Source organism: Megalops cyprinoides, chromosome 17 (assembly GCF_013368585.1).
Source record: "Megalops cyprinoides isolate fMegCyp1 chromosome 17, fMegCyp1.pri, whole genome shotgun sequence".
Classification (NCBI taxonomy): domain Eukaryota; kingdom Metazoa; phylum Chordata; class Actinopteri; order Elopiformes; family Megalopidae; genus Megalops; species Megalops cyprinoides.
In genome coordinates, this window is record NC_050599.1 from 13,261,771 (window position 1) to 13,405,171 (window position 143,401).

Below are 143,401 nucleotides of genomic sequence, written 5' to 3' on the forward strand. Positions count from 1 at the left end.
TACGTATGAAAACATTTGTGGTATTCAGCAATACCACAAAACTGACAATAAGATGAGATAAAATCATATCCCACAGTTCTGTTCATGAAAACACTTTCAAGCATCACTTTTACCATATTTAAAAATACACGTTTTAGCTTCTGCAATTAATTTTTTGCTATTTGTTTTATATGTATCATTGCATCATTTTTATAGGCCTAAAATACTGCAATATGATCTAATCTATCAGTCTAACAATATTGATTTATTTATTGATTTATTTTATATTTATATCCATAATATTATTTCTCATAGTATTTATTATTGAAAGTATTCATTTGTAATGAAAATTAGCACAAATAATGATTCAGTTAGGTAGTAATATTTGTATAACCAATCATCGATAGTGTAAAAATATAACAGTAATAAATCAAAATGAACAGTTTCTTGTCTGGTATATCATCACGGATTAGCAGTGTAGATCACTCTGAATAAGAGCATCTGCCAAATATTATTATCACTAACATTATTATTATGATTACTTATGTCATGCTTATGCTTAATACAGTATACCAGTGCTGATTTCATGTCACTCACTTCTGCTTTTGAGAATGATATCTGTATGACGATTAATCTGCATACCCCAACTAAAATGTAGGCATTCCTACCATGGCATTGATAAACGAGTCCCATTAAAGCATGGCTGCACACAGTATGGACACAGTGAGAGGGTCTGGGCTTCTCTTAGAGGCAGAGAAGAGTGTACTGATTGTGAAGGGTTTTTTATGCTCCACTTAATGGTAGATGATTTGGGTTGTGTCTGGAGGGTTCTTGGCTCTGCTTCATGCATCGTCCTCCACTCTAGCTCACCGATCATCACTGCAGCTGTGCCAGAGTGGTCTGAGCCAACACGCGCACAACCCCTATTCACTGAGATCACAGATTCAAAGCTGTTAATAACGAATTGGAATACATGTACTGAGCAGCAAGATTAATCTAATTACCACATAATAATATAAGACAGTCAATGCATTTCAATCTGTTCTTAGCAAGACTTTTGGTGTGTACCTGCACCATGTGAGAAAACATTAAGATCACTTTCTCATCCCAAAGTGTCGAGCCACTTGCTCTCATAAAATATTTGTATGATATGCGCAAAAACGAACAACAATATGTAAACAAATCATTGGTCATATGTTCAAGCCTCTGAGGCCTCTGATTTAACAGTACAGTATTCATTGCCTGTACTTTTTAAAATATTCTCACAGCAGAAAAATAACAGAATGAATAATGAGGAAACTTGAAAAAGAAAATTTCTCAGTCTCGGTTCTCAGCTCTGACCCACATAGTTTTTTTATTTTTTTATTTTTACATAACAATGTTTCATAAGCCAACAGATTTGCGGGGAGGAACACAGAGAGCAGGACGAGGAAGGATCACAGCAGCAGCTCTGCATCATTAGAACTTTGCCTTTTTTTTCTCCGGTAGACTGAAGTGCAAGGCCATATGGAGCATAAGGCTCTCTCCATAAGACAGCCACACGGTAGTCAGTTTGCATTTGTGCATGGGACATCAACGTGCCATTTATGTTCTGGCGGGGCCCGCCGGGCTGAGCTTCGAGTCAGTTTAACCACGATAATTTGGCTTTATTAGTGGCGGGGAGCTTGTGTGCTGTCCTTTAACTGCTAATTCATTGATTTGTCATGGCAGCCGCAGTTTCGATGGCCCTGGCAGAAATGGGATTTTACTTAGTCTCTCCTGGTCTTCAGAAGACATAAGCATTCACAGGTTGCATGCGTAGTGTTAGCGCTGAATCTGTAATATGTCACGAAGGAGGGAGGAGGACTGTGCTCCATTAACTCTGTCTCTTAGGAATGGTGCAAATATGGTGTGAGTTCAGAGATCTGGCTGACACAAGAGCTGACATTAGCAGTAACAGCCCTGCAGTGTTAAAATGAAGATCTTATTTTTTCCGTGTTGCATCCTCCAATAAGATTAATTCCTTATGTGATCAACAACAGAATTAGAGTATGAAGAATGTTGTGATTAATTTGTACAATTCAGATAAGGCCCCCTCTTTATGGCCTGCCACAGCTAATTCATTGTGACACCCTGTCTTTGCAGCCTGTCTCTGACACTCTTTGCTGTACAATGGCCTTCTATCTTTTTGGCTGCTCTTCCCTCAAACCTCTTCATATCATATTTTATATATATATATATATATATATATAATATTCTAATACTACACTGATCTGAAAATTGAGCAAAACTTCAACTGGGACATGAAATTTGAAAATACAGGCTTTCAGTGGCTATTGAGAAAGTAGCCGCTCATATCTCTATTGTTTCTTTTCATTCCCAGACAATAACAGGAAACAGTGGACTTTCGCTTTCTATCTCTCCTCTTCTATCACCTTTCCATTAGTAAGTCTTCCTTTCCCATGGAGAAGTGGGGTTCCCCAGGGGTAAGGCAGATACATAAAGTAAATCTGTTCAAGTAAGGAGTACCTTGCCAACACCTAATTAACTGGAATCACTCAAAGGTACTTATTTTTGTCTTAAACGTCAGTTATGAAATTTAATTAAAAAAAGATTTAACGACATCCCATCTGGCCTGTAAATTTATTCAGAGCAGAGGCATGAGCGATCATAACCAATCTTCTGTTGTAGTGTAGAGCAGAGACAAGGTGAAAGTCACCTGTATCTTAATTGTTCACATCCATCTCGGGAAATCAAGGGAATACTGGTCCCACTGTGGGTTAGTGCAACTGTCACAGCATTGTGGCCTCATAATAGGCATTTGACATGGGCCTACAGTAGAAGACACCCCTGTGTTCACTCAAACATATGATTAGACACGAATGAGATGGGAGGAAAAATGTTTTGTTCTTTTCCTGTGTACACACCATATGCTCAGAGGCACCCAAATTGTGTTAATTAGGGGAGACCAGACCTGTAATTACTCTCTGACACATGTTTGTTTAGCTGTTCAGCGGAGTTCAGCACAAAGCCCTGCTACATCAGCACTAAGTTCTGTGCATGTGAGAGTCACTGAGCAGTGATGTTGAAGCAGGTTGTGAAGTCTCCATCAAATAGTCTTCAGGTAGAAGAAAAAGTCTGCATACATCCAGTTGAACTAAGTTGCCCCCACCCCGAGCAGTAACATTTCTCAGTCGTGACGTGTGTTTAGAAAGAGTGTTGGATGGACAGGGGAGGGTGCTGCACATTTACTGAGGAATGTGTCACTGACAGAGAGAACTTTCAGTAGATGAGGTTAAAAAAAGGTCTTGTAAGTTCAGTCAGTCGTGTATTAAGGTTGACATGTGTCCTTACGTTATATAATAATCTGAACAACAACGAATCACAGAACCGTCATCTTATGGACTTATCGTCACCTTTCCCTGTCTTACATATCCTCAAATCTCCTGTCATTGCATCCTCTCACTGAATGTTGAAATGTCTGTATACGGAAGGGAAAAGCAGTGCTCATCAAACTCTTTGCTTTTTTTAATTTTTCATCAAGGAAGATGTCTTTTGTAGTTACAAATCCATCCTTTCTATATCATGTGATAAGGAATATTGCAGCAATATACTCACGAGAACTATGATTATTTGATTATATTGAGTTTGACAGCCTGAGCCAAAACCGCAGTCCGTTGTGTCTACGGTAATTGCATGCAGTTTGTACATGAGAGCGAAGCAGCGGCCCCTCAGACTTGTATCTAAGAGTAGGTTACACAGATTAGAAATGCTGCCGCACTGGAACGTCTGGCAATTAAGTTGTTTAAGAGGGCTGATATTCCCTCCAGTGAAGCTGCTTAAGAGGCATAGTATTACCTCGCATGAAGCTGTGTTTAAGAGGGACAGTGTTCCCTCTGATGAAACTGAGTTTAAGGGGAATATTAGTCCTTTTTGGCAAAGCTTTGTTTAAGAAGGATAATGTTCCTTTTGATTAAGCTGTGTTTAAAAGGTATGGCGTTTCCTCCGATGAAGCTGAGTAGTTTCAGAGGGGTAGTATTCCCACTGAAGGCTTGTGGAGCTCAGTTCAGCCGCATTCACTCAGACTCTTCAAAAAGCCAAGTTCCGCATTGCAGACTACTGCTGGATTTTCATCACAACACTGAGGGCGGTGTCAAACGCTGAACATCAGAGGCATGCAAATATGCACAAAGGCACACACATTAATGCACAGACAGACATATGCACACACCCCCATGCATGAACACATGCAGATATACACACATGCATGTGTGCACATACACACACATGTGCGGACGCACACACACACACACACACATATACATATACATCTACACACAAACCTATTCTTGTTTGATTTTCGTTCTGTGTTCTACAATTGGTCAATTTAGTTTTAAGATTTTAAAACTATGTGTTTTCAAGTTTGAAGTCATTGTCCAACAATGCGCTACCAAGAAACTATGGATGCTATTTTAGTATGTATGTAGTGATATATTATCAAAGAAAACTGGTAATAATAACTGGTAATTGTCCTCCTCATGGGAAACCGTGCCTATGTTCAGGACACCAAAGCAAGTTTGAATTGAAGTGAATTAGAATAGAATTAGCATACAGTATGAGTCATAGCACAGACAAATATGTGAAGAGTATACACAGCGTAACCTAATTAAAGTTCCCATTCCCATTAAGCACTAGGATTTCATTACAATTCAAATCAAAATGTATGATCAAAATATTACAGGGTGCAAATATGTGCACCAGTGATGACCGCAATTGCTGATTGAAGGAGCCACAGACCCTAGTGAAATTTTGTAATGATTGCAAAACAATGTCTGAATCTTGAATATGTTTCTATTGTTTCATTTTTAAAAAATAATTAATGTGTGTGTAATATAGATGAAATATTCTTAAATTATTTTATATTACATTTCACTGCCAAGATATTTTAACCAAGTATTATCTACATGTCTGTAAGTTAAATAAATAATATTTTCAAATTAAAGACTGCATTTATTATGCCTACTTCATAAATCACAGGAGTTTTGTGAGATTTTTATCTTATAAGACTGTGTTCTCATTTCACTAATTTCATAAAAACATTTCTCCTACATCCACAACAGTATTCAAGGTCAAACATGATCTGTTATTTGTTACTCAGTGCATTTTTTTTCTGATAACCAACACAAGTCTCTTCTTTTTCTGTTACAGTTTTTCCCATATGGTGATGCATCAAAGTTCGCCCAGCACGCGTTCAGAACCTTTGACAAAAACGGTGATGGCACCATCGACTTCAGGGAGTTCATCTGTGCTCTGTCCATCACATCCCGAGGCAGCTTCGAGCAGAAGCTCAACTGGGCCTTCAACATGTACGACCTGGACGGGGATGGCAAGATCACGCGGGTGGAAATGCTGGAGATCATAGAGGTGAGAGAATGTCAAAGAGTCTGTACAGTCTTTAGTGCCACAAATGGTATGCCCTGTGGATTGAGCAGCCACAGAACATTCAGTCATGCAGATATTTAACTTTGGAGTAGGTGCAGTAAAAAAAGGATAGGCGTGAGGCAGATGGCTGTCATAATATGACATTGTTGTGTTTAATTTTAATTTACTGCTCACAATAGAGGTAATAATGCAGCTCAGATGTGATAACATTGGGGTTTTAAATTGCCATTATTTGAACATTTGCCAATGTTCAGCTTATTAAACAAAACGCCACAAAAAGAACATTGAAACTAAGTGGAATTACATGCAAAACACTCTGAGCATGTTTTTGATATGTGTTTGATATTTTGATATGTATATGTAGTATATGAAGATATGTGCTGCATCGATGTGAATATTTTGTAACTGAAACTTTGTGTGCGTAAAGGCGATTTACAAGATGGTGGGGACTGTGATTATGATGAAGATGAACGAGGACGGGTTGACGCCAGAGCAGAGGGTGGACAAGATCTTCAGCAAGATGGATAAGAACAACGACGACCAGATCTCGCTGGAGGAGTTCAAGGAGGCGGCAAAGAGTGACCCGTCCATCGTACTGCTCCTACAATGTGACCTACAGAAATGAGTGGGCGTGAACACGCCGGGGACTGCACAGAAGATTAATGTTCCATTCAGTTTGCAGCTATTTCCACTGAAGATAAAAAAAAAATGCTTGGACTACCTTTCAATGGATCCGCTTCTTGTATTTGAAACACTTGTGTGCATGAGAATGTCATTTGCTAAAAAATTTTACACACAAACGCACAAACACACACACACACACATACACACAGACACACACACACACAGACGCATACTGACACAAACAGAGACACATATATATAAATATAAATAAATATATATATATATAATATATTATATATTAAATTAAAGAAAAAAAACTGCCAAAATGTGAACAGTGTGCAAAGTCATCTCCATTCAGTCTCATTCCACTGGAGCTTGCGCATCAGTGATGTGCTACGTTGAATTACGCTACTATTTATTGTTCCATGTTTACAACGCTAGCTACGTATTCATATACCGAGTAATGTTAACCAAACCGAAATCCCATGGTAATGTATCTGTTTCTAATAAGCCATTTATCCATTCTAAGAATAATTAGACTTGGATGGACAAACAGATGGATTCAGATTCATCCGCCTGTTCCCTCTTAATGTGCTTGTACTGTTGGTGAATATAAATGTGATTTATTTGCATGCCTATAGGTTCTGCCTTAAAAATAATCTCTCCTCATTTTGCATCCTATAAAGTTAATCAAGACAAAGCCTTACCAAGGAAATGCAGTTTAAAAAAATTAGGTATAAGAAAATAAAATAGGAAAGGTCATATTGCACTAGGTCATTCTATTAAACAGTATTGTTGTATGGGATGTATATTTGTGATTTGTTGAGCCATATTTTGACTGCTGTACCTGTGGGAGCATGTTTCCTTATAAATACTAGTATATGTTGCTAAAATTATTGTAGCACCCCTATTTAAAATCTGCCACCGTTGTGAGCCCATTATAATATATTAGATGAGGAGAATTAATTTTAATGTGGCATATTTCAAATTGGAAAGCCAGCAGTGTGTTGTTGGGAATAAACCAAATCACTATATGTGTCATGTACCCCGTTGAAATGTATGGACACCCATGGACAAAGAGCAACCCATTTTCACAAGGCATTACCAATGATATTATGTTCTGTTGCAAAGATCAATTTCTCATTTAGTGACAAAATGATGGATAATTATGTGTTTTAACAGAATTTTACACAATTGTTGTAGCTCATTTAGTTAGGATATGTCCTGCCGTTTGTCCTATTAATATACAGGTTGCATATCAGTGGGATGAACTCGGTGGGGCTGTTTTCCGGTTTACACTATCAGTGTAGCAAAGGAAGGGAGGAAGGATGAAAGGGCAATGCAATGTTGTATAAGACCTCGATTGTTCTCTCACTCCATTCATCTCCCAATTTCAGTTGAGGGTGTAGCACACCGTGAATACCTTGTGGATACAGTTCCTTATTCAGTGTTACGAGAACAAACTTGGTGCCATGTGTTTGGTAGACATTTTACATTTCACTGTGTACTGCATTATTATTACCTCTTTTATACCTTTTTAGTCCCCTCTCACATCCTTGCATCATACAAACTGTACATAAAGTCATTCTTTTAAAGGTGCAGTGTTCTCCGTACAAGAGAAGACAGCAACTGAGCACTGGCCTTAAAACTAGGGCTTGATGCACACTGTTCCAGAATGTACCACATTAGTGGTTGAAAAGCAATGAAATAATTTCCGATTGATACTAATTTAAGACGCCGAATACTTACCCTTCCTCGTAACTCCTGCAATTTTGAAGCTACGCACGTTTGTTCCACTTGCTATCTGCACACTTGGGAAGAGTCGTCTTGCACAGTGCATTCTGTCAGTCATTTAGAGTGCTGACCCAAACCAAAATCAGTTAGCTTGTAATCAAAGCTTAACATAAAAATCTGTTCCTAGTCATGTTTATATTCAATATGAATTCTTATCAAATACCCAGCTCAAACAATGGCAACTACTGAAGGTGTAAAGGATTTCTTTTGTACATGTAGCATGTGTTGTACCCCTGATGACATGGCTGCACTACTCCTTGTGTTGTGGTTTAAACTAATAAAACATCTATGGGCTGTTTTCTGAAGGTGTGAGTATCTTCCTGAGATAAATGTGAGAGAAGACCATGCATTTGTCTGTATGTGTGTGTGTGTGTGTGTGTGTGTGTGTTGCAAGGGGAGATCATAAATGTCAAAAGCTAAAAGAAACCATCTGAAATTTTCTCAGGAAAAAAAGTTTTTTGCCATCATGGTCAAGGAAGCTCTGAGACTGACAGTACCAAGTATATAAAAAAAATTTCACATCTTTTGAATTAATTCGTTTTTATAACATTCAAATGTTGCTATGCTGCTGCTAGGGCAACAAACAGGGAGAATTCTGGTTAGTGCCTCTTATTATGCCTCCTGGGTTAGTTGTGATTTTCTAGATAATTTACAGCATGTACAAACTGTAACAGACTCCTCTGAGCTTCCTGGAGGCAAGCGTGCAATCATTTAGTCATACCCCAGCAGTGTAACTGTTCCACTATAATCATGCAAACTTTGAAAAGATGGGCAAGCTTTAATTTTTTATACGTGTTTCCTTCCAAATGATCAAATAACCTGGAGACCAAGACAATGACAACATTGTTTTTAACAGCTTAATAACTATGGAATATATATATTATATATATATATTATAATATATTTTTATATATAAAAATAAAAAATCATAAAAAATTAATGCATTACTTCTTGTAATCACACATCACATATTTGGAAGCTTGTGGGTGTCAAAATGGGTGAGCAAATGCAAGAGTGAGAGGATCCTGTGGAAACCATTACCCAAAACATCATTTCATCAAGAAAAACAGAGAGGGGACTCTGAGGACAGGATCAGACAGCACTTGGAGATATATGGTAGCCTTTATGCACAGAAATAAATAACAGGCATTGGTTGCGGATGCAAGGATTAAAGTGGCCAATTAAACTAGAATGTGTATCTCTCCAGCCTGAGAAAAAATCCAACTATCCCCTCTTGTGAACAATGCCATAGGATCTCCATTGGCCACAGAGACTGAGAACCTCAATTAATGCCTTGCAGTAAATCACAACACCCCTGAGAGCAGTGTCCTTATCACTGCACTGAGACATTTGATATTGACTTGGCCCACATCGAAGACTGTCTGCATCCAGCTCACCAGCATGACAACCAGCACTAACCTGGTTTTTTGGGGAAATACTGATCAGGCCCCGTCATCCTTGTTTGGTCTTACAGAAAGTAACAAGGTAGTACAGCTGCTGTGTAGGGATGATGACACACTGTATGATAATAGATCCAATTTATGCACATATCCCCAAACCAGAAGAAACAGCATCAGATCATGATAATTATTGCTGCATGGTTCTGTCTTCATGTTTTTATTGACAGCTGCACTGACACTGCTCCTGTGGTCATTGCAGGCCTTTGCATTTTCTGTAGCAAACAAAAATGCATTTTAACCATTGAAACACAAATTAACAAAAAAAAATCATTTTATTTAAGCATCAATTTAATTGCAATTTTTATCAACCACGACATTCAGTTCTGTGTAAATAAGTCTCATTCCTTTGTTGTTTTGTTATGTCTTTAGGGATCATATTAGTCTAATGTGAAAAGAACACAGAGACTTAAACACATGCTGTCTTAGTGCCAGTGGGATAACCAGCTGCTGCTGCATCCCACCCCAGGCTCCTCTGCAGTGAGTCTGGTTGGCATTATCAAGAGGCCCTGGCCCCTACACCACCCGCAAGCATGTTCACTGGACTGCCGTGATATGCTCAGCTAGACCTCAGTAAATGCTTTACACACCAGAGCTGGTAATCACAGCTGCACATGATCATGTACAATACAATACGTTATTTTAATCTAACAGACACTCATGCACAGTAAGTTACATGGGTTACAATTTTATCCATTAACACAGCTGGATATTTACTCAGGCAATTGTGGGTTCTGTTTACCAGCCCTGCTCCATACCACTACCCCGTACTGCTGCCATTACACAGTAGTTAGGGGTAATCCTAAGAATGTCTTCTGACAACGTGGCCCATTTTCTTTGTAGATTCTAAATATACCACACAGTGAGGTGAAATCTCTAACAATCTCTAATGGGTATCTGATGGAAAAATCTGAGTTTGGTGGATGCCAGCAGAGCGCTACCTACCGGAAAGCACAGTGCCTACTGTAAAGTTTGGTGGAAGAGGGATAATGGTCTGGGGCTGTTTTTCAGAGTTTGGGCTAGGTCTTTTAGTTCCAGTGAAGGATAACATCAATGCTACAGCATACAAAGACATTTTAGACAATTGTATGCTTCCAACTTTGTGGCAACAGTTTCCTGTTCCAGCATGACTGTGCCCCTGTGCACAAAGCAACTTCCATAAAGACATGGTTTGGTGTGGAGGAACTCCTGTGGCCTGCACAGGGCCCTGACCTCAACCCCATTGAAGACCTTTGGGATGAATTAGAACACCGCTTGTGAGCCAGGCCTTCTCGTCCAACATCAGTGCCTGACCTCACAAATGCTCTTTTGGCTGAATGGGGACAAATCCCTACAGACACACTCCAAAATCTTATGGAAAGCCTTCCCAGAAGAGTGGAGGCTGTTATAGCTACAAGGGGGGGGGGGGGGGGGGGGGGAGGCAACTCCATATTAATGCCCATGGTTTTGGAATGGGATGTCCAATAAGCTCAAATAGGTGTGATGGTCAGGTGTCCACATACGTTTGGCCATATAGTGCAGGTTGAATGGCCATTAAACTTATGTACTGTACATTCATATGTTCTATGCAAGGGACATTGCCATCACTGAACTTCTTCTATGCAAGTACACTTTTCACAGAAATGGTCAGCATTGTGACTTTTATTTCAATTTGAAAGCTACCTACTCAAACTGTGTTTGTATTGACATTTTCACTTCTATTTTTCAGACCTACCTGACAAAATGGTGTTCGTATTGGCGCTATCATTTTAGTCTGAATTCTATTTTGAGAGCTACCTGACCCAATTGTGCTTGTATTGGCTTGTATGTCTACGATTTTAGTTTAATATATCAACAATGCATTAGGCCCCATCATATTTTTCTGTCTGCTTTTTCCCCTTTAGGCAACCCTCTTTGGAACTATAATTGGCACATAAGGGTCTTTCACTGCAGCAAGATTGTGGAGAAGTGCTAAAGTGACATCAATGCAATACTCTGACATGCTCACACTCAGCCAATAGCTATTTTTCACACTACTAGTCCCACCATGCACTACACTACAGTGTAACAGAGTATTACTGTGGGCAGCACCGTTTTGCTACTGCCATCATGCGAGTGGCTTGTAGGTTGCTGAATGAGTGAGGTTGGAGAGACAAGGAAATCCTTATGACCAACCCACCCGAACTCTGTGAGTTTGTTCCACTGCTGTGGGCTCAAACCCAGGCCGTAGGGCATAGCCAAGGACCGTGCCAACGGAGTCACATGCAAGCCTGTCTGATTTTTAAAGGAGACTCCATGACACCACACCAAAAATACTTCATTTATTTAGGAGTATCTTTGGAAAGTAATGCAGGTATAATCATAGCTGAGCAAACCTGATTCATGTGACACAAGGCCAGTGCAAAAACACTGACACTCATAATGGGGGAGTTGAGTGAAGACAGTGAACAAGTATGAGTTACTTTTTGGTTCAACAATGATAATTACTGGAATGTAATGTCTAACATGATCTCATCTAAAAATTTCAAAAGAAGCCACCACAGCCAAAGTCTAATATAGAACAATGTTTTGGACTCAGACAGACAGGCATGATGAAATAAAGCTTCAATTGCATTTAATTTCACTGGAATTGTAATACTAATTGTAACAGCGACTTCCTGCAGAAGGAAAAAAAAAACTATGAACAATACCCCAAATGTATTATGCAATTTGATTCCACTAGATGGCAGGAAGCACTCACAAATGTGTTTAATACAACGGAATTTTCCAGAACACATTGCTTGAACGCTATAAGCGGCACTGAATGTGCCATTATAAAGTAGATCTGCTACACTCTGTATGGATAATTCAATGGTTGCTCTGGACCTTACCAAGTTAATCAGCACTGAAATCTGCTCAAGGATAATACAGCAGGGCAACACATTGCCTCTCAGCTGTTTGCTTGGTGTGTTTGAAAGCAACAATTCTGAAAAGAAACATTTTAAATTTTAAATTTATACAATTTAAAATTTGGTTTCCAATTTGCATAAATAAAGTATTCAACTATGGAGAGCCAAACATTTGACAGAAAAAAAAACATAACTGTCACCATCTGAATCTGACATCTCATTACTTGAAATCTTATTCCAGTGTAATACTGCCACAATTAGTGCATACATTTATCACATCTTGATCAGATTAATGTAATCCCCCTCAATCAGGATGGTGGATACAACTTTAAATCCCTTATAACGTATTCAAAATGCTGCCATGAAAATCATGACAACATCAAATGTGACCATATAACTCCTGGCATTGCTTCACTTGTTACAAATTATATCAGAATCATTTCAAATTTCTATTCCTAACTTATGAGGTTTTAAATGGATTTATGTTCACTTACCTGCAGGATCTATTAATCTTCCACAACCATTTTAAACTACTTTGTTCACAAGAGACTGGCTAACTGGTGGTTCCAAAAATGGAAAAAAAAATCTGATGGTAGTCTTTTCACTCAAAAGCGCTTCTCTTATGGAGCAGCCTACCTAATTATATTAGGGAATTAGGCACAATCACTATTTTAAGTTTAGATAGAAAGCTTATCTGTATGGTAGGTGTTACGATCAAATCAGCTGCAGAGGAGGGTGGCTCATGGCTACAGAAAACTTCTTGTGTTAGGAATTACCCTTGCTGCTGCTTCATTTCCAGCAGTACTTTTGCTTTTAGCTGTTTCCTGCCATGAATGGGGGTGGGACCATCTTGGATTGCCTCACAGCCGTAGATACTAACCTTTCTGCTCACCATCTTTTGTATGCTGTCATAGGTCATCTCTGTTAAGACTACCTAAAGTCACATTGTCTAAATGGAAAAGCAGAAGCACCTGAATGAAATTCAGCGATATGGACCGGGGAAAGCCTCACCAACACTGCCTCCTGGCCTCGGTAATTCCCACATTTGGAAACTCATGTCAACCAAACCAAACTGCATCTCTTTTGTTCTTCTGAGATACCTCACTCCCTCACTTTCAAGCTTGCCACCATGGGTTTCCTCCCCTTCCCGTGAGCAGTTCACTTGTCACGTGTACCAGGAAGGCAGGCTGTCTCAACCTATGTAATCAGCATGTGCCAACTAAAAGAAAAAAAAAAAAACAAATGGGTGTGCATGTGTATGTGTAATGTGTCTGCCTCAACCCTAACAGACAGATCATCCTCACATTTCTATACACAAAAAAAAGTGTTCATGAGGTGTAATCTATATACACAACTAAATACTGTTTAAACCCAAGAAATAAAGTTTCTAGGAAAGTGATTTCAATGACCAGTATCTCCTCAAATTTGAGAGAGATATATTTCACACTTTAGGTCAGAGATTTAAGTGACAAAATTCCCACCCACTACAGTTAATTGATCTGGGATATTTAACATATTTCAGACAAGTCTTAAAGACAACATGAACTTTAAAGTATGTGCATTTTAAAATAGCGCCTGTCATTTTGAGACACAGGGTCCCAGACATATCCACTTAAGTACACTGAAAGGTTTACCTCCTCTAGAGATCTTCTTTCCTGCCACACTGGTTACTTTGACAAAGTATTTACAACTACAAAGGTTTCCCCAATTTGCAATGCTTTGTTCACACAGCATGCAAATATTTGAGGACTACAATACTGTTCATGTGGAACAGATTAGAAATGCAGGAGAAAATGCAGACTACCCCCCTGGAGGGGCCTGGTTGCTGACACACCAGATGAACTCAGGAGCTACAATCTGATTTTGATGTACAACAAAAATTTAAACTATCACAGTATCATGACAAAAGAAAAGTGTCATTTTAATTTATCAACAGCACAAATTTAACACAAAAACATCAATGAGCATGAAATTACCAGTTTCAAAACATACACATTTGATTTCAGGGTATCAAATCAGATAAAAAAGAAAATGTACAATACAAGTTAGATCTTTGTAAATGCATTACAGAGGAATAAAGTTTCGTCCTAGACAATGATGTACATAAGAAAGCAAATGCTGATGTAAATATCTATTTTGGTGGATCTGTGTTGATGCCATATTTTTCCTTGAGAAGTTTCAACTGTTCCTCTTTCTTCTTGGTGTCCATTTTCTGGAAAGCCTGAAAAAATAAAGAGCAAGTTCAATAGAGCAGTCTTACACATAGTTCCAACTGGTTACTGTAATAACTATAGTACTGTCTTACACATAGGTCCAACAGCCTAACTAGCACATCAGCAAAACTATGCACTGTGCTATTCGGAGACAAAGACACTAAACGGATACCTCAGCAGCGACATGGCTTTGTCTCAAACTATTAAATAAAAATGAACACGCAGTCACTACGAAGGAAATGGTCATCTCCAAGGACTGTCATACGTACCCTGTTTGCATTGTAGTACAAGACCACGAGATACCGATTGCAGACGTTGAATCCTGATAAGTGATCGCAGGCATTCTTCGCGTCGAAGATGTCCTCATACACCACATACGCAGTTCCTCTCGTCTCGGGTGTGTTCCCACTATTCGATAAACCGAGAAAAAGAAGACATTTCACTTAAAAATTCACAGATTCCCACCCTGTGGAGTCATGTTCGCAAGCCGTCACGTTGTCAGTAATGTTGATCTACTGCTAGCAAGCACACAAACTATGTTATTCAAACGAAGATAATTCCATCATCATTTGTCAGCACTTACACTCTTATTTGCCTTATTGGACCGTACTTCCCGAATATATCATACATCTCTTCGGCGGTGATTTTGTATGGCAAATTCCTGATGTACAGAATTCTGTTTACCTCTGGTGGTAATCGAATCTGAAAAACAAATGGGAAACAGTATTGCATGTTTATGACATTCTCAGCATACAAAACATTCACTACATAGTTAGCTAGCTACAGTAACATTAACATTGTGGAGAATGTGGCTGAGATGTCCACCGCTTGAAACTAATCTTAACTATCTCTAGGTAGGTAGATCTAGCTACCCGATTAAAACTTCACCGTTTTATAATCTTCAGGTCAAACCGTCTGTCCAAAGTTGATATTGTTATTACCTAATTACAATAAATCGACGAAACACAGCAGTTTGCTTGCTAGGCAACTAACTGATGTCCCTTACTATCAGTAGAGGCCTACCTATCCAAATGGGTTCCAGAAGCACATACAACCGTATATTAACCATTTGATAAATAAAAATACATACGTTGGCTCGTTTTGCTGCTTGCATCGCCATGGTTGCGTATTTTGTGTTCAGAAATGTCCTCTTAACGTCGCAAAGTGTTTTCAAATTCCAAGTTAGCTGGCTACCTAGCTAACTCAACCGCAGTCGCAGTAAAAAATCCACACACCGGAAGAGAGGACTGGGGCGAAGAATTATGACGACTTCCGGCAAGAAGTGTGCCGTAAACTAGGTTGTGGCTGGTCGACGGCCATGCTGGGGTGCAGCTGCGCTCGTTCATCCAATAAACTGTTGCAGCCGGGTTACCACCTGACCTGCACAGAACAGCTGGGTAGCGTCATAGTGGTTTTTCAGCTACAACTGCGTGTGAAACTTTGCCAATGCAACTAGGAACTTTTTCGGTATAGGAAAATTGCACCAACAAATTAAGACCACCCATTTTTAAAACATGTAGTTTGTAATTATGTACCAGAAAATTGAGGCTTCTGAAGGAATCGTTTTGCCCAACTGTGCAGTATTGGTCTACGTAGTAAAATCCGGAACATTTAGTTCCCTCATCGCATGTCTCCTTCACAATCACATCATTTCTGTGACATATTTTCTACATGAAGCTGTGTAGCATCCTTTTTTCACGTATTGCACGAGGCTTTGGAAATTTGTAGTACAGAAAAGGGCAAGAAGAATGTGATAAACGCCTTAGATAATACTCTACCTTTTAGAGATCAGTCTCTTCCTACCCATGAACTGTATGGCTTTTTGTCTCATTGATCATTGGAATCATTTAGGTCTTTGACCATTAATACATTTTCACACCAAAATAGGTTACTATATGGTTAACAGAGATTCACATATTATCGAGGCATTTCATAGCAAATGTTTCACTTTTGTTACGATTGAGGACTATGCCAGATATTGTAGAACATTGTTTAATTTATCAAGAACACCAGGAACTTCCTTGTTATTTTTTAAGAAAACGAAATTATTATCTGCAAGTGTTTTTTTTTTTTAAATTATTTTACAACCAAATTGATGGCAATTTAATTTATCCTGCTGTGGGTTACTAAAGGACAAAGAATTTGTTACACCATTAAGTACAGGAATGGTGATTATGGGACACCCTTGACAGTCTTGCGAACAACTGCCCTTTGACCCTTTTTCCCAACAAATCAGTTTATCACAAAAGAGAAAATGTTTATTAATTTAAAAGTGACCGCTTCCATACCCAGTAACTCAAGACTTTAATTTTGTGTTCAGCGGGTTAGCCAAATAAACAAGTTCAACTAAACCAAAGACACCAATACACATTAGGGTGGAAGACGGGCCCAACTCTCGGTGCTGTATAAGTATGGGTCATGTCCACCCAGCTTGTAACTTTCCGGATAGAGCACAAATCATCACAAACGTTAATGTCACTTTACCTGAACTAACATGACCTACAAACAGAAGTTAAGGACTTTCCAGTAACAAGATATTTTTTTGCGGTACTAGGTTCCGTACAAGTCCCCCCTCCCCCCGGCAATGGAACGAGCGGAGGCGGCCAAAAAAAAAAAATCTTGATTGAAGAAACAAGATAGCCATAATCAGACGTGCTGTAAACTTCCGTCGGGAACTGTGGTACGTAAATGTTTAATCCCACCTGATTTTGTATACTTTCGCATGAAGGTTTTGTAGACAAGATGTGTTTGTCTTCATAATGTAACCAGTTACATCTCGATTTACGCTTGTTAGCTAGCTGGCTATCTAGCTAATTCTAATTGGTCCACAGACATATTTTCTGGCGCCAACAACTTAGCAACTAGCGTTTTTTTGCGGCTGTAAACTGCAAGCAAGCAGACTTGAAATTCACTAAGAGCATTGTGTATGACCACTTTCATGAAAGGAAACAATTCTTCACGAAATCCTTTCAAAGAACTTAATTTACGGTTTATCGGAATTTTGGGCAAGTTATAAGGTGGGTAACGTTAGCTAACCTTATCGAACTAGCTAACGTTTTAGTTTGCTGGATAGTTGTTTAGGCAGTTGGCTAACGTGCACGACCGCGACCATTTTGAAAGAAAACGAGTCTTAGATGTTAAATACAAAAGATTGCTACTTGAGTGTCGATCTTATGAGGTGGTTGTTTAGCGAAGTTCTAGTGGAAGTCGTGGCCGACTTGATACATTGCCAGTAGCTATCTTGCTAGTTAGCTAAGAGACTGTTAACCGTATCGAAAACCGCTCGTTCTTGAGCAGTTTGCTGCAGTAAATATTTAAATATAACAAATTGCCCTTTCGCACGGAACTTATTTTATGCTATGTAGTGCGCGTGTTACGTGGTTCGTTTTGTTTTCATTAGCGTTATTAAGCTTCTCATAGTTTTCAGTTAGCATTTGCTATATTTTTAACGTTAATGGGGTGAGTGTACGTCCTCTTTTTCCCGGACATGTCTTCTTTTTGGGGACGCATTTTTTAGGTCCCAAAAAGAGAACTTGTCCGGGAAAAAGAGGACGTATGGCCACCCTAACGTTAAATCGCTGTTTCCTCAAAATTAGCTAGAATTTTTTCCAGTCTAGTGTTCTAATTGCACCGGTTTTAGCATACGCGCTAAACGGCTAATCACACAGGTGTGACTGTCCGCGCGAAAGGGTTAATGGAGCCTAATGAACTGAGCAGGCCAAAGTTATTATTAGCAGTAGCCACTAGGTGGTGCCACCGTCACATGTGTCTCAGATGCAACGTATGGGCATGAGCATTTTGGGTACGTTGGAAACGCCTACATTTTCGACGTGTAATCGCATTAGGCAGCACATGTCGTTAAATCTATTATCAGTTAATTAAAGTTAAGCCGTGGTCATATTTTGTAGATGTCTTACATCTGAGGTAGAGTCTTACAAGCGAAAATGTATTGTGTGGTGTTTGTAGCGAGTTGTTTTTATAATACTTGAACAGCTTGTACTATGTGGCTTCCTGCCGTTAATAATCAAGTTTCGTTCAAATAGTGTCAGGGAACGGATGCAGTGAGTTTATCATGGTTTACCGTTGTAGCAATCGATGGTGATATGATTCTGCAGTTTTACCTTTGTGCAAATGTGCATGAAGTAGTTTTGCAATATTCTGTTTGTTATTGAGTGTAACAGCATAATTAAGTGTGTTGCGGTGTGCAGTGTTTTCTCTTAATACAAATGCAGAATTAATACATGTCGGTGAATGCAGTCAGTTGGGTTGCATAGACGTGCATGTGAACTTAACACTAAAATAAATGTAAATTCGAATCATAATTTTCTGACCTTTCATGTCTCATTGAGTGAAGTGTGAGTAAATATGTAACCTCTAATAATCAGGTTTAATATTAGTAAGCCTAGTTTTGCATTTAACAAACAACCTCCTGTTTTCTGTACACAACAAGGGGGATGTTTATAAATCTTTCCTGTAGATCAGATTATAGCCTGGATTCATTCATACTGTGATAATTAATTGTGCTTGGTTATTGATTTAGGTTTTTATTGGTGTTTTTTTCCGCCCAAATAGTGTAAAAAATGCTGTGCCTTTAAACGTACCTGAACACTAAAATATGTTTATCTTTGCCAGTGAGGAGCCAGAGGAGCAGATTTTTTAAAGGCATGAAATGGTAAATTAAATGTGAAAGACACAAATGGGCATGTGTTGCCATCAGTTATTTAATTTTTTTTTTTTTTTTTACTAATACCCTTGACTAAAACATGACACAAATAAATGTACATGATACATTTTAATCTTAATGTCATTGCACAAAAAGGCATATTATTCAGAAATAAATTTTATTCTAGAAAACATAACTCATGTTTATTTACATCCAAGTAATGAGTAGGCCTATTTTGTAAATCCTGCTCTGGCATGGATTACACTTACAAGATATGTCATGTAGAGTTTTGTGAGGTTCTGGCAAACAGTCTCCTCAGCCAAGTAAGCACTTATAAAGCATCATCATCCTTGTTTGTGTGTGTGTGTTTTTTTTTTTTGATAGATTTATTAAAATCACTTAAAAGTCTCATACAGTCTGAAGATGGTCAAAACAAAGTACATGAGTTCTAAATGTGTTTGCCTGGCAAGGCAACTAGTCATCAGTGTCCGGTTGCCTGAAAGGACAATATGGTTACCATGTTTTCTCACTATATATTTTAAACACCTCCCAACATTTCTCAGTGGTAAGTTGCTGACATGAGAACATTCACCTGAATTTCTTTCAGCTGGGTGGTCCCAGCTAGACTGTTTTAGCCAAGAATATTCAGTGTTGCTAAATTGATCATACAGGTGTGTGCCCCACAGTATCCAGTTAAAATATAGCTTGATGGTTCTGTAGTGTTTTGTCCTCTGATGTATCCATTTTCAGGTGATTCTTTTAGTTGGTCAAACAGAAGGCTTTAGGTATTTAAGGATTGCCAGCTTGTCAGGACAGTCTTTGGTTTACTATAGCTACCACATAACAATTAATGTCAGTTATTCATGAGATTGATTCAGAATTGATAACTAATAATGCAATAACAGAATTTGTAGATTGGATGAAAATAAAGGCATGCCACTGTGGAGTATCGACAGGAATGAAAAACGTTCATTGAGGAAGATAAATGTCATTTGCAATGTGAGAATCTCATTGATAGTTGAGCTACTCAATACCATAACTTGCAATCGGGCAATATGAAATGGTTGCCAGAACTTCTTGATTGGCGAAGCTTGTTTGCCCTTTAATGTTTTGATGTCAAGTTCTTCATGGTGCATTATTTTCACCCTAAAAGATTAATTTTTCACTATTACAATGTTTACATCACTTAATATGAAGCTTAAACTTTTTCTTTTGAATTAGTTGTTTCCCCAGTACAGCTGGGCCATTGGTCAATATGTCAGAACAGTTGGTTTTGTTTTCAGGGAGCTGTTTTTAAGTAGGGAGCACAATCATTTAAAAACATAGTTTCACATATTTTATCTTTGTTGGGTGGAGTGATGTAGTGATGTAGCAGAATCAGCTTCCTGCAAAATGAGTCATCCTTGCATTTTGATAATCCCAGCTTTGCTAGATGCGTGTAGTATTTCGTTATTTCACCGTCTATCAATGCTGTAGCCAGCATTTTACTGCTTTGTTTACATGAGTCTTTGACATATAAACACTCGTCAAACTGCTTGTCAGATCTATCCAAGTCAGTCCTTTAATTTTGAATTGCCACACTGCAGACCAGGTTCACCTGGTCATTGTTTAATGAGAGGGACGAAACTTGAATAGCAAGGTGTAACAAGCAAAACTGTAGATCTGTGCATTAAATGTTCAACATCATTGTAAGGTTCAAGTTCAGCAAAAGTAGAGGAGATTGTTACTTGTATAAATTGCAATGTGTAAGGCAGTGCCAAAATCTTGCCTCATTTGTTTTTTTGTTTTTTTAATTCATTTTTATTTTATATACCCTGAAGTATATTTAAGGATTGAAAGATTAGAGTGGTCTCTTTCCTGGGTAAGGTGAATGGAGTTACAGGAGAAAGTTGGCTCCCATTACCCATTTGTTTGCAGTGGCTTGTTGGAGTTTGCAGTTATAACATCCTAGCCAGTATACTCATTATGCCATAGAAATGGCTTACGTTCTGTAATGAAATACATTTTTCTTCAAGATGGTATAACAGGGCATGTTTATCTTTTGTCTTTTAACTTTTATAATCAGTTTTGCAGCTTGCAATGTTTGCTACCTAGTTAGGTGATGCTGTTGATTTGCAACAACAGTAAAGAAAATCATTAACCCAGTTCCAGTCTTGTGTATTTTCTTGAGCATCCTTGCTGTGCACGATCCAAATGTATACAGAACATAATGTGTTTTTAATGCATTTTTTCTTTAGATATACTGGAGTTTGGACCACTGGGATTTGATGGACCACCTTTTGGATCTTCTTCACAATGTGTTCAATTCCTGGGCTCCCGACACCAGGTTCAGATGTAACCATTCTTATTACCAGGGTCAACTTAAATCCTCTCTGTGTTCTAGTAGAGTTCTGGGGCAATTTTGATCAAGAGAGAAAGGCTGTTTATCAGCGAATGAGAAGAGAGATTCAGTTTCCCAGGGAAGCATTTCACGAATCTGAAGGAAATCCTGGAGACCTGTGCCTCGTTAAAATTTTTGAAACTTGGTATAGAGCTCGAGTAGTGTCAAGAAACGGGTCAAATTACAATGTGTTCCTAATTGATGAAGGAAGAACACTGAGTGCCACAACCAGCACTTTGGCATGGGGTCAGAAAGATGTTTTCCACCTACCACCTGAGGTGGAATTCTGTGTCCTTGCCAATGTATTGCCTCTGTCACCTGAGAATAGGTGGTCTCCAATGGCCATAGAATTCCTGAAATCTCTGTGTGGCAGAACTGTGACTGGATATGTTCAGGATGTGCTGGTGCCTCATAGAACATTCCTCCTTGATATTCCATGTATATCCAAACAGATGTATGAAATGGGATTTGCTAAGAAACTGTCTACGGAGAAGTTCAAATTCTTCGTTGCAAGATCACTGCAATCACTGAGTGGGGCAGTGGCTGCAACTGATTCCCAGCAGATATCCTCCATGAGAAATGAACCAATGGAGACCCATAGTCAGATTGAGAAACTGCAGTGTTATATGTATCCAGAACTGCAGACTGACACCGTTGAGACTGTAATTGTCACAGAGGTAACCAATCCACTGCGCATTTTTTGTCAGTTGAAGGTTTTCTCTCAAGAACTGAAGAAACTGACTGAACAGGTCACCCAGCATTTTGAGGGTAGATTGGGAACAGCAAAGGGAAGACCAGAAACTTTAGGCTCTGCGTGTGCCTCAAGGGGAAGCGATGGCAAGTGGTATCGATCTGTTTTACAGCAAATCCTTCCTTCCAATAGCATAGTGGAAGTACTGCATGTGGATTATGGAAAGAAAGACTTTGTTCAGTTTGAGAACATTAGACCATTATGTGCAGAGTTTCTGAGAATGCCTGTTGTAACTTATGTCTGCTCACTCCATGGAATAATTGATAAGGGTGTTGGATGGACAGCCGCTCAGATCAATTATCTGAAATCCTTGATCCTTCACCGAACTGTGATTGCTAAATTTGAGTACCAAAGCTTGTCAGAAGGCGTCCACTATGTAACGCTCTATGGAGATGAAAATGTGAACATCAACAGGCTGTTTGGCATGAAGGAAAAGTGTCTGGTGGGGTCTGAGAGAACTCGTGGAGATTATTCTATTCGAAAAGGTGTAGCGACTCAGAAATGTCCAGATGCAGTAGGAAATGAAACTCAAAGGTATTGTCCTGTACCGTCTTACTCTGCTGAAGAAATTCAGGCAAAGGTTGCAGCAGAAAGTTTACCAATCAATTCATCCCATTTAGCAGTTGTTCAGTATGTCGACAGCCCTTCAGAATTCTGGATTCAGACACAACGGTATGCTAAGGAATTTGATCAGTTGATGAATGAGATCAGTGATCTGTATGACAGTTCAACTAGTGCAGAAGGACTTGTCAGAAACCTGACCATTGGTCTCTTTTGTGCTGCCAGATCACAGGACACTGTTTTTTATAGGGCTATTGTAAGCGAAGTCATAGGAAAACAGGTTAAAGTGTATTTCGTTGACTACGGAAACACAGAAATTGTTGACTGGTACAACGTAAGAGTCCTGCCCGGCAAGTATCAAGCATTGCCAGCATTGGCAATTAAGTGCTCCCTTGCGGGGATCAGGCCAAAGGATGAGAAATGGAGCCAAAGTGCAACTGTTTTCTTTTCAAAATCAGTGGAAGACAAGATACTGGATATGCATGTTTCTGCAAAGTCTGAAGGTAAATATCTCATCCAGTTGACTGATTCATCTGCTCATGGGGAGAAAAATATCAACAGGACGCTTTGCATTGCTGGTTTTGCAGAAAATGATGATCCTTGCAAACTTGTGTCTAAGCCTTTGAAAAGGTCTCTCATTTTTCCAAGCATGCAAACCACAGGACAGTGTCCTGGCACAGACAAGGTCAGACCTGTTGGGAACCAAGCGCTGTCTGCCAACATTCCTACTGTGACTGAGATCAGGTCTGTTTTCAAGGAACATTTGTTTCCTATAGGAAGTTCTGTTGACGTTAATGTGTCTTACATCGAGAGCCCAAATGACTTTTGGTGTCAAATAGCACAAAATTCAGGGAGTCTAAATTTGCTAATGAAAGACATTCAGACTTACTATGCTGACAGTGAGTTCCAGCAGCCTTTGGAACCAGCCTGTATTGCTCGCCATCCTGACAATCGCATGTGGTACAGAGCGCTTGTCATTCAAAAGCATGCATCTCCACATGTTGACGTGTTGTTCATAGATTATGGCCAAACACGGAAAGTTTCTTTGCAAGACTTACGACCCATAAATCCAACTTTTCTGAATTTGAAAGGTCAAGCTTTTCGATGCAGTCTATACAATTTGATCCATCCTGCTGGTCATTCTGCTTTGGAATGGAGTGACGCTGCCATGTCTGAGTTTGAAAACTTTGTTGATTCTGCAGCTTCCACTCATGTTGGCTTGAAGTGCACCATATATGCAGTTATGTACGACTCCCAAAAAGTGGTCTTCAATGTTGTTGACCTTGAAACACCTTTTCAGAGTGTTTGCAGCTTGCTAGTTCAGAAAGGGTTAGCAGACCGCGCACCTCCAAAAAAGGTCCCTCTTCCGCCCTTCCGGTTGGACACGTATTACTATTCAACACACAACATCAAAACTGGGGGAGAAGAGGAGGTGTGTATAACTAGCGTGAAAAGTGTTGACCTCTTTTATTGCCAGTTGGGAAGGAATTCTGACTTGATAGAAGAACTGTCAGAAAAAGTCAGTTATCTTTGCCATCAGCTGCAATGTGTCAATTGTCCCCAAACCTTTGGCACAGTGTGCTTCGCAAAGTACACTGATGGACAGTGGTATAGAGGACAGATTAAGTCTACACATCCAACAATCCAGGTGCACTTTGTGGACTATGGTGACACACTGGAAATGAAGAAGACTGATCTGCTCCCAATTCCAATTGAAGCCAGTGAAATTATGTCTGTGCCTGTTCAAGCTGTGGAGTGTGCACTCTCTGATGTCCCAACAGATGTGTCAAGTGACATCAACAGTTGGTTTACCAGAAAGGTTACTGGCCATTCCTTCAGAGCACTGGTAGTTGCAAAGGAGCCATGTGGAAAATTAATAGTGGAACTTTATGATGGAAAAACCCAACTGAATGCACAGATCAAAGAGAACTTTAAAATTGAGACACAGAGAAAACATAACTTGCCACATGAACAACTTGATGTCACATCCAAGAACATGAAAGGTTCATTTGTTAGGCAAGAAGAGAACATGAAGCCCATTGATGATTATAAGCCTAAACTGGTGCTGCAAAACACTGAGGACAGAAGGAAGAAAGAGAAAATCAAGCCAGCATTTGAGAACAGTGACAGGGGGTTCAGACAGAAGCAAGAATCTATGAGAAAATACAACCATGTTGGAATTCAGTGGGAACCGTCCGAAGCTAGAAAATCTGAAAATCCTCAAAAACTGCCAACTTCTCAGTCAGATTCTGAGCAGAATGAAGATACTACAAGGGCAGCACATCAACACATTTCTAAACTTGAAGATCTCCCATTAAAATTCATAAAACCTGGTCTGTTATCAGAAGTCTACATTTCACATTGTAATAGCCCATCAAGTTTTTTTGTCCAGTTCACAGAAGATGAAAACAAAATTGTCTCTGTTGTGGAAGAACTAAATGAAAAACTATTAGCGGTCACACCGGTGGATATAAGTAAATTGCAGCAAGATGATTTGGTGAGTGCAATGTTTCCAGATGATGGCTTCTGGTATCGGGCAGTTGTAAGAAGCAGATTACGAAATGATATTGTGAATGTGGAGTTCATAGACTTTGGAAATACAGCGACAGTTGTGTCTTCAAATATTTGCAGACTTGACAAACAGTTCCTTGACCTTCCCAGGTTCAGCACACATTGCTCACTAAGTGGAGTATGCGGCATCAATAAGGAAGATGAGTGGGACGAAGAAGTTGTGTCAAAATTTAGAAAAGCTGCAGGAGAAAATGCAGAGAAGAAGCTTACATGCAGATTCGTTCAACAGACGGGATCTATGTGGGAGGTCACTCTTGAAGATGAGGGTGTAATGCTAGCACATACAATACTTGACAGTGGCCCCACAGTAACATCAATGTCAAAGAAACCTCAAAGCTCTACCTTGGAGAACACGCTTCCTGAGAAATCAAATGATTATGAAATGGATATCACAACATCAATCTACAAAACGCCTAATATTTCAGAGGGACAGGCTTTTGAGGTTTATGCTACATCCGTAGTTGGTCCTGACCACTTCTGGTGCCAGTATGCACATTCAGATGAGCTTAAGATGATCTCTGAACTTGTTGAAAAAGTGGGAAACTCGGGAGAAGACAGAGCTTGGAATACTGCTTGGTCAGATGCATTACATTCTGGAAGTCCATGCCTTGCTCAGTTTTCAGAGGATGAACAGTGGTATCGTGCCGAGGTGATAACTGTTAATGAGAATATCCTTTCAGTTCTTTTCGTGGATTATGGAAACGAATCAGACGTTGACCAAACCAGTGTAAAACCAATACCACCTCTCTTATTGAAAAAACCGCCTCAGGCCTTCTTGTGTCAGCTGGAAGGATTTGATCCCTCACAAGGCTTCTGGGATGACCATGCAGCTGATCATTTCTTTGGTCTGCTCTCAGATGAAGCCTTGCAAGTGACCATTCTGAAAGTACAGAATGTTAAGGATCATAGGACCGCTCCTTATCTAGTCAGAGTTGAATGCAAAGGAGAAGCGATAAATAGCACAATGAAAGACTACTGGAACCATTACACCCTACTTGATAAAAGCAACTTATCTGAAAATGACAAACAGTCTTTCTCTGAAGTTAATGTCCCGCTTGAAATTCCCTCACTGGGGGCAGCTGAGGACAATTTAATTCAACAAAACATCACCATGGATGTAAGTCCTGAACATTTTGACAGAACTGCAGCTTTGCTCCCAGATGCAGTTCCACAGTGTTTCGGAAACAAAAATGAACCAAAGGAATCTAATGAAATGCTTGAAACGCAACTGGAAATTCCAGTCAACATTGTGCCTATGGAGAACAGGTTTATTAAAGAGGACTTGGAATTAATGAGCGTTTCAGAGTGTGTGATGGGTTTTAACAGTGTACAGTACACAGCACCATCTGTCAGGGATGAAGAAAGGAGTGATAGTGAAGACATCCCAGGAGAAGAAAATGACGCTGAGTCAGTCACAGTGGATCCAAGTAGGAACCCAATCTTGCCAATTCACCACAGGAAGGACTCTGCTGAGACGAGCTTTAATTTTATTGACATTACAGACTCTGCTTCAGAGACCTCCAATGTAACGTCAACCAGTGAAGACCTACCTGTTTGTCCTCCTGAAATTCCTGTACTGGAAGAGCGTGCAGAATGTGTTTCTGAAGGGACTAATAAGGCTGAAGTTTCTTGTGAAACAAGAACAGTTTCACAGGAGAAGGCTGGTGGCATTGACACATGCCTTGCTGTGTCTAAACCAGAAGACTGTACCCTTGCTCCATCAGAGGAAACTGATATCCTTTTTGAGACAGGGAGCGCATCAGTCGCTGAACAGACCTGTGCAATGGATGAAAGTGATCCCCTGCTGTACAAGGTAGATGAGAGCTTCGATGAACTCTCAGTCTTGAATGAAGACCAGTGCCCTGATGTATGTACAGATAGTGACATATATGAAGAGGTTTTTAAACAGTGCACAGCCCCAGTGCCTAAGGATGTAGGACCAGTGCTTGCATTGCCAGATCAAAGCTTTCAAAATGAGGATGTCGAGGAAGACCATGTTTCAGGAACTGAGTCTGGTAAGTCAAATTTGACAGTAGACTTTTTTTATGATCAGTATATTTGGTATATCAGTACATAAAATCTTTGCGGTATATTTTACAATGGTATATTCTATTGTGTTGTATGCCTAACTTTTCTAAGTGCATTAGCTGTTGCCAGTTTGACTGAACTTTGTTGGGCTTTGAAGATGTCATTAACATTTTATTGTACTCATTTTGACTGCTCCTAGAATTCGGCAACCTGAAGAAGGCTGAAAAACTTTGTGTAGGGTCGCACTGTGTTGTCTGGTCCTATGCTCACGGGTTTTGGTGCAAAGGAAAGATTGTGAAAATATCTGAGGATTCTGCACAGGTAAGTATAAGCACTTCAAATCCATACTGCTAAGGTTTCCCAATTCAGTTAAAATGTGCTAATGTGATGTTTGATTCTGGAGGTATTGCTTTTGGAAGAGGAAGAAGAGGCAATTGTAGACCTTCAGAACATCTTCGAAACAGTATCTGAAACACAAGTTCAGGTTAGTTTAACCCCCCCCCCCCCTTTTCATTTTTGTTCAGATAATGGCCTGGTACCACAGTATGCTGTAGAAGTCATATAACACAGATAATCAAGAACTTCAGACTGATTAATGCTACACTTTTGCTTATTGCCAGTCTTATTTTCCAGAATGTTATATTATTGTGAATTCCCTAATTCCCTGAATAACATGTGTATCCAATGGTCAGTGTTTGTCTGGATAGTGTAAATGTAATCGTATTCATAAGATAGCAATCTGTTCATTGAAGTAGCATTTTGGGCCTAATTTCCTTGTGCACAACCAATGTGGATGTGCAACTGTGGTGCTGTCGGACCAAAACTTGTTAAAAAGTCAGAGCAGAGCTGCATGAAATAATTCAGGAAATGTTGGGTAGCATGATTTTGGAAGATTGTTTGTTCCATTTTTATGAGATAGTGCACCCCAAACTACATGGCTTTATTTTAAAAGTAAATATTGTAAAGGCCAGCCATTTTAAAAAAATGTACAGACTTGTATGTCTGATTTGTGACTACCTTGGTGGTTATGCATGGTCCTTTGCCGTTTACTTAGAATTGACTGGAAAAAGTTATGTGCAACTTAACTGGGGTTGACGTTGATAAGCTCGATCAATACATCATAGTTTTAAGAAACTGCATGAGTTACAAAGTGCAAGCCACCGCAATAGGTGTTTTAGTGCAGATGTGGACAAGGATCTATTTCAAACAGCTCTTCCCTCCATACTGCCACCCCCCCACCCCCCACTCACCTTAGTCTCCCAAGTTGAGATGAGAAGAGTACAGACACAGTTTAGACTGTGACACAGCCAATGTGGCTTATATTTATAAACATATAATTAAATTAAAATACGTAATGCCTGTTTTATGAGCAATACTCTACACTTTGTGCAGGATACAGCTTCTGAGAGTAATACATGTTCATTGGACAGTGGATCCCAACCAGGTAGGACTCTTACATTTTCCCTCTTAGTCTGTAAGTTGCATTCATTGGACAAAGACAATATTTGAGTATCACCTTTTTACAAAATATCCAAGGATAAAATAAAAGAACAAAACATGATAAAACAAGCTATGTAATTTTAAACAGGGAGAATATTTGAAAATATTGTGAAGTGTAAACAGAACACATTTTTAATGTAATTTGATCTCACAGTGGTGGATTGTATGTTCTTATGTAATATGGCAAAGCATTGTCTCCACTAAATGGTGTACATTGATGTGTGTATCATCATTTAGTTTAGTTGATACAACTGAAGTAAATTCATATTTTCTTTTTCTGCATCCAAAATTGATTTTAAATCGTAAGTATGAGCATGTGTGGACACTGACAATTGTACTGCCAAATGCAAAGCAAGTCCTGAATGGTTTCTGTTTATGGATTGTCATGTTCTCAGGAGTTGCTGATGCAAAGAAAAAAATATGATAAATGATTATCAGGGGAGGCAAAGGAAAGATGAGGGAACCCCAGAGCAGCCCCATATTTGAGCTATACTACTTTCATTTTCCCACACTGCCAACTCTAAAGTGGATCAGAGTAGGGCACTTTACCCTCTGTTAGAAGACAGTGGTGGCAAAGATGATGCACACCTAAGCTTGTCTCAGGTTAAAGCATATCATGAAACTGATCAGGGAAATATCTTTACAGAGGAAAACAAATTGACCGAAGAAAGAGCTGGATGTGATGCCAGTTTGGCACCAGAACCTGCTTCGGAGGAACTGGTAATTTATTTAATCCAAAATTTTTGCTGGCAGCCTCTGAAGAGACTATTATTTATCTGCATATTTAAAGTATCTTTTTCCAGTGTTTCACTGCCATTTTGTTTAATCATAGGTTTTGGGTGAAAGTGTCCGAGCCGGGGCTATGGTGCAGCAGTCACATGGTAAGGAGAAGTTTTGGCATTGTTTATGTTTAAAAGTCCACACTGGGTTCAGAGGTCCATGTGTGGTTTTAAGGAAGGGGTTTTGTCCTTGCTCAGTTGTGTCAATTTTGTAATCTTTACTGTATTTATTTTTGTTGTATACATATAATCTTTCTGTGTTTTGGGGGGAAAGAGGATATCCACCTACCAAAGACTGCTCTGTGTGAAATATTTTCAGACTTACCCATGCTTGAAACAATGTCCTGTATCTTTTATAGGCTCTGTGTTTACTATGTATCTGCTTGCTTTTTAAAAAAGGCTTGTATCAGTTCAGTCACTTCTCAGGTATGTTTACAGAACAGATGAAAGAGACTGATGAAGGGGCTGCAGAAGGAGTTGATTTACTACATACTCCTTCAGAGGCAATGGTAATTTCATTCAGTGTTGAACTCTGTGACTGAGCTGTTGGTGAATCAGAAAAATTGTTTATGAATGTAAAACAAAGCTTTATACACTGTTACAATGCCTTTTTGATTATAGGTGCAGAGTGCTAGTACCCTTGCTTCAGCCAAAGATTCATTTGGTAAGCAGTCTGTCTGTCCAGGCATAGAGCTGTAAGGACATACATAATGAGATAAGACAGATGCAGTGTTCCTAAGGTTTTGGAGTATTGTTCTCCACTCCCTTAGAGCTTTAGTGAGTTGAAGAGGGTCATTTGGTCTTGTCGTAATTCTGGGTTCCAGGTACTAAAGATGTTCTAGTCACACCCGTACTCACACCCATTTTCCTGCAATCACATGGGGTGTCCCCTGACTTTGGAAGGATAGTGTTACATACTGCATTTGAAGTTTCTGTAACAGACAAGAAGAACTGTGGTAGCAAGCTGTCCAAGCCACTAGATTGAAAGCAATATCTTGGAAGTGAATGCAGGCTGAAAATGAGCATCTCATCTGTAATATATCTTTTAACACATCTAGTGACACCACGGATTTGTTTAGGCTCCAGAGTTGAATAATTAGCCTGGTAGTGTCATCAGGCTAAAATGTTGAAATGTTTTCTGCTTTTTGTGCCTTTCAGAGGAACAGATGTCCCGCGTGACCCATCTTGTTCTGAAAGTTGAAGATTCTGATGATGATGTCATATTTGTCGGGGAGATGCAGGTTCCCAAGCCGCAGGTTCAGGAAATGGATGGAAACAGAGAAGTGATCTGAACTGAACATCTGCACTGCAATTATTTCCCATTTGTGTCTGTCGTACTGGATAGTCTTACTTTGTAACTCATCTCTAGATGACACTGTCACTTTGGGCTTGTGAGCATATTGACGTTAAATTTGTTTTGAGCAATGCTGACCACTTTAACAGGCAAATGTTTATTGTGCCATTTTGTTATTTCTTCAAAGCAGCAGTGTGCTTTCTGTCTGCATGATGGCACCTTTGATGCAATGCATTTACAGCCTTGGGAAATGTGTACAATGACCAACTGATGCACTTCTGCCTCATTGGAGGGATATGTGTTTCTTGTTTTTCTGTAGGGATTGTAGGAACATTGTGATGTGTTCCTCAGTTCTGTTCTATGAATAGATTTGGTTTAATATTACATGTCATTGAGTGGACTCATGGTTGAACAGTTTGTGAAATTGTGTAGTTTGAGTAGCCAGAAAGTGTTTCCAGAATATTTTCTTTATATATTGGGGGTTGCGGTTTGGACAGTGGTTCTAATTATAGGTTATTTAGCATTTGTTCTGGTGTACGTTTGAAGGGGTTATAGTGTATTATCCCAATATTTCCTTTAGGTCTAATCTGAAAACATGTTGACAATGCAAATTACTTTTTGTGATTTGACACCATATGGAGTGGACAGTGTCTTGGGTCCATTAATTTGCATTTTTAAAATAACAAATGTTGAAACGCTTCTCAGAACCCAGAAAAAAATACAAATAGGGACCACAGTATAAAAATGTTACTGAAGTGATTAGTCTCATGAAATTGGTGTCATTTTCTGTTCAGTGTGTGGTTGCAATAAATATGGTGAACTTGAGAATGCAGTTGTCTGTGTGCGTATGTGTGTGTGTGTTGGTACCAATGTATGTGCTTCCTTCTAACAGTGCTCAAGAAATTCACTACAAAATGCATTGTCAATCCAGTTGATCTTTTATTTCATTTTAAAAAATTACATTTCACAAGGGATAAAGTCGTTATAGTACCCTTATAGTGAACTGGAAAAACATTTTAACACTTTCATTTTAAGACAGGGTTTTCACATACCTATTAGAGGGTGTGCATTTTTGTGCACTTAGCTGAAACCAAATTTGTATGTTTAAAAAATGACTACAGTAAGTGACAGTAGCTTAAAGTTGCTTTGACAGCAAAAATGCACCATTCTTATATTACTTTGATTTGAATACATAATTTCACAGCTGGGCTGAAAGGCTCAATTCATGCAAATATGTGCATGCATTTGAATATAATGTAGTGTAATACAAAATGCATCTGACACAACAGTTTTGTTGATCCTATGATCTACAGGGCTTTAAGGCACATCTCAGTTGGAGTTTGATTATGGATGATTATGTAATGTATAACTTGTCAAACATTTAACAAGAAGTGAACGGAAATACTGATCCTACATAAACTGAGCTGTCAGGCATGAATTTGCTTTCATTTTGCAATGATGTTTCCCTTGTTTCCCAGTTCTCATATTTCCAATCAACAGACAATTCCCCTGTATACCATTGTAACGAAGGGCGAGCAAATTTCAGCTGGTGTATTATCTGGAGTAACTGCAGACTAGCAAACATGTTTTGCGCGCACACATTTTGAGGTCAAATATGCAGGTACCATGTCATACAAGAGTATTCAAAAAAAATGAATTTGACCGGATGTATTGACATTGATGGTAATGGGGGAGGGAAAAGATATTCTCAGAATGATTTTGTAATGTTGTTGGGTATGTATTTGAAAAGTTTTAGTAGTTCAAAACAAGTGTGAATCATCGACAATCTTTGTCTTGCATCACAGTGCTGCATCAGTGTCTTGGTTAACACACCCTTATGCAAATATTGCACAATTTAAAGTTAAGTGCAACTCCTTTCTCACAGAAATGAAAGATGGGAAAAAATTCCCCTTTGAAAATGGATGGTGAGGTATAATGATTATTGTGATACAGGATACAAGTAGGCTAATTTGTAAAAGTGACAATTCATAACTCAGTGCATATACTTTTTCAAACGATTCAATTTTTTTTTACTGGCCCGTTTTTGGTGTTGGTCAGAATGGTTCAATCCTCTTGTCTCCCCACATAACAGCAGGACATAACCGCATTGATGAGAAAAGCTCACAAAACAGGTTGGAGCATAGCAAATAAGCCAATATTGTAGAAAATGTAAAATGGAATAGGTCTGCTGCATTTGGTCTCCTCCACAACAGGCCACGTGTATCATGTGTGTTACATTGGAGACTCAAGCAGATTAACGTTTGTGCCTGGAATAAGATTTTCATCCTTCCCATCAAGTAGATGATCCCACTGACAGAAATTCTTTTCGAGCACTGTAAAACAAAAGGTATTATATTTTTATATTTTAAACAACAAGAAAGGAAAACAGAATGTTCAGCCCCCAGGTACAGAAAGAAATGTGCAAAGTATTGCAACCATAATGTAATAACTAATAACTTTAAAAATAATAACTTTAACCATATATACCATTTGCAGATGGTATTTATGGTTAAATGGCATTTGCAGATGGTACCTGTGGATTGTCATACCAGAGGCCATTACCATTCCAACAACTATAAATTTTGACAAACATCTAAAGGAGATTAAAATCTGCATCTTGAACATTAACATCTGGCTTTGAGTGTAATTATGAGATCTAGTTCACTCTCCACTAGTGTCTGTGGGAAACCACATAACATAAAATGGGATTTGGAGAAAATGCATTGAGAAGGTTTACAACTAATACAGCGTTTGTTCAAAGCCAGCTTTCAAGAAGAGCAGATGTGTCAGGATGAAGTCAGTCCCATTTCACTTGGAGTGACCCTGTAACTTTTGATGGGGGTCATACAAGTAAAAAACATTCAAAGCATGTAGTGAACGAGAAACTGAAGTTACAAGATTACAGTTGTCCTTATTACCTCCTATGGTCATCATGCTAGTGTTTTAAACATTATACTATGCCATTTTCTTAGTATGGTTGATTTTTAATTTTACAGTACTTACATAGGTGTCTCTGAAGAAAGGCTAATGATGCTTTATTGCAAAGATCCAGGGCTACCTGGGGGTCTATCTCCCCCTTCAGCTTCAAGATCTTCCCTATCCAGTGACATGTGAGGAAAGTGAAGTCTGGGAAGCTCTGGTGCACTGTTCCCCTTCAGGAAGAAATTCATCAGTGAGTAATAAAACAAGATGGGCATGCCTCAAAATTCTAGTTACATGAAATAATTCCATGCTCACCTTTCCAAATATGAAATGCCAAACAAAACAACTTTGTGAATTAAATATGCTTAAAGCAGAGCACACAGTAACCTGTTCAGGTACAAAAACAACTGCACGTAACAGGTATACACCTATAAAAACAACTGCAAATATAATGTTTGTGTGTACTTCATTTGTTTTTACAAATGTGTGCTACTGCTCTGTATTTCATAAGTGGAATATGTCCAATAGCCTCTACAATGTGTATGTTCATGTATTTTTTAATTTATCATGAACAGATTGACATTCAATGTCCATATCCATTTCAAATGTAAACAGCGTTCATATTTTAAATCGTACACGTCCTTTTACAGCTGACAGGACAGCACACTGCTCTCTGTGTGCCCTTACTTGATAGTGATCATCTTCCTTGGGATGATGGCGGAGTCTAGCTTCTTCATGCGGATGATGTTGCCCGCCCACTGGAATTTCTCCGAGTTGATGAACAGGATTGGCTGTTTCACTCTCGGGAAGATCTCCTCATCCAGCGGAAACATCCAGGAATCCAAAGCAATGCCACATCTGTAAAGGAAAAAATCTGTATTTGTACAATGCTATCCACAGTCACAAAAACCAGGCAAGAAATAACTTTTTCAGGTTATTAAATGTAGAAGTCTTTTGTGCATAGAAAACCTAAATGAAGCACTATGTAAAAAAAAAATGTTTTATTTTATAAAAATTATAACTGTAGAAGTTGTATGTATACACAAATATATATATATATATATATATATATATAAAGCATACTTGAATCGGAGTTCCTTGCAAAGAGATTCGATCACTGTAGCACCTCCAAAAGAATGGCCCATTATTGCTATTCTACACATGTCCATAGAATTCTAGAACAGAACACAGAGACAAGGTTCCAGCCTTACTTCCCAGTTTCACAGCCCAATGAAAACAGCACTTTTCAGTAACGATTAACAACAAAAAAAAAACAGGCAAGAATTAGAATTAGTTGGAGATAATTTTAACCAAAAACATTTCTGATAAACTGAATATCAGAGGCTATGGATTTAAAGATTATCATGATGCACGCAAGGCATATAAACATGAATCTCAAGTATGTCTTTGTAATGGAAAGCACTAATACCAAGGAAGAATGTATCACATTTCTAAACAAAGTTAAAAGTAGTGTGGATGAACGGTCACATGTAATGGTAACACCAATGACCATGGTAGCCTGGGTACTGAAACTGATTTAAATAGCTAAATACTCCCTTTTTTAACAAGATAACAATCCATCCCCTCAATATCCAACTAAATTCAGTGTTGGAGATAAAGACTATTGCCACCTTATTACAGATTTAAACTCAAATTCACATGTTTTTTTTTTTTTTACCAAAACTGTACCATTCACTGGGATAATCTACACAATTACATGCAGCTTGTGTCATTCAAGGATACAGATCATATAATGTATTAATCTATACATTTTAATTTTGTGTTGCAAGGAATGCGTTATTTTTATCATTGTTACCTCCAGCGTAGTCCAGTCAAACTGCGACTGTAGCACATTGGTGACTGAGCACCCTGTGTTGATCTCAGCGAGAATATCCAAAGCTCTTATGCACTCATCTGCTCTCTGTTTTACCTGTAGATTGAAACACAGATTTGTAATATGTACATTTTGCAGAAACACAAAGAGGTAAGGGAATAAAAAATAATAAAAGGGATTCTGCAAATGGTGTAAAATAAAATTTTACACCTAGTTGCACCCACAAAAATGATGGAAACTTTCAGCTAGCCTCCCTTACCTGTTTGCTTCGAAGGGGAAATTCATTCTCCCCTGGTTTCAGAACTCGATAGTACATCCAGACTTCTTCAAGATTGTCTTGGCCATGGGAAGAGTTCTTGGAAGCATCCTGCTGTTCTTCTTCCTCTGGAACAGACTTCTCTTGATAATAAAACGTTGCAGAAGCAGATTCATCCCTAAATGAAGCCAAAGAATATGGTTTCAGATTAACCTGAAAATGTAAAACTTGAACAGAGAAACAGAGAATGGTGTCACTTTTACAAAGTCTACCATGTTATACTTTCATAAAATTAGAATAGTCTAACAGAAGGAAAACCATCTGAATTAAAATTAGGTCTCTTTTTAAATGTAAAACAGTATTGCAGACAAGTGCATAGCATACATTTATTCACATAATATATAACCAGTCTGTCATTTGTTCATTTTTTACAGGGGGGATGGCAGATGCACACACAGCACCCTTTCTGCTACTAACTAGGGGATGGAGAGGGGGGATGACCGGTTAACAAGGGGGATGCATTTTGGTCATTTTGCTAACAAGGGGGATAGCATCCCCCCTCATATCGCCTACTGTATATAACAATATTTCTGTGTCACTTTTATTTCCTGTAGATGATGTATTAACCAATTTAGAGTCTGCTATTGAAGTTGCACATTTCTAAATGAAAATCTGATGATTTTGAGGCCATTGTATACCAAGTTTTTTGTTAGAAAACCACTGAAATGACATGCCATAAGTCTAATGTGTGTAAACATGTGTCGCTTTGTGTCATACATGTTCATTGAAGCCCCTTCTGAACCCTATGACATGACGAGTTCAGCAGAAATGAACACTCTCTTGTGCTGTAACTGCATAGAATCGGTTAAGTACACACCCCTCACGTCACATTGCAGTCCAGCCTTTATGTTATCCATATAGTCCCAGCCGTCTATACTGATAAAAATGTGATGACCTAGTTTGTACTATTGTCAACAGACCCCCTCACAGACTTACTGAGGTAAACAGCACTGTGATTGTCGAGGGGACAGTGCATTTAGAGGTGTCCTTTACCATTGTTCAGCGAGGTAAATTAACTGATTCAACTTTAATCCCTGCCCGTGAACAACTCCTAAGCTTTGTTTAATGACACAGAATTGTTTGAGATTTTACCTGTGTTCCACCGATGCAACAAGGAACCCCTGTGATGCAATTTCGGTGCAGATAGCTGAATATAAAGTTCTAATAGAGAGAAGGAAAAAACATTTTTCAGGGAAAAAATGGCTACGCCTCAGATGTTTTAACCAAATGATTAAACACATGCAAGTTTACTGAAAGGGACGGACCATTAAATTTAACCATTGTTTGTGCTGTGATTCTGAATTTTTGAGTAAGACATACCTGAATGCTCCCAATCCATGAGAGAAGATAATTAAGGGATATTTCCCATCAGGCTTAAATGATGCATCCATGGAAGCAGGTATTCTGAATGATCCTGGCAGTAAAAGGATAAAGAGTTAAGAAAAAAAACCATGGTAATACAGTGAACTCCACTTATAAGAATTTCAGATTTATTAGTGAATGGATAAAATCAACTATTAACTCTTGAACATTCTTAAGTTTTTCACCCTTCTTCCAGTCTCTTCAAACATGCAACAAAACCTACTTGAACATACAGTATTATTACATAATCATTTAAATAAAATAAAAAAAGGCTCATGCTAATTACTTTGGTGTCCCAATATGAATCATCAGTGTTATATAGGATACAATGCCGTGGTACATTCAATGTCCCTAACTTCTTGCAAACATAAAGTACTAATTTTTCAAATGTTAATAATTTTTTGTCTACATGACAACTGATAAATATGTTGGCTGCAATGCTATGGCAGTAACTGTTTGCTCACAGACTTGTGAAGTGTGACAAAGCACCGCTTCAACAGGGGCCTGGTTGTTTCACATTTATATTTCATCTTCTTTGTTCTCTGATGTTTTCCCTGTTTTACAATACTGAGCAGAGTGGAACTTTTTAGCTGCATCACAGCTGGGTTTATCATAATGACTCAAGAAGTAATGGTTTTTTTTTTCTTCCATCAGCAGAAAGCATCTTTCTGTGTTGAGTCATGTAATGCCTAGGCCTTTAGCCAAACTGCACAAACCTTTCCTCCACTCCACTCTAACCTCATGCCAAGGAAATATACATTTACTAGTTTAGACTGGTTACAACCCTCAATTTCCCTGTAGTGTGAAGGGGGAACATGCACAATAACTAAATGAAGAATGAAAGATGTGTTTTACCATATAGATAGCTGAAAATCTTTTCAGACACAGTCCTGTTAATTTTCATGAAGTCTGCAAGGCCATTGAAGTATTCTTTGCTTGGTACCCAACATGGTTTTTCAGAACCCGTTGATTCCACGCATGGGTAGTAAAGCCTGAAGAATGAACCCTGAAATTAGGAGTAACACATAGTAATGAGAATAATCAGAATAACTCAAATGCCAAATGTATGATAATAATGAATCTGTCAACTTGTGTCATGAAACGAGCAGAATTGTGGGTGAGGGTACACTACCAGCAGTAGGAGGACACTGACTTTACAGCCTTAAAAAGCTGAAGGCTTACCTTCAGTGAGCATTACACCCTTAAGGACAAACAAAATGTTGTTCTCTTGCCTCTCAAAAAATACTTTATTTACTCACATTGATTGTGTGGTCCACCATGAGGTCTGCACATCCCACCTTATGGGGACCTTTTCCAGGGGGGATTTCCAAAGTGTTACTGCAGCTGTTTCCCATGATCACTCGATGCAACTTGTTCTTGAGATCTGTCAAATGATCACAAACAAGTAAATCACATTTTGTGTAATGCATACAATCACCATAAAACTATAGCTTTGGAGTATTTAAAAAGTAAATTATTTTTGGAATTTGGTATTTCCAACCCAAATTATTCCCACTCATCACAATCTCATTGTTTATAAATATGTTTTGTAGACAGATATTTGAATTGTTGCTGATGCATTTTGATGTTCTATGTTTCACAGAATTTAATTAGGATTTTATAACGTAGTATGTTTACAGTCGAGGTTCCACACAAAATCAAATGAGAAACATTTGTCTACTTGGAAACATTCTCTATATTGACAAACGTGAAACTGACCAATGGCACTTAACAATCTAGACACCAGGTCTGGTAAAAGTGAAACAAAGGTAACAGGTTCTCCACCGAAAAATCTCACAAAACCTTCGAACAGTTAATAAGGAATATGTTCTGACATACCTCAAACAGAAGAGATTAATCCAGAATAGCAGCACGCCCTCAAAGAATTGACGTCACCTGAAGGTAAATCGTAAATGCTAACAGAAGTGTTCGCTAGAACTGCTCATTTTAAGAAGGGACTCTTAGTTACATGTAATGCCATTCCATTCCGCGTGGCTCAGAGACAATCATCTTACCTGAACTATAGAGTGGATGTTTCTTACATTCTAACCGTATGGAATAACATTTTCAGGTTAAAGAAAACATGTTCACAGAAAGGAGAAAACAGGAAGTTAAGTTCACGTGGAGGAAAACAGTCCCTCTATGAAAATGTTGCAATCTATAGATAATTTAGAATACTTCTTAAGAGCCGTTTGTTAAGCACCCTCAAAACAGGCAAATCAGGTTCATATAAGGACATGTCCTTTGCGATACATGTCTAACCTGCTGCTCCCCCAGACCTGTGATAAACGGCTCACCTCCCCCACAAGTCAAGTGATCTTTCGGGCAACCGCAAATATAAGTAGTTAGCTCTCTAGATTCCCTCATGACACCTTGACCACTAGGCAAGTGTCCATCCTGCCCACGACGTTACACTGAAGCGAGAAAGTTTTTATATGACTTGTCGGCCACGTCGAAGCGGCACGAGGCTTGCAGCATACCAGACGTGTCACTGTAAGCACATGACAGCTGATCGATCGTGGTAATATTAGTAGCTCGCTAAGGTCACTGATAGCTTCACCTGACTCATGTGGAAAAGGAAAAACGCAATCTAGCTAAGTTTGGTCCTGTCCCACTTCGTTACCGGCCTGGGAAGAGTTTTCTTAAAAGCGGCTAGCGAGCTAATTGCTAATAAGACTGCTAAAATTAAATGAATTCTGCCACGTTGATTAAAAAAGCTGGCTAGCGAACTAGCTTCTGTTAGGCTGATGTTGTTAGAGCTAACCATAGCCTACCTGTTGTCGCTCTCGACTGGTATATTTTCTCGACCACCGTCACTAGATGTTTAAATCCACCATGGGGCAACATCGACCTTATGTACCGAACGAAAAACAGAAACTAACTAAGCTAGCTAGTTGTTCCTGTCGGGAGTGGCCTAAATTGTGCTTCCTATTTTGATCCGCTCTGCAGCTCTCCTTAGGGAGTGAGGGTACAACGGGGTTGGCACTGTAAAATTGTTATTTTTTCCAGACAGCTAGCAAAAAGTGCTAACAGGTCTGTAGCTTGATTAACTACCTGATAAAAATGAAAGATAACCTCGTCCGCGTTTGTTGAGATTGCAAATTATAATTCCCGGTTATGATAAAAAACAAATCGCTGTTTTCATGCGATTTATGGTGAAAGAAAGAAAAAACCTGCACACACAATGTAATAATTGTAATATTTAATCCAATACCATACTACAATCCACTACATGCCATACTTGCATCATTCGAATGCAGACTTTATGACGTGTCGATAATCTTGCTGTTTACCTGCATTATAGATAGCACAGCTAACCTAGCCTGTAACACTCGCAATAGCATATTGGGCATTCGTAAACATAGACAAAAACAAACCCGCAGAGAAGACAGCAAAACTAACAGTCGAAATTGAATTTCTCCGGAATTAAAACACCTGCCACTGCCACCACGTCCACTAACGTCAACATGCTTTTCATTTACACATTGAATAACGCATCTTCTGTCAAATAGCTGAATCCATTTTTTCTCTAAAGTCCATGTGCTGACGTTGGGGACAGGCAACTCCAACTGGTGAATCTGGTGAACTAATTTCAACAGTCATACTGTCAAATAAATATCACAGAATTAAAAGATAACTACTCCATCTTCCAAAAGCAGAAGGAGGCTTAAACCTTCCCAGCTTGGAACTGTATCAATAGGCTTTCTACCTTTATAGGCTAAAACAGACAGAGAAATTCCTCAAATCTAAATCCTCAATATAAAAAAAGTCTCCTTACAGCTTTTTGTCAAATAATACAAGCATGTATTATATTCTAGTATAAACAATACGATCCGAAATTTGAAGAGCATGAAAAACCCATAACAATTCCTGCCAAATTGTGTAGAAGTTGTTCCTGGCCGCTAGAGGACAGTGTGAGCAAGTTGAGTCATGGCTTGCTGCAACTGGCTGGAAGCGCAGTATTACCTTTTTCAGAATTGATTGTAAAAACTTCGATTAAGAATTGCGTTCATGTCTGCAAATTTATAGTCTTGCCAATCATATGTGTTAAGAACTACTGATAAGTAAAATGAAATGGAGAGTGCCCGATTAAACAAGATGAGTGGCCGCCATTTAATAAGTATAGACTTTATTTTATTGATGTTTGCTTGTAAAAATGCTGCCCTATTAGAAAACTAGTAAGTTATTGGACTATATAGGATATATAGTAGAATAATAAGATTACATTCTCTTTATATATTATGTATGTATGTATTTCTCCAAAGATATTTAATATAATAATGCACAGCTCATGCTAAATAAAATCTCAGATAAAGGTTAATCTTATATTATTCTTATTATCATTCTATGATTTTGAAAAACAGTGACAAAGCTCTGTACCAAAAACAGAGGGTAGCCTATGGAAGTAAGCTATACTCTAATTTAAATAGCTGTTCTGCATTGATCCAAACAATGCTGTACATTGGCTGGTACTAGTTAAATTGGCATGACTGTGTGTGTAGTGTTTTTATTTACCTTTTAAGTATAGAAGGAATAGTATGAGTCTGGCAGATGGGTATATGTGTTTGTAAGGTGTAACATATAGTACAGTATTCCATTGTATCCTGCTAACTTGCAAGCTCAGACACAATTAATGAGCAGTCTTTATCAGTGTCTGTAGCATATTTTGGTGTTCAGTGATATTTCAAGATCGGGATGAAAAGACAAATCCTGATTAGAGGCTGCTGTGTAGGTGTAAGAAATCACACCTTTTATTTGGATTCTAGTAAGCAAAAGCAGCTGTTTGCAGCCCAAAAAGATCTTCTTAAACAATTGGCATGAGGGATCTTTTGAGCAAAAGTCACAGTACAAAAGCACAAGCACAAAAGGGCAGTGTTTTTTGTGGCTTGACAACAGTAGTAGCTTAAGAGAACCATTTCAATGTGATTGTAACAGGTGCCACAACTTGAAACCTACACAGTTCATTGTGTTCTAAGCGACAAAAAATGTGACCCTTTAGACCTATGACTGTTTCCACTATAGTTCATTGGGAATCCCAGTGAAATCAAAGTTGTAAATTGTTATCCAATTAGCTGTCTCTGCCAAAGATTACTGGCATATGTTGGTTATGTGTTTAATTGCATGTATAACTGTGTAAAGTGTCTGGGTGATGGTTTGATAATAAGGATCCCTGTTTACTCCATTAATAATGTTATTCCTAACTGAGCAAATGGTTGTTAATTCCACTGCAAACCAGTTCATTGTAATTGTTTAATTGCCATTGTCTGTGATTTGAATTGTGCCCCAAAACACCAGCCATCACACTGCCACATTCCATACACTTGGCCAGTACTATTCCCATAATTTAAAAAGAATGTCATTTATAAATCATACTACAGAAGCAGGCCTTCTCCTAAGTACTTGTATTTGTAAATCAATGACAACGGGCACATTCAGAAATCAAGTAAAACCCTTAATTTTGACAAGTTGTTACTTCTGTAGTGAGAGGGGGCTTGGAGATGACCATCTTAAAAATTGGAATTTTTGACTATGTTGGGTAAATTATGTAGACTAGCTACATGACATAATATTGTCAATATTCAGCCTTTAGGCTCAGTATACCCTAAACCAGCGTTTCCCAAACCTCTCCTGGAGGACCACTTGCCCTGCATGTTTTAGATCTCTCCCTGCTCCAACACAGCTGATTTAAATGTTCAGTTTGTTATTATGCAGCTTCGGAAGTTCACAATGAGTTGATCATTTGAATCAGCTGTGTTGGAGCAGGGAGAGATCTAAAACATGCAGGACAAATTGTCCTCCAGTAGCGGTTTGGGAAACGCTGCCATCTCCTGACCTTGGTTCTCCCTGCACCACTGGGAACTTGATGCTCTAGCGGTGCCCAGCGGTATTAGATAGAGGACTTAACGTTACCATTTAAAATGGGAAAACAAATGGTGCTTTCGTTGATCAAATGCTTCAAGAGCGGTCAGACTAAAGTTGTTCCCAATTTCGTAGTTTTTTTAATGATAAACAATATTAAATTTTCATATAATTAAGATCTTGAAATGAAAGTGGACATCCTTAGAAACAGGTCAGCTGGGTGCACACACAACCTTAAGAGGGACTGCTCCCTTAGTCATCATTATAACATTAGATTTTTTCGTGTTTCCCTGAGCTAACAACTACAGTTTAAAAGCAATGAATAAAATAAAAGCCACCTGAGACCATTTCGGGAGTGGCTTTCTTCCGTCCACTCTGCTCTTCCAAACAACGCTCTTCACAATTCAGCTCGTTTCACTTTTGCGCCACAAGGTGGCGATAGAACATTAATAGGAGGATACCGTTTACATATTTCTTAGCCGTTGCATTATGTTATCAAGTTCATAAAACATAGTTCACTTGTAAAAACGCGAGGTAAGCCTTAACTCGCATGTTTACAACTGTAGTGTATTTTATGAACTTGATAACAGTCAAAGACTAAAGTTCCTTTCAGAGACCTTGGCATTTAAACCAATGCCGAAACCTCGGTCTCAATCTTTTCGCAATGGGCTTGTTCCAGCTTCTGCTCCTCACTGGACTTATTGCAGTGCCTAATTCATATGCTGTAAGTGTACCACTCGTTGATTTTCCAGTTATGATTTTGTCGTAATTACAGACAGAACCCACATTGACATAAAATTGATTTTTTTTTCTGCAGATTCCTCTCTCATTCCAAGATAATGGTATGTCAGACCATACCGTCTATTATGTAGTATAGACCAACCACATTAAATAGTAAACACACTTTGCAGTTTAATGCAGTTACACTGTATTACATTTTTCCCCAGAGGTATATTCGGATGAGCAGAATGACGGCGATTTTAATCCATACCTTAACCTGGGTGAGTTATGATGCAATGTTATGTTATAATGTGGTGGCAGAGATGGAAATGGAAAATGATATTTGTTGCATTTGTGGTGTGTCTTTGTTACCGCTTTCACACTGCAAATCACGAAGAAGGTAATGTTTCAGCATTTGACTGCGAACTATAATGAAAAGGACACACGATTTAGGGGTATCTTCTTAAATCTGAGCCAGAAAAGCAGTTTTCCTGTACTATCATTTCTGTAGGATCCTGTACATGGTAAACTATGAAAAGTCAGCCAGCCCATTCAGAAGCTATGGATGCGAATCAATAATAAAGGAAAATGAACCTTATATTAAATAGATGTTTAGCTTGTTTGTCTTTATTGATCAGTCTGTGACATATTTTAGGGTATATGTTAGAAACAATGAATTTGTATAATTTGGAGTGGCCATGCTTTTCTGTGCATAACTCATTTATTTAGCATGAGTTTTTTCATTAAATATTTATGCAATTTCATATTATTGAACTTTTAAAATATTTATTTAAAGGTGCAAAAACTCCACTGATTGAAGGAGATATGGCAATACCTGTAAGTACATTTAGGGTTTACATGTTTACATTCCTTTCACATTTGATCTCCTCCCAGATTTTTCAGTTTAATCCAGTTTAAGTGGCAAAAATATTCACTGCACAAATCTATGCAGACTTCTGTACTAGCGGATATTACAAAATAAAGCTGTGTTTTTTTTTGTTTTTTTTTTTTCAATCCATTGCATTGCAACAGCCAGGACGCAATGCTCTCAGCAACACTGCATACAGATGGAAATTTCCCATACCTTACATTCTGGCTGATAGTCTGGGTAAGTGCATACAGTAGGACTGTGTATCACTTACTTCGCTGTTATTGCACCCAAAAGGGCAAGGGCTTGATCAACAATTTAAATAAACACTCAAACACTCCTGCCTGAAGAATACGAATATAAAATTATTATTTTTATATAAATTATTATTTCGTCTTGTTTTAAGAATATGCATTGTACCACCAACATGTATGTTTAATTCAGCCAGCACTGGATGGAGAAGAAGGTTATGTGATCACTCTGGTGCATTGATTTGCTTATGAGTAGTACAACAGAATGATTTGTGGATGGATTTGGACTTGATGCTCTTGGAAAAAATAGAAGTTCACAGATGTTATGGCTGCTCGGAGAAAACCTAAGAGGGAGAGAGGTAAAGCACTACACTGAGAGATACTTTTTTTGTTCATTTCTTTCTCTCAGATCTGAATGCCAAAGGTGCCATCTTCCAAGCATTTGAAATGTACCGCTTGAAATCCTGCGTAGACTTTAAGCCATACAATGGAGAGAAGACATACATCAAGTTTGAGAAATTTGATGGGTATGGTATGATTAACATTATTAGAACATTAACTAGCAATTGATTGTTGATATTAATAGCTGTGCTGCACTTCCTTGGTGTCTGAAATGAAGGCGTGACCCGGCACATTCGGCTGTTGTTGATGTCAGTAACAGCTGTTAATATATTTCTAAATGACTTACATCTTAATGGTCTGGATAAAGTCAAAGGTGGTATAGCTTCTAACACTGAGTTCTAAAATGGCGAAACAAGGTGCTGGTCCATGGTTGGAGACCAGCAGACTGGTCAGAACCTCTCTCTAGGCAGCGGGTGTGACCACAAGGCAGTGATTGAGCATGAGCTTCTGCATGCCCTGGGCTTTTACCATGAGCAGTCCCGCACAGACCGTGATGACTATGTGGACATCTGGCTTGACCAAGTCATTCCAGGTTAGTCGCTTTAGCTTTTCATGTAACATGAAGGTGAGTGTGCTTATTCATTGAACTAAGCATGTAGTTTTGCACTTTTTCCAATTTTTCTCCCAACTTCAGTGGTTGAGAGTTATTCATTTAAACTTGTCATCACCACAATGTCAACTGCTGGGCCCATGTAGGAGGCTGGGGGGAGGTAGATGCAATCTTTGATATACACACACGCACCTACCGTGACTGTTTTACATGTTAGATGTCCCACACTGCATCAGGAGACACTGGTGGAGAATGGGTACATCCTCCTGATGCTATCAGGGTGGTTCATGGGTCCATCCACCAATGTGGGCTTGCGGTTATAATTGGCACATGACACGACCAAGTTCAAGTCTGAGCCATGAGGCTCAGCCTGCACTCGAGTGCGCACTTTTGCTGTCTGAGCCACTGGGGAGCCCTTGTATAGTGCCTTTCTATTTTTGATATTATTCTCCTGATATATAATTACGTTTTATGCGGTATACTGTCTAATCACATCTAGATTGGATCAGTAGGATTGTGATTTTGTTTTACAGGCTTGGAGCACAATTTTAACAAGTACGATGACAGCTATATTACTGACCAAAACACTCCCTACGATTATGAGTCTATCATGCACTATCGTCCGTACTCCTTCAACAAGAATGCAAGTATTCCAACCATCACCACGAAGATTGAGGCTTTCAACAACATCATCGGCCAGTACTTGGACTTTAGCAGCCTTGATGTTCTGAGGCTGAACAGGATGTATAATTGCTGTAAGTACCATAATCATTACTATAAGAAAGTGAAAGTGTGAAAGTTGTGACTGGTAGGAGTACAGAATATGCTACTGCTGGCATTAAAATATTGACTGCCAGTTTGTGAAGTGCACAGTGAAATTCAGGGTTATATATTATTCACATTCTCTAAGTGCCCTCATCCTTTGTGTCTTTCATTTTTACATATCCATTTATACATCTTATTAATGCCATACAGTTTAAGTACATTACTGACAATATAACAGCAGCGCCCCACCAGTGTCCTTGGAAAATTTTGAGTTTGGCTCTCAGGATGGTAATCTAATCATTCTCCATTTTAATTGACTCAATAAATACCTCCCTTTCCACCTCGGCTGATGTGCGAGGAGAATTATTGCACAACCCATTGCCAGAGATTCAAAACTGCAACCCAATAGTTTGAAGCCCAGTTCCTTCACCAATAGATGACATTATAGAAATATTTTACATTTCCCACAGCCACTGTGTTAATGTGTTATTTTTCATAATGGTGAAGTCTGAACACTGTTGAAAAATAAAAGAGGTACTGTATTTCAGATGAGTATGATTGTAGTGATAGGAGCTACGTTTGCATTAATTATATACACACGCATGCGCGCACAGCGAAGACATAAATTTTACTGATATTGAGACTGAGATGTCAGCCCCTCTGTTTCAGCCTCATCTCTCACACTGCTGGACCAGTGTGCCTTTGAGTACATCAACATCTGTGGCATGATCCAGAGTTCTAGTGATGATGGAGACTGGGTTCACACCTTGAGCTCTCCCGGGACAGAAGATCACACTCTCTCTGGCCGCTGTAGAGGTAATAATAATTCTGTACCTTATAAACACCATTGGTAGGAGAATTATACCTGCAGGCATAATTAACCTTTGCACCTGGTTTTAGAGGCAGGTTACTACATGTATTTCAACACTCAAACTGGAAAGGTGGACGAGTCTGCTCTGCTAGAGTCCCGGACTCTGTACCCCAGGAGAGAGCTGCAGTGTCTGCAGTTCTTCTACAAGATGACAGGAAGCATGAAGGACAGGCTTGTGATTTGGGTGAAAATGGACGACGGGACAGGAAAAGTCAGAAAACTGATGAAAATGCGAACATTTTATGGTACTTAACTCACTTCTGTATATTTGTGTACAAATCTATCTATGGCTACACACACAGACATACACAGGCACACATACACACTGCCCTCATTGTTTATTCATACCTACAACCAAATAAATATTCAGAATTTTAAATTTATAAAATACATATATACATATGCATAATTATATTTTAAATGTTTAATCTTAATATTGCACAAAGCAACATCATATTGTTCAAAAATGTATTTATTGTAGTAAACACATTTTTTCACATCACTGCAACTAGTATTTTGTGATATATTTAATGAATAATTAAAGCAGTAAGCAGAATGTTGGTATAGATTCATTTTGTTGGATTTTGTCTTAAAGATTACTTAAAGGTGTGAATAAATGTGACCTTGATACTGCATATGTTCTGTATACATACATACTGCCATAAATACTCATTTTAAGCAGTGTTCATTCATTATTTGCATTTATCCTTTAGCGGATGACGACCATACTTGGAAAATTGCCCATGTGCCTCTGGAAGTGGGTGTGAAATTCCGCTACGCTTTCCAGGCTGTCCGAGGAGACCCAGCTCAGTCCAGGGGCGGGATATTCATTGATGATATCAGCCTGACAGAGACCCGCTGTCCCAATGCAGTCTGGCAGATTCACAACTTCTCCCATGTGCTGGAGACATCCAACCGGAGCACTGTTCTCCTGAGCCCGCGCTTCTACAGCCCCGAGGGGTACGGCTACGGGCTCCGCCTCCTGCCGCACTCGGACCACGTGGACTACACAGGGGGGTACACGGGGTTCTTCTTCCAGCTCACCAGTGGTGAGAATGATGCCGTCCTGCAGTGGCCCGCGGTAAACAGACAGGCCACCATCACCGTGATGGACCAGGATCCTGACATCAAGTTGAGGATGTCCTCAGCCCGCAGCTTGACCACAGACATGAGGAAGAGTAAGCTGACTGCCATAAAACATTGCTCCATTACAGTGATTTGTGGCATTGTCAGGCCACAAGAGTATTTTGCCCACTTCTAGGCACTATACTATGAGAATGACACAAATGTACAAGAAAGGGAAACAAAACTTGTTCCAGGAATAAAACATAGAAGTCAAGAAGAGGTACTGAAGATACTTTAGCTTAGGAATCTGTCAGGTACCTCTGTTCGTTAAGGCACTTGCTCTAAAGGCAGGTTGAGACCTACAGCCCAGGTTTGATTCTGGTTATGTCATCTGCAGCAATGACTGGGAGCCCACAGCAGTAGAACAAATTGGCTTTATTCTGCCAGGATAGGGTTTTGCATGTCTGCTAGGGTTTTATCGCACTAAGCTTGGCAAGTCTTTAAAAGTTATTAATAAAGTGGACTACAGAAGTTGTTTTAAGATTAGTTCTGTCATCAGATCAACAAGACTTGGGTGGAAATTAATTAAAGGTGTCTAGGATGTATTTCTTCACTCAGAGAGTTATAAATGCATGGAATGGCTTACCAGGATTTACAGATGAAGCAAAGCAAGACCATTCTTGACACAGCACTTGATACACTCTAAACTACAGGCAGAATGATAAGCCTAGTTAAGATGCATGTCCTCGTCTCCTTATTAAATGCCTGTCCTGTGACGTTACATCCTTTCACCTGTATTCCCTGTTTTGTAGCTGAAGATGGCAAACTCTTCTGGGATAATCCTGCAAAAACAGGAACCTATGATGCAGCTTGTCAGTGCTACAGAGGAAATTCATGGGGATGGCATTCATTCATAAAACACTTTGACCTGCGCCGACGGAATTACATGAAAAACGATGACCTTATTGTCTTCATTGATTTTGAAGGTTGATATTTTTATAATTAATGTAGTTTTGTAGATATATGCGTATGTGGTGCAACTTAGAGCTTATAACTTATAACCCAGATCCTCTTATATTTTCTTATCAGTAATGGGACTAAGTCCCTGGAGTGTAAATACTGTCTTTTAAACTAGAGGCTGCTTTACATTTTAGAAATGAGTAATTGCTTATATACTTATTTTAGTTAATGGTAACATAAAGATATTTTGCTTTTAAAGATCTAACGTCCCTGATCAAAACTGAAGTCCCGGTCAATCCAAAGCAGTGAGCTGGCTGATGAAGTTCATATCCAGAGAAACATGGAACGGTAAACTCTTTATTTGAAAATACTTTCGGAAAATATATCACTCTTTAAAGTTATGGGTTTCTACTCACTCTACCTGCTCACAGCCTTGATCTGTATAGAATTAATTAGTCAAGTAAGTATGTAAGTAAATAATGGCTTTGGACATGCAGTGTGAATTGATTGTTGTTTAACTCTTTTTTTTTTTTTTTTAGATGACCCATGCTTTTCCATATTACTGAAGAAATTTAAGTCAAGATGGAAAATATGGATGGAACAATTAACTGCTGCACCTCAAAGAAGAATATTTAATATCAAGCTGCATGTTGTCTTTTTTTAATACTCACATTGCCTGGTGTAATACTGAAATTACCAGACTTCTTAAGAACAGTCTATAGCTGGATAGCTTTCCCTGCTTTGGAGATCAAAGACACATATGTTCCTCATCTACTCTGTAACCATGTGTTTTTGATTTTATATTGTCATATAAATAAATGTTGATTGTCTTAATGCTTGAATGTATGAATTTATTCTCCCTATTTGATAAAAACATAATTTTTCTTTAATGGTATTTCCAGGTACTATTAAACTAGTAAAACACTAGTTAACACTAAAACACTATAGAACAGAAGTTCATCATTAGGTTCATCAATGAAAAATTCTTAAGGAGACACAGAGATGACAATTTCTGATTTTCTGGAAAAAGGCCCCTTCTGCAAAATTGTTCCGCCCTGTTTTTATCTGTATTTATTTACTTATACTGTGATTAGGCTTTGGTAAATTTCCCTTTCCGTTAGAGGAAATGGAAAAAATATTGCGTATTTTAAAGCTATATGCAGAGGCATTCCAAAACTAGTCTAGTTTAACATTTGCAATACAGTAAGTAGAATTCAGTAGAGTTAAAGTTCCCCAAATCTCTCTCTTTGATGGTTGCTAAGTGGTTAACAGTATTGTTCTGTACAAATACAACATCATCAGTAACATCTTATTTTGTAACATGTTACTTGAATGAATATAGGAATGTTTATGCAATATATAATATTATTAAGGTTAAATAACATTAATACTTTTCTTAATGTGGATCCCACTTACATGACACATCATTGTGGATTTGTTATTCTATTATGATTTATTTAGCCTTGCATTTTACCACACGTACAACTTATCCAGCTCTGCTTTCTGCATTTAATAAATGCCACCCATGATGAGTGGCTGTGTCAGATAACACCTCATGCTGATTAATCCAATTAACTATAAACTATAAGGACACAACCAGTGACTCTCATCTGTCTGGCTGTGCTTTGACCCACCTATCAAAAAAAGGTTAACTTTTATTTTTCTTGAGGTTGTTATAAAAAAAGTGAACAACTACAATAGGTCTTTGTAATCTGAAATTGAATTTGGAAGATCACCAATGGTTCAAGGTTCATGGTATCACTCTGAAAGTGTATTTAAATGGCCACAGTTGTTTAATCCTATGCATTAGCTGCCCGCCCATCCAAAATGAGACTTGCTGGGATCCTGTGCTTTGTAGGACTGGTCTCCCTCTCCTCCACCTTCACCGTACGATCTTTCATACTTCCTAAGCCTTTCTAGAACTCATGACAGTACATTAGGACTTGAAATTTTGTCATTTTAACCATCTTTTTGTATTCACAGATAAGGCGGTTCTCCAAAACAAAATGTAAAGTATTAATTTAATTCATCCATCTTCATTCTGTGATATGTTATTTGCAGGTAGAATATCTTATATCTTTTTGTGATATTTAAATAAAAATAAATTAAAACTTTTACATACTGACATTTAAAAGTAAACTGTCGTGGTGACATAGTCCATAGTGCCAAAGCATGTTTTGTAAATGTAACTTTTGTATTTGATAGTGCATCTTTGGCTTTTACAAAAGGCTAGAAAACCAACCACTGAAAATCGAAAACATTATATTTAAATGTTGTGTTGAATCACCCAGCATTTGCAATTGACCAAGATGAACAGAAAAGACGTGACATCCCCTTCATCAATTCTGGTAAGTTTTACTGGTAAAGGCAGGCACAGTATCTGAGGGGCACAGTATAGAGGACTGGTTAGAGTACTGGGCTGGACCAAAGAGATCAGATCCTGGATGGAACACTGTTGGGGTCTCCTTATACAATGTAATATACTTTGTTAGGGTAGGGATGGGTCATAGCAACTTCTGTAACTCAAATGATGCAAATCTTGCTGTAAGTGGGGGTCACTTGGAATTAGGGTACTAGCAAGGCATAAAACTTAATATAATTGATTACATTATATGATTAATGTTGAGAGTCCTGTAAGAATGTATTTGTTTTACTATAAACTTGTAAAAAGAATTCATACAGAATTGGATATGTTATTTCCAACAGAAATGAAAACACTGGCTGTTGAAGGAGACATGGTTTTGCCAGTGAGTATTGTAAGGGTTTATTTTTATCTTGGGTTGAAAGTTGATTTTGTATGTATGGCACAAAAACTGTTCAGTCTTTGAAATTTTCATTTATTATCTACATATGATATATGGTTGATAGGGTATTACAGATAACAATGGCAAGTCCATTATAAAAAATTAATATACCTAATAATGTTGACACAACAGCAAGGGTAAAGTCCTTTTTATTGCTTAATGAGAAGGAAAACTTCAGGCCCTCTCTTACAGCACATTTCTTTGACCTTATTTAACCTTGACAAATCGCTAATAGCATGGATGCAGCTTTAATAGATTGTGAATATTAACTATACACATGAAAAAGAACTATATATATATGTATTTCAATAATATGCAACAGTTTTTGATAGACTTGTTTCCCATAAATGCTCGTATATCTCATATACAGTATGTATGTATGTGATAGAAGTGGCTGTGTATTGTATGTTAAGGAATAATGAGGATTTTAATTATTATTTCATCATTATGTTAAGGAATTATTACTAGATTTAAAAAAATACCTTTGGCTGTTTAATGACTGGAAAACCTGTTAAGCTGGGGACTGAGATTGACAAACAGTTTTAACATTATGAGTCTGAAAAATATTTACCATTTTTTTCATCAGCCTGGACGCAATGCACTAGTGAACCCAGCCTACAGATGGAAATTCCCTATACCATACATTCTCGCCGACAGCCTTGGTAAATATCTGTTTTTTACTGTGGACAACAGCATACAGAAATTTGATAAATGGGGGAAGTATATGTCTTAAAGTATTCCATGGATATTCTCTTTTGTACATAATTTTATCACTTGCTTGTCTTTCAGACCTGAATGCCAAGGGGGTTATTTTTCAGGCTTTTGAAATGTACCGCCTAAAGTCTTGTGTAGACTTCAAACCCTATGAAGGAGAAAAGAGCTTCATAAAATTTGAAAAACTTGATGGGTATGTCATTCTACATCTTAGATTGCATGGGAGCCTGACATGTGGGATTCCTTTAATGCAATGGCTAATCAAAACCTTCAAGAACCATAGTCCTACAGAGAGGCTGTGTCTCTCTGAAGGATTAATGTTCTTAACACGCTGAACACATTAGCCTAGCCTAATTTACCCACTTAATCCAATTCAAATTAAGTAATTAGTGATGTAGGTTGCAGCTGATGTTTCAGTTCTCTATTCATTAATGTTACGTAATGCAGGTGCTGGTCAATGGTGGGAGACCTACAGACAGGTCAGCAGCTGTCACTTGGGCCATCCTGTGACTACAAGGGCACGATCATGCATGAGCTTCTGCATGCCCTGGGCTTTTACCATGAGCAGTCTCGCACAGACAGGGATGATTACATAGACATCTGGTATGATCAAGTCCTTCCTGGTAAGACTTGGTGTTTTCACGCATTCATAAGAATATCTGGTTGTTTGCCATAGTCCTCTACTTCATCTGATTTTCACTGTCTGTTTTTTACCCTTTGCTTATGTTTTGCAGGCTTTGAACACAATTTTAACAAATACGACGACAGCTTAATAACTGACCAAAACACGCCTTATGACTATGAGTCGATCATGCATTATGGGCCGTATTCTTTCAACAAGGACCCGCGGTACCCAACAATCACAGCCAAGGATCCTGAGCTGACCACACTGCTGGGGCAATACAATGACTTCAGCAGCCTTGACTTACTCCGCCTCAACAGGATGTACAACTGCTGTGAGTTGCTCCTCTGTCAGTTCTGATACTGTTGTATGCTCATTCCTTGCAGTGTTTATTCATCTTTGCTGTCCATGTTTGTATTATTCCAGCGTCTTCACTCACGCTGTTGGACCAGTGTGCCTTCGAGGCCATCAACAGCTGCGGCATGATTCAGAACCCCAACGACGATGCTGATTGGGCACGCACAAAGAGCACACCCGAGTCACATGACCATACTCTGATTGGCCAGTGCAGGGGTGAGATTAAATTAGTCTTTTATGCAAGCTAATACAAAGGCAAACAAAACATAATAAAATGAAAATCAACTTCATGTCAGTGACAGACTTCACAGCATTTAAGCTTCTTTTTTGACTTAGCATTTTTTGGCATGAGAGCATAGTAACCACTTCAGGGAAACTGATTCCACTTGTATTGAGCAGCAAGTTATTGTCAAAATAATAAATAAAATAATAATATAATAAAATAATAATAAATATTCCTTAATTGAAATTATGCAGATGCAGGATTCTTCATGTACTTTGACACGGGCAGTGGGCGGTCGGGAGACTCTGCCTTTCTGGTGTCAAGGACCCTGTACCCAAAGCGGAAACTGCAGTGCCTACAGTTCTTCTACAAGATGACGGGGAGCCCAAAGGACAAGCTAGTGATCTGGGTGCGAAGAGAAGACGGAAAGGGGAATGTCCTGAGCACAGTTGCGGCAGGAACAATCATTGGTGAGCACAGTACACCTTAATACACTCTTGAACTGTGGGGTAAAACACACTAATGGAACAGAGCAGGGGTCTAGGGTGTTTCAAAAGATGCATGTCAATTACATTACATTACATCATTTAGCAGAAGCTCTTACCCAGATGTCCAAGATTTGCACACTTTGCATGCTGTGCACATTAGTCATTTTGCATTCAAGTTAAATGAACCTAATGCCAAGTGTTACATTCTCCTTTACATGAACAAAATAACAGTTAGAAATGTGTGAAATTACTGAAACAAATAGCTTTCTAATTTCAAACAATCCACTGAAGAGTTCTTAGCTAGTGTTCTAGCACACACTAGTTTGGTGCAGTTTAATTCAGCAAAATTCAGCGAAATTTCAAGATGCATTTCTCTCAGTTTATCTCTAAGTGATATGTATCACTGTGTATACTTTGTCATCACATTTTCTGATGTTTCACTCTAATACATTTCAACCAATAATATTTACAGAAGTTTAAGAAATAACCAGAAATTGATGGAAAATCAGACTTTGATCTGAGTTTTCACTCTGGTGAGCTGAGCTGGTAACCCTGTGCTGCTGAGCTCCAGTACATGACAGTTGTCTCCATGGAAAATGTTTTTGTCAGGCGATGATGACCGCTCGTGGAAAATTGCCCACGTTCCCTTGAAGGCGGATGGAAAATTCCGCTATGCGTTCCAGGGGATCAGAGGAGATCCAGCTTATTCCGCGGGAGGGGTCTTCATCGATGACATAAGCCTAGCAGAGACCCGCTGTCCCAGTGGCACATGGAGGATCAAGAACTTCAGCCAATACATCAAGGCGTACGGTGTTGGGGAGTACATCCAGAGCCCTCGCTTCTACAGCCCAGAGGGGTACGGCTTCGGCATCCAGCTCTTGCCCAACTCCTACTCACAGGGGTACATAGGAGCCTTCTTCCACCTGACCAGTGGGGACAACGATGACCTCTTGCAGTGGCCTGCGGGAAACAGACAGGTCACCATCACTGTCCTGGACCAAGACCCTGACATCAGACTTAGGCAGTCATTCTCTTTCAGCTTTACCACAGATGGCAAACAACTTATACCAGGTGGGTAGTTAAAACAAAAAAAACAGACCTCAGTGAGACACCTGCCAGAATCAAAAACTAAGACTGATGCACAGAGTAGATGAACAGCACTCACTGGAAAACATGTTAGCATTTTCTCTGATGGTGTTCTTAATTTGAACCTGTCTCAGCTCAAGGCCAGTCCAAAGGCTATTTCTTATGATGAAGGATTTCATTTGTTATGGCTCTTCTTTCAGGTTCAAACACCTTGTATTGGGACAAGCCCTCACTCACAGGGACCTATGACCCCTCATGTGATTGCTATCGCAGTTGGACATGGGGGTGGAATGCTTTCTTCTCTCACTATGACCTCAACAGGAGGAACTACCTGAAAAACGATGACCTTATTCTCTTCATCGAGTTTGAAGGTGAATACTCCCCCTCCCTCCTGCAAAGCAACATACTCTAACATGATGAAGCAATCAAAGTAATTAAAGTTTTATTTTTTGGTGATGGAAGAATAAGGTCTTATGCACCAAAAATGGTTGGCACTGTCATGTGTTTCAAGTGACTCACTGATATGAACCAAACATACTTTTGCTGTTAAACGCAGTCTTTTGATTTCATTAAACAGTGCAGTGACTGACAGCATGTGGTAGCTCCACCCATTATGTGGCTCCTGAATATTAACTGCGCACATCATCACTAATATTCTTCTGTCATGTCAGAAAGATAACCATTGTAACCGGGGAATAAGATTAAATCTAAAGTAAAATGACACTTGTATAGAAGGGATAAACAAATCAAGCCTAAATGTGTTATGTCTGTGTTGTGCCCATTCTGCAGTGGGACACTTAACATTGTCTTTTTTTTTTAACTTCAAGATCTTACTCCATTGATCAAAACTGAGGTTCCAATCAAGCCCCAGTCTCAGCCTGTTCAGCAGTCACAGCATTAAAAACACTATACTTACTGTAAACAGGAGTGCAAGGTAAGGTACTACAATGCGGCACTAGATATTGTAGAAAATAATATTCTAATTATATGAAAGCTAAGTAAACAGACCATAGGGTGCAACGCTTATATTGTATTGTCACAAGCAAAGCTAATGGCACATAGGGGAATAAAAACTTATTTTTAATGTTATATATGAGCATTATGTCTAATACTCATTTACTAAGAAACAATCAAAGCAAAGGCATGAAACAAACACAAAAGCTTTAACACTAATGCACCTAATTTCTCCTTTTCATTTTGAACAGGGCTTCAGATCGGACCTGAAATGTGACAGACCTACTTTTAATCATTTTTATTTCTATAGCATTTGATTGACTTGAACAAAAAATTTCTCTTCTGTACTTTCTGTACATTGTAATGGACAACTTGGAAAACAATGAAAACTTCAATGTATGTCAGAATCCATTGTCAGATACATTAAATATTAATCTAGCAAACCCCAAGCGGTGTGTGTGTTGTTTTGGATATTTTTTCACTCACTTGGAAAACATGTAAGATGAAGCCCCTGCTGTACCTGAATGAAAGCCTAGTTTTTGTAAGGAAAAGTATACCATCAGGAACCAAAAGAATACCATCACAAAACGCAAATGGGTATAGCACGTGAAATTAATACCTGGCTCTACAGCACAACAAACCCTAAACTGCTGCCAAACCACTTTATATATTTACTTTATATATACATCATACTTGTCATGTCCATTACATAACCCCTGTCCTCACAGCATGAGAGTAATATAACTGAATGTGATCACATGGCATTCTCTTTGAGCCAGAACACAGTACATTTCACTCTGGCCTGTCTCCTGCTTTTGAGCACCACAAAGAGGCTGAATATGTCATTTCACTTTGTAGACTAAGGTTGCTATTTTGTGCTTCTCATAAGTGTTTGTTACTTAGCAACCTATAAACTCTACTCTTGTTTTGTGTTTAGAATTTCATTGACTGGCGTATGTTATGATATATGATATATATCGCTTTTGATAAAAGCGTCTGCTGAATGAATAAATGTAAATGTAAATGTAAATATATGTTTGTGAAACCCATGAGTTTCATTGCTGAATGGAACATCCAGGCTGGTAGCAGCTATAAACAGAACACTGTTACAAAAGATTGATTGTAATGATAATTTTAATAGTACAAACCCACGTGCATGAAATGACCATCAGACAGACCTTTGCAGTACAATTGAAATTATTCACATTAATGTCATAAATCGTTTGATAATCGTGTAAAAGTAAAATGATAAGAAAACTTGCTGATAAAACATTTTTGACACCAGCGATTTTTTCTTGTGATATCCAGTTCAAAGTACATCCAGATCTCCTGTTTTATGTTGGTGTTTATGATGCCATGAAACCACATGTCTTGCTTCTCTGGACTAAGCATGGTCTCCTTCAATTTATCATTTAGAAGCATAGCATTCATTGTGCTTCTTATATTCAAGGTATGTTCATTTGTAAAATGTGATAAGATGTAATAATTTAATGTCTAATAAGTGTGTTTTTGGGATTCTAATCATCTGTTTAACTTTTAGGTCCATGCGATTCCAGCAGTCTACGGTATGGACACAATTATGCTTCCAATCATTTTAAATTCTAAAACAATGTCTCATTAAACAGATGTAATTTTGACTGCAAATTAATTTTTACATAAGCCTTATACTTTAACATTTTCTCTTTTTGGTGAATAGATGATGAAGCAGACAAGGGGGAGTTACGGGATGATATTCCAGACATAAATCTTGGTAAAGTGCTCTTCAAAAATAACTGATTACAATGGTCATGTAACACATTCTCTGTTAATTCTATTATTATTCTCTGCACACACACAGCCTGACCAGCCTGTTCATTATTTCCCAAACATGTGTCATTCACTTAAATACAAATATCACATTTATGATATATTCAGTGAACATATACGCATTATATTGTATAGTGAGTAAAGGTATGGACGTATGAGGCAATTTCATGACTCTAATTACTGTATTTCAGTCCTACTGATACCATTATGCTATGGCAAATTATCAGTCCAATCAGACTTCACTGATGTCCACAAACAACAAATATCTACATTTGAAAAATTACCCTCATATATAAATGACTTCTTGTAACACTGGTGACCTTACATTTCAGAATCTAAGAGAGAATTGTTTGAAGGGGACATTGCAGGTGATGTAAGTTAATGATTTAAGTACACAAATCTACTTTACAGCACAGTATGTGACTAAAAAGGACTATAGTATTTAGTTCATTCACTGTTGTAATTGTTTTCACAGCCAAAACGAAATGCAATCCTGGATGAGACGGCAAGATGGCGGTTTCCAATTCCTTACATATTAACCGATTCCTTGGGTATGAAGCATTCATGCTGTAACTTTTTATGCTTTACACTTCACACTTTAAACACATTTTCACCTTTCTGCACAGTGCTTTGTTATAATTAAAACTGGTGTCCTTTTTTACAGATTTGAATGCAAAAGGTGTGATTCTGCAAGCATTTGAAATGTATCGTCTGAAATCCTGTGTTGACTTCAAACCTTATGAGGGAGAGCACACATATCTTTCCTTTACCAAGCTGGATGGGTAAGTCATACCAAATTATTTTTCTGCTGGCTCTTGCATGGTTTTATGATCCTAACTTTTATAGGGCAATATAAATACAAGGCCTTGGCATAAAGTGATTAAAGCAAGCTGAGCTACTGAGAATTTAATCTTCAGAGGACTGCCAGAGGTCTGTGTAAATTTTAACCTTAAATCTTACACACAGATCTTTAATTTTTAAAATGCAAAGACAGATTTTCCTAGAGCATGGCATGCGTTCATTTGTCCTTTTTATAACAATGGTTAACATCTGAATCTATAGTATGTGAAATAGTCCTTTTCAGACATTAAGATATATTTTCTTAATAAAATTACAGAAAGGATTGGGTTCATCACCGCTTTGCCCACATTGATGTGTGGGCAGTAAATCACATAGTGATGAATTGCACAGAGCAAACAGAAACAGATAATGTGAAAGGAAACTATTAAAGTTGTTGGTTTATATTTTGAAACTGAGTGAACTTTGACATATTCATCCCAGTACCATCTGAATCATAACATTCACACTCACAGATGCTGGTCATTTGTGGGTGATCTTCATGAGGGCCAGAATGTATCCATCGGCGCCAGGTGTGACACCAAGGCAATTGTTGAACATGAGCTTCTTCATGCACTGGGATTTTACCATGAGCAATCCAGGGCAGATCGCGATGACTACGTCAAAATCTGGTGGGATCAAATCATACCTGGTACATTCCTCCCCACTTCACCGCTTTGTGTTGCTGAAAAGTGAGAAAGAGCTTAGCCTATTATTATCTTTTGTTTATTTATTTATTTGAGTCTCCACTTTGCATTTCTGTTATGTAATATATAATGGCTTCAAGGCATTTTGTTAACTCATTTCACAAGAAATTTAGAAGATATGCCAATCGAAATAGACTTATTTTTGGTTTGTACCATTAGTAAAGAAATTCTCCAAACTTGTTTATTATAATGTTGGTCCAATCCAAACCTTCGTTTACGTAGGAAAGGAGCACAACTTTAACAAGTACGAAGACGACTTCATCACGGATCTGAACACGCCGTATGACTATGAGTCAATAATGCACTACAGGCCTCTCTCGTTCAATAAGAATGCTACTGTGCCCACCATCACCACTGCCATTCCGGCCTTCAACGAAATCATCGGACAGCGTCTAGACTTCAGCGCTGTTGATCTTGTCCGACTGAACCGCATGTACAACTGCAGTAAGTAGCAACTGCAGACAGAAATATCATTACATTGTCATTTAGCAGATGCTCTTAACTAGAGCAACTTACATCAGTTTTTACAATGTTATCCATCCAAACAGCTGGATATTTACTGAGGCAATTGTGGGGTAAGTGCCTTGCCCAAGGGTACAGCAGCAGTGCGCCAGCTGGGAATCGAACGGGCAACCTTTTGGTTATGAGTCCTGCTCCTTAACCACTATGCTACGCTAAATCAGTTGAATCATTTCAACTGAAATTATAATGAAATTATAATAAATTATAACTATGCTGGAGCATAATGGCTTGCCTGGGTATTCAGGATCGGGTGTTCTCCTTATTGACACAGCCACTGTTTTTTCAGCTTCCACTCAAACCCTCCTGGACCAGTGCTCCTTTGAGCAAATAAATATCTGCGGCATGATCCAGAATGTGGAGGACGACGCAGACTGGGTCCACTCACTGAGCTACACTGGGATGGAAGATCACACCCTGACAGGGCAGTGCCGAGGCAAGTATACAGTCTCTTCTTCTAGTCGCCTCTCCTTTTCAAGTTCCATTTTATTCCAGAAATTTGCTCCATTATGATCACTTTTAATTGTATAAGTTTGATGAATGCAGTTTGGTAAAGGCAACTGTTTTTTAACATCGCTTATCGCGCCCAGACAAACCAGATTGCTTGCATGTACGGTGCATTCACTCAAGGTAATATTTCAATCCTCTTAGCTGAAAGATAAAGGTCTATGTGTATTGCCCTTACCTGCATTTTGGTTGCTTAGCAGACACTCCTATCTAGAGCAACTTATATAGCTTTATTATTTTTTACATTTTCCATTTATACATCTGGGCAGTTCCTGAGAAAGTTTGGGTAAAGTATATTGCCCACAATGTCCCACCTGGGAATCAAACCAGCAACATTCTTAACTCTATGCAACACTGCTTGTTTCAAAATAAAGGACATTTACATAACTAAAATAGCACAAAAAACCTGTCTGCATAACTCCGGGGGAGATGATGATGACTAGCTCTCCTCAGATCACTGAAAATCAGATCACCTTAAGGAGGCCAGGCTTTTGGTCAACTGTTGTTCTGAATTTAGTGCAGCTTCACATTACACTACACTTGATGTGGACAGCATTGAACCAGTTGTTTGTTAGACATGTGAGATCTGAGATGTGGGAGGTTGACAGCAACATTAACATCAACCATATTCTAATTCACTTCTTGAGATTGATAAAGGTAATCTTTAACATTAAATCAAGGGTACTACAGATAAGCATCCCCACTCCTGGAGTGCCACAATCCAGCAGAATTTCTAAGTCTCTCCAAACAGTGACATGCTGAGAAACTTGGGCACATGAACACCAGTATTACCTTAGCCAGAATATTGCTACTGTAAGACATCTTGGCACTCCTTGAGCAGGGTTGCCCACAGACCATTTTCCACATTTATCTAAGACTTACAGTGTAATGCGCATGCGGATTGTTGGATTGTGGTTTTGAAAGTGTACCTTGTAACACAGAAACCATGTTCTTCTGTAGATGCTGGCTATTTCATGCAATTTAACACCTCAAAATCGGCCCCGGGCAAAAGTGCTCTACTGGAGTCTCGTATCCTGTATCCTAAGAGAGGCCAACAATGCCTTCAGTTCTTCTACAAGACAACAGGAAACCCTGGAGACCTGCTGGTCATCTGGGTCAAGACAGATGATGGAACGGGAAACGTTCGTAAAATCAAGAAAGTGCATACCATTAAAGGTACTGCTGCGAGGGTATCTGTTGCATGATATTGCTCTATATCATCTTTCATCAGATGTGTGAAGAAAGTATGGGGAATTTGTTGTGTATGTGGATATTACATTTGTTGGATTCAATCAAGACCAGCAGACCTTAAGTGCTGTTCAAAAACCCTGGTTAATAAACGTCATGATAAATGTGTCCTAAGATATCACAATATATTTCATAAGTCAGGTAAATATGTGTTATAACCTTGTCTCGACAACTGTCAAAATGTCTTATAACTATTTTTGACATGCTGTGACACATGTGAAGTGCTTCACGAGGGCATTATAATTGTAACATCAGATAAAGTACTACCTTTTTATAAATGAATAATATTTCTACACTACATGGCAGATTGAATTAGCACCTATACATTTTACAGCATTGGTATTCAATTGTATAATTATAATAATTAACCTAATGTGCTTGTGTTGTTTTTCAGGCGATGGCGATGAATCCTGGAAGATTGCTCACGTCACACTAAATGTCAAAGACAAATTCCGTTACATCTTCCAGGGTGTGGTGGGATCAGAGAAGACAGATGGTGGCATTTTCATTGACGACGTCTCCTTAACTGAAGCTCACTGCCCCAGTAACATCTGGCGAATCCAAAACTTTACCGGCCTGCTCCAAACACACCCCCCGGGACACAATATCACGAGTCAACGGTTCTACAGCACAGAAGGCTATGGATATGGGATTCGAGTGTATCCAAATGGTAAAGACGCCTCCTCAAATGACCACGTGAGCGTGTACTTCCACCTGTGCAGCGGAGAGAATGATGGAGTATTGGAGTGGCCAGTGTTGAATAGGCAGGCCACCATTATCGCCGTGGATCAAGACCCAGATGTACGGCTGCGAATGTCAGCCAGCAGAAGCTTCACCACTGGTAGGTCTTTGGCTTGTGCTGAACTTACACACATCACATTACTCACATCACAGTAAGGACAGCAGACATTCATCTGTATTGTTGCAAATACTTAATTATGTATTATAAACTAAATACATAACAATCATCACTATTGATTGCTACAACAAGATGTATCAAGCAAGGCGGGATGAATATAAACAGTAATCCAGTTATCGCTGACTGGCTGCGCGCTAATATCGATGGAGGTGAGCTCGTATCAGTTGTGCATTTTATTAATATGTTGACGCTATTGTGCCATAAGTCCATTCAAAGCTGAACGTGTGCTACTGGCACTTCCAGAATCAGATCCCAGGTGGAACAAACCAAGCACCAACGGAGTATGGGATGAATCCTGCAAATGCTACCGTGGGTCCGAGTTTGGATGGAGCACTTTTATTTCACACAAGCAGCTCATGAGAAGAAGCTTCCTGAAGAACGACGACCTGATAATATCTGTCGATTTTGAAGGTAAAGGTCGTGTAGAATGGGACATTTGATCCAAATACATGCACATCCACATCACAGTACAGTGCATCAAATGTGCGTATGTGTGTCATTTCAGATTTGACTCACCTGCTGAAGACTGAGGTTCCCGCTACTCCGAAACCTGCCAGACATCCCCAACGCACAGAAGAAGAACCCCGTGAGCATGTCAGCTCTGCTGAGGTCCAGAAACATCGGGAGGTGCGATCAGCTCCCAACAACCCCTGCCTACCTAACCCCTGCCTTAATGGGGGAGTGTGTGTGGAGAAGCATGGAGAAGCCACGTGCAGGTCAGTGAAGTCCTTACCATCTCACTCAGAATCGCCCTGCACAAGACAAATTATTAATTAAACTATTAACACTGCTACCATTAAAATACATTCAACTGAGTAAGGATGGGAAATGCAATTATGGACAATACTATGCACAGTTAACATGATTTCATCATTTGTCTGCTGCAGGTGTGCATCTGGACAGGCTACATTCTACACGGGTGACATGTGTGAGAAACAGCGGATCGATGGGAGCGTTGTGGGTGTGTTGATTGGCGGGATGGCAGGCACCCTCACATTGACCATGGCTATTATTGCAGTCATCCGCAGGGCGCACTGAGGGTGAAGTTGAGGATTTTACATGTATTATTTCACATTTTATTAACAATATCTTTCTCCAGAGAAAAAAAAATAATAATAATTTTATTTTCCCTGAAATACACTGCAATGTCAGAAGGCTATGTTAGCTTGCCATATGAAAGTAAATGGTATGTGTTATACCTTAAAATATAACTATACCTATAAATCTATAAATGTTTTGTTTTGGGAATCATGCAACTTGCTACAATAGAACTGAACCTTATGCCCAGAACAGCTTTGCACAGATGCATACGTGTGTGGGTAAACATGCAGGATGGACATTGTTACATGATGCAATTGCTGTGTAATCCACTAATTAAACTAAAGGAGGCTATTCACCATCATAACGGTATCATGATATATTTTTCTGATGTTCTCGCATACAGTTTGAATTAACAATGTACATTGATTTTGAACTCTAGGTATGATTTTTTTTCCCTTCAGATGATCCATGTGCACAAAACACAGCTAAAGAAGGGGTTGTACAAATCATTATGTCATAGTGTAAAGGGCGCCACCTCTTTGAAGACTTCCCAGAATCCAAGAAGTATTCAAGAAGACTAGTTCAGGAATAGGTTTTTTTTTTTCAGAAGTAAAAGGTGAACAGTTGAGCCAGACAGAATCAGTATCATTCCATGTGCTTGCACAACACCAACGCAGAGCTTACGTTTAGTCTCAATTGGTTGCCAGATCATGGGCCCACAACTGTTTGCAGGAATAGTAAGGGGGGCTTAGCACAGGTTGTTGCTCACCTACACCATGGAGTTAGGAGACGAGAACAACAAAGGTGCACATGTAAATATGGCTTCAATTCGAATGTCTCTTTACCTAAAAACAAAGTTATATCTACATCTTTGTTTTTTCCCATGCCATATTCATGCCTGCAGATAGAATTTAATGGTGTTATGACTGACATCATAAAGAATATAAAGATTTTGTATGAAAGAAAAATCATACAAAATGAAAATATGATAGAAATGGGATAAACATACACACACAACAAGACAGTATATAGTCCTTAAAGCAATGAAGGAGGGGGAACTTTGTCTTGGCCATACAGAATATGTTTCTCATCTGTTTTTTAAAATCAACCCACTCAGCTCAACTACTAACTCTGGTACTGGAGGGATAATATCCAACTGATTCTCCAGCCCTCTTTAAACTGCTACAACTCAATGTACTTGAGATGGATGCTGTATTGTTGATAAATACACAGTAATAATCAGTGTGCTGCTATCACAAAATGGTAAAGCGTGTGGGTTAATACGGCATCAATACAAGGAAGGCTTTGTCTGGTTTTGCAGTTGCAGTGCAAGCGCACCCTATCCTCACAGCAGACACAGTAAAAAAGAGAAACTAATAGCTTTGTTTTCATTGTTACATTTAATACAATATATGGTTAACATGTATTAACATTTCATAATAATAATTCGTTTTTCCATTAAGTTTCAATTTAATTTACATCTATAGTTTTTATTGAATATACTTCTTACATATCATTACACTTCTGAAATACATATTCAATGAAAGCACACATTAGTTTTAAAAATGCCGTGTTGTTGCAATACATTTTTATTAGATCTTTGTTAATCATGTTAAAATAGAGACAATAAATCTACAATAGTATGACTTTCAATCATACAGCCAAATCAATACTCATTTTCCTCATCATTTTTGAACTGCCAAGTGAAATGGATTGATGAATGAGGCAAACATTTCCAAGAAATCTTATCCATTTTACTCACTTATTTTTTCCACACTGATATCATATAATAGCAGCATATTGCATCATGTTACTTTTCAGCATACAATTTCTTACACAATTTATGACAATGTTTCCAAAAGGCCACCACTGATTTTAACAGAAAGAAAGAGGAAAAATTATGTTAACCAGTAGTTACTTAAACAAGCATGATCATATGCCAAATTTAAATAATGGCTATATTTTCACAGTAACACTGCACCTTTTGTGCTGCTGGTGTTCAAGCAAATATATTAAATTTGTAATAAAATTAACTGACACTGAATCTGTTTATCCAACTGATGACAATATAAATACACGGAAACATTATTGAATGTTAGACTAGCTGGAACTAAGTATTGAGGAAAGATTCTGAAGCACCAGTAGACTGGCTTGAGGTTGCAGCCTCTGAAACGTTGTACATGTCTGAAAAAAGAGTAGAATTTTGTTGTGAATTTCAAATTTTACATGATATAAATAGCAATACTCCCTGATACCAATGTGACTGGAATAATCTATACACAACTGAAGGACAGGCCCTCTGTTCAAGAAATATGTATTCACTGCTACTTGGTTATAAGGCATCAACAACAGTGTTTTTGTACATCTTCACATAAGGTACAAATGATCTCAGCTGATGTATACTTTCAGTTATTCTCAGCTATTAAAAACACATAGAATGAAAATGTCCACTTACTTCTTCTCTGTCTTCGAAACAGATTTAATCCACTTGAAGAAGAAGGACCTGCACTTGTGCTCTGTAAAAGAAACATATCTTGCGGTTTCACATGGTTCTTCAACAGCACTCAAACATGCATGCATGCATGCAGAGCTACACTTATCACACATTAGGCTATCTGTCATGCCCTGGTACAGAGACAGTAGAATGTACTTGAAGTGTAAAGAACACAAAAATGTCAGTGCTTACTGTTGTGCGGTGGGAACTTGTATGTACAAATGAAAACCTTCCAGCTATCGCTGCTCGAATCTGGAGGTAAAGAGCAATATCAGTCCTTTTTAACACAGGTCGCCCAAAACTTCAGTCACATTTCAAAATATCCAAAATGTTGTCTGTAGCATACATTCAATGACTCCTCCTTGAAATAATAATTTAAACAACTTATATACTCACCCTGCTGTCTAAGATTGTCCCAAACAGTAAAACAAAGAAACCCTTGACAGGAAAAAGAAAAAAAGTTGTTTAGTAATAATATCTATCTCAATGAACAGCATATGGAAAATCTTTTTTTAGCAAAGTAGTTACTCATAGATGTTACATTTATTAATACCTGTAATGAATTGAGAATTGCAAACACAATGTGGATTCCAGCGCTTTGAGGTGCAGCCATGGTTCCTATTCCAAATCCCCATGTAAGGCCAAAGAAGGGCGTTAGAAACGCTACACATCTTGCAATGACCACCAAGGCATTTCTTTCGTCTGATTGCGGGTTCTCTCCCATGCCTCTCCTCAGCATTTTGTACAGAACCACAATCAGGATGAGGAAATTTATGGCCACTATGGTAAGGGCAGGAATGACAAAAGCAAGGAGGGCCTTTGTCTTGTCCCAGTTGAGCCAGCAAGCGTCTCTTTCCCTGAAGTATCCCTTCTGAGGGGCTGTGACTGCCACTGTGATGACAGCGATGAGTAGCGGTGCACCGTACCCCACCGTGAAGGAGATCACCATCATGACTGTTTTCGATATGTGGGAGAAGACCATAACCATTCGGTAAAAAAGCAAGAATCCCGAAATCAACATCCAGAAGAACAGGGCTAAGTAAAAGAAATGGATGAAAAAGGTTGCTGCACTGCAAGCCCCCACCGGTGTCTCCTTCTTGATATCTGATATCCCTGCACCAATCATGAACCATATGTTTGCAATCAGCAGGGACAGAGCAATATTCACAATGGAAACGTGCCGCATATATGATGTGCTGTTCCGAGTGACAACAGTCCACACAAAGGCTTCAATGAAAAGGCACAAGACCAAGCTTCCCATTGATATTCCCACTCCGATGTAGGTAATGAAGTCCAGTATTATTCTGATTGCTTCAGGGATGGAAGGTGACATTAAAATGGAGAAGGAGGTCAGGTGGTCGCAGAAGCAGGTTACAGTGCCATTTTCATTAGTTTGAACCTCACACCCTGCTGAATCCCATCCACCAGCTGTATCCAGGAGGGTGAAGTTCCAAAAGACACACTGCGGATTGGCCAGTGACTCGTTGCTTTTCTCAAAGCTCAGAGAGACGTTGTTAATGGTGGCATTCACTTTGACTAACACAATGATTCCATTAATGGTGTTATTTATGCTGGTTTTGTTCCGTGGAGGTAAGACTCTGTTCAGTGTACCAAAGGCTATGGTGGTAATTTGCGGGTCAAAGGGAAGGTCTGGATCTGGAATGTCTATTTGAGCAGATGTGTTGAAGTCTGATGAGTTGAAGGTGAAACCGTTGCTGAGTACTGTTTTGTCCAGCGCAATGGCACTTGTTCTTATTGCGAAAGAATCATTTGAAAGAAAACCTGTGATGGTTTCTATGGATTTTATTAAATTAGTGCTAGTATTTTGGGTGCCATTGCCCGTATTTAATTCTTTCCAAGACTCAAGTACTTTCTCCGAGAAAACTAAAACATTCACAGTTTCCAGGAAATTCTGAAATTCAAAAAGGAAAGATGAGTCAGTTTCATTATTGTATTTACTATTGATATTACATATGAGTAGGAATAAGCTAGCTTTAGAATAACCTTGTAAAACCTCATAAAAGTGTTATATTTTAAATGCAAAGAACAATTCAAATAATTATTAACTTATCATAGAGATCATTTTTAAATACAAGAATTCAACTTCCACCCAGTTATATCGGAAATGTGTGGGGTAAAACAACATATAATTCATACAAAGACTGAATTCAATTTTACTCATGCATATTCCATTACTGGTTACTGAAGCTCAAACACTTTTTGTACTGTTTTACCTGAGCTTCTTTTTTGGGATTTGTCTTATAATAAAAAGAGGCAGATTCAAATTCAAATTAAAAAAATATGCGTTCAACATTAATGATATGAATGTTATAATAAACCATGGAAAGCACACAATTGTAAGAATTCAGAGAAAATATTTATAAGCTGCTACAAGCTGGGTCCTGTGCATAAACTTTCACATGCCAATACTGTGACTGTTTGCTGAATATGTGACCTGTAGCCTGCCCTACTTGTGTGGGTGGGGTAACACCTTCTAGAAAGGCTCATATGTATACATATATACACACATATGGTCTTCTGCACTCTGTACTTATATTTAGTTTAAGTGAGGTGTCTGTTTTTTACTGTCCTGTCAGGCACATACCTCTGCACCAGGTTGGGTGAATGCAGGAACACAACATTCATATATTGTATCATCCACAATTCAATTCATTTTTTCCAGACTGAGAAGTAAGTAGCCTATTCTACATCTGTCTGATGGACAGGTAATAGCATACATGCATTAAAATAAAAACAAGCATTTTCAAAAAGTTAAAATCAACATACCTCCATCACAGTTTTGTTTATTCTTTGAACACCTGTGCTTGAAACATCTGCAATGGTGTTCAGTATATTGACAATGGTAGAAATAGTTACTGTCGAATTAACTATATTTTCTTCAAATTCTTTGGAGGCTTCGCTGAGTACTTGTACGAATGTAGGTAAGTTTTCTTCTATCAAAACCTGCACAGAAGAAAAATAAATACTTAAATACAGTAAGTAAGAGACCAAATACATATCAAAATTGTATCATAACTGGTTCATAAGTTAAACTCTAAAATCACTACTCACTCACGCACCACTTCATGCGCCCTTCTACACATCTTCCCCTTTGCTCATTTTATTCAGCGTGCGCATGCCCTTTCGTATCTGTTTGTCTTGTGTTTGGTTGAAACTGGCTGCGTACTGCAATTAGAAGTGGTCTTAATGTTAAGGAATTCATATTACCTCCGATTCTGTTTGTAGGTCCTTAATTACACTGAAGACACAGGTATCTTCCAGAAGCTTCCACTCTCCGTTTGCAGTACACTCCGCAATCAAAGCACCATCCTGATTTGGTGGACAGGCCGCTTCAGCTGTGGCACCAACTGGTCCGCTGCCGTACACCGCATTTGAACAGGCAATGGCTGGCAAAAGCAATTCATAATCTTATTAGCAACGTTTTAATGGATCATGTGACAGGTTGTGGCAGCAAGAAGTAGTTTTGTTAGGCCTATGAAGAGTCAGATCTTAATGACACATTAGTGTATTCTAAATAATGCTTGTGAATAGGAGAAATGCCTGAAATTGCATTACCCAGATTTTCCCAGATAATCAAGAGTTGTCTATACATGTCTGTAGACATAAAAGGACTGACCATTTACATCTTCAGAGCCAGGACATCATAATCTTACCTCCGTTAAAAAACTCCAGTGTAGCAGGCACTCTTTTGTATTCTCTTTGTAATACGGTCACTACGCAAGTTAATTGTACTGTAGCGCATTCACCCAAAGTGGTATAATTATGTCCATAGCATTTAAATCCATTTTCTGTAGACTCTGTGGGGAAAAAGGGACATTAAAAAAAGATGTAAGGTCCACGTTACCACAGTAGTAGTAACCTCAATTCCAAAACCATTTATCTGTTCATAATAGAAGAATAAAGCCATCGATTAGGTGTGGGATGTTACCAAAATCTTACACTTCTTTGGCCCCAAAACTCTCAACTGCCAAGCAGTATTTCACTGAATTGGTCAATGGTAGATCTCATACCATACAGACAAGTATTTCATAATAAAAACAGATAAGTAAAGAAATGAAGAGCAAAATGGAAACATCAACAACGAACACAATGAATAGAATGGTAATGGGTTTTGAATAATGGGTACTCAACTACATCTCAAACAATATTTTAAAATAGTAATTAGTGTTTACCGGTAACTGGTGTCAGTGAGTTGTCATTCTTCAACCACTTGACAGTAAAGGAAAGATCTGGAGAAGTTGACTTCACACGGCACTTCACTTCAACTTGGTTTGTACCACAGCGGCTATTGATTTTTGACCTGCTCAGCATCACCTGGGGTGCAGAAAGCACTTGCATGTCTTCTTTCCGACGATAAACCACAACTGTGTCTTTCAGCATACATTCATATGTTCCTATGAAAAAGGCAAAATCAATTTTAAAACACCAAACTTTGCAACGAAATTGCAGAGAGCTAAGTAAGTGCACTGTCTAAGATGTTCTTAGACTTAACAGTCAAACACAGTCTGTCAGTGACAGGCCATGATCTGGGAGACTCCACAACGCCTCAGCGAGATGGAGACATCACCACACTGTCTTCATGATTAATTTGTGCTGATAGTTCTACATCAGTAACACACCAGAAACATGCACATCAGCAGCTGTAACTGCGAGGAGGTGGCTATGCAGTCATCATTTTCAGGCCAGATGGCAATACAGAGGCCTTGTGCTCACCAGTTGTACTGTAATCAATGAGTAACATACTCGCAATTCCTTGGGTGCTTTTGCCAGCACTGGAGCTCAGACTTCTTTGCTGATAAATCAAGAGTGTGTTGCAGGTACACAGAGGGATAAGACAGTATTCACATGGCTTATCCTGACATGACAACATTACAGCAGGACTTCAAAACTCCTTATGGCGCTTGTATGACTGCCACTTTCTGACAAGATAAGCATGTGCTTGAGTCAATGAGTTACTCACCGGCGTCACGTTCAAAAACATTCCTCACTGTGAGTCGTGCTGGCGAATTGCTGATGGTGTACTTTGCATTATTTGAGACTGTCACCCCATTCACATTCCATATTCCTTCCACATTCACTATTCCTTCAGGTGCAACACAAGTCAACGTTACGTCATCTCCGGTTAGAACTGGGGTCAAACTTTTGCTAAATGGTCTGTTCACTAAAAGCAGAAAAAAATTATGGTTAGGGTGAGAGGATAGACCGACATATTCTTCTCAGTCTATCCGATATCAGAGGCTAAATTAAAAATCTACCCAAACCATTTTCACGATCTCTCTTCAAACGGGATGTGTCCTCTTCACACACAATAGTAAACATGAGCATCACTCAATACTAAATGAATCCCAAAGATGTGGTGGTATGCATGAAGCCAGATTCCTGCACCTTCAGGACAAAAAGTGTTCATCCCACCCCATTCATTACTCCCTAATGCAATGCCAAAGCTGTCAAAGTACCAGGTTCGACTTGCCAAAGTGAAAGAGCTAGGTGTTCTTGTTTACCATCAGCAACAAGGTTTTCTGAAAAAAGTATACTGCTTCATCTGTTGCTTGTGACATAAATAGGTGTGAACGACAGCGCTTACGATCCCTGCTTGGCATATGTCCTTGTACTATCAGTATCCGTTATAGCATATAACCTGTTATCTATGTAAATGTTATGTTGTTGATGCTTGGTTATAATTGTCCTAGTTTTGGGATCAATAAAGGACTACTACTACTTATTTGCAGAGTAGACACCTTTATCCAGGGTTACTCACAAAGCTGAGAGTTTTTCCTCTTAACATCCATTTACAGCTGCATATATATATAATTCAGGTTTACTACCTTTTTGTACATATGTACAACATAGCTAACATTCAAACAGAAACATTCAATTATCTGATGTTATGAACAACAAAAATGAGGCTAAACTTTATGAATGAATGAAATAAAAAATATGGTGTTTTCAGTCTCACCAGTAACAGCTGCTGTAAAGGATTGTGAATCAACTTTATAGCCCTCTTTCTGAAGAGTTGTTGCAACTTCTTGGTTTGAATTCTGAACAGCAGACGAGCTAACATTTTCTGTGATTACTGTAAAGTCTGTAACCACACTGCCGGGTCTGAACAAGAAAAAAGAGCATATATTCTCATTATCAGTCTGGAAACAGCTGAGCAGCTAAAATGATGAAGTGCTCATTTACAGTGCCTAAAATAATGGATTGCTCATTTACAGCTCTTTCTTTGCCAACAATCGTTGGTTTTAAACACGCTGGCAGCATGTTCGTTAGTTCAACAAACACTAATAATAATAATAATAATAATAATAATAAAAGACTTACCTAAACAAGATGTTTGTCACTCCTATGTAACCCTTCATGTTTCTCCTGTAGTTGTCATCAATCTGTAGGAAACAGTAATTGATACATCCATCAGAAACATATATGATTGTATTTGGCATGCATGGCGTATATTTTCAAACACATCCACTGGTGTTAAATGTTTATTGCAAGGAAATAGGAGAGAAAAGGACAATAACTTCCATTAGTCCAACTGGAGTCATGTTCATGGTTTTTGTTGTTCACAGGATATAGGTTTTGTAACAATTATCCTGGGAACATTTCAGTATTACACTTTGTATGAGGGAAATTTGTTTTCGTTTTTAACACAGTACACAGCACACCTCCTACACATATAATTTAAAAAGACATTAAACATGATATGATACATAAGAACAAGATATTTAATCACAGAGTACAATGAGTAAAATAAATAAATATCACTAAGATGTAGGCCTACATTTATATAAAATATTTCTCTTACTGTTTTATCTGATTACTTTTTACACACACTTCTTATATGAAGCTGCTTCTGAGTTTATTCTGATCCTGAACCTGAATATTCACACTGTATAGAACACTCCCCAAATGGAAATGAAATATAGTGTTCAGCCCAAAATATGCTGCATATACATTTAAAATATACTGACACAAAAGAAAATACATTGCAATATACCCCAACAGCAATAATCTGTATATTTTCAATATATTAATTGAGTTAAATATATATCTCTAAAATTTATTCTGAAAATACATGGTCCCACTAAGATAGATTCATACAACTATTTTTAAAATATTTGCTCAACTGTGCTAAATTTAACTGTCAAATTTCCACAAACCGAAGAGCTGTTGCTACATTTTTATTTAAAATTGTCTTTAAATAGTATGCAGTGATCCAAAATGCAATCATAGCAAGGTAAGTGTGGTAAGGTGTGTGACCGGAGGAGTCCATCTTCTGTCCATACTTTCAACAAGCAACTCTTACAAGACATAACTACGTAGCCTGGAGGAGGATTTTTTTTAGCAGAGGCTCACATCTCAGGTTTAAGGCAGAAGACCTCAACACAAGTTATAATTAGAACAGGTGTTCTTCTTAAGTGAAATTCGGAACAGCCATTCCAGGCCTAATGGTGAGTTCATGGGGCAATGATCTAAATCTAGACCCCTGCTAATTTACCTGTAGTTGGTCTGTCAGCTTACATAAATAAATAAAATATCCCAGTCCAAACCTTAAATACAAATATTTAAAGAACACATACTTACAGCTTTTTCAACAACACTTTTCAATGTTTTATATGCTTCCGATGTAACATCACTTAATTGTGTGTTGAAATCCTGTATAATTGAAAAAGTCACTTGCAGCTCAAAGCCTGTAACACAAACAGGACAAACATATGATGTTTATTCAATAATTCTAAGCATGAGACACTCATTTTCGCTTTCTTACTCCTTAAATCCAGATTAGGGTCAAATTAATTTACAATATATAATAATTTACACACACGCACACATACATATATACATTGAGTATTCTACATCCTTGCAATACATAACTTGATTCAAGGGCTAGGATTGATTCATGCTGCTAAATACATAATCCTGACAGACTGCAATAAGTAGTATTGTGATATTCCTTTGACTGTAATCTATTCAACTCGAAATAACAAAAGGAAAGTCTTTGAATCTGAGATATTTATAGGACACTATAAGGACATCTATAAAAGATGATAGGATTAGGATTAGGAAGGAAGTGGAGGATTAGGAAGTGTGACACCAATATACCACTCCTTGAAAGACACATGCGTCTCCAACAAATAGAGGAGTATGGATAAATCTCCCCTTACTTAAAATGGATGACACAAAAATAGCTTCCTGGTTTCACCCCAAACAGTGGGCACAGCATCAATGTCAAAAACAAAAAGACCCCAATGACACTGAGTAGCTTTAAAAAATGTAACACCACTAACAATGGCCATCTGACAATACTGGAGTGCAGAGTTTGGTGTGAAGGCAACGCTCCATGGTTCGCATTTCATTTTAGTGGCAATGCTAGTCATCATCTGGGCCACTGTTAAAATTATAACAGCTTTTGTAGAGTATTATTTTAGATAACTAAACACATTTGTATTCATACAGATGTAAATGTACCAGATAAGAAAAGACTATGTCCACACATGGCCAGACATTATTAATATGGCCATGTTCATTTATCCATCATAATAATGGAAGTGAGGTCAGTGTTACAGTCTAGGAAAAGACGGTCAGAAAACACCCCAAAATAGATTTTTATGCATTGCTACATATTTTTAAATCAAATATTAAGTATTTCCTTCCCTTTTATGCAACCCAGCTTAGAATCACCAAGTGTACAGTAAGCTCATCTCACTGTTGCAACATTGAAACCCATGCAGAAGTGGCAAAGCAAGGCAAATGCCATCATCTAACACACTGGTATTCAGCCAATGGCTATTTCTCACGCTACCAGTCACAGAGTGCACCAAAGTAACATGGGTGCTCATACGAGGATAAGCACTACTCTGCTGACATTGTTTAAGCCACTCACAGGTGCCTGGTTAATTGCAGGGTGCATGACAGCAATGAGAGGAAACCTGGCTAACATATCCACCACAATATCTGCAATCCAGGTTTTTTTTTATCCTTGTATATGTGATTATTGCTACCTGATCTCGTCGTTGGGATGATGATACTGACTTGGTTTAACAGCTGTTGGCACTCTTTACAACGACATAATTATCATACTCGTATCTGTGACTGGTAATACTTACTGTTGGGTGACTGTGTGGGGGGAGGAGTCAAAACTGTGAAAAAAAAACAATAAAAATAGTTTCAAATATTTGTGCAAGAAGCAAATGTTGTTTCATGCTCTGTTCCAGTGTTGCAGTATGCCGTGTCAACACCTGCACCAGTGGCGTCGTTAGGTCTGACCATTTGGGGCTATAGCCCAGAATATTTTAAGCCTAGCCCCGAATATTTTCGCCCTGAAAAAGGAGGTGTTTATAGCAAAACAACAGACAGTGTAACAGAGCGGAACTTGATTTACAGCACTCCAAAGGAGTGATAATATTTATTATAAAGGTAAATACAACCTCCCCAACCTACTGCTGCTGATCTCCCTTCAAAAAAAAAAGACAAGTCCCAGGCACACTTGACTTAACCCCTGATCTTTTCAATAGCTAGAAACGCCCCTGGCCTGCACTCATAATTTTATTTCACATACACACAGATTATAATTAGGGCCCCTCACTTAATCTCAACACCATGATCCACAGGGATTTAAACGGTGATCCATAGTGTATTTCAATCAATATCCTCCAGGTGTCACTTTAGACCCTCAATTTTCAGTAAAGTTGTAACAACCGGGATGGTCACTTTACAAAATACACAATTAATGGCTAAGCATGACAATCTTATTGTTTTAACACACAGAAACACCTAACAATTGAGGGGTATAGAGGACAATGACTTTATCAGTATACAACAGCCTTGCACAATTCTGTCAAACAGCCTGTGATGGATTGATTACATTAAACATTGCATAGCAAGGAACATGTGTTAATGTGCTATCAGATGCACAATAACATAAATAATGAAATTTCATTGACTTTCTAATTCAGTATTTCATTTTAATGTTTAATAGAAAACATTGATGTTCAAAATGAATTTGCCAAAGCTAAAAGCTTTTCCAGAATTAATTGCTTTCATTAGCTGATAATGATTACATTGTCTCTACAATGTTCTCCCTGAAAAGAGGAAGGTATCAAAAGTTTCAATGTATGATGCATGACTTACTATTCCCCTTAAGGTAAATGTGAATATGTGCTGCTGTATCCCATCAAATTTGATCTGTGGACAATAAGTAATCTGGTGATGCAGAATGTGCTTTTTCATAACTAAATGGTAATGTAGTGAGCTGGTTTCTGTATTCCTGACAATCCTTACCAGGAGGTATCGTTGCGGCTGTGGTCGCTGTCGTTGTCGTTGTCACAATGGTAACAGGGGTACCTGTGATAAGGAGTACACAGTATTCTACTTGTATGTGTACTGTATGCAAACATAGTCAAAACAGCAAATTTAATTGACTCTTTTGAAAAAGTGTGTGCTTGTGGATTAAGTTATCTATATTTGATGATAACACAATTAAAATGGAAGCTTTTCATAACAGTAATTGTAACAAGCAGTTAAGTAGTGAAAGAAATACAATTAACATGCTTACTTGTCACAACTGGTGGCTTTGTAGTTGGAGGAGGAACGGCTGTGGAAGTCAAATAAAGAGACTTAACAATGCAAAGAGCACAGAAGCAGGGGGAGGAAGCAATACACTCTAGAAGAAAAGTTATTATCTGCGTATTGAAAATAAAATTATTAAAAAGCACAACACTGTAAAGAAATGCATGAAAAATTGTATGGTCCACTCTCTTTACATAAATGAAAGATGAAACAGCAACACCCCTATACCTGTACACCTGAAACATTCTGCTTCTATGAATAAAGCAATCTGCTTCAGCTCACAGTGTCAGAAGTTTACAAGATGAGACTCCAAAATTATCATGTGAGTCAAACTACTAATTTAACAAACAATTGTATAAAAAATAATTGTATTAAATAAAAGTAAAAATAAAAGTACTAAATGAAATTTAAACTACAAGAAATTATGTATCTGATCATTTTAAATCATTTGCAAAATTACAAAACTGAATATAGAAATGCCAGTTCATACTAGGTTCTTTTGTTGTTGATGTTGTGGGTGAAGGGGTGGTGCCTGTGGAAAGAAAGAAGAGAAAATGTTCATACAGTCTGAAAAGAAAATGAAATCAGTGAAGGGAGGCTTTTTCCTTCAAACTAACAATGCAAACTAGTGCAAACTAACAATCAGAAAAACAGATAAACAACAGAGTTCAATAAGAAACTGGACTCAATTTCAGATGCAAACAGTTACCAGAAATACACATTAATGACTATTAAGAAACTGGGAAAAAGCATCTGTAATTAAATAATTGTCAAATCCCTGAATTGCAGTTCATACTTGGTGCTTGTGTAATTGGTGGAATGGGTGGAGGATTGGCGGTGGTGTCTGTGGAGAGAAAGAGGAAAGACGATTCAGAGGATTTATCAATACTATTCCATAAAATGTAAGGAAATATAATACATTAAACTGAATAGAAGCAAAATGCATATCTCAACACACAATCTGTCATGTTTCCGATAATCTTCAAACAATATAAATCTGAGTCCAAAAAACCCAGTTCACACTAGGTTCTTGTCATATCTGTGTAGTGGCTGAAAGAGGAGTACCTGTCTAAAAGAAGGGAAAAGAGTATCCAGATAGTATGAAAGAAAGGGACATTGATGAAGAAAGTCATGGAGGGTTAGTGCTGACACCTGAAATTGGGTTCTTGGGAATATAGGCTCTATCAGCGGTGACAGTGGTATCTTTCTTATCTTCTTTTACAGTTGTTTTCAAGCACAACACTAACTGTATTTTAGTCACACGATTTTAAAGTTATCTGACTCACAGAATATAGACCTAATTCCTTTCCATGTTAACCAACATTTGGAACTGGCTTTTCATCACATTTTTTTTGTTTCAATTTTTCATAACAAAAGATAAGTAAGCCCAAAATATGCACTGTGTGGTTTAAACCATATTCTTCTGGATCCTTTCAGGTTTCATTTGTCTTGTTGTGATCAGAACTGTACTGTCTAACTTTTTTGAGAATAAAGACCGTTGAAATTCATCTAGATGAAACTGCTGTCAGATTGTACTGAACTACTTAAGAAAAATACACATAAAGGATTAAGAAGCTCAGAGATCAGCATTTGTCTTGAATAATCAATAGGTGAGTCCATGAACACGATTTCATACTTGGTGCTTGTGTGGTTGCTGGTGTTGTCGTGGAAGAAATGGCGGTGGTGTCTGTGGAGAGAAAGAGGAAGGACAACTTAGACAATGCAACATAAAATGGAAACAATAAAGGCAATAATGGGAAGAGGACTCTATGGAAGATGCGTTCAAAAAGGGGTTCTCTACTCATTCGACATTGAAACACGATCATTGTCAGAACTTGCCAGCTTCAACTGTGAATGGTGGTAATGTGAGATGAGATATTCAGACGGGCTGACTTAAGTGAAATTGGCGAGGAAAGTCATGGCAGGGTCCTGGCATCTCTAATTGGGTTCATTTTCAGATGCCAATAGTTAACAGAAATAATGGCTCTGAATAAAATGAGAGAAAAGTATCTACTAAATAGTTTATGGTTGAATCCATGAATTTGAGTTCATACTTGGTGCTTGTGTTGGTTTAGTGGGTGGAGGATTGGTGGTGGTGTCTGTGGAGAGACAGAGGAAGGACGATTCAGAGAATTTATCATTACTGTTCCATCAAGCTTAAGGAAATATGATACATAAAACTGAACAGAAGAAAAATGCATATCTCAACACAATCTGTCACGTTTTTGATAATTTTCAAACAATATAAAGTTGAGTCCAACAAACCCAGTTCACACTAGGTTCTTGTCATATTTGTGTAGTGGTTAAAAGAGTATTACCTCTGTAAGAGTACGGGAAAGAGTATTCAGATAATATGAAGGAAAGGTACACTGATGAAGAAAGGCATTGAGGGGTAGTGCTGAAAACTGGAACTGGGTTCTTGGGAAAATAGATTCTATCAGCAGTGGCAGTGGTACCTTTCTTATCTGCTTTTACAGTTGTTTTCAAGTATGAGGGGCGGAAAATTACCTTAATGGTAATTTTACTTTAAAAATCATCTTAACGATTGAAAGCCAAGACTGGCAGATTTACACTAACTATATTTCAGTCAAAGGTATGACAAGTTTTTTTAAAGTTAGTTGAATCACACTAAAATATATTCTAAGACCTAATTGCTTTCCAAATCAACCATGATTTGGAACTGGTTTTGGACTACAACATCTGTATTAAATAATCAATGGTTGAATCCATGAATGTGAGTTCATACTTGGTGCTTGTGTTGATGTAGTGAGTGGAGGATTGGGGGAGAAGGTGATGTCTGTGGAGAGACAGAGGAAGGTTGATTCAGAGGTTTATAATTCCTTTCCTTTTAACATAAGAATGACTAGAATGGAAATGCATAATGGAACACACAATGTTTCACATTTTCTATAATTTTCAAACAATATAAAGTCCAAAAGTCCAAAAGAGCCGGTTCATACTACGTTCTGGTGTTGTTGGTGTAGTGGGTGGAGGAGTGGTGCCTGTAGAAAGGAAGAGAACAGAATGTTCAGATAGAGGGAAAGTTTCACATGATTGATGTTTCACATGATGATTGACCAAAATGGGTCTGCTACTAGGCTGTTATTCTCTAGTTGCAAAAATGATGATTTCTATCAAATATTGAACTAAGCATTCTTCTGAAATAATAATGAGTTAAAAATCAAAAATGGCAGTTCATACTAGGCTCTTGTGTTGTTGGTATAGTGCGTGGAGGAGTGGTGCCTGTAGAAAGCAGTATGATACAGCATTCAGATAACGTGGTAAGAAAAAAGCATCAGTGAAAGACTTTGTGGAAGGACAGTATTGACATCTAAAATTTGGTTTATGGAATACTTGGTTCTATGTGTGGTGTTATTAGTACCTGCTTATCTCTCTTTTTCCCAAAGGTTTTCCCAAAGTTTTGAAAGCTACCTACAGTTTCTTTATAAATGAAAACTAATGATGGCAGATTTACAATAATTCCATAAACCATTCAAATAGTATTCAAGATTTTTTTAAATGAGCGGGTTGATTTTTAAAAGTAAACTTGATATTCAACAAGACTGATGCATTTATAAAGTTAACAAAATTAGTCACTTGATTTTATGCAGTGAAGACATGGATTGGTTGTCTTGATTTGTATTGTTTCAGAAATCAAATGAAACAATCATAATAAAAGATTAGCAAATTACTAATTCATTTTGACTCCAATCACCGACTCACCCTACTACTGATACATGTAACAAGTGTTATATGAACTTACTGGCTTCAGATGTTGTGGATGCTGGTGAGGAGAACACAGTGGTGTCTAAAGTGAGATGAAAGATGTATTATAATATTATATCATGTATTGCAAGAGAAAAAGTTATTGACCAAAATGAATACACTGTTGGATTATTGTGGGGTGGTCCAGAAAAAAGGATTATATGAAATTCTGAGGTAATCAATCTTGTTAAATGTAAAAGAGCTGAAATGGAGAATGGCAGGTCATACTAGGTTCTTGTGTTGTTGATGCAATGAGTGGAGGTGTGGTGCCTGTGGAAAGGAAAAGGAGAGAGTATTCATACAGCATGAAAAGTTCTCTCTAGTAATCACTATTTTTTCATTGTTTTCAGAACTTACTGGCTTCAAATGTTGTGGATGGAGGTGAGGTGAGAGGAGAGGTGGCTGTGGAAAGACAGAAGAAAGGATTACTGCATTTTACTCAGAATAATACCCTGTTTTAAAATGAAAAGATCATTGACCAGAATGAGTCTGCTGCTAGACTGTTGTTCTCTAGCGACAGAGAAAATCATTACCATTTCTATGAAGTATTGAGTTAAGCACTCTTCTGACATAACAAACTGCTAGAAATCAAGAATGCCAGTTCATACTAGGCTCTTGTGTTGTTGGTGTAGTGCGTGGAGGAGTGGTGCCTGTAGAAAGGAAGAGGAGAGACTCTTCACATCGTATGAAATGAAAGTAACATCAGTGCAGTAAGTCATAGTAGGAAACCCCTGCAATCTGAAATTGTTTCCTGATTAATTTTGTTTCTGTCTGCTGTGTTATTGGTACTTCCCTGTCAAGACTGTCAGATGTAAAATAGAGGAATTCAAAAAATTTTAAATGATCAAAATTGCTCAATGAAAACATCTAACACTGTTGAAGATCAACATGTTTTCTGAATCAGATTCATATAGTAGCTTATTTTTATGCTAACAGTTAACTTTGTTTAGTTTGTTAATGCTGCAACCTAACACACATAGTAACAGGTAAGTGCATTTCTGTCTGGCTCAGAGCACCTTCTCTACTTTGAATAGTTGTAGTGATTACAATCAGGAACTTACTAGCTTCAGATGTTATGGATGTTGATAAGGTTAGAAGAGTGGTGGCTAGGGTAAGAGGCGCAATCAATTACTATATGTTACTGACAATAATACCTTTTATTATAAAATAAAAAGGTCACTAATCAAAATGCATCTGTCACTAGACTGTTGTATTCTACCGACAGAGAAAAGCATCACTATTTGTTTTGAAATATTAAACAGCTAAAAATAAAATTATCTGGTTCATACTAACTAGGCTCTTGTGTTGTTGGTGCAGTGTGTGGAGGAGGGGTGCCTGTAGAAAGGAATAGAGGAGAGCGTTCAGATAATTTGAAAAGAAAGTGAATTCAGTGAGGGAATTTGTAGAAGGGCAGTATTAACACCTGATTGGGTTTTTGGGTTTTTGGGAAACATCTGCAGTATTACTGGTACCTGATCTCATACTTGTAAGGAATCAGTTTTAAAAGTGACTTATCATTCATGTATGATTGAAGACTAATGATGGCAGATTTACAATTTTGTCTTTGTGATTAAAAACATATTCAAGGATTTTAAAAAAATAAATGTATTCATTTTAAAAAGTAAATTTGATACTGATCATAGTTTGTGTTTTCTAAATTTGACAATATTAGTCATTTGATTTTATGCAGTGATGGCATGGCATTGGTGGTTTTTGTTATATACAGTATTAAAGAAATAATAAAACAATTACTATAAGTGATAAGCAAAACCAAATGACATATTCTTTCTCATTTTAATCACCTGCGTACCTCACCCATAATAATTGTAACAAGTGTTATCATAACTTACTGGCTTCAAATGTTGTGGATGCGGGTGAGGTGAACACAGTGATGTCTAAGGTGAGAGGAAAGATGTATTATATTTTGCTAAAAAAATATGTTTTTCATTTGAAAAGGTTACTGACCAAAACGAATATGCTGTTGGATTATTGCAGTCCTCTGACAGACAAAATAGGATTATATGAAATTCTTGTTAAATAAAAGAGTTGAAATGGAGAATGGCAGTTCATACTAGGTTCTTGTGTTGTTGATGCAATGAGTGGAGGTGTGGTGCCTGTGGAAAGGAAAAGGAGAGAGTATTCATACAGCATGAAATGTTCTCTCTAGTAATCACTATTTTTTCATTGTTTTCAGAACTTACTGGCTTCAAATGTTGTGGATGGGGGTGAGGTGAGAGGAGAGGTAGCTGTGGAAAGTGAGAGGGAAGGATTACTGTATTTTACACAGAATAATACTTTGTTTTAAATTGAAAAGATCATTCACCAAAATGAGTCTGCTGCTCGACTGCTGTACTCTAGCAATGGAGGAAAGCATGACCATGTCTATAAAGTACTGAGTTAAGCTTTCTTCTGACATAACAAATTGTTAGAAATCAAGAATGGCAGTTCATACTAGGCTCTTGTGTTGTTGGTGTAGTGCGTGGAGGAGTGGTGCCTGTAGAAAGGAAGAGGAGAGACTCTTCACATCGTATGAAATGAAAGTAACATCAGTGCAGTAAGTCATAGTAGGAAACCCATGCAATCTGAAATTGTTTCCTGATTAATTTTGTTTCTGTCTGCAGTGTTATTGGTACTTCCCTGTCACAAGAATGTCAGATGTAAAATATAAGAATTCAAATATTTTACATTAACCGATTTCCTCAATGAAAACATTTAACTCTGTTGAGGATCAACATGATTTATGAATCAGGTTTACAGAGCAGTTTCTTTTTATACTAACACTTTTGATATTGTTTAGGTTTTTTATGCCTCAACCTAACGCACAGAATAACAGACAAGTAAATCTAAAATACTGTCTGTCTGGCTAAAAGCATGGTCTATACTATGAAAAGGTTTAGTTATTGCAATCAAAAACTTAACTCTGTTGAGGATCAACATGTTTTCTGAACCAGATTCATGCAGTAGCTTACTTTTATACAAACAGTTGACTTCATTTGTTTTTTTTTAATGATCGAACCTAACACACACAGTAACAGATAGGTGCAGTTCTGTCTGGCTCAGAGTACCTTCTCCATGATAACTAATTGCTACAATTCCAATCAGGAACTTACTAGCTTCAGATGTTGTGGATGTTGGTATGGTTAGATGAGTGGTGGCTAGGGTAAGAGTGACGATCAATTATTATGTTTTACTCACAATAATACTGTTTATTATGAATAAAAAAGGTCATTGTCCAAAATGCGCCTGCTTTTGCACTGTTCTCATCTACTATCAGATGAAAGCAAGAATACTTCTATGAAATGTTGAGGTGAATAATAAAAAGTTAAATATCAAAAATGCCGGTTCATACTAGGCTCTTGTGTTGTTGGTGTAGTGCGTGGAGTGGTGCCTGTAGAAAGGAATAGAGGAGAGCATTCAGATAATTTGGAAAGAAAGTGAATTCAGTGAGGGAATTTGTGGAAGGGCAGTGCTGATATTTGCCTGTTGGGTTTTTGGGAAATCATGCTTCTATCTGCTGGGTTATTGGGACCTACGAATCTCATTTTTGTGAGGTGAACATAGTGGTGGCTATGGTGGTGAGAAGGAAGATGTATTGTTATATTTTGCTGACAATAAGTTTTGTTTTTGAAATGAAATTGTCATTGACAAAAATGAGTATGCTGTTGGATTACTGCAGTCCTCTGTCAGACAAAATAGGATGTTATGAAATTCTGAGGTAACCAATCTTGTTAAATAAAAGAGTTGAAATGGAGAATGGCAGTTCATACTAGGTTCTTGTGTTGTTGATGCAATGAGTGGAGGTGTGGTGCCTGTGGAAAGGAAAAGGAGAGAGTATTCATACAGCATGAAATGTTCTCTCTAGTAATCACTATTTTTTCATTGTTTTCAGAACTTACTGGCTTCAAATGTTGTAGATGGAGGTGAGGTGAGAGGAGAGGTAGCTGTGGAAAGTGAGAAGGAAGGATTACTGTATTTTACACAGAATAACACTTTGTTTTAAATTGAAAAGATCATTGACCAGAATAAGTCTGCTGCTCGATTGCTGTACTCTAGCGCTGGAGGAAAGCATGACCATGTCTATAAAGTACTGAGTTAAGCTTTCTTCTGACATAACAAACTGTTAGAAATCAAGAATGGCAGTTCATACTAGGCTCTTGTGTTGTTGGTGTAGTGCGTGGAGGAGTGGTGCCTGTAGAAAGGAAGAGGAGACTCTTCACATCGTATGAATTGAAAGTAACATCAGTGCAGTAAGTCATAGTAGGAAACCCCTGCAATCTGAATTTCCTTATCTTGAGTTTCCTTATTAAAACTGTTTCTGTCTGCAGTGTAATTAGCACTCCCAAATCACAAGAATGGCAGATTCAAAATATAAGAATTCAAGTATTTTACATTAACCGATTTCCTCAATGAAAACATTTAACTCTGTTGAAAATCAACATGTTTTCTGAACCAGATTCATGCAGTAGCTTACTTTTATACAAACAGTTGACTTCATTTGTTTTTTTTTTTTTAATGATCAAACCTAACACACACAGTAACAGATAAGTGCAGTTCTGTCTGGCTCAGAGTACCTTCTCCATGATAACTAATTGCTACAATTCCAATCAGGAACTTACTAGCTTCAGATGTTGTGGATGTTGGTATGGTTAGATGAGTGGTGGCTAGGGTAAGAGTGACGATCAATGATTATGTTTTACTCACAATAATACTGTTTATTATGAATAAAAAAGGTCATTGTCCAAAATGCACCTGCTTTTACACTGTTCTCATCTACTGTCAGATGAAAGCAAGAATACTTCTATGAAATGTTGAGGTGAATAATAAAAAGTTAAATATCAAAAATGCCGGTTCATACTAGGCTCTTGTGTTGTTGGTGTAGTGCGTGGAGTGGTGCCTGTAGAAAGGAATAGAGGAGAGCATTCAGATAATTTGGAAAGAAAGTGAATTCAGTGAGGGAATTTGTGGAAGGGCAGTGCTGATATTTGCCTGTTGGGTTTTTGGGAAATCATGCTTCTATCTGCTGGGTTATTGGGACCTACGAATCTCATTTTTGTGAGGTGAACATAGTGGTGGCTATGGTGGTGAGAAGGAAGATGTATTGTTATATTTTGCTGACAATAATTTTTGTTTTTGAAATGAAATTGTCATTGACAAAAATGAGTATGCTGTTGGATTACTGCAGTCCTCTGTCAGACAAAATAGGATGTTATGAAATTCTGAGGTAACCAATCTTGTTAAATAAAAGAGTTGAAATGGAGAATGGCAGTTCATACTAGGTTCTTGTGTTGTTGATGCAATGAGTGGAGGTGTGGTGCCTGTGGAAAGGAAAAGGAGAGAGTATTCATACAGCATGAAAAGTTCTCTCTAGTAATCACTATATTTTCATTGTTTTCAGAACTTACTGGCTTCAAATGTTGTGGATGGAGGTGAGGTGAGAGGAGAGGTAGCTGTGGAAAGTGAGAGGCAAGGATTACTGTATTTTACACAGAATAACACCTTGTTTCAAATTGAAAAAATCATTCACCAAAATGAGTCTGCTGCTCGACTGCTGTACTCTAGCGCTGGAGGAAAGCATGACCATGTCTATAAAGTACTGAGTTAAGCTTTCTTCTGACATAACAAACTGTTAGAAATCAAGAATGGCAGTTCATACTAGGCTCTTGTGTTGTTGGTGTAGTGCGTGGAGTGATGCCTGTAGAAAGGAATAGAGGAGAGCATTCAGATAATTTGGAGAGAAAGTGAATTCAGTGAGGGAATTTGTGGAAGGGCAGTACTGATATTTGCCTGTTGGGTTTTTGGGAAATCATGCTTCTATCTGCTGGGTTATTGGTACCTACTAATCTCATTTTTGATGAATAAGAAGGAAATTTGAAAGCTACCGATTGTTTCGTTATGGATGAAGAATAATAATGGCAGATTTACTCATAATTCCTTCACCACTGAAAAGGTATTCAAGGATTTTTTAATGAACAGCTTGATTTTAAAAAAGCAAATTTGATATTGATCACGGTTGAAGGGTTTATGAAGTTTACAAGAGGTCACTTGATTTTATGCAGTGATGACACGGCTTTGTTTTTTTGTGAAATTGAGGAATCAAATGAAAAATGATACCAATAAAAAATAATCAAAGCCAAATTACCAATTCTTTCTGACTCCAATCACCTAATTACTTACTAATAAGTGTAAGAAGTGTTATAAGAACTTACTGGCTTCAGTTGTTGTGGATGCAGGTGAGGTGAACATAGTGGTGGCTATGGTGGTGAGAAGGAAGATGTATTGTTATATTTTGCTGACAATAATTTGTGTTTTTGAAATGAAATTGTCATTGACAAAAATGAATATGCTGATGGATTACTGCAGTTCTCTCTCAGACAAAATAAGATTTTATGAAATTCTGAGGTAACCAATCTTGTTAAATATAAAAGAGCTGAAATGGAGAATGGCAGTTCATACTAGGTTCTTGTGTTGTTGATGCAATGAGTGGAGGTGTGGTGCCTGTGGAAAGGAAAAGGAGAGAGTATTCATACAGCATGAAATGTTCTCTCAAGTAATCACAATTTTTTCATTGTTTTCAGAACTTACTGGCTTCAAATGTTGTGGATGGAGGTGAGGTGAGAGAAGAGGTGGCTGTGGAAAGTGAGAGGGAAGGATTACTGTATTTTACACAGAATAATACTTTGTTTTAAATTGAAAAGATCATTCACCAAAATGAGTCTGCTGCTCGATTGCTGTACTCTAGCGCTTGAGGAAAGCATGACCATGTCTATAAAGTACTGAGTTAAGCTTTCTTCTGACATAACAAACTGTTAGAAATCAAGAATGGCAGTTCATACTAGGCTCTTGTGTTGTTGGTGTAGTGCGTGGAGGAGTGGTGCCTGTAGAAAGGAAGAGGAGAGACTCTTCACATCGTATGAAATGAAAGTAACATCAGTGCAGTAAGTCATAGTAGGAAACCCCTGCAATCTGAATTTCCTTATCTTGAGTTTCCTTATTAAAACTGTTTCTGTCTGCAGTGTAATTAGCACTTCCTAGTCACAAGAATGGCAGATTCAAAATATGAGTTCAAATATTTTACATTAACCAATTTCCTCAATGAAAACATTTAACTCTGATGAAGATCAACATGTTTTCTGAACCAGATTCATGCAGTAGATTAATGATCAAAACCTAACACACACATTAACAGATAAGTGCAGTTCTGTCTGGCTCAGATTACCTTCTCCATGATAACTAATTGCTACAATTACAATCAGGAACTTACTAGCTTCAGATGTTGTGGATGGTGGTATGGTTAGATGAGTGGTGGCTAGGGTAAGAGTGACAATCAATTATTATATTTTACTCACAATAATACTGTTTATCACAAATAAAAAAGGTCATTGTCCAAAATGCGCCTGCTTTTGGATTGTTCTCATCTACTGTCAGATGAAAGCAAAACTACTTCTATGAAATGTTGAGGTGAATAATAATAATTAGTTAAATATCAAAAATGCCAGTTCATACTAGGCTCTTGTGTTGTTGGTGTAGTGCGTGGAGGAGTGGTGCCTGTAGAAAGGAATAGAGGAAAGCATTCAGATAATCTGATAAGAAAGTGAATTCAGTGAGGGAATTTGTGGAAGGGCAGTACTGATATTTGCCTGTTGGGTTTTTGGGAAATCATGCTTCTATCTGCTGGGTTATTGGGACCTACGAATCTCATTTTTGTGAGGTGAACATAGTGGTGGCTATGGTGGTGAGAAGGAAGATGTATTGTTATATTTTGCTGACAATAATTCGAGTTTTTGAAATGAAATTCTCATTGACAAAAATGAATATGCTGTTGGATTATTACAGTTCTCTGTCAGACAAAATAGGATGTTATGAAATTCTGAGGTAAACAATCTTGTTAAATATAAAAGAGCTGAAATGGAGAATGGCAGTTCATACTAGGTTCTTGTGTTGTTGATGCAATGAGTGGAGGCGTGGTGCCTGTGGAAAGGAAAAGGAGAGAGTATTCATACAGCATGAAAAGTTCACTCTAGTAATCACTATTTTTTCATTGTTTTCAGAACTTACTGGCTTCAAATGTTGTGGATGGAGGTGAGGTGAGAGGAGAGGTGGCTGTGGAAAGTGAGAGGCAAGGATTACTGTATTTTACACAGAATAACACCTTGTTTCAAATTGAAAAAATCATTCACCAAAATGAGTCTGCTGCTCGACTGCTGTACTCTAGCGCTGGAGGAAAGCATGACCATGTCTATAAAGTACTGAGTTAAGCTTTCTTCTGACATAACAAACTGTTAGAAATCAAGAATGGCAGTTCATACTAGGCTCTTGTGTTGTTGGTGTAGTGCGTGGAGTGATGCCTGTAGAAAGGAATAGAGGAGAGCATTCAGATAAGTTGGAAAGAGAGTGAATTCAGTGAGGGAATTTGTGGAAGGGCAGTACTGATATTTGCCTGTTGTGTTTTTGGGAAATCATGCTTCTATCTGCTGGGTTATTGGTACCTACGAATCTCATTTTTGATGAATAAGGAGGAAATTTGAAAGCTACCGATTGTTTCGTTATGGATGAAGAATAATAATGGCAGATTTACTCATAATTCCTTCACCACTGAAAAGGTATTCAAGGATTTTTTAATGAACAGCTTGATTTTAAAAAAGCAAATTTGATATTGATCACGGTTGAAGGGTTTATGAAGTTTACAAGAGGTCACTTGATTTTATGCAGTGATGACATGGCTTTGTTTTTTTGTGAAATTGAGGAATCAAATGAAAAATGATACCAATAAAAAATAAGCAAAGCCAAATTACCAATTCTTTCTGACTCCAATCACCTAATTACTTACTAATAAGTGTATGAAGTGTTGTAAGAACTTACTGGCTTCAGTTGTTGTGGATGCAGGTGAGGTGAACATAGTGGTGGCTATGGTGGTGAGAAGGAAGATGTATTGTTATATTTTGCTGACAATAATTTGTGTTAATGAAATGAAATTGTCATTGACAAAAATGAATATGTTGATGGATTACTGCAGTTCTCTCTCAGACAAAATAAGATTTTATGAAATTCTGAGGTAACCAATCTTGTTAAATATAAAAGAGCTGAAATGGAGAATGGCAGTTCATACTAGGTTCTTGTGTTGTTGATGCAATGAGTGGAGGCGTGGTGCCTGTGGAAAGGAAAAGGAGAGAGTATTCATACAGCATGAAAAGTTCTCTCAAGTAATCACTATTTTTTCATTGTTTTCAGAACTTACTGGCTTCAAATGTTGTGGATGGAGGTGAGGTGAGAGAAGAGGTGGCTGTGGAAAGTGAGAGGGAAGGATTACTGTATTTCACACAGAATAATACTTTGTTTTAAACTGAAAAGATCATTCACCAAAATGAGTCTGCTGCTCGACTGCTGTACTCTAGCGCTGGAGGAAAGCATGACCATGTCTATAAAGTACTGAGTTAAGCTTTCTTCTGACATAACAAACTGTTAGAAATCAAGAATGGCAGTTCATACTAGGCTCTTGTGTTGTTGGTGTAGTGCGTGGAGGAGTGGTGCCTGTAGAAAGAAAAAGGAGAGAGTATTCATACAGCATGAAAAGTTCTCTCAAGTAATCACTATTTTTTCATTGTTTTCAGAACTTACTGGCTTCAAATGTTGTGGATGGAGGTGAGGTGAGAGAAGAGGTGGCTGTGGAAAGTGAGAGGGAAGGATTACTGTATTTCACACAGAATAATACTTTGTTTTAAATAAATTGAAAAGATCATTCACCAAAATGAGTCTGCTGCTCGACTGCTGTACTCTAGCGCTGGAGGAAAGCATGACCATGTCTATAAAGTACTGAGTTAAGCTTTCTTCTGACATAACAAACTGTTAGAAATCAAGAATGGCAGTTCATACTAGGCTCTTGTGTTGTTGGTGTAGTGCGTGGAGGAGTGGTGCCTGTAGAAAGGAATAGAGGAGAGCATTCAGATAATCTGATAAGAAAGTGAATTCAGTGAGGGAATTTGTGGAAGGGCAGTACTGATATTTGCCCGATGGGTTTTTGGGAAATCATGCTTCTATATGCTGGGTTATTGGTACCTACGAATCTCATTTTTGATGAATAAGGAGGAAGTTTTGAAAGCTACCGATTGTTTCGTTATGGATGAAGAATAATAATGGCAGATTTACTCATAATTCCTTCACCACTGAAAAGGTATTCAAGGATTTTTTTAATGAACGGCTTGATTTTAAAAAAGCAAATTTGATCACGGTTGAAGGGTTTATGAAGTTTACAAGAGGTCACCTGATTTTATCCAGTGATGACACGGCTTTGTTTTTTGTGAAATTGAGGAATCAAATGAAATAATACCAATAAAAAATAAGCAAAGTCAAATTACCAATTCTTTCTGGCTCCAATCACCTAATTACTTACTAATAAGTGTATGATGTGTTATAAGAACTTACTGGCTTCAGTTGTTGTGGATGCAGGTGAGGTGAACATAGTGGTGGCTATGGTGGTGAGAAGGAAGATGTATTGTTATATTTTGCTGACAATAATTTTTGTTTTTGAAATGAAATTGTCATTGACAAAAATGAGTATGCTGTTGGATTACTGCAGTCCTCTGTCAGACAAAATAGGATGTTATGAGATTCTGAGATAACCAATCTTATTAAATATGAAAGAGCTGAAATGGAGAATGGCAGTTCATACTAGGTTCTTGTGTTGTTGATGCAATGAGTGGAGGTGTGGTGCCTGTGGAAAGGAAAAGGAGAGAGTATTCATACAGCATGAAAAGTTCTCTCTAGTAATCACTATTTTTTCATTGTTTTCAGAACTTACTGGCTTCAAATGTTGTGGATGGGGGTGAGGTGAGAGGAGAGGTAGCTGTGGAAAGTGAGAAGGAAGCATTACTGTATTTCACACAGAATAATACTTTGTTTTAAATTGAAAAGATCATTCACCAAAATGAGTCTGCTGCTCGATTGCTGTACTCTAGCGCTGGAGGAAAGCATGACCATGTCTATAAAGTACTGAGTTAAGCTTTCTTCTGACATAACAAACTGTTAGAAATCAAGAATGGCAGTTCATACTAGGCTCTTGTGTTGTTGGTGTAGTGCGTGGAGGAGTGGTGCCTATAGAAAGGAAGAGGAGAGACTCTTCACATCGTATGAATTGAAAGTAACATCAGTGCAGTAAGTCATAGTAGGAAACCCCTGAAATCTGAATTTCCTTATCTTGAGTTTCCTTATTAAAACTGTTTCTGTCTGCAGTGTAATTAGCACTTCCTAGTCACAAGAATGGCAGACTCAAAATATAAGAATTCAAATATTTTAAATTAACCGATTTCCTCAATGAAAACATTTAACTCTGTTGAAAATCAACACGTTTTCTGAACCAGATTCATGCAGTAGCTTACTTTTATACAAACAGTTGACTTCATTTGTTTTTTTTTAATGATCGAACCTAACACACACAGTAACAGATAAGTGCAGTTCTGTCTGGCTCAGAGTACCTTCTCCATGATAACTAATTGCTACAATTACAATCAGGAACTTACTAGCTTCAGATGTTGTGGATGTTGGTATGGTTAGGTGAGTGGTGGCTAGGGTAAGAGTGACGATCAATTATTATGTTTTACTCACAATAATACTGTTTAATAAGCATAAAAAAAGTTCATTGTCCAAAAAGCGCCTGCTTTTGGATTGTTCTCATCTACTGTCAGATGAAAGCAAGACTACTTCTATGAAATGTTGAGGTGAATAATAAAAAGTTAAATATCAAAAATTCCGGTTCATACTAGGCTCTTGTGTTGTTGGTGCAGTGTGTGGAGGAGGGGTGCCTGTAGAAAGGAATAAAGGAGAGCATTCAGATAATCTGATAAGAAAGTGAATTCAGTGAGGGAATTTGTGGAAGGGCAGTACTGATATTTGCCTGTTGGGTTTTTGGGAAATCATGCTTCTATCTGCTGGGTTATTGGTACCTACTAATCTCATTTTTGATGAATAAGGAGGAAGTTTTGAAAGCTACCGATTGTTTCGTTATGGATGAAGAATAATAATGGCAGATTTACTCATAATTCCTTCACCACTGAAAAGGTATTCAAGGATTTTTTTAATGAACGGCTTGATTTTAAAAAAGCAAATTTGATCACGGTTGAAGGGTTTATGAAGTTTACAAGAGGTCACCTGATTTTATCCAGTGATGACACGGCTTTGTTTTTTGTGAAATTGAGGAATCAAATGAAATAATACCAATAAAAAATAAGCAAAGTCAAATTACCAATTCTTTCTGGCTCCAATCACCTAATTACTTACTAATAAGTGTATGAAGTGTTGTAAGAACTTACTGGCTTCAGTTGTTGTGGATGCAGGTGAGGTGAACATAGTGGTGGCTATGGTGGTGAGAAGGAAGATGTACTGTTATATTTTGCTGACAATAATTCGAGTTTTTGAAATGAAATTCTCGTTGACAAAAATGAATATGCTGTTGGATTATTGCAGTCCTCTGACAGACAAAATAGGATTATATGAAATTCTTGTTAAATAAAAGAGTTGAAATGGAGAACATCACTGCAGTAAGTCATAGTACGGAAGCCCTGGCATCTGAAATTGTTTCCTGATTAATTTGTTTCTGTCTGCAGTGTTATTGCTACTTCCCTGTCACAAGACTAGCTGATTTAAAATACAGCAATTCAAAGATTTTTAAATGAACCAATTTGCATTTTGAAAACATTTCACTCTGTTGAAGCTCAACATGTTTTATGAATCAGGTTTACAGAGCAGTTTATTTTTATACTAACACTTTTGATATTGTTTAGGTTTTTTTTATGCCTCAACCTAACGCACAGAATAACAGACAAGTAAATCTAAAATACAGTCTGTCTGGCTAAAAGCATGGTCTATACTATGAAAAGGTTTAGTTATTGCAATCAAAAACTTACTAGCTACAGATTTTGTGGATGCTGGTAAGGTGAGAAGATTGGTGGCTAGGGTAAGAGGCATGATCAATCACTATATTTTCCCTGCAATAATACCTTTTATTTCAAATAAAAAACTCATTAACCAAAATGCATCTGTTGCTAGACTGTTGTACTCTAATGACAGAGAAAAGCATGTCTATTTCCATGAACGTTTGAACTAAGCATTCTTCTGAAATAATAAACAGCTAAAAATAAAATTATCTGGTTCATACTAGGCTCTTGTGCTGTTGGTGCAGTGTGTGGAGGAATGGTGCCTGTAGAAAGGAATAGAGGAGAGCATTCAGATAATTTGAAAAGTTATTTAAATAAAGGAATTGATGGAAGGGGGGTAGTGACATCTGAAAAGTTTTTGGGAAACATGGTTCTATGTGCATTATTATTGGTACCTGCTAATCTCATTTATTATTCCTAAGGAAGAAGTTTTAAAAGCTACTTATTTATTTATGGGTGAAGAGCATTGATAGTCGATTTAAAATACTTTCTCTATAATTAAAAAGGCATTTAAATTTTTTAAATGAACAGATCCATTTAAAAAGTAAATTTGACATTGATTGTGATTGATGTTTTATATTAACAAGCTAACAAGATTAGTCATTTGATTTCACAAAGTGATGGCATGGGTTTGATAGGTTTTCTATTATGTAGTTTCAAAGAATTACTAAAGCAATTATTATAAATGATAACCAACACCAAATTACTAATTCGTTCTGACTTCAATCACCTACTTAATCCACTGCTAATAAGTGTAACGAGAAGAACCTACTGGCTTCAGTTGTGGTGGATGCTGGTGAGGTGACCATAGTGGAGGCTAAGGTGAGAGGGAAGATGTATGATATTTTGCTAGCTAAAAGATATGCTATTCAAAGGAAAAGGTTAATAACTAAAATGAATCTGCTGTTGGATTATTTTGGTCGACTGACAGACAAAATACAACAACGGTAACCGATCTTCTTAAATATTAACGAGGTGAAACCAAGAATGGCAGTTCATACTAGGTTCTTGTGTTGTTGATGCAATGAGTGGAGGCGTGGTGCCTGTGGAAAGGAAAAGGAGAGAGTATTCATACAGCATGAAAAGTTCTCTCTAGTAATCACTATTTTTTTCATTGTTTTCAGAACTTACTGGCTTCAAATGTTGTGGATGGGGGTGAGGTGAGAGGAGAGGTAGCTGTGGAAAGTGAGAGGGAAGGATTACTGTATTTTCCACAGAATAATACTTTGTTTTAAATTGAAAAGATCATTCACCAAAATGAGTCTGCTGCTCGATTGCTGTACTCTAGCGCTGGAGGAAAGCATGACCATGTCTATAAAGTACTGAGTTAAGCTTTCTTCTGACATAACAAACTGTTAGAAATCAAGAATGGCAGTTCATACTAGGCTCTTGTGTTGTTGGTGTAGTGCGTGGAGGAGTGGTGCCTGTAGAAAGGAAGAGGAGAGACTCTTCACATCGTATGAAATGAAAGTAACATCAGTGCAGTAAGTCATAGTACGGAAGCCCTGGCATCTGAAATTGTTTCCTTATTAAATTTATTTCTGTCTGCATTGTAAGAGATGAAAGTATAAATAAATCTATAAACATTTGAATGAACCACTATTCAGAAATAATAAAGTTACAACTCAAAAGTGCCAGTTCATACTAGTTTCTTCTGTGGTTGGTGTAGTGTGTGGAGGAGTGGTGCCTACAGAAAGAAATAAAGGAGAGCATTTAGATCATTTGAAAAGAAAGTAAATTCAGTGAAGGAATTTGTGGAAGGGCAGTATTGACATCTGAAATTGGGCTTTTGGAAAACATGGTTCTGTCTGCAGTATTATTGGTACTAATCTCATTTTTTATTCCTAAGAAAAAAGTTTTAAAAGTTAACTACCATTTCTTTACAAATGAAGACTCGTGGTAGCAGATTTACAATACTATCTTTAAAATTAAAATAATATTCAAGTATTTTTAAAATGAACAGATTTAAGTAAATTTGATATTGATCACGATTTCATTTTTTTCAAAGGTAACAAGATTAGTTGTTCGATTTCACGCAGTGATGGCATGGCTTTGTTAGTTTTTGTTTCATATTGTATCAAAGCATGAATAAAACTATAATTATAAATGATAATCAACACCAAATTACAAATTTAATTTGATTCCAATCACCTACTTACTTTACTACTAATAAGTGAAATGCACGTTATCAGAACTTACTGGCTTCAGTTGTTGTGGATGCTGGTGAGGTGGACATAGTGGTGGCTGAGGTGAGAGGGAAGATGATTTATATTTTGCTAAAAAATATTTTTTTCATTTGAAAACGTTACTGACCAAAATCAATATGCTGCTGGATTATTCTGGTCTACTGACAGACAAAAGAGGATTCTGTGAAATTCTGAGGTAACCAATCTTGTTAAATATTAAAGAGCTGAAATGGAGAATGGCAGTTCATACTAGGTTCTTGTGTTGTTGATGCAATGAGTGGAGGTATGGTGCCTGTGGAAAGGAAGAGGAGAGAGTATTCATACAGCATGAAAAGAAATCAAAATCCATGAAGGAAGCTGGTCAGGATGTCAGGGTTAGGGAGTAACAGAATACGTGTAATGGCATTATGTAATTAAAGTACAAAATATGAGTAACTCTACTCTGTTACAGTTACCATTTAAATTGATGGTAATCAGATTAGTTACATTTTCAAAGTATTTAGATTACTGAAGGGATTACATCAGATTTTTTTTTCATTTAATTTCATTTTTTTCATTTAATATTTATTCAGTTGGAAAATCTATCCAAGGATAGGCAACTCCGGGGTGTATCTCCCATATGCCCCTCAGGAAAAAAAGAAGAAAAAAACAGGCAGCCTGCCTGACTCACAAGACAGTAGAATGCAGAGTGAGACAGAAAGCAACCAGCGCAACGCGTTTATGTCATGGAAATACCGGGACCATTTTACTTTCAAATTTGGCAAAGGTCGCAACATAACTGTACAATGCAAGCTGTGTTTGCCAGCAACCAAACTGCGATCCGCTTCAAAAGAGTCAACCTCTAACCTGAAGAAGCATCTTGAAGTAAGTTCTCTTCTTCATTATTTAAGCTAATATTGATCGCTAGCAAGCTATCTTACATAGTTTGGCTGCACTGGATTAGATCAGATAGCTAGTATGTTAGTAGGTATAGTATTAAAGCTAACTAGCTAACAAGTAGATACAGTGACAAAACAAGTGAGATTTCACATGTTCAAAACTGCGATTACTCCAACAATTTTACACTATGCATATTATACATTAAATTGTTGAGCTACTCCTTTTTCACTCAAAATGTATTTAGGTTGCCTTGTGCCTTTTGTAACTCATGTTTTCGTGTAATGTACAGTTTTTGAATTAACATTTACAATTCTGAAGAAACTGCGATGAAATGCCCATAGACTTAACATGGGGGTGCCAAAATATTAGCCACAACAATGCCAAGTGAACATTCTAAAAATAATGGTTCGTAACCTTAGTCGGATCAATTATAATGGTGCACGTCCTTATAAAACTTTCATAAAATGATTTAAATCTTTTTTTTTCATGTGAAATGTCATTTCTTATAATTCTTATAATTAAAAAATATATTTTTAATTATATGAATTTTGTATTGTATTTTATGTATTGCAGTGAAATATCACTCAAGTTTAGCTATTTAGATTTTGACATCACTTGGACATTCTCACACTTGGTTTGTGAGAATCACCCAACCAGTGTATGCCACAATCACACTTTTACTTACATACTTTTAAAAATTAAAAACACAGTGTTCAGAAAGTAATCCACAGTATTTAGATTACGTTACTTACCTTGAGTAATCTAACAGAAAACGTTACAAATTACATTTTAGGGCAACGTCCGAGAGTGGCATATTCACAATGTTCGAATTCAATGATATTGTAAATGTTTTCCATTTCATTTATAGAAATAATACATATACACAACGTTCATTTAATTTTGAAGGAAACTGACATTTTTTCCAAATGAAGTATGAAAACTAGTTTTGTATTGTGTTTATGCCTGGACTTTCGCTTTGTATCTTAGAGAGCAAAACAACAATAACAATAACAGACAAAAGAATCTATAGTGCACAGTTTGTTTATCTCTGAGCACTGTCAAATGACATTTATATTGACGAATATTGTCGTAACTTACTGGCTTCAGTTGAGATGGGTATTGGTGAGGTGACAGGGGAGGTGCCTGTGAAAAGAGAAAACAGAGATTTTGATAATTAGCTCAGAATACTACCATGTTGTCAACTTGGGGGATTATTCAGCGAAATGAGTAAAAAAGAATGAAAATCAAAACATTGATCTAATTGTCTGAAAAATATGTAGTGCTGTAGAGAAATGGAAACAGGAATGTATAAAACAACACGGTAAGAATAATGGATGCATACTTTCAGAAAAGTGCTCAAAGTGAAACCAATATATCGTTCACACATCTCATTATTTGATTTCATAGAAATATGCCCCTCTGAAAAGTATATTAGTGTCTTTTGACAATTCTCTTATGATGGGAAGCATTCAAGATATATTCATGTGTGCAAAACATCATCTGCTCAAAGTGAAACCAGTGAACCATTCACACTATTTTACTGTGATTGCTGTCATACCTGGTGTTGTAGGACTTGGAGTGGTTGTGATATCTGAAAATGAGGAATGAAAACGTTAAAACTGGGATTACAAGTCAGCTGTTTAGAAAAATATGGTTTCAAAGGACATGTGAAGCCACAAAATGCATAGGGCAATGTTCTGTGAAACAAGCAGAAACTGAAAACAATGAAAGATATCATGCATGTGATTGTTAACATTTTTAGACAATAAGTTGAGAAAATCAGCTGCTAAAAGTAGCTTGTATGTGTCATTGTGTAATAAAAGAGCATGTGCTGATCGAAGAGATCGCCATTAAATGTTTGAAGAAATTCCTGGGTCAACACAATGTGGCTGTGCATCAGTTTCATACTGCAACAAATTCAGGAAAAGTATTCTTTCTATTGAATTTCAACATTAAGGAGCACCAATTAACCAGTGGACAAGTATTTGTCTCCTCTCTACTAATGTGATACAAAGCATCAGGTCATTACTCTTTGGTTGGCAAAATGGTCCGTCTGGTGGAATGGCATCGATGCATTGGCATGTGTCTTCAACGATGGCGCTACAGTTCTGAAAGGTTGTGCAGGTTTCCAAAGACCAGACAAAGGGGTCCTCACACTGGCACTGGAATCCAGAAGCAACTGGGGAGCACACTGTGGAAAAATATCAATGAAAATCTCAGCCCTTGGCTTCTTCTAAGCTGTCAAAATTCAGGCCATCGTGGAGTGAAACATTTGAAAGGTAGAAAAAACATCAATTCACTGTCCACATTTTACAGTCCATCAACAAAGGTCCCGCTTTTATTTGACATGATTAAGAAAACCTTATATTAACGTTAAAATGATCATACCTGTAGTAAGGTTTGCACCAGTGATGCTAATCATGTTGTTGAGTGCATAGGGAAAACTGACACTGTCCAGAAGGGCTTTCAGCTGACTGATCACTGTGGTGTCTGAAACGTTCACCTCGATGTCAATGATGTACTCAACAGGAATAGGTGGTGCTGCAGAGAAAAGGAAACAGGACACATACCAGATGACAAAGAATGAAAAGAAATATATTCATCTCATTATTTGATTTCATAGAAATATGCCCCTCTGAAAAGTATATTAGTGTCTTTTGACAATTCTCTTATGATGGGAAGCATTCAAGATATATTCATGTGTGCAAAACATCATCTGCTCAAAGTGAAACCAGTGAACCATTCACACTATTTTACTGCGATTGCTGTCATACCTGGTGTTGTAGGACTTGGAGTGGTTGTGATATCTGAAAATGAGGAATGAAAACGTTAAAACTGGGATTACAAGTCAACTGTTAAGAAAAATATGGTTTCAAAGGACATGTGAAGCCACAAAATGCATAGAGCAATGTTCTGTGAAACAAGCAGAAACTGAAAACAATGAAAGACATCATGCATGTGATTGTTAACATTTTTAGACAATAAGTTGAGAAAATAGGCTGCTAAAAGTAGCTTGTATGTGTCATTGTGTAATAAAAGAGCATGTGCTGATCGAAGAGGTCGCCATTAAATATTTGAAGAAATTCCTGGGTCAACACAATGTGGCTGTGCATCAGTTCCATACCGCAACAAATTCAGGAAAAGTATTCTTTCTATTGAATTTCAACATTAAGGAGCACCAATTAACCAGTGGACAAGTATTTGTCTCCTCTCTACTAATGTGATACAAAGCATCAGGTCATTACTCTTTGGTTGGCAAAATGGTCCGTCTGGTGGAATGGCATCGATGCATTGGCATGTGTCTTCAACGATGGCGCTACAGTTCTGAAAGGTTGTGCAGGTTTCCAAAGACCAAACAAAGGGGTCCTCACACTGGCACTGGAATCCAGAAGCAACTGGGGAGCACACTGTGGAAAAATATCAATGAAAATCTCAGCCCTTGGCTTCTTCTAAGCTGTCAAATTTCAGGCCATCGTCGAGTGAAACATTTGAAAGGTAGAAAAAACATCAATTCACTGTCCACATTTTACAGTCCATCAACAAAGGTCCCGCTTTTATTTGACATGATTAAGAAAACCTTATATTAACGTTAAAATGATCATACCTGTAGTAAGGTTTGCACCAGTGATGCTAATCATGTTGTTGAGTGCATAGGGAAAACTGACACTGTCCAGAAGGGCTTTCAGCTGACTGATCACTGTGGTGTCTGAAACGTTCACCTCGATGTCAATGATGTACTCAACAGGAATAGGTGGTGCTGCAGAGAAAAGGAAACAGGACACATACCAGATGACAAAGAATGAAAAGAAATATATTCATCTCATTATTTGATTTCATAGAAATATGCCCCTCTGAAAAGTATATTAGTGTCTTTTGACAATTCTCTTATGATGGGAAGCATTCAAGATATATTCATGTGTGCAAAACATCATCTGCTCAAAGTGAAACCAGTGAACCATTCACACTATTTTACTGCGATTGCTGTCATACCTGGTGTTGTAGGACTTGGAGTGGTTGTGATATCTGAAAATGAGGAATGAAAACGTTAAAACTGGGATTACAAGTCAACTGTTAAGAAAAATATGGTTTCAAAGGACATGTGAAGCCACAAAATGCATAGAGCAATGTTCTGTGAAACAAGCAGAAACTGAAAACAATGAAAGACATCATGCATGTGATTGTTAACATTTTTAGACAATAAGTTGAGAAAATAGGCTGCTAAAAGTAGCTTGTATGTGTCATTGTGTAATAAAAGAGCATGTGCTGATCGAAGAGGTCGCCATTAAATGTTTGAAGAAATTCCTGGGTCAAAACAATGTGGCTGTGCATCAGTTTCATACTGCAACAAATTCAGGAAAAGTATTCTTTCTATTGAATTTCAACATTAAGGAGCACCAATTAACCAGTGGACAAGTATTTGTCTCCCTCTCTACTAATGTGATACAAAGCATCAGGTCATTACTCTTTGGTTGGCAAAATGGTCCGTCTGGTGGAATGGCATCGATGCATTGGCATGTGTCTTCAACGATGGCGCTACAGTTCTGAAAGGTTGTGCAGGTTTCCAAAGACCAGACAAAGGGGTCCTCACACTGGCACTGGAATCCAGAAGCAACTGGGGAGCACACTGTGGAAAAATATCAATGAAAATCTCAGCCCTTGGCTTCTTCTAAGCTGTCAAATTTCAGGCCATCGTGGAGTGAAACATTTGAAAGGTAGAAAAAACATCAATTCACTGTCCACATTTTACAGTCCATCAACAAAGGTCCCGCTTTTATTTGACATGATTAAGAAAACCTTATATTAACGTTAAAATGATCATACCTGTAGTAAGGTTTGCACCAGTGATGCTAATCATGTTGTTGAGTGCATAGGGAAAACTGACACTGTCCAGAAGGGCTTTCAGCTGACTGATCACTGTGGTGTCTGAAACGTTCACCTCGATGTCAATGATGTACTCAACAGGAATAGGTGGTGCTGCAGAGAAAAGGAAACAGGACACATACCAGATGACAAAGAATGAAAAGAAATATATTCATCTCATTATTTGATTTCATAGAAATATGCCCCTCTGAAAAGTATATTAGTGTCTTTTGACAATTCTCTTATGATGGGAAGCATTCAAGATATATTCATGTGTGCAAAACATCATCTGCTCAAAGTGAAACCAGTGAACCATTCACACTATTTTACTGCGATTGCTGTCATACCTGGTGTTGTAGGACTTGGAGTGGTTGTGATATCTGAAAATGAGGAATAAAAACGTTAAAACTGGGATTACAAGTCAACTGTTAAGAAAAATATGGTTTCAAAGGACATGTGAAGCCACAAAATGCATAGAGCAATGTTCTGTGAAACAAGCAGAAACTGAAAACAATGAAAGACATCATGCATGTGATTGTTAACATTTTTAGACAATAAGTTGAGAAAATAGGCTGCTAAAAGTAGCTTGTATGTGTCATTGTGTAATAAAAGAGCATGTGCTGATCGAAGAGGTCGCCATTAAATGTTTGAAGAAATTCCTGGGTCAAAACAATGTGGCTGTGCATCAGTTTCATACTGCAACAAATTCAGGAAAAGTATTCTTTCTATTGAATTTCAACATTAAGGAGCACCAATTAACCAGTGGACAAGTATTTGTCTTCTCTCTACTAATGTGATACAAAGCATCAGGTCATTACTCTTTGGTTGGCAAAATGGTCCGTCTGGTGGAATGGCATCGATGCATTGGCATGTGTCTTCAACGATGGCGCTACAGTTCTGAAAGGTTGTGCAGGTTTCCAAAGACCAGACAAAGGGGTCCTCACACTGGCACTGGAATCCAGAAGCAACTGGGGAGCACACTGTGGAAAAATATCAATGAAAATCTCAGCCCTTGGCTTCTTCTAAGCTGTCAAAATTCAGGCCATCGTCGAGTGAAACATTTGAAAGGTAGAAAAAACATCAATTCACTGTCCACATTTTACAGTCCATCAACAAAGGTCCCGCTTTTATTTGACATGATTAAGAAAACCTTATATTAACGTTAAAATGATCATACCTGTAGTAAGGTTTGCACCAGTGATGCTAATCATGTTGTTGAGTGCATAGGGAAAACTGACACTGTCCAGAAGGGCTTTCAGCTGACTGATCACTGTGGTGTCTGAAACGTTCACCTCGATGTCAATGATGTACTCAACAGGAATAGGTGGTGCTGCAGAGAAAAGGAAACAGGACACATACCAGATGACAAAGAATGAAAAGAAATATATTCATCTCATTATTTGATTTCATAGAAATATGCCCCTCTGAAAAGTATATTAGTGTCTTTTGACAATTCTCTTATGATGGGAAGCATTCAAGATATATTCATGTGTGCAAAACATCATCTGCTCAAAGTGAAACCAGTGAACCATTCACACTATTTTACTGCGATTGCTGTCATACCTGGTGTTGTAGGACTTGGAGTGGTTGTGATATCTGAAAATGAGGAATGAAAACGTTAAAACTGGGATTACAAGTCAACTGTTAAGAAAAATATGGTTTCAAAGGACATGTGAAGCCACAAAATGCATAGAGCAATGTTCTGTGAAACAAGCAGAAACTGAAAACAATGAAAGACATCATGCATGTGATTGTTAACATTTTTTAGACAATAAGTTGAGAAAATAGGCTGCTAAAAGTAGCTTGTATGTGTCATTGTGTAATAAAAGAGCATGTGCTGATCGAAGAAGTCGCCATTAAATATTTGAAGAAATTCCTGGGTCAACACAATGTGGCTGTGCATCAGTTCCATACCGCAACAAATTCAGGAAAAGTATTCTTTCTATTGAATTTCAACATTAAGGAGCACCAATTAACCAGTGGACAAGTATTTGTCTCCTCTCTACTAATGTGATACAAAGCATCAGGTCATTACTCTTTGGTTGGCAAAATGGTCCGTCTGGTGGAATGGCATCGATGCATTGGCATGTGTCTTCAACGATGGCGCTACAGTTCTGAAAGGTTGTGCAGGTTTCCAAAGACCAGACAAAGGGGTCCTCACACTGGCACTGGAATCCAGAAGCAACTGGGGAGCACACTACAGAAGAAAATCAAACACCTCATGATGTGTCGTCATTGGTTCTGGGAAACATTTTAGGTTTTCAATCTGGTGACATTCTTGAAGGTATGTCAACAGATAACTTGAAGGTAGAATTTGGAATCATAATGCCATCTTTTGGTATGGAATGGTAGCAAGTGCTTATTTAACGAAGACAAATAATTATGACATTTACTAACCTGTACTGACATCAACGTCAGTGATGTTAATGTTGTCATTGAGTTGAATGGGAAAACTGACAGAAGTCAGTGATGTTTTCAGTTCTCCTACCACTAGCATGCTGGAGACGTTCACCTCAATGTCAATAATGTAGTTCCAATTATTCAGTAACGCTGTGAAAATGAATATAAACAGCATGATAGACCACCCATTCTCATCGTTTGAATGTTTTTTGCATTTTTCCAACAAAGGATCACATCAGCTTTATTATTTCAGCACTTATTGACAGATTGGAGTTTAGATGCAGTGTGTTGGTATCCGATTGACTTACCTTCCCTTTTTTGCCTAAAATGGACCAGTGGCATATGAACATCTGTGTGGGTTACCTGTAAGGCAGCCAAAAGGTAAGACTAAAGGAAATAAAAAAAGGCTTATATTCATACTTTCAGAAAGCTGGCCATCGTGTTGTACCAAAATCAATAATTTTGCTATTTGGAGGACAACTTATATAGTTCAAGGTCAACTTATCTCAAATCGCAGTCAACAAATAGCTATAAACTACCCATTTAAGTACAAACACCAAATAACCACACAAACAGAACAATGACAATGGAACAACTCTCTTTGCCCACAAATTCTTTCAGAGCTGACCATTATTTCTGGCACAAATTTCGCCTTTCTTGTGCTATAAGAGCAGCAGTGTTGCATAGTGGTTAAGGAGCAGGACCTGTAACTGAAAGCTTGCTGGTTCACTTCCCCACTGGGGCACCGCTGCTGTACCCTTGAGCAAGGTGCATAACCCACAATTGCCCCAAATGGATAAAATTGCAAAAAAAAAAAAAAAACTGTAACTGATGTTAAGCATGTCTGCCAAATGCCAATAATGTAATATTTACTATTAAACAGTTCATTGCTACACAGCAGAGGTATTGACAGATAGGATTCAGTAGAACAGTAGTGCTAGTATTTGTGCCAGTCAAACATCAAAGAAAAAAAAAATCTCGTTATGGTAGTCCAGACACATAATAATGATAAATAACAAAACTGTTATGATAACTGTGTGGCTAGACTACAACCGACCACAACTACTGTAAGTCACTACAATTGACTATGAGTTGTAGAATTGTGTTTGATGTTATTTTACTTCTTTTTAAAGTTTTTAATGGTCTAGCACCTTCATACATTTTGTGTCTGTCTGAATATGTTAATACTCATTCTGTCTTCCTGGAATGCTATGCTACTCAATATCCCAAAGGTCAAAGTGATGAGGTATTCTTCTGTTTTATGCAGTAACCATATGGAACATACTGCATCTTTTTAAAGCACAATATCCTTTTAAAGCAATATTTTTATTATCACTATAGCCAATAATGAATACAATATGAAACATTTTGTTAGTTATCTCACACAGGATGTAAAAACAAATTCCCATAATTGAATACACAAGTTATTTTTCCTTCAAAGTATTTAACTCCATTTTCATCCCAATAGCGCCCTCCTGTGTCAATTTGTTAGAACACTATAGAATGATCCTGCATTGCTGAGTTAATCACGCACAGTATTTGACAATAAAGTATCAGGACTGCATTGATTTGAAAACCTAACAGCTACATCAAATGCCTCAGTTTTTAAAAATAAATTAAAACATGAACAACTTTGAAATGTCTTGGTTGCATAAGTCTGCACACCCTTAAATGTGCTTCGTGGAAGCACCTTTTGCTTTGATAACTGCAGTGAGTCTGTTTATATTTTGAACAATTCATTTTCCCTTCTGTCTTCACCAGAGTTCCTGTCTCTGCTGAAAAGAAACGGCCCCATAGCATGATGCTGCTGCCACCATGCTTGACAGCAGTGTTCTTAGGGTGATGGGCTGTGTTGGCTTGTGCCGAACATATCGTTTGGAATTAAGGCCAAAAAGCTCTACCTCAGTCTCCTCAGACCACAAGACCTTTAACAACATAAAACAGGAGATCCATACTTTCTTTCTACATGCTTCAGATGAGACTGGATGTTCTTTGTGATAAGTGGCTTCCATCTTGCCAACCTACTCCACACCTCAGAATTATGGAAAAGACATGAAATTGCTGCTGTGTGCATATGGTGACCAGTCCTTGCCATGAAGTCCTGTAGCTCTTTTAATGTCACCATTTCCCTCTTGGTGGACTCCCTGACGAGTTTCCTCTTTGCACTATAATCCATTTTTAAAGGATAGCCTGATCTAAGCATGGTCCTGGTGGTGCCATATTCAATCCATTTCTTGATTATGGTTTTTACTGTGTTTCATGATATATTTAAGGCTTGTTTTATAACTCTGTTCTGATGTGTACCTTTCAACAACTCAGTCCTTGAGATTTGGTAGCTCCTTGTTGCCCATGGTTCTTTCCTTACTGGCATGCACTAAGAAACAAGGAAACCTGCATAGAAACCTGCAGAAGCAACTGATTTTATCCTGTCCTAATCAGAATCACTTCAACTGCTAACAGCTGAAGTCAGTTAACTTTGGGAATTATTTGATGTTTGAATGGTTAGACCTGAGCACAGTTACAACTGCCATTATAAAGGCTGTATAAATGTATGTAACCAAGGTGTTTTAGTTTTTATATTTTAACTTAATATTCACAAATGTGTTGCTTTTTCTTTTTACTTTAATGTTGTGAGTTACCATGTCTAAATGAAAGTCGAAAAATTTTGAAATGGCGTGTAGACCTTCTACATCCGCTGTATATGTATATATCTAAATCAAATGCATAAATGTATTATCTGTTGGTATGCTGTCACTTCTTTTGCGGATATGGAAATGTGCTAAACCCCCAGCAAGGACATCTATGACACCCATCCATGCCATAAATAAAGTTTGATATAGCAAGTGCTGTCACTCCCATCATCCTGTCATTTATTTTAAAATTATGTCTAAGTGAAGAGAGGAACCTTAGAATAAGCCCTTACCTGGGATAAGTAGTCTGGAATGTCAAAGAATCCCTCTGTTTCCAAAATATGGCAAACCACCAGAAGGGCAGCAATGCCCCACACAATCTTTACTCCTGCCATGCTTGTATCTGCAAAAAAAAGGAAATGTGAGACACCATTATTGTTTCATTCTTTCAAAAGAAAGTGCCTTAGTATGTCTGTTTGTTCTTGGAAGGTAAAAGGCCTGTCACTTTAGCACAGATATTTCCATTCTGTTTTTTGGAAAAAAAATGTCCATTACAAATTAATAACAAACACAAACATAAATAATTTCACTCTTACTTTGAATGTTAAAAATAAAGTTCTACAGTGAATCAATGCAGTTGAAAACAACTGCACAGTACAGAAAGTTGGTATGTGGAGATTTGCTTGCATTGAAGTATTGGGGTAACATGTAGGGGAATGAACAGTATGACTAGCTGTTCTGATTATGTCAATGGGTGCTGCCTCCATCATATTTACCAGTATCAGATAAGAGATCTCCCTCAAAGATTGTTCTTACTCTCACTCTGAAATGATTAACCCATCATAATCTTAATTTTTTTGACATTTTTGTTTGTTTTATTGGGTAGTTATTGCAGATGAATTCATTGATTTAACTTCAATAGCTGGGTGGGTAACTGCTATCTACTGATTTTCTGAGAAAAGGTACAAAAATCTAAAAAGCGATATTATAGACTAGTGAAAATGGATTGCATGAAATGTATTTGACCACATCAATTGTATACTGAAAGGTTTTGAAATTAGATGCATGTTGACAGTCAATCTTAAGATTAAACAACTGTAGACATTTGTGACTATTGCTGGACATGGCCTACAAACTTTGAAGTAATGAAATGCTGGTCTGTTAACTGGCTTGTAAACAAAGGTAGCTAGCCTAATATTATGGACAACTAGCAAGACAGTTTGACAAAATATACAGATATCTTAGTCCAGCAAGTACATACAATTCAGTATCTTCTCATTCAGTTGCATAATTAATGTTTCCCACACTGTTAGGAAAGATGAGATCCTGCTGGGATGCAACAAAATTAGTTATCCTCTGGTTTCGGTCCTTTAGACACCCAACAAAAAACTCCCAATTCTTGCTAATAAATATTGCACTATATTCCATTTTTCTTCTCAGATTTGCAGCTAGCAGTAAAACCTGTTTGTAATAGGCCATGTTTTGGGGTCCAGAATCAGCTCATTTCCTTTGCATGATGTGAATAAAATCCATCTAGTGTGCATATTCTTGGGCAGATTCAGCTACAACATCAGGAGCCATAGTTGTCATTTGCAAAAGCCAGAGGAGAAGCACCTTGGCTTGCAGGTTCCATGCAAGTACCAGTTATGGTTTCTATGGGCTTACCTTTAGTTATCGATTATGAGGCTGGCAGCGTTACTCCACCATGCATGGCAGCTTACATTATCCTTAGCTAAATTACAGCTTCCTGTAGCAGATTTGTTACTAACCACAGGCCTGGGACTCACATTACTCCCCTCTAAAAATAAGTTAGGTAGCACAATTCTAAACACAAAAATATTGAAATCAAATTTTTTGCTCCATATCAAATGGTTTCATGTTTAAGTTGCTCCTAAGCACTGTGGAGAATTAAGAATTTTCCGCTCATCACTCAAAGCAGTTTGAATTGTTCCGCCCCATCTGTGCCCTGAGTTATCTGCGCTCCTCTCCAGTTGCTCTCCCGCTCACTTTGGGGAATTTTTGCGCCCCCTCCTTTCCAGGCCGGACATGCGCTCTCCTCACCATGGAGTACAGATCAGTAATTGGTTTGTCGATTACTGTCCAAATAAATTAATAACTAATATCAATCTGACAGCGCTGGTATAACAAGTCTTTAAAAAAAAAAATTAACAACGCGATGTTGTATATTTGGTAGCAGTATTTTAAAAATGCAGGGATGGATGATGGATAATCATCGCAAGTGTAAACACTACCAAATGTCTGTTCTTGGGTTGTAAAATGACACGGCAATGAATGTTTGCTTAAGTATTACCTAGCAAGCATGGCTAAAATGAACTTATCTAGCCAACTAACATTCCCATGGCTATTCCCTTAATTATCTTTGTGAGTTATGTGGGTGGTTCTGGCTGTTAATGCATAAGTAGCATATACAGTAAATCCTTCACGTAGCTACGCTAGCCTGTCAGCCAGCAAGCTACAGTGGTGTTAGCTAGCTGGCTTGCAACTACATTGTGGCAACTAAACGAGACGCACAAGAAAAAAACAACGTTGCATTTATTTTCAGTGAACCTACCACCAAGTACTGTCAGGTGATTAAGAGCATAATTTATATATTTATGTACTAGGTAATTTCAGTAAATAAAATATTTACAGTAATTTCGATAATTTCAGATTTAACTGTTTTATTTTTATGGTGACATGGAACGGACCATTTACTATATCTTTATTTGCCAATGCGCAATGATATTAAAACGATGCAGGAAAATTCCATTTAAACGTAGTATATCAGTGAATAATGTCACAACTGGAATGCAGATTTCTCCAGTACAATTAAAAATATCACTTGCATCAATTATCATCAATTAAAACTATCACTTGATATGACTTGGCGAATAAAAATGTAAACTCCATTCTAGCTACATTGAATCTGAAGTCACATGATTGGATTTTGAGGTGTGTGCTCTCTGGGCCGAGAAACATTTCACTTTATGATTTCGCCAGCTTCAAAATGACGAAATTAGGTCTCATACCTAGTGTTTACTATATCTTGCAAGGTTATTTCAATAATGACTTATTTGTTATATTTCCTCATGCAGTAGGAGGAAATTGAGCCACTTTTGAGGGCAGTGACATAAAATATTAGAGATAACCAGGTAAGATCATTGCCAAACAGGGAAATGCTTCTGAAATATAAGTGAGCCTTTATTTTATGAAAGTATTGGACAGAGTTTCAGGAAGTCAGGCAGACAGCAGAGAGTAGTAAAGAGCCGGAGGTTGAAGCCATTCCATTGAAGCCATACCAACCAAATCCCATCTCCACAGGGGTGCAAAAGTTGTCAAAACACTTTTCTTCCAAGAAAAGCGGTACCAACACTACCAGTGGCTTCACTACAGCCCAAATGTAGAAGGTGAGCTGTGCTTCTATTGCAACATGGTATGTAAAAGCAAAAAACATCTCCCTTTGATAAAAATGCAGATCTTACATGTATATCTGTCAGTACAGAAACTGGCAAAATGCATTGTCAGGCTGTGATCTTCATTCAAAAGTGCACTGCGAACAAGATTACTGCTTCCCTCACACTTTCAAGAGTCCAAACCAGTAGACACCCATCTGTCTACAGCTAAGGCACTACAGCAGAAAGAAACAAGATCATGTCTGCTAAAAGTTGTGAGCTCAGGTTAACAAGGTAGAGCTTTTAGGGATCATGAGAATGAAAATGGTAACCTGCACCAGTTGCTCAAACTTAGATCAGAGGTCTATCCAGCTCTCTCTCAATGGCTGTAAACACATTACCATAACTATACTAGCCCTGAAGTTCAGAATGAGATTTAGAACATAATAGCCAATAGCATAGCGCCAGAGATAGCATCCACTATCAACAATCTTACAGTAATTCACTTCTCATAATTAATTGCTGGAAGCAAGTAAACTACAGCTGCCAAAGTTTCAATTGCAGTACAAATACAGCACCAGTACAAAAGCCCCAGCTGTCATCAGGGGCCTACTGGCTGTGGTTTCTTGTGTGAAATTGAAATCCTTGTGCCTGTAGTGCTTGTTCCCTCTGCTGAAACAGAAAGAAGCTTTAATGCTCTCTGAAGGCTGAGGACCTGGCTCAGGAGAAGAATGAATCAGTCTTGCCTTAAACATGTTGCTGTCTGTCACATTCACTAGGACAGGCTTGACAAACTTGAAGAGGTAGAATAGTCTGCAGTTTGTCACAGCCAGTGAAAGGAGGAGAAATATTTTTGGTGACTTTGTTTAAAAAGCGGTGAAGGGCTATAGTGTTACTGACATCCTTGGTGACAGTGGTGTATTAAGGAGTAAGTTACAGTTTTAGGTTTAAGGAAAAAGATTTCTATGTTGTATTCAGCTTGGGTAAAGCATTTTATCTAGACCTAAATAAGGCTTCTTTTCTATGTGTTCTGTCAGCAGAGGATGTAGCCCACATACTTTACTGTTTTAATCTGTTTTGGGTTTTTAATGTATTTTATATGTATGTGTGTGGGTGTGGGTTTTTATGTATTGTTATGTATGTTTGTGTATGTCGATGTCATGCTTGCATGTGAAAATCTTCCAACAAATAATTATAAAGTTTAATTTATAAAGTTTTAAATTGAACAAAGTTGCTTCAAGCAGCAATACAATGGTCTAATCACTCAGTGCAAATACATGGGATTATGGATAAATGGTGATGTAGTCTGATGTTTGGATAGTGCAAAATTATATATAGGATAATAGCTGCTATTTTACAAGATATTATTCCAATAGGCAATGCATACCAGGTCACCATAACACTACTGTATCAGTATACAGCACTGGCACCCAGAGGTTCAAGGAAATATGCTTTAATATTTAATAAAATGTTCATGAGGAACAGAAAAGTGAAATTGTTTAGCCTGTCAGAAGGCTCTTGACAATTTAACTAGAGCCATGTCTGAAAAACATGTCATTCAGATCTGTCATTGATCTGTCAAGATTGTAATGGTTTATGCAGTTTTAGCATGTGTAAAAATTTTCATTTGAAGGCCATAAGGTCAAACATCTCAGTTTTGGCGGGTAAATAATGATAATAAGATTGGTTCAAGTAGTGTAATTGCTTGGACCCCTGGAAAAAGATCTTCTGTAATAGAGTACCATGCATCATTCCAGATATCATAAAAAAAAAATGAGGATAACATGTTAGTTATGGTTCCAATCCTGTCAAACAGAAAGCTTTGCCCATATTACCAGTAAAGATGCTACAAGTGCTACACATCATGTTCTGTGGGGCCAGTTCTAAGGATAACACCTGGGGACACACCATGGCTTCAATGAACATTGACCAGGTTCAGCCAGATCTCTCCACCTATTCCTTTCCTGACCAGTCTTTTCAGATCCTGTCACTATTAAGGAAATATTCAGACCCAACACTGAAATGGCTTTGCAGCAATCATAAAAAGCTCATGAAACATCTCAGGAATCAGTGCACCAGAGGACCCCTGCTCATGACACCCCCCCTACACATTCTTGGTTAAGCCATATGCCCTCAAACTCTACTCGGAGAGTACATTACATCTACCATAGCAAAAATATAGTGATGTAATTAAATAAGAACATCTCACATTATTACATAGAATTTAATAATTTAACAGCAATGTTGTTGTTATTTTTTGGGCAAAATACTCAATGCTGTGCAATTTCGTGCAGTTGGATGTAAAGTGTGTTCCATATAGTAGGATACTCCTTCGCAAGCTAGCCATTTTTCAAGTAAAACGCATGGAGTGGGGAAGTGAAAGCCCCACCCCTCCTAGAATGTCATGTAGTATCACCAAGTAATATTTAAGGGTCCTCTTTTCCTTTGAACAGTTTTGTTCAAAGTTAGTCGATGATTGTTAGCTGATGATTAGGTTTTATTCTCAACCTGTGCTCCCCTAACTGACGGCCGATTAATCAACAGCTTGTTTACCTCCCTAATATAGGCTATGCTAAAAGCATAGCTCAAAACAGAACCCTATGAATAAATGTCTGTATGGGTCAGATACACACTCCCTAAACAGACGCAACACAACCACATCTACAGATGAGTAAATCACAATCACAAAAATCATAAAAATGTTAATGCTACAGTAGAAATATACCTAGAATGTTCACAAAATGTGCACCTACTCATTTTTCTCTATATAGAGAAAGAGGTGCTGTGCTACAGTTAACATACATGTATGCACTCAAATATTTCAATTCCCTATAACAGACTACTGCAGAGATTAGATGGAAAAACACTTCATCTGGAAGGTAACAGTCAACAATCACAGGTTAAGTTTGATGGATATGCCTTTTTTGCTTTGTCCATACACAGTGCACAATCAAAATGTTCTCAAATCAAAATGCAAGGGAAATCGGATACTGTGGCCCAGGTAATGTGGGGATGGGAGTTTGCTGACACATCATCACACAACATAAATCAACAAGCTTGCTGTTACACTTTTCGCAAAATACTCTGAATCTAACTGCTGACATTATGAAGTGCATCATATTTCATGTAATGAGAGGACGTCTAATTTCAGTGATGTAGGCAAAGCCCCAACTGTAACTTTGTTGTCACAGACTGAATGCGCTGTAATTACATTACATTATATTATTGGCATTTAGCAGACACTCTTATCCACAGTGACTTACATAGTTTACAATTTTTACATGTAACCCATTTATACAGCTAGATGTTTAGTGAGGCAATTCTGGGTGAAGTGCCTTGCTCAAGGGTACAACAGCAGTGGCCCAGTGGAGAATTGAACTGGCAACCTTTCAGTAACTCCCCACTGGGGCATTGCTGTTGTACCCAGCATAAGGAATTGGCAAAGACCACATTGTAAAGAAGTATTGGAACAGATTGTTGAAAGTAATTAATTTTTTACATTTTTTGAAAAGAATTGGGTTTATGAAATTATAGAAGTAGGCCCTATTTAAACATTAGTCCTGTTAAATAATGTCAATAATCAATAAATACAAAACAAAGGACTTTTGCCCTCATCTGGAGGTTATTCCTCCTGTTTAAGTGATAACCATAATTTTACAAGGAAATGATTATCAAAAACATGAGCTGGTCTTTTCATTTTCACTTAAAAAACCAACACCAATTCATACAATCAACCTGAGCATGTACAAGGCTGAATAAATGCATTGCAAAATATTCAGCATAAGAGCAATAGTAAAAAGCCTACACTTAGCACTATGGCTCAGGTGTGATCCGTGCCGTGTCATCAGCCAATGGCAGTGGAACAAATTAGCTTTGTTCCCCTGAGAGACATAGGGCAGGGTGGGTTGGCCAGTGGTCTGCTCCATTGCACATCAGCAACATCTGCTGGCTGATTGGGTGCCTGCGATTCTTGCTGCATAAAGCTACTCAGATCTAAGCTTAGCATGGGAGCTGTAGTGCGTAAAGAAGCGGCGGCGATTTCACGTGTTTTGAAGGATAGAATGTGCTTCTCCACACGCTCCCACATTGAGAGGATGCAGCAACAGGGGCAGGGTCTCAGGACATAATTGGACATTCCATATTGGAATTGGGAGAAAAAGGGTTCAAAGCATTGGGCATTTAAGAAAGAAATAGATTAGATTAGAATAACATCATCATTTAAATTTACACAAGGCTACACACCACAAACCTGAAGGCTCAACATCTCCCAGTTTAGGGGTTTGAAACACTATGATTTCCCAAGGCTGTGATTGCAAATGCCACACAATGTAAAGCATCTGGACTTGCTAGCTACATTGCAAAAGTGTTATATTTTAGTCAGTGTCAATGACTGCAGTTACAACACGGAGTTCAAATTTTACTGTAGCAGCAGAGCGGAGCACCACCATTTCGTGATGAGACTCTTTCCCAGCAGGCATTGCGTGAGTGACAAAGTTAGTAAATTGTCCACTTTAGAGTACTGTTAATTAATGGTTTGTCACTATAGTCCAAGTATTTGGTGTGTGATCATGTGTATTAAGGTAAATAATGGAATTTGGGTGAAATGTTGACTGTTTGTGGCACATTATTTATAATTGAGAAGATCTTTAACCATTTAATTTGAAAATGGTGGCTATCTAGTTGAAAACTATATAACTGTATTTAAAAACTCAAATAACAAGATAAACATTTATTTGCAAACTTTGCAGGTCTTTTCTTTTTTTTTTAACCTGGAAGATAATCTATTTTCACATGTTAAGAACAATATATATGAACTGGATACAGTGTTCTTCTGTCTTGCAGTCCCAATTAAAAAAAAATAAGAGCTCTTACTCCCAGTACTGTATGGAACCAAATATCCAGATACAACCTTAACCTTAATATTTCCAAAAATTAAAGAAAAATAAATCCATTAAAAACAAATTTTAAAAATCACACACAGGGCATGCTTTTCTACAAAACTGGATTTCTAATGAGACACAGATTCTGTGCATATACTACCATGGGGAAATAATAATAATAAGGGGTTAAATAAATTGTTCCACCAAATATAGTGTCTAGTTGACATATCATTCAGTTGTATTTAACTCTCTTTAGTTGTCTCACATTGTGTCACATTAGGCTACCACGGGGATAGTGCTTTACTGATGTACACTAATGAAGAGAGCGAGTGATCCAGACCCGTCAGAATCACTATAATCGCAGAATACATACACACTTTGATCTGGTGGCAGTGTAGCACAATGATAAGGAGCAGTGCTCATAACCAAAAAGTTGCTTGTTTCTTTCCCTGCTGGGGTACTGCTGCTGTGCTCCTGGGCAAGGTACTTAACTCAGGATTGCCTCAGGAAATATCCAGCTGTATGCACAGACAATATGTGAAATCTAGCAACCAGTGTAAATTGCTTTGGATCAGAGAGTCTGCTGATTGGCAATAATGTAATGTAATTACTATCACAGTGAGACCAAGCACTGATCAAGTACTCCCACCTCCTCACAATATCCCCGGTAACAGGTTAGTTAACCTTATGCCTGTGTACTACTTGTTTACCATCTGTAAAGCCTTTCACAAATAAGACCATACATCAATGTGTTGCTGTCGTTCCCCTTCTACAGCATCTTTAAAAGCAAGCAATAGACAATATGGACAAACTCAAACAAAAAGTAGCCAGTTTGGAGACAATTCAATGCATCTGAACTAGGGTGGCCTCCCCCAAAAGGGCTGAGACACATGAGGAATTCAGACCTAAATCGAGATCAGTATAATAGACACAGATCAGCAGGTTAGTTGGATACTGTGACACTGAAACAGTTTCACAACTGTAATTCCATACGCAGCATAAGTAATGTTGCATACATATACACGAAAAACGGATGCAGTGTTAGATCGCAGAGACTTAAACAGTAAACAAAATCAGCCATCAGCTATACCACACTACAGTTCAATATAATTTCTAAACAACATGGTGGAAAGCATGAATATGAACAATACTTTGGGTACATTGAAAGAAATCACAGTCCTTCATTTTGTATTACATTAAAGAAAATAGGTCATGCCCAATGTCAAAATTTTCTTACCTAGTTTGGCTGAAAATGATTACACATACAGTAACAGGAAAACTCGAGTGCCTTTAACAGTCACTTCTTTCTGTTTGTCTTCATATGATATTTATGTTTTTGTAAAAGCTTAAGAAAATATAAAACTGGTTAGACTTACCATGGCTCTGCTGACTGCTGTGTCTCACACATTAATTATCAGTCTAATGCGATCTCAGAAATACAACGCCTGTGCCAAGTGCACTCTAATGGCAGACACACCTACACTGTGAAGTATGGGAAAAATGTTCAAAAAACTTCCTGAAACACAGTAAGAGGGACCTGGAGCACACCTACCAGACAGGTTTATTTTCTAAGCCATTTCCTTGTGCTTGAATTTGTGCAGAAACATAAATTGTGCATTTGTCAGTTAGCAAACTATATTTGTGGTGATTTTATGGTATTTTTGATTCAATATGTAACAACTTTTAAAATGTGTATATTGAACACAAATCTTAACCCTGTAGCAATGTGAATGAATTTACTTTTAGAAGTATAATATTTCAAAATAAAATATTTCATGCTTTTGTTGACAAATGCTACTTTGACATTCTCCACTTGTAGCCATTACAGGCACAGATGTAGTAGATGTAGTCTTAGTAGTTATAGTTTACTGGAAGAATTTACCAGTTTTCCAGTAATATCCTAGTGGGGCACTGCTGTTAGGAAAAGTGCTTACTCTGAATTGCCTCGGTTAATATCTAGATATAAAAATGAGTGACATGTAAGAAATGAAATTATTGAAGTCACTCTGGATAAGAGGGTATGGTACTGCATTGTAAGAAGTTAATAATTAGTGTTCAAGATCAGACTTGAAACATTGTTATATGAACTCTGTATGACAACAATAGATGAACCTAGCTGTCCTGAATGCTCTGTTCTCTTCATTAAGCTTTTCATATATTTATATTATATTCTACATTAAATCCATGGAAAGTATTTAGCCTGACATACCCACACCACATGGAGTCAATGGCCTTTATAGGAAAAAATTTGATTTGTAGGGAACATATATTCTCAGAGTACTGCCCTAGCTGTTTTATTTTTAAATGCTTAGGACAAGCAAAATATATTTCAAACAGGCTCAGGATTAAAACCGGTGAATATTTTAAAAAATGCACATGAAAATGTTGTATGTAATCTCATCTGTATGTAAGATCTTGAAAGATTGTTCAAGACTGTTTCAGTTGAATACAGAGAATGTGACCTAGTAAGAAACCCAGTGACTCTAGTGTTTTGGTTTATTCTTTCAGCAATAAGCCACAGTGCGTTTTACATAACACAATGGCATGAAGAATTTGCCTTGAAGAACCTGTTTGGAAACTGAAGTTCAATACAGAATTAGGCAATTTAGATTTTTTTAGCAGGACTGATATCTTCAAAATAATCAGTGCTAGTTACTGTATGTTTTGTTCAGATATTGGTATCTTTACATTTACATTTATTCAGATGCTTTTATCCAAAGTGACTTGCAAGTGAGGCAGAGTACAATACAAGCGAAAGCCATACACAGAGTCACAATATTAGAAGTGCTGCATGACCAAGTTTCAATAGTTGGTACGAGGTACAAGCTAGCTGGTAGAGACAAAAGTGCATTAAATCATTCATTTTTTAAAGGAAAAACAGAGTTCAGGACATAAAAAATGCTTTGTAGTGATTCAGGTGATCAGGTGAGTACGGATGTTTCTTAAAAATAGTGAGGGATTTGGCAGAAAGGATTAAGTGTAAAAGGTTATTCCACCATCAGGGGATAATGGCAGAGAAGGTTCTGGATAGTGATTTTGTGCCACGATGTGACAGGACCACCAGATGCTGTTCAGTAGCAGAGCGTAGTGGTTGGGAAGGAACATACGCTTGTAGTAGAGCGTTTAGGTTGGTAGGTGCAGCTTTGTTGGCTGCTTTGAACGCAAGCAACAAGACCTCGTACCTGATACGGGCAGCTACAGGGAGCCAGTGGAGTGAGACTATAATGGTCTATGATTGTTTTTGCAAGTAGTTTGTAACTCAGTTATGTAAAGGAGGAGTTACGGTGAGGATAATAATGTGGGAAGATTTATTACATTTTATATGGCATAGCTATCTCTAGAAGTGAAAAATGCTAGATAGGTTTACTTGTAATGTTGTACCGAAATTATAAATTGGCACACCCAAGTTTGTCTGCTGTCTGTAAGAGAGTGCGTTGCTAGTAGCAACCTACTACGAAACCTGTAGGTGCAGGGCAGAGAGACTGCTGCTTTGCTAGTTAAACACAGTTGAACCCATGTTTTGTCAAAATCAGAGGAATTTGCATTGATACAGACTGCAAGTCAGTTGACAGCCTTTTCTTTGTTTACTCTACAACTATGAAATTATAAACTATTATATAGATTAAATAAATCATCCTGGAGCATTAGAAGTTAATTTTATAACATTTTCTTGGCTCTGACCCTAGGAAAGTTTTACTCATTTCAGTTCATTTAACCATTTCTTTTCCCTGTTTGACACATTTCTCAAATTTGTTTTTAGACATATTGTTGATCATAATTAAAAGTCACAACCTATGCAGCTTTAAATTGCAGTGGTTACCAGCAACATTTTTAGAATAGTTTCTTTCACATCAGCACTATTGTGCAGCAGAATATGTATCGTCTTGGTGCAGAGGCAAAATTCAAAAAGAAACTGAAAGCAGTTCCTAAGCAATGACAGCTGTCAGAAACCAGTTTAACGAACATGTTGGTTATGCTCACCAAGAAATGTTTTCTTCAGCAGGGGTGGAAAAGATGGCTGTAAACCACAGCATTGAACACTTTTGTGTGTTGTATATAAATGTGGCTAAGAAATAATTAAACCACTGACAGTGACTCAAGATGTCGCCAACTGAACCTGGTTCATTTTGCCCCTGCACAGGGGCAGAAAAACTAAATTTTTATCTTAAATGGAGAATATATTGCTATATGCTTGAAAGATGATGTGTTAACCAAGAGTCATAACTGGCCCTTCACTATTTGCACTGAAATTTTTATGCCTAAAGCAGAAAATCTATATTCTGGTCTTGTTTTTTTTTTTTTTTAATTGAGCCAGAATTATGCCTTGCATTGTAATGCATCTCAGCATGAATTATTGGCTAGAAACTGTAGACATCGTTTGGGACATTGTTTAACAAAGGAATCAAGCTGTAAGTAGTTTGTAGTAACATTCAAAGCCGTGCCAAAAAAGTGGAAAAGACTATTTGGCTTCTTGCTGCTTTGAGAGTTATAGTAATCGTTCCCACTTCCTCATCTAGATCCTGTTGTTTCATTTTGTTTTAGTTCCATCCACTTGCTCCCCATTTCTGCCTGAACTTTGCTCCTTTTCATTTTTCCATTTCCTCGTTCTGTACATTCACCCCCCATTTTCTGCAAGACAGTTACTCAAGTAAATAGGATTGTTTATAGGTCAGGTGGTTCATAATCATGGCTGTGACGATCACAACCTTCTTCTTAGAAGTTGTGCTTCTTAAGAGATTTCCATTCCAGAGGAAGCATATCTGTGGTTGTACCAAGCATAAAATAAAATTTGTCTGAGGCATTGACTTGATTTATGCCATTTTCTGTGGCTGATTATTTAAAACGCTTGAGGGCACAGATACCTTTCCACAAATGTTGCTTTCAGCTTACAGTTTGACATAGGTGTTGAAATCTATGTTTGAATGTTTAGAGTAAATTATTGACAGTTTTTCAGAATATATACCTTCTAATACGTTCCATCTTGTCTTTATTTATCAATTTGGCACATGCTGAATGGTTAATTGAATGAAACAGTGTGTTGCCACCCAGTATGACAGCACCATGTGGAATTTGATTTGCTTCCTCATTCCTGTCCAATACTGCACTATCCAGTCTAGAAGAAAAAGTGTGAGTTTCCTCCTTACCTTATTTCCACAGTCAGTATTCTCCCAGTAAAACCTATGTAAAGCCACATTTGGTGGAATTTTTACATGAACAACTCTAGCTGTCCCGACATGCACATCATAACACTTATCCTGAAGAATACTGATGTCATACTAACATGGACACAGAACCTTTCAATGATATTTTTAAAATATTATGGTGTGTAGTATGCAGGAATTGGAATAATCAGGTATGTTGAAGTGGTCTGTGTGAAAGAGAGGCCTTTACCTGTATTAAGACTGCACCTATCTCTGTATTAAACACGGCATGTGAAAATGGTAAGCAAAAGGTTTTTTATTAATGTGAGTGATGAATGTGTTCTTTTGCGTTCATTAGCTTCCTTTTATCATCATCACAACTAACAGATCTGTATTCCACCAGCTTCACCAATGAGCCTCACCAATCTAATCACCAGGCTTTAAAACAGGTCTGTGACTGCAGCAGCAGTGGAGAATTGGATAGTTTGTTTACTTAATCTGTGGTTCTGTTTGTGTGCTTGTTTCCTAGGTTTGGTTTTTGAATTTTTCACAGGGATTTGTTGTTTTTGTAAATTTCGATCTTCTGTTTGGCACACTGCCACACATTGGCACCATTGCCACTGTCTGGTAGCACAGGTAGACAGGCTAGCCAACAGAGCGCTTCGTTTCTTCCTGTGGGATAATATAAGGGCCAGACTCCTATAGTACAGACATATTCTTCTGTTGGTGGGAAGGAACATGCAGCAAAGCACTGTTAGCTGTGTAGGAGCAATGGAATAGAGAATATGGGCAAGGAGAAGAGTTAAGCATCAAGCAAAGGGCAGAGTTACTGTAAGTGTCGTCTGCTTTTTCCTTTGACTTAACTTGTGTAACTGGTTCCTGTTTGCGAGACGATACCATCCCACATAATCCACAGTAGCAGACCATGAGAACAATAGATATTTAGAAAGCCACACAAAAAAAAAACTGGGACATATGAGCACCCCCTCAACCTCATTCACAGTTTTATGAAAGAACACTTGTATGGGGTAGACTGTTTATGCAGTTCTATTGTATTGTCAGACATGACTGTGGATCAAATGATAGTTTTACATCAATTAAGACTACACAGTCTGATGTGGTGTGATGGGTAACATTACAATGAGGAACAAGAAATTTGAAACAACTATGAAGAACCATGTAGCTATTGTACTTGTTTATAATTGATATATAACTGATTAAATTATAGAATTTATTCTGCATGCCAGACTTTTCATAGGTCACCGTTCAGTAATAAAACGTATTGTAGGGCTCATACGAAATATAATTAGCATAAAAATTTACACTTTTATGTGTAATATAAACATAAATATATACGTGTGTATGAGTTTCTGTGTATCGTTTTGTGTATTGATTGTTGTCATTTGTAATTTTGTGGCCTAATAAATTGTGTGAAAAGGGATTTTGTTTTTTGTTACTCTATTTTTGGTGGGCTGCAATACTTCTACTTTTACCTTTGTGCTTTTTGAAGCTAGGTGACTAATGCAGTGGAAAGCAATGGACTTTGTTCACTGTTCTCTTTTATGTTTAAACAACAAAGGCATACATTAAAGTATTATATTTCCGCAAGAAGGGGGCAGAATGCTCCCTTGGTAACAGGAGGGGATTCAAGAGAAGTCTCTGCTTTCAGATAAGCTCATTGTTAGTGTCTGCTGTTAGTGTAATCAAACTTCTAATACATAATCCAGTACTGGTTATGGTGATAGTGCACCTTCAGTGTTGGTGTGTAATCCACCAAAAACACCATGAATTAAGAAGAATCTGTGGTGTTAAACAACTGTGAGACAAATTGCATTTAACATGATTAAATTCAGCTTAATTTCCTGGTGTTTTTGTGAGTGTGTTTGCAGAGGTGGAATCAAGTTGGGAGTTGGGAGGGGGGAGTCTGCATACATGCTGTGTAATGTAGAGCTAATACAGTGTAATTACATCCCAGCATCATGTACATGCTTACGTCATGTAGACGTATTTATTTTATTTACAGGTGCAGAGTGCAATGACTGATTAAACTGGTACATAAAGAACAATGCGTTATTTAACTCATCATAAGAAAAGTGGAGCTTACATTACAAAGATTTAACAGCCATCACACCGGCTTGATTATGGAAAGAATGCTGCCTGACAACAAAAAGCAATGACGTTGACATAAGTAATTAGCTCTGCCGGGAAAGTGTCCACCTTTCAATACTTGTTAGAGAAAGAATGTGTGTGTGTGTGCATGCGTGTGTGTGTGTGTGTGTGTGTGTGTGTGTGTGTGTGTGTTTGTGTGTGTTGGGGGGACAGGGAGCACTTCTGCTTCTTACAGACCTTGAAAATCAGCATCATAGTACAGGGGGCCAAGGCCATATTGGGCTATTCCTTTGCAGTGGTGCGTGTTTGTGTGTGTGTGTGTGTGTGTGTGTGTGTGCGTGTGTGAAAAAGAGAGAGACTAGAATAAAAGTTGAAAAAGATGATATTTCATCCTGTTGAGACTGACACGTGGCAAACCTCATTGTTTGTTTTTGGGTTGTTTTTTTTTTTTTTTTATCTGAGCTCCTTGAGAGCTTTTGGTAAGCATGTCTGAAGAGCACATATCATTTTGTAGATACTGTTGGTGGTGTTTTTATTACCAGCTGATGGGACCAATATGAAGAATTCACAGGGCAGATAGCCCCTTATGACCTGATATATCAACATTAGTTTCTGTCAGCAAACTACACAGGCAGAAGTATCTCTGACATTCAAAAACTGCAGTCAGTCCGTCTCACTTGTTAGACACAGAATAAATCCCACCTGTCAAAGCTAAGCGTGGTATGTACTTGAAGTGAAGTTTGGAAGTCAGTACATGTACAACTGAACACCGAATGCCAGTAAACTGCTTGGTAGCATAGTTTTAGAGATTTGGTCATGTGTATAATTAGGCTCAGCAAATGGCTAGCTATAGTTTTATTTGCCATTTTTGGCATGCAGTTCTTGTGTTTTCAATATGCCTTTCATGCCTAAAGGTGGCTTGTACCATTTTTTTAATTTATGAGAGAATGTTTGGCAGCTCAATCTGTGTTATGTGAAATGAGTGATATTCAAAGCACAACGAGGAGAATCTTGTAGTACTTAAACCAGATAACTTTTGTTAATGCTGGCTCCTGTCATTTCCTGCTGGGCCAGGAGGTAACAATGCAGAAGTATCTGCTGAAAAACAAAAAAGATGACATGAAATGGGAAAAATAAAAGGAAATGTAATCCATCACTCATTTGGTTTAGGAATGTGGGCAAACTACTAGAGCCGTGGGTAACAAACGCAAGCAAAGAGAGTCTTGTATGTCATTATGTGTCCTTAGTCAATTTGATGCTGCTATCAGGCAACTTCTTTATTATAGCTGTATCATACACTCTTCCAGATTGGGGGAGTGGTCTTTTTGCTCTCCTTGCAGTACTGCATGTGGTCATTGAATGTCTCTCTCCAAATCGTGCCAGAGGAATCTCAGCTACGCTACCAGCAGGGTGCAGGGTAAGGGCTTCTCTGGAAGAACATGCTGGAAAAATTAGTGCTTCATGAGTGTCTTTGTACACGCTGTATGAACATCTTGAGCTCCACCCTATGATTAAGAAGCCCTGGGCAAAGGCTGAGCTTTTTTGAAAATGAACATCACAACAGGGTGGCTGTGGCCACAGCCACCGCATAGATCTGCCACTCCACTCAACAGTGTAGTGAGTGTGACATCAAGAGAGCAGGGTGAAGAGCTCATATACATCACGGTTTTAGTCAAGAGCGTTGATTACATTGCTATCCCTTCTGCAGTCTAAGGACCACCTTGTAAACCCTTGTGACCATCTTACAAACCCTGGTCTGTTTTTTTTTTTTTTTGCTTTGTTCTGTGGTACGAAACAGCTTTTACACCTGTAAACCAACCAAAGGGTAAATACAGCCTGGTCCAAAACGCGTTCCCTCCAATCAAACAAGGTGCTAAAGCTTGAATCAAGACAAGGTGAATTCACTGTTTTCACTCTTATATTTCTAGACACATGGTGTCCTAAAATTTGTACTGGTGTTTGCTTGATATGTCCAACTTCTTTCTATTAATGTTCAAACACTGACTGACATGAACTTATGTTGAATTTGGTGTAAGAAGATTGAACAAAAAGATTGAGGTTTCTCCCAGGTAGCTGTGTGTGGTGTCTGTGGTATTGCGTTTTACTTACATAAGAATATCAGATGATCAGGAGCCTGCAGTAGCAGGCTTCAACTAGATTTGGGGGGTTAAAACAGAAACTGGTCTCACTCACTAGTTGAAGATGAATTTGTGTAGTTGTGGGGGTGAGAGGGACAAGAGGAAAAGTGCTGCATGAGGTCATTTTGAACCTTGAACACATAGTGGCATCAATGTCTAAAAGTTAGATGAGATTATTCTGAAAAATAATGCATAAACAGGTATGTTTGTACAAGACCCTAAGGGTGATGATGTAAACCTTTTTTCACCACTTTAGTTTAAACTGTTATGCAGGAAAAAAAGGCCAATGTCCTTAATAGGACAGGCAATAGGCAAAACCACAGCCGGAAGTTGCACAGATTAATAAAGGACATATAGTGTCCAATTTTCATCAGAGCCTAATGAGGTTTAACATTAAATACTTCCTTCGTTGCTGTTGAAAGTACTTGACTCATGGATAAGTCATTTAACTTGAATAACACTTGACTTTTAGACTGTATTCTGACAATGCAGAAATTCTAATGAAAAGTAGCAATGTCATCTTTAAGAGCAGTGTTTAGGTATACAAAACAGAATCCACAGACACTTTAAAAAAAGCAATGAGATCTCACACAAGTGCATTTCCTCATACCTGTCTTTTCTTCCAAATTCACAAGTACTAATCAGGTTGTGCTTTCCCCCGATTAGAGACAGGTAACAGAGAGGCTACTGACATCTTCTCTCTGCTTTACTAATAACATAACATTGCAATGTATTTAAAACTACACAGCATGTCACCATTGCACAGGGCAGGTTGCACAGCTTTGTGTCATATATCTGGCCAAATTCTGATTTGTTTTCACTATCTCGAGATCTGTTGTAATCTGTATTAGACATAAAATATTTGTGATAACATTCTGGAAAAACAACATGTTCAGCTTCTAGAGATCCACATCATGGTATGCACATCAAGAATTTATTTAATAGAAAATGACACACAGGGCCAGAGGTATTATGACAAAAGGTTGAATTTTAATCAGTTGATTTAACATGTTACAATAATAATAAACATATTGGTTACAAGTGTTAACTATTAAAACAGCCACCAAAATATATCGTTCAGACATCTATTCCATGTTTCAGCTTCAGTTCAGTTTCCAAGCTTACATTAAGCCCTAACTGGCAAGAGTGCAACTCTAATACTACTCTCCAAATAAATCCAGCAAAGAAAGCATCAGCTGCTGTTCATTCTTCCCATAAAGTCCAAGTTCATAAACCACAACCAAAACCACCCAGAGTTACCCTATCAGGAAACCAGCATAACCAGGGGATTTCAAGTCTAGCACCAAAGTAGCTTGATATGACTGGCTTGGCAGGGGCACATTCTGTGTTCTTAACATCAGGTCTTAACATCTGCAATATGACTGTAAGTTGGTGTACAGCAAAAATTGTCTTTGTTTTTTATTCTTTTTTTGGTGCTTTTTAAAGAAGAATTAGGTAGGAATAAGCAAGTTTACACTGCGTTTTCTTTTTTAATGAAGTACCACAATCCCAAAGTGTGACTGTCAATTTCAAGTAGATTATGTAGAATGTGACCCTCGCTTTAAGTGAGATCATCTGATTTTACCAAGCAGGGATTATTTTAAATGCCCATGAAATCATGTTAAGAATAGGTGCTGAAAAAACATAAAAAGCTACAATAATAATCATTATATTAATAATTAATGTAATAGAAAAAAAACAAACAAACATGGCATGTTAGTAAACTGCACTTTAAACAGGCAATTGGAGCACATTTGTCTGAATGCCTTAAGGTTAAGATGTTATTATTATTAGAAAATTAGTGCATAAATTATATTACATATTATTAATGTTTTGCATGTGCATATGTGTGTGCGCTTTGTGCGTGCCTGCATAATATGTATGTGTGTGCGTGCTTGTGTGTGTGGATGTATTATATGACATGACGGCTGACATTGTCTGACGGAAAACACACAAACAAGAAGCTCCAAAATGTAAGAGAATGCTTTTTTCAATGCTACATTGATGCAGTTGCAAGCGGCGTTTGAATGTGCACAGTGGTGAGGCAGCTGTTGGGGGCTCCTGGCCCTCCATGGAGCCTCTCTCCCCCACCTGGTCAGCACATGGGAGGGGAATGAAGAGAGCGCCCCCTGGCTGTGTCATTACAGCAGGTCTGGCAGGTGACTGTAGACAGAATCCAGGAGCGTCTGGCTGGCCTCCTGGCTCTTAACTCCAGCGATCTCGAACAGTCTGTCCAGCTTGTCTTCAGCCATGGGGATCTCCTCAATCACGTGCAGCTCCTCTGGATTCAGGATGTGCAGCATGTCGTCAAAGATGGGTTGCAGGTCACAGGGGTCCAGCCGGACCTGACGCAGAACTGTGTCCTTCTTTTCTAAGAGGAGAAAATATAGAAAGGTAAGCACAGAGGTATTTTACATTACATTACACAATTTGCTTAGCAAACACCCTCATCAAAAACGACAGAGCTTACACTTCCATTTATACGGCTGGTTATTTTACTGAAGCGATTTTGGTTCAGTGCCTTACTCAAAGATTTGACATCAGTCCTCTACCTAGGAGTTAAACTGGTAATCTTTAGGTTTGCCTAAGAACATGACTATGTTCAATATACTTTATACTTTATTTTACAGGATTGATAAATATCATCCTCAACTGAAAGTGACTATCCATAGAGAACCAAGAGGGTATGCTTTGCAGTTGTGTAAATTAAAATTAAATATAATAGACATCCACAAGAGGGCAGTGTATACAAACAATATATAGGAGCTTAACATTCTTACACTGTGCTCACAAACATAAAAGGAAACAGGCTTATTTATAAATAATTATGTATAAACTGTATAAACCTTATATTGATAACTTATATAACCAACAGTTAATAATGCCATTTAGGTATATTTCTGAATTACACAATAAGTCCATGTAATTTATTTGATCTTGTGTCATACTCAAACTGCCAGTAATTGTTTCAGTGACTGAGGTTTAACATTTTAAAAAACAAGTATGAAAACAATATTAGATACAGAATTGTCCTGCAGAAAAATACAACATATTCATTTATAAATCATTTAAAATTTCACAGGGCATTTTGTTTTTGATGTTCACAGCTGTACAAACAGTAGTCACTGCTGAAAATTGCGTGCGTCATCTGAAACAGTGTATATATTGTTTTGCTCAGCACTGCTTCTGTTTTTAGGCCGCAAATGTAAAAATCCATTAGGGCATAGAACTGAGGGAAGAAAGAGCTTACTAGATACTTAAAGCCAGGATTACAAGAGCTTTGGGATGCTCAGTAAATACAGCAAACACAACGAAGACAGAGTGATGCTGGCTTTCACAATCCATAAACATGCCATCTCTATGCCACCAGATAAGATCTGATGTGGGGCAAAATTATAAGGTCAACTAAGTTCAGTCTGAAAGAAATTCTTTGCGGGCCATATGAAAACCAAGCTACCATGAGATGCACTGCAACACACAAGCAACTGACGAAGAGTTTTACCTCACCAGATTAGAATACTGGATTGATGGAGGCCACTGAGGCCACCTTTTTTTCAACCTTTTTATAAACAGAGAGCTGACAAGATGTGCATTGTCCCCCCTCGCCGTGAAGCGAGGGCAGTGGATGAAAAAACGCCATTGTGTGCCGGGGGGCTGGGAGCTTTTTGAACCACCCCCGTCATCGCTGTAAATCAAGGACCGCCATGGCCTCACCTTTGGTAATGAAAGAGCCAGTTCTGCTGAGAGCGGAGTCTTTGCTGGAGGTGGAGTCACAGCGTAGCAGAGGCTCAGACTCGTCGGCGAAGAAGCCCTTGGTCCGGTCCACCGGAGACTGCTCCAGCACCACGCCTGGGGACTCTAAGGGCTTGAGGCTGGGGCTGAGGCATTGGGTTACATTCACAGAGGTCATCAGCTGGTTCAGATCAAACTGCAAAACAAAGAGGGGGGGTGTCACTGGAGAAGAGCCATGTCTGCACCATTTTTTAAACACACTTTGTATGTTCCCCGGGCTACAGGGAACAATTATGAGCCAGCGGTCAGATGGCTCACTGAGGCTGACCCCGGAGGTTTGAGCCACCCACAGCTTGGCCCTCCGATTTCTCTGTTCTGCGTCAGAGCCTTGCACAAGAGGCAGCCATGAAAGGGCTCTGTAGACTCACAAGGATGAGAATTTACAGCCCACAAACCACAACCTCAGCCACATTCAAACGCTCATAATGTATTGCGCATTGAAAAAAAAAATGACTTCATTGTATCCTAATTGGATAATGTTTGAGGAGATTTATAAGGGGCAGAAAAGGGAGGGTGTGTATTTGTTCATTTATGAGTTTATTTAGGGTTATGAATAATCACATTTACATTGTCAAGCAAATATTTTTCCGGAGTTTGCATTTTTGTGTTTGTATGTGTGTGTGTGTGTGTGTGTGTGTGTGTGTGTGTGTGTGTGTATGTGTGTGTGCACAAAACTAATACTCATAAAATGAAAACTACAATAAAGGGTTTCATTAGGAACAGAACATGTTCCTAATGCTGACATCTGTGACAGTGTTAGGACAAACCTCACCCACATGCTATGCTTGAGTAATCTTGCCCTCTAGTTCCTTTGGCACAGCCTATGCACAGTACAGTGGGTCAATAGCAGATTCCCTCAAAAACTGAGACATTTCAGACAAGGGACTACCCCACCAGGTCCCACTGCAGAGAAAATCATCTCCCCTATCATGATTGTAAATTGGCTTGGTAATCATAGTTGCTCAGAGTGAAATGAAGATGGAGAAAATAAAAGTTGGAGCTATCACAAGCTAAGTCCTGGAACCCCTGGAGAATTAGTCATGAGCAACAAAGGCCGAGTCATGAATCCTGAAACTCCTATGAATAACCGGTGACTCAGTGAAGGACCACTTACGTACATGCATGACACAGGCAAAACACAAAGGAAAAGGTCAGCTAAGTTTAGGGGAAATGCCTCAGCACTGACAACAAGAGACTCATGGCCTATCTACAGGAAAATGATCCAGAACATCTGCATTCCAGCACTTAAGCGTGAATAATATTCCCCCACGATGAAAGCCTGCAATTACTTGTTTTGTACATACTGACACAAAAGGGCAAAGCAAAAATAGAGGTAAGAAGAAAATGTCATTTTATTTACATAGTGGGTGGTGGTTAATAGCTGACCGTTTGTTGGTGCAATTCTATTTTAGCACTCCTTGGCCCACATGCCCACAGACAGGTCAAATACAGTCCAAAAGAACACAACGGACACTAATAGCAGAGTACTGCCTGTTCCTCGGAATTCCCTTGCTGGAACATTCCGCAAGTGTCAGCGGACAGGAAATGTTGTATCCATTGATGCTGAGGCTATTGTAGATTAGGTCTTTGACCAACTCAATGAAAGAGCTGTTTTCACTAAAGCAAGTAAGTTCGGCTTGGGACAACTCAGATAAAAACTGTAACTGGCCTTCATGGAATAACTTGGAAAATAAACAGGTAAGCAAATGAGAAAGTGTCAAGCCATCCTCAGTCCTGGAAACACTTGATGTCTCAGCAACAGGGTTGCATTTATAGCATAGGTCTCTAAAGTAAAGACAGGTGAATATATTCTTCAAAAAGCAGCGCTATCTAACTCAATAAGCCTCACCAATGGACGCTGGACACAGCCCATGCTGATTACCAAAACTAACATGTAGTCTACCATAACAGAATAAAAAATGACATGTAGTCTATCATTTCAAATCTATGTTTCAAGTGGTTTGTTTTCCACTGAGGTCAATGAAGAGATTCTCATTGATTGACTTACAGTCTATAGGCCTGGAACTAGTCACTCTACATGGCGCTACACAGGAAAGCAGCCCTATCAATGATGATCCATGCTGAGGGTGAATCTATGCATATCTTCAGACACATTCCATTCCAGCATATTAATATTGGTAGACAACAAGGTCCAGCTTGCTACCTGAGAATCTGTTGTTGGCTAGACAACTATTTTTAAAGGATAGGTTTTATTTTGATGAGATAGGCTTTTAATTACCAAAATCATTATAAACATTCAGATGGGAGAGATATCAGAAAGTCTGAGGATCAGGATGGGTATGAGGAATATGTTCTTCTGTATTTCACATTAGCTTCAAAACATGGAATAAATATCTGCAATCCTTCCAAGTAAATCCCCATTTGCTGGAAACATCTGGCAGGAAAGGTCTCGCTATTCTTGAGTAAAAAGCAAAATAGCAGCAGGCCCCAGCACCAGCCTGCCTGCTCAACCAAAGGCAACTATTGGCATTTATGCATAGGTACAATTGTATGAGTATTTATATTGATTGTGTCTATCGTCTCTAGACCAGCCGAAACTGAGGGTGGGAGGAGGCGCACGCTGCCCGTTATGCAATGGGGCCTGTCAGGTTAGCACTTGAACAGGGGTGAGACTGACAGATGAGCTGCCCTGCACACATGCAGTGGTGCATTCTTTCCTCCCTCCTCTGCCTTTCGCCCTTACAGCCATAATAATAATAATAATAATAATAAAAAACGTGTTGTTTAAACAGCGTATCAGCTGGAGATCCACTGAGATTAATGCCGTTTCACAGTCCACCACCTGCAGCTCAGCTTAGACGAAAATAACCGCGTCGTAGAACTGGGCCCCGGGCTGCTTCTTAATGAAAAGCCGTAAACAAGTCCAGGGACTGCTAAACGTTTTGCCCTCCGCGGACCGTGCAAAGCAGCCTGCACCATACGGAATGTTCTCTCAGGAATACCTCGGGCCCAACCTCTTCTTCAAAAAGGTTGTTACTGAAAGTGTATTTATGGGGAAAGAGGTATTTTCTTAAGAGGATTTGATTATTGCCTGCTTTCCAGAAAAAGTAACGAACATGACGAGCTGCATCTGCTGCTAGTAAATATGGTGAGCTTAAAAATAACATGACTATGTTGTCCTTGTTAACACAAACTTTTTGCTTTTTTATGGTATGTATCAAGTACTTAACATGCATGCCTGAGAATTCATAATTGCATCTTGTGAACTGAGAACCAGTGTCTTGTCAACAATGTAACCTTGCCTTACTTCTAGTCAGATATTTTTCTTAGAGTAAATGGAGAAACAGAGAACACTGTTGGAAAGCCTTTCTTCTCCCATAGAAGATCACTTATTAAAAACACTGTAAAAAGCTAGACAACGAAAGCAAAGCTAATACTGTGAGAGAAATCATAGCAGCACAGTTGGGCCTGTTCATTGTCTGCGATTTCACTGATTGTTTTTTGTCACCGTGTTCTGGATAGCAATATGGTGTCAGCTCAGGAACTGGAAAAAGGAAGGTTGGGTTGAATACTCACAGAGCTTGAAATGCTCAATCATGCATGTTGGCACTTGGTATATTTCACAAACTTAATAATTAGCCAGAGTTCTCCTGTAAAGGGGGAGACAATAGAAATGCTTAAACAAGCAAACTAAAGTAAAGTATTGTCTTGGATGAAACCAAAAAGTAGACAAAAAGACATACAGCACAATAAATTAACTGCGACTACAGCACACTGTGTTCCCCAGATAGAAAGTGCTGTCTTCACTGTACTTGGCATCCATGTGTCTTTACAGCAATCAATGAAAAGCATCTACAGTTACTGTTCAAATAAAGAAATTATTAGGTGGTGCTGACAGGTAAAATGACCATGCGGGGCTAGTTAGATTTATCTGCACATCACCGCAGCCTTATTATGAAAACCCCTCAATGGTAATATTTAACCTTGAAAGGACAAGGACGTAAAAACATAATCGGAAGCCCATTTAGAGAGGGGAGAACATTGCATAATGTGCTTTAGTGCAGGATGATGAATGATCCTGCCTCATGCCTGTCGGTTCTTCCATGACCTCGGGCCTCTGGGACGAGGATGGGATCAGACACCAGGCCACGGAGTGGAAACATAACTCCCCATGTGACCCGTCTGTCCTGCCGTTTAGTGGCATGGCATGTACATGTGTGTGAGCATGTGCACGTGTGTGTGCGCGTAGATGTGAGAGTGTGTGTGCTCCTGTGTGCATCCAGGACGGTATAGGAATATTGACTGACTGGAGATGAGTCTTGTGATTGGTTGGTGATGGTATCTCTAATGTGGCGTAATGATTGGACAGTGACGCAACCGGTGATTGGATAGTGAAAGGACCGGTAATGTGGCATCTCATGCGATGATTATGGGAGCAGCATTGTGGCCTGTGATCTTTTGAATGAAAACCGAAGCACAGGCAGCTCACCTGAGGATTGTCTTCCATCACGCCGCGGATCTTCTCCACCACATCGATGCGGCGCTGCCGATGCAGGGCGTTAATGAGCTTGGCGAGGTTGGCGTCGCTGTCGCGGATTGTCCAGTGCTGCAGCGCAGCATAGGCTCGCTCATGGTCAGCTGTGTACCCGTTGGAGAAGGCTGCCACCTCTCTCTCTGTGGCATTCGCCAGGGACTGGTACATATCGATCCACTGACTACCAATCTGGGCAGAGACCAGCTTGAGGATATCCACACCTGAAAGAGTAGACCATATGGTGTGTTGTATATTCTGTTTATTCATTTTACAGTTATTGACCAACTCTTATTATTTCAAGACCTCTTACATAAAAATTCTCATTTGTCTTTGGAGCTTTAGGAACAGTGTGCTGGGTAGGGGGAACCTGAGGTGTGCTTACTTTCAGCAGCAGGCATGTCATGTCATTCTTTATTAAAGAAGTCATCCTCTGACCTCACTCCATTTCAACGGAGGGGGTCTCCACCAAAAAACAAAATTATGATGGTGCTCAAAGTTGATGGTTGTCCAAAAGGTTTCAAAGTTGGGGTTTGTAAGTTAGAGTTTATTATAATATCACTTACTAGGCACTTTAAGATTGGATGACTGTGACTGGCAGGCCATAATGTGACATTCTGGAAAAAGACAGATCACTTAATTGGTCTAGTTTGAACTACACAAAGTTAAATGTTTAACAGAAGAGGCTCTCTTTTGTGGCCACTGATTCAGCCATGGTATTGGTCTTAGCTCCGTACAAGGCACAAGGGCTGCAGAGAAGTGTTGTCAGCTTGGTTAATTTTGTGATCAGATCTCTGAGTCAGCATCCCAATGATGTTTACCGTTCACACAGACAGTGCTCGGGTTTATTTTCGTTCCCATACTAAAAACCCTAGCGTTTCATTTTAAAGGTTTCTCATCTCAGAGTCCACAAAAATTAAAAAATATGCAGAAAATAAGCAATTTTCCTTATTTGTAACCTCCAGCCTGACTGCTAGCAACTTTTTCTTTCTAAAAAAAGCAACTTCGGGAGAGATAACTGGTGATTTTTAGCCCTGAGGAATTGGCAACAATGCTTCAGGTTGTCCTTTTAGGCATATTCTGCCGATGACTTCAAGAGGCTTTTAGTTCAGCCCATAAAGAGCAATGAATGGGGTTAAAGTGGCTTGTGCTGAGCTGCAACAAAGACCCAGAGTGCTTTGCTGGAACCAGACTGAGAGAAACCCACTGTGCACTTTTCAGTTCCTTTATCAGACCACGGCACTGCTCCTCGAGGCTCTCAGCCCTAAGTATGCAATGGTTTTAAGACTATTTCAGTTTATACCATATAAACAGTATAAACCAGTCTATACCGAATCACACCAGTGACGTTTAACAAACAAACACAATAGCTACTGGGCATTGTGCAGTTTAGCATTTACAAATTTGAATCATCAAGGAAATATCTAAAGTACATCTCTTTTTACAGCAATAATTTATTCTTATTCAGAACAGGCCTTTACTTATAGAATATAATCAGGCTTTGCAAAACAAATTAAATTAGAATTAACTTCAGTAAAGAATACTGCTGCTGTATAAAAATTTACTATACATATATGATCATGTATAGTGTATCCATCAAGTAATGGTAGTCAGAGATAATTTTGTATCCCTATTATTGTCTGGTTAACATGTAGTACTTTGACTTGGGGACCCCATTTTTTGTATTTCTGTGGTAAAGCTAGTTTTCTGGGCCAAAGTTGTTTATTTCAAAATGAAGTAAAGAGATACACATGAGATCACTGGGAGCTCCAGGCTCCTCTTTTTCACTGATATGCAAAACCTTATCTTGAGGATATCCTACACCACACCCTCCCTCCAGACAACCCTTTGGGTGATCTGATACATGTTGACTGCATAGATCTAAATGGCAGAAATGCTTCTAGGAAATATTTCATGGCAAAGTACACTATGACACATTTGGTGTTCTCCTAAATAGTTCAGTGCACATTTGCTGAAACGTGCTGTTCTTTTGTCCCCTATTGATTTGAACTCAGTATATTTAATCTTTTCCTATAAATGCAATTAAGTGAACTTTGAAATAGTCGATCAGTACTACAGTTAGCTGTGTAATTAGTTACTATATATCATATTAGCATAACCTCTTTGCAAAATACAATTATACAGCTACACACAAAGAAAAAATATGGTGAGTTTCTTTTAAAAAAAAAAAGCTATACAAAAATGTAGTCTCAGTGAGAACAAAAGTTTGTTCAAGAATTACCTAACTAAAAGTTCTAGTTCCAGTAGTTATTTGCAGACAACTTATTTCACCGAGACACTGAAGATGGATGACGTGATTGTATTTTGTATAGTTGCAGAAGTATACTGAGATTACTATTTGCGTTTATGATGAGAATTCTAATTCTTTATTATTATGTGAAAATGTGAAGCAAAGGGATATGTTCAATCCATTCAAAAGGTGCTTTATTCTTGAATATTCTTAAAAATTCATCATTAATGTTTTAAAAATCAGCCTACTTTACTTAGCTAACTGTCAACCTGGGGTAAAACAAAAAGCTAACGTTACGTAACAAGCCAGTTGTTATTGGCTTATTGACTTACTGTATTTTCGCGCACATGGGTATACGTCATCTGTAAACATCCAGGTCAAAGGACAGGTAAGATGGCGGCAGAGTACGTCCGAATTGTATCCTTACTACTTGCTCGCATACCCATAGAATGTACTACAATAACGGTCGAGTAGTAGGTTCTTAACCGACGTTAGTGCATACTGAGTATTTGGATGCAGCCATTGTGTCTGTGTGTTTGCCATAACTGGTTTTGTATCTGCTGACTTGTGATTTGCCTTTACGGGTTTGTGTCCTCTGGCCTGTGATTTGCCTTTACAGGCTTATGTTCTCTGCCCTGTGGTTTTCTATAGTGGGCTTTATGTCTGCTGGAAAGTGGTTTGCCTTCAGTGGCTTGTGTCCTCTGGCCTGTGGTTTGCCATGAAGGGCTTTGAGAGGAGAGGAAAATGGTGAGCCTTTGCCTCTGCCTCTGGCCTGCCTCCTTTCATCTCTGCCTTATATCATACAAAGTGACAATTAGCAGTAAAAAAAATTCCCTCGCTGTTTGAGTCTGTATTTTGACCTACATAAGCCTTGTGATGCATTTGTATGTGTATGTTCGCAATGCTGTGTTCATTGATTTCGCAGAATCCCTTGCATTTTCAGAGCAGAACAAAAGTGAAAAGGCCATTCGCAGAATGGTTTTACATGCGTGAAGAACTAATTATGCACGCTTCATATTATATTTTTACTATTCTAATAGAATATTACTTGATTATTAAATATTGTCTACATAAACTACACATATAGCGTTTGACATCTGTCATATACATTCACCTAAAGCAAAGAAAAAGACAGAACTTTTGTTTTCAGCAGTTGAATGTGCTACCATTTGCATGAATTATTAAATAGGATAAAATAACCATATTGCCATAATCTACAGTGCAGGAATGTTGAGGTTGTTGGCAGAATGTAATGTTTGGGCTTTCAATACAAGATTTACCCTTGCACTTTGATTTTCATTCAAAAATACCAAAGGAGACAGTGAACCATTTGATACAGGTCTAAGCTGGCTGTGTAACTAAAGCCTATAACAGGTTAAAGGATTTCCCCTTGCATAATAAATTCAGTATTTTATATGTTTAAGCAAGATAAATGGTCTGTGATGAGATAGCATGTTACATACTAATGACTTGGTGTGAAAAGACAAACATAGATGATTGTTCAGTCAGTTGCCATGGGGCAATATGAAACAGCATGTGATGATGTCAGAATATTACTTTAATGAAGGTGACCTTGCTGGGCACTGTGAATTACTTTCCAGTTTCAATTTTAGAACAAGGAATATTGTTTATTCATTGCTTATACTGATAAGTCCATGAAACAATCCACCTTTGTAGCCATCCTGTTATTCTTATTGGGGGGTGGTGAGTTTTCAGAAGCTGAGGAGGAAATGGTTGTTTTGTACATCACAATGTGTCCTCCTGAGAAAGCAAACCAGGTCTGGGGAAACACTCTTTGTATTTAGGATGTAAAATCCAGATATTCATCATTTCATTGTTCACTTGGTTACCCATATGATCAGTTAAGCTTGATGAAGGCCTTGTGTGTTAACATTGTGTGCTAATTACCTAGGCTTATCATTTTAAATAGTTATCATTTTAAATGTTATGACAAACATACGCTATAAAGCTTTAGTTGAACATGTTACACAGAATCTGTTTTTGTTACTTTGCACGGTACTAAGCACTTCATCAGGAAATGGAACACAAAAGGAAGGTTGCTGTTTAATTCATTTGCCAGATCTGAAAGTACCAACAGCCTTTTCTGATCTGACAAAGAGGAATTCGACCACTGCTTCCGTATAGATGCACTGTACCTTCCGCAAACAAAAGATCCCTGTCTGGCAGTATCAACACAACTCATTCAAAATGGCACCATTACTTTAAGTTGGAAAACCAGAGCCCACCCTGGTTCTAAGCACCAGAGTTTTTCGTGGGTAACAACCATTGTAGAATAACACGGTGAGAATTGTAAACAGCAAGCCTGACAGGGTGGTTGGTATTCCTTTGATGTTGGTTATGTATGTTCTGTTTGTCGTTCTGGGTGCTTCCTGGCCTGATATGAAAGAATTCATTATTTGTATGATGCCGAACTTCTTCTTTATATATGTTTCTCATGCCACCCTTTATTACCCTTGCTTTAACTGGTCTAGTAAACAGACATGATTGCCCTCAGGGTAGCTAATTAAACACCTTGAATTAATTAGGAGAAATGTTTTGTTTTTGTGTTTGAGAGAGAAAATAGCTGTGTAAATTCTACCTGCACCGGTTACACGCGGACCCCGTCAAAGCAGAATAGTGTTCCCGTTCAAACGAACATTCCGGAATCTTTGTTGAAAAACATGCAGTCAGTTCACTCCTTCTTTGAAGTCAAAAAGCAATGAAATTAAATTTAAGTGGAAAGGGGAGACAAACAACATAGTAAAAGTGATGCAGTTTTTCTGTTTCTGGAAATGCTCCAGAAAACTAAAACAAAAAAATATATATATATATATTTTACAGGGGAAATCATTTTATCCTTTTCACATATTGGGTTCGCTGTAGTTTTGATAAAGTAACTGTAAACTAGTTATGTTAGTTGCACATTATCACTTGAAAAATGTGGACTTGTGTGAAATTTCTTTCCTTTATCAGTAGGTATTGGCATAACTGCCTGTGCCCTTCAAAAGCAGTTGATAAGTAAAACTGTTGTAGTCACTAAACTGAAAGCTGAACTACTAGTGTTGCTTACATTTTAAATGAAATTTTCCCTGTCAAAGTAATACAATCATGACGATAAAGTTGGTGCTTTGAGTTCGAGTGGGTTTTCTCAAGACTTAAGTGTCTTACTCCCAGGAAATGTGCATTAGTTGTTCAAACTGCGATGAGTCGTTTGTTTGCCCCTGGTCTATAAATGAACCCACATAGCAACCATGGTAGCGTGCTTAGTCCTTTGTTTCGCGCAGGGAACCTGACCTACACACTAAGTGAAAAAAACTTTACAACCCTGGGAGACACAACGCGATGCGACCCTCCCCTCCCAAGAGCAAGTGTCTGCAATGATAAACCTGGGCGACTCTTAAACCACAGAACTGGAACAATCTGGTTTAGACTGCCTAAGGTTGGAACTCTGCACGGCCGGATATCTGCTGACATCGAGACGTGCTCAGTGCTGGAGTGCTGAAGTTTCAGCGCAGTAACCTAGCAGCCCATAGCCATTCCACAGACATCGCCTTCCCCGGGCACTGCTGTGTGGAACCTGGGGAGACTGGAGCCATAGAAGTATTGCCCTTGCTCCCTAACAGTCTGACTGTTACACAGAGAGCTGTGCTCCATGAGGCAGAAATGACGTGTTAGTTTTTGTCCCCAGTGGTGGGCTTAGAATGGCAAGATCAGCAGATGATCCACACTAATGAAAATGCAGTGAGGCCATCTCTCCTGCAGTGCCAAGTGAGAAAATACACGCAGATGCTTTTTATAAAACCCTGAGAAAAGCCAAACAAAATTTACCATCGGTCAGTGGTTTAATCCCAGTTTAGAGCATATCATGAGGTGACATCAGTTAAGTGGGACAGATGGTTCACCAGGGCCCATAGACAGGTTTGAGATGTACAACTGTACTGAACAGTTTCTCCTACAATTCTGAATGTAGCAGTACAGTGTCTATGAACCCATGTGAGACCTCTTATTTAGCCGGTGCAAATTCTCCCCCCCGCCCCCCCTTTTCACAACATCAGATTCTGGTCCTGAAATTTCCTTTTACTATGGTTAATCCTAATTTATTTTATCAGTAAATTTTCGCTTTACGTGCTTCCCAAGGGTGATCAGAACTGTGAAAAATGACATTCTGTAGACTAGTATGTTATGTCGGTAGTCTCGACCCCACTCACCCTGGCCATTGGAGTAGTAGATCCACTTCTCTTTGACCTGTGCTGGGGTGGAGGGCTTCTTCTGGATGGCCTTCTCCATGATGCTGCTGGGATCCTGGCGCGGGCCCTTCTTCAACACCCGCGAGCTTCTCTTCACACTGCACACCACGATCACCACCAGCACCAGCAGCAGGAGCAGCACGATCATCCAGGGCAGGTGCTCATTGATGTCAAAGTGCTTGTGCGTGCTGGGCCTGGGAGACCCCCGACGGGTGGGCCTGTACCCGGGGCTCTGAGCTTTCCCCTCTGCCAGGGTGTCCATGGCCCGCTTGGTGGCCAACTGCTGGCTTTGGCGGTCCCGGAGGTGCTTGTGGTGTTTCCCTGGGGGGGCAGTGGGCCCGGGCTTCGTGGCTACGGTGGCCACGTTGTTCTTTCCAGTCTTTGCAGAGGTTGAGCTCACTGTGCTGGTGTCTGTGTCACTCGGTAGAGTTCCCCTACTGCTCAGGGTTAACCCTAAATCCTGAACATCTGATGTCAAGTTGACAGTGTCTAGCCCAACACACACACACACGCACAGAGAAAGAGAGGGAGAGAGAGAGATGCGAATTAAATTCAACTCAAAGATGAGCTTAACCCAGACAGCAAAACAGAGGGGAGAAATTCTAAAACTTTAATCCACTAGCAAGCTGCCAGCTAGTCACAAAATAACCCTGCTTTGCCCTGTACCAGCTGTGCCCTGTCTTTATAATCTCACATGCAAGGAGGGTGTTAGACTGCTCATGTGAAGAGTATTTTTGACTATATCTAAAAATTCCTAGGAACAGTAGTGTCCCTACCCACCAAATTTGAGCAGCTCCCCCAAGGTAATCACAGTACCCTTGTTTTACTACTAGATGGTGAAAATACATTAATATGCAGATCCACCTACAGTGCTGGCCAAAAGTATTGGCACCCCTGCAATTCTGTCAGATAATGCTCAATTTCTCCCAGAAAATGATTGCAATTACAAATGTTTTGGTAGTAATATCTTCATTTATTTTGCTTGCAATGAAAAAACACAAAAGACAATGAAAAAAAAATTAAATCAATTATCATTTTACACAAAACTCCAAAAATGGACCGGACAAAAGTATTGGCACCCTCAGCCTAATACTTGGTAGCACAACCTTTGGACAAAATAACTGCGAACAACCGCTTCCGGTATCCATCAATGAGTTTCTTACAATGCTCTGCTGGAATTTTAGACCATTCTTCTTTGGCAAACTGCTCCAGCTCCCTGAGATTTGAAGGGTGCCTTCTCCAAACTGCCATTTTCAGATCTCTCCACAAGTGTTCTATGGGATTCAGGTCTGGACTCATTGCTGGCCACTTTAGAAGTCTCCAGTGCTTTCCCTCAAACCATTTTCTAGTGCTTTTTGAAGTGTGCTTTGGGTCATTGTCCTGCTGGAAGACCCATGACCTCTGAGGGAGACCCAGCTTTCTCACACTGGGCCCTACATTACGCTGCAAAATTTGTTGGTAGTCTTCAGACTTCATAATGCCATGCACACGGTCAAGCAGTCCAGTGCCAGAGGCAGCAAAGCAACCCCAAAACATCAGGGAACCTCCGCCATGTTTGACTGTGGGGACCGTGTTCTTTTCTTTGAAGGCCTCGTTTTTTTTCCTGTAAATTCTATGTTGATGCCTTTTCCCAAAAAGCTCTACTTTTGTCTCATCTGACCAGAGAACATTCTTCCAAAATGTTTTTGGCTTTCTCAGGTAAGTTTTAGCAAACTCCAGCCTGGCTTTTTTATGTCTCTGGGTCAGAAGTGGAGTCTTCCTGGGTATCCTACCATAGAGTCCCTTTTCATTCAGACACCGACGGATAGTACAGGTTGACACTGTTGTACCCTCGGACTGCAGGACAGCTTGAACTTGTCTGGATGTTAGTCGAGGTTCTTTATCCACCATCCGCACAATCTTTCGTTGAAATCTCTCGTCAATTTTTCTTTTCCGTCCACCTCTAGGGAGGTTAGCCACAGTGCCATGGGCTTTAAACCTATTGATGACACTGCGCACGGTAGACACAGGAACATTCAGGTCTTTGGAGATGGACTTGTAGCCTTGAGATTGCCCATGCTTCCTCACAATTTTGCTTCTCAAGTCCTCAGACAGTTCTTTGGTCTTCTTTCTTTTCTCCATACTCAATGTGGTACACACAAGGACACAGGACAGAGGTTGAGTCAACTTTAATCCATTTTAACTGGCTGCAAGTGTGATTTAGTGATTGCCACCACCTGTTATGTGTCACAGGTAAGTAACAGGTGCTGTTAATTACACAAATTAGAGAAGCATCACATGATTTTTCAAAGGGTGCCAATACTTTTGTCCGGCCCATTTTTGGAGTTTTGTGTAAATTGATACTTGATTTGACTTTTTTTTCTTTCTCTTTTGTGTTTTTTTATTGCAAGCAAAATAAATGAAGATATTACTACCAAAACATTTGTAATTGCAATCATTTTCTGGGAGAAATTGAGCATTATCTGACAGAATTGCAGGGGTGCCAATACTTTTGGCCAGCACTGTAAGTAGTCTTAGCCTCAGAACAGTGCCTAGAGGAGTACACACTACCCCTTCAGTAACATTAAAGACAATGCACATTATACATTTCAGTCACCCTTTGATGATATGACAGTTCCCTTTTAGTTATATATATTGAATGAAAACTGGATTACGAAAATGAGAAAACGTCTGAAGATTAGAATACTGCCAAAACCCACTAACATTTCACTGAGAAGAAAACTGTCCTTGACTCTTTTCAGTTTCACTAAAAACACTATAGTCATTTGTGATTAGGGGCTGGATCAAACTCCTAATCTTGTCTATTTTTAAAGTAATGGATCAGTTCACAGACTTTTCTTAGATCCACATATTCCAGGATTAAGTGTTCCTTCCCCACTGTCATTGTGCAATCGCCTTTCCACTTCCATTGAGGCAAAGACAGCTGAAACTCTGCCATTGACACCTACACAATACACATACCACCCTGTGGTTTGTCTGACTGAAAAAGGCCTAATTTGTCCAAAGCATACCAACTGAATGTGCTGAACTCAACTGCTGGCTAAAAGAGATACTGATGGCATTAATGGCCCATTTTAGGGCTGGTGAAACTGTGAAATGAATCTGAGCAGGAAAAGGCAAACTAACAGAAAATGACCAACAAAAGCCATTCCATTTCTCCTCATGTGATTATACAAATAATATTCTATACAAATAGAGTTCCTTAAATTCTCATCATCCTCAAAGCACTGTCAAAAACACTGATCATAAAATGTGAATTCCCAGAACTCTTCATCTTGAAAGGACTGAATATTTTAAAAAATCTGAGTTGAAATTCTTACTAGTCTCACCTACTAAGCAGCACCTAAAAAGTGTACAGTGATAGTATTCGCTATCAGTGAATAGCTGTTTATTTGATACCTGGCCCATGTAGACCTCAGATAAAAGCTAAGTTATTCTTTTGTTATCTGTCCAAAAATGCAACAGTTTCATAATTTCCCTGTGATCCCAAAGAAAAAGCAAACAATTAAGTCTTATTTGTTAGATAACAATAAATGCTTTCTCCATGAAATATCTTTAGTTGCCAATCACTGCAGCCTGTTATGTAATTGTTGGCTGCAAGTTTAAATTCACAGTGCATACACTTGTGCCATTCACTTAAAAATATCCATTAAACAGCCTTTAATAATAAATGAAATTCTTGCAATGAATCTATCTTAAAAGGCATGATTCTGTTTTTCAAAACAAACCATCCACCTTTGAGTCATCTTCCATATTTCATAATAATATGTATT

At 38.3% G+C, this 143,401-nt stretch overlaps 9 protein-coding genes across 59 annotated transcripts in view; 5 read left to right on the top strand and 4 right to left on the bottom strand.

The window, feature by feature from the left end:
• Positions 1-6,165, top strand: part of vsnl1a (visinin-like 1a) — a 21,909-nt gene extending 15,744 nt beyond the window's left edge. Inside the window, exons 3-4 of the mRNA XM_036549992.1 lie at positions 5,167-5,382; positions 5,828-6,165. Of these exons, the coding sequence (XP_036405885.1) occupies positions 5,167-5,382; positions 5,828-6,025 (414 nt within the window). The 3' untranslated portion in view covers positions 6,026-6,165. The remainder of the gene's footprint in view (positions 1-5,166; positions 5,383-5,827) is intronic.
• Positions 6,166-14,117: 7,952 nt separating this feature from the next.
• Positions 14,118-15,616, bottom strand: sf3b6 (splicing factor 3b, subunit 6). The gene is made up of 4 exons (XM_036550479.1): positions 15,446-15,616; positions 14,939-15,057; positions 14,625-14,763; positions 14,118-14,363 (listed from the first exon to the last, which is right to left on the bottom strand). Exons 1-4 carry the CDS (start codon positions 15,473-15,475, stop codon positions 14,274-14,276), a joined length of 378 nt encoding a protein of 125 aa, XP_036406372.1. The 5' UTR covers positions 15,476-15,616; the 3' UTR covers positions 14,118-14,273.
• Positions 15,617-21,313: 5,697 nt separating this feature from the next.
• On the top strand, positions 21,314-30,880 carry tdrd6 (tudor domain containing 6). Its single transcript, XM_036550250.1, has 5 exons — positions 21,314-27,296; positions 27,509-27,630; positions 27,713-27,793; positions 29,642-29,690; positions 30,747-30,880. The coding sequence occupies exons 1-5, from the start codon at positions 21,314-21,316 to the stop codon at positions 30,878-30,880; spliced, it is 6,369 nt and encodes a 2,122-aa protein (XP_036406143.1).
• Positions 30,881-31,924: 1,044 nt separating this feature from the next.
• pla2g7 (phospholipase A2, group VII (platelet-activating factor acetylhydrolase, plasma)) lies at positions 31,925-40,204 on the bottom strand. Of its 2 annotated transcripts, XM_036550071.1 has the most exons (12): positions 40,091-40,168; positions 39,156-39,212; positions 38,576-38,700; positions 38,172-38,322; positions 37,275-37,368; positions 37,047-37,115; positions 35,898-36,072; positions 35,621-35,734; positions 34,888-34,979; positions 34,492-34,662; positions 33,886-34,034; positions 31,925-33,215 (listed from the first exon to the last, which is right to left on the bottom strand). In XM_036550071.1, exons 3-12 carry the CDS (start codon positions 38,669-38,671, stop codon positions 33,115-33,117), a joined length of 1,212 nt encoding a protein of 403 aa, XP_036405964.1. In that variant the 5' UTR covers positions 38,672-38,700; positions 39,156-39,212; positions 40,091-40,168; the 3' UTR covers positions 31,925-33,114. The 2 variants fall into 2 exon arrangements, with proteins under 2 accessions (XP_036405964.1, XP_036405963.1); XM_036550070.1 differs by lacking the exon at positions 39,156-39,212 and having other exon boundaries at positions 40,091-40,204.
• Positions 40,205-43,839: 3,635 nt separating this feature from the next.
• LOC118792410 (meprin A subunit alpha-like) lies at positions 43,840-49,958 on the top strand. Its single transcript, XM_036550252.1, has 12 exons — positions 43,840-43,899; positions 44,125-44,176; positions 44,692-44,732; positions 44,928-45,003; positions 45,424-45,541; positions 45,773-45,948; positions 46,500-46,721; positions 47,401-47,547; positions 47,632-47,847; positions 48,316-48,780; positions 49,480-49,653; positions 49,887-49,958. The coding sequence occupies exons 1-12, from the start codon at positions 43,840-43,842 to the stop codon at positions 49,934-49,936; spliced, it is 1,797 nt and encodes a 598-aa protein (XP_036406145.1). The 3' UTR covers positions 49,937-49,958.
• A 1,487-nt stretch (positions 49,959-51,445) lies between these two features.
• LOC118792496 (meprin A subunit alpha-like) lies at positions 51,446-57,204 on the top strand. The gene is made up of 14 exons (XM_036550357.1): positions 51,446-51,514; positions 51,611-51,635; positions 51,919-51,975; positions 52,334-52,374; positions 53,018-53,093; positions 53,221-53,338; positions 53,593-53,768; positions 53,880-54,101; positions 54,194-54,340; positions 54,602-54,817; positions 55,445-55,906; positions 56,122-56,292; positions 56,749-56,855; positions 57,127-57,204. The coding sequence occupies exons 1-13, from the start codon at positions 51,455-51,457 to the stop codon at positions 56,820-56,822; spliced, it is 1,845 nt and encodes a 614-aa protein (XP_036406250.1). The 5' UTR covers positions 51,446-51,454; the 3' UTR covers positions 56,823-56,855; positions 57,127-57,204.
• A 264-nt stretch (positions 57,205-57,468) lies between these two features.
• On the top strand, positions 57,469-64,456 carry mep1a.2 (meprin A, alpha (PABA peptide hydrolase), tandem duplicate 2). Its single transcript, XM_036550253.1, has 13 exons — positions 57,469-57,472; positions 58,572-58,625; positions 59,014-59,054; positions 59,157-59,232; positions 59,346-59,463; positions 59,995-60,170; positions 60,448-60,669; positions 61,034-61,180; positions 62,212-62,427; positions 62,894-63,340; positions 63,662-63,829; positions 63,924-64,134; positions 64,306-64,456. The coding sequence occupies exons 1-13, from the start codon at positions 57,469-57,471 to the stop codon at positions 64,454-64,456; spliced, it is 2,031 nt and encodes a 676-aa protein (XP_036406146.1).
• Positions 64,457-66,305: 1,849 nt separating this feature from the next.
• Positions 66,306-116,892, bottom strand: LOC118791996 (adhesion G protein-coupled receptor F5-like). Of its 50 annotated transcripts, none has more exons than XM_036549623.1 (69): positions 116,835-116,892; positions 107,480-107,589; positions 104,865-104,919; positions 104,554-104,706; positions 104,192-104,353; positions 103,720-103,752; positions 103,334-103,486; positions 102,975-103,136; positions 102,504-102,536; positions 102,118-102,270; positions 101,759-101,920; positions 101,287-101,319; positions 100,901-101,053; positions 100,542-100,703; positions 100,071-100,103; positions 99,685-99,837; positions 99,326-99,487; positions 98,855-98,887; positions 98,395-98,439; positions 96,431-96,475; positions 95,877-95,918; positions 95,363-95,407; positions 95,233-95,274; positions 93,608-93,652; positions 92,352-92,393; positions 92,101-92,145; positions 91,972-92,013; positions 91,725-91,769; positions 91,176-91,217; positions 90,921-90,965; positions 90,412-90,453; positions 90,165-90,209; positions 89,361-89,405; positions 89,232-89,273; positions 88,567-88,611; positions 88,139-88,180; positions 87,888-87,932; positions 87,759-87,800; positions 87,512-87,556; positions 86,708-86,752; positions 85,922-85,966; positions 85,453-85,494; positions 85,202-85,246; positions 83,758-83,799; positions 83,507-83,551; positions 83,378-83,419; positions 83,156-83,200; positions 81,663-81,707; positions 81,304-81,348; positions 80,742-80,783; positions 80,501-80,542; positions 80,287-80,337; positions 78,031-78,072; positions 77,527-77,565; positions 77,253-77,315; positions 76,079-76,111; positions 74,556-74,662; positions 73,296-73,357; positions 72,931-73,076; positions 71,935-72,135; positions 71,147-71,368; positions 70,628-70,771; positions 70,182-70,360; positions 69,741-69,917; positions 67,507-68,865; positions 67,350-67,391; positions 67,146-67,205; positions 66,915-66,975; positions 66,306-66,643 (listed from the first exon to the last, which is right to left on the bottom strand). In XM_036549623.1, the coding sequence occupies exons 2-69, from the start codon at positions 107,579-107,581 to the stop codon at positions 66,570-66,572; spliced, it is 6,402 nt and encodes a 2,133-aa protein (XP_036405516.1). In that variant the 5' UTR covers positions 107,582-107,589; positions 116,835-116,892; the 3' UTR covers positions 66,306-66,569. The 50 variants fall into 50 exon arrangements, with proteins under 50 accessions (XP_036405516.1, XP_036405515.1, XP_036405521.1 ...); XM_036549622.1 differs by lacking the exon at positions 83,758-83,799 and adding an exon at positions 85,073-85,114; XM_036549628.1 differs by lacking the exons at positions 83,758-83,799; positions 95,877-95,918 and adding an exon at positions 85,073-85,114.
• Positions 116,893-126,695: 9,803 nt separating this feature from the next.
• Positions 126,696-143,401, bottom strand: part of tnfrsf21 (tumor necrosis factor receptor superfamily, member 21) — a 23,723-nt gene continuing 7,017 nt past the window's right edge. The window contains exons 3-6 of the mRNA XM_036550541.1: positions 139,590-140,117; positions 133,089-133,354; positions 128,561-128,774; positions 126,696-127,217 (exon numbers count right to left, since the gene is read on the bottom strand). Of these exons, the coding sequence (XP_036406434.1) occupies positions 126,988-127,217; positions 128,561-128,774; positions 133,089-133,354; positions 139,590-140,117 (1,238 nt within the window). The 3' untranslated portion in view covers positions 126,696-126,987. The remainder of the gene's footprint in view (positions 127,218-128,560; positions 128,775-133,088; positions 133,355-139,589; positions 140,118-143,401) is intronic.

Bases quoted from the DNA above. Each gene is read 5' to 3' on its own strand.
- sf3b6 (XM_036550479.1), bottom strand. From the start codon at position 15,475: ATGGCGATGCAAGCAGCAAAACGAGCCAAC. The intron at 15,058-15,445 runs GTATGTATTTTT...TTTGTTTTTCAG, and splicing joins AAGCAGCAAAACGAGCCAAC to ATTCGATTACCACCAGAGGT. The intron at 14,364-14,624 runs GTACGTATGACA...TTATTTTTTCAG, and splicing joins TGTACTACAATGCAAACAGG to GCTTTCCAGAAAATGGACAC.
- tdrd6 (XM_036550250.1), top strand. From the start codon at position 21,314: ATGTGTTCAATTCCTGGGCTCCCGACACCAGGTTCAGATGTAACCATT. The intron at 27,631-27,712 runs GTAAGTATAAGC...TTGATTCTGGAG, and splicing joins TATCTGAGGATTCTGCACAG to GTATTGCTTTTGGAAGAGGA. The intron at 27,794-29,641 runs GTTAGTTTAACC...GTTTAATCATAG, and splicing joins TATCTGAAACACAAGTTCAG to GTTTTGGGTGAAAGTGTCCG.
- pla2g7 (XM_036550070.1), bottom strand. From the start codon at position 40,163: ATGTTGCCCCATGGTGGATTTAAACATCTAGTGACGGTGGTCGAGAAA. The intron at 35,735-35,897 runs GTAAGGGAGGCT...TTCAATCTACAG, and splicing joins TTCCCCTTCGAAGCAAACAG to GTAAAACAGAGAGCAGATGA. The intron at 34,980-35,620 runs GTAACAATGATA...GTTCTGTTCTAG, and splicing joins TTGACTGGACTACGCTGGAG to AATTCTATGGACATGTGTAG.
- LOC118792410 (XM_036550252.1), top strand. From the start codon at position 43,840: ATGGGCTTGTTCCAGCTTCTGCTCCTCACTGGACTTATTGCAGTGCCT. The intron at 43,900-44,124 runs GTAAGTGTACCA...TTTTCCCCAGAG, and splicing joins CAGTGCCTAATTCATATGCT to GTATATTCGGATGAGCAGAA. The intron at 44,733-44,927 runs GTAAGTACATTT...GCATTGCAACAG, and splicing joins AAGGAGATATGGCAATACCT to CCAGGACGCAATGCTCTCAG.
- LOC118792496 (XM_036550357.1), top strand. From the start codon at position 51,455: ATGAGACTTGCTGGGATCCTGTGCTTTGTAGGACTGGTCTCCCTCTCC. The intron at 51,515-51,610 runs GTACGATCTTTC...TTGTATTCACAG, and splicing joins CCCTCTCCTCCACCTTCACC to ATAAGGCGGTTCTCCAAAAC. The intron at 56,293-56,748 runs GTGAATACTCCC...TTTAACTTCAAG, and splicing joins TCTCTTCATCGAGTTTGAAG to ATCTTACTCCATTGATCAAA.
- mep1a.2 (XM_036550253.1), top strand. The intron at 58,626-59,013 runs GTAAAGTGCTCT...CTTACATTTCAG, and splicing joins TATTCCAGACATAAATCTTG to AATCTAAGAGAGAATTGTTT. The intron at 62,428-62,893 runs GTACTGCTGCGA...GTTGTTTTTCAG, and splicing joins GAAAGTGCATACCATTAAAG to GCGATGGCGATGAATCCTGG.
- LOC118791996 (XM_036549623.1), bottom strand. From the start codon at position 107,581: ATGGCAGGAGTAAAGATTGTGTGGGGCATTGCTGCCCTTCTGGTGGTT. The intron at 104,354-104,553 runs GTTAGTAAATGT...TTTCTTCTGTAG, and splicing joins TGACGTTGATGTCAGTACAG to TGTGCTCCCCAGTTGCTTCT. The intron at 81,708-83,155 runs GTAAGTTATGAT...GTCTTTCCACAG, and splicing joins ATCCACAACATTTGAAGCCA to CCACCTCTCCTCTCACCTCA.